This window comes from Phasianus colchicus, chromosome Z (genome assembly GCF_987193195.1).
Source record: "Phasianus colchicus chromosome Z, bPhaCol1.hap1.1, whole genome shotgun sequence".
NCBI classification, from domain to species: Eukaryota; Metazoa; Chordata; class Aves; order Galliformes; family Phasianidae; genus Phasianus; species Phasianus colchicus.
The window spans coordinates 76,315,607-76,459,785 of record NC_143476.1 but is presented as its reverse complement, the minus strand read 5'-3'; the positions used below and the strand labels follow the sequence as shown (position 1 = coordinate 76,459,785).

General features: G+C 37.2%; 2 long non-coding RNA genes across 5 annotated transcripts; one reads left to right on the top strand and one right to left on the bottom strand.

The window, feature by feature from the left end:
* Positions 1–27,016: 27,016 nt before the first annotated feature.
* Positions 27,017–44,547, bottom strand: LOC116239360 (uncharacterized). Of its 2 annotated transcripts, none has more exons than XR_004169105.2 (3): positions 44,473–44,547; positions 41,992–42,072; positions 27,017–27,203 (listed from the first exon to the last, which is right to left on the bottom strand). It is a non-coding gene; the product is annotated as an uncharacterized LOC116239360 (long non-coding RNA). The 2 variants fall into 2 exon arrangements; XR_004169106.2 differs by having other exon boundaries at positions 27,017–27,141; positions 44,473–44,544.
* Positions 44,548–44,789: 242 nt separating this feature from the next.
* On the top strand, positions 44,790–132,253 carry LOC116239359 (uncharacterized). Of its 3 annotated transcripts, XR_016461572.1 has the most exons (6): positions 44,790–44,877; positions 46,588–46,705; positions 86,173–86,341; positions 108,954–109,056; positions 124,277–124,493; positions 132,013–132,253. It is a non-coding gene; the product is annotated as an uncharacterized LOC116239359 (long non-coding RNA). The 3 variants fall into 3 exon arrangements; XR_016461570.1 differs by lacking the exon at positions 46,588–46,705; XR_016461571.1 differs by lacking the exons at positions 46,588–46,705; positions 108,954–109,056; positions 124,277–124,493; positions 132,013–132,253 and adding an exon at positions 89,746–90,606.
* The last annotated feature ends 11,926 nt before the right edge of the window (positions 132,254–144,179 follow it).

Below are 144,179 nucleotides of genomic sequence, written 5' to 3'. Positions count from 1 at the left end.
TAACTTTTTTTTTCTTCTCAAAAATGAAATAACAATGCGATCAGCAGACTATGGAAAAGCTCAGCAGAATTTTCTATTTGCATTGCAGGAGAGTGATCACCATAAAAAATGTATGTTAGTGTGTACCTTAAAGTCCAGGCAAACAGTACAAACTGACTATATAGAAAAAATAGCACAAACAGGATGTTCCAGTGACTTTGCTTCTCTGTTCCTTGTCAAATAAAACCATTCCTTATCATCCACTTTTATACATAATTTCTATGTGAGTCAGGATACTTCATCTTACTAGGATGCACTGATACTGTTGTAATAGATTAGTTTCTTTGGGTTCTGAAGAATACCTGTATACCTGCTTGGTTTTCTCAGATGTCAAACATATGCAAAGTTCATATATAAACATAGATTATTTAGAGTCTAATGAAGTTTACAGAAATTGGCTCCTTCCATTTAGCCTTGTCTCAGAAAGAAAGAAGTATGACATGTTCACTAAATAATTAATTTTACAGTGGTAATTTGGAAGCTCCCTGAGATGTGGATTATGAGCTTGAGTGTAAGACTTGTTATTTTAAAGTCAATTTACCATTTTTATCTTTTGATCAGACAAGCTTGTGCTTGTTCACAAGGCAAGTTAGAACATTAATCTCCAGTGGTGATGTGTACACCTCTCTGTATAATATCACACTAGCTTCAGTGTCACTACAGCTTCTGAAAGTATTTTCTGAATGAATTTCAAATAAAAACACATTGAATATTCTGATGATATTCATCTTTCTTCATTGTAGTTTGGATTTAGTCACATAACAATCAGACTTTCTCATTTAACTTCTCCCAGCAAGCACATAGCCATCTACAATACAGACGACTTTTTAAGCTCCACAATAGTTGTTTCAACTGAGATAAGACATCTGTTTCTGTGGTTTTAAGTTTATAATATGGCTTATGCAGTACTAAAAGTTGCAGTAAAAATGTAGAAAAATAATACATGTATTACTTCTTTTTATACTACTACATTATTGCAGATGTTTTTTCTTCCATGCATTATGTCTTTTTGGGGGGGGCTGAACAGAACACAATCCCAAACAACAACACTGTTTTTCTATATAATGCAGTTCTGAAACCAGACTGACCTTGATTTTTGATTCTAAGTAGCTGTATATTCCTTTTTATGAAACAAGGGTGGAGAGGGCATGCAAAGAAAATCAGATGTGGAATGCAGAACAGTCTTGAATCTAAGTTAACATGATACTGTGACAAGCCAAAAGATTTGATGAGGTAATGCACTCACTCTGTGGTGCTGAATGATTGTACTTGTCCATTTGAAAAGCTTACATATCAAGATCACTTAATGTAGATATATGAACCAATAGTTGTTTATCACTTCAACAGATATTCTCCCTACTTTCTTCAGATTCAGACATCTGTACTACAAGCTGTACTAAAAGAGGTTTTATAGATGATGTAATATAAGAATGTGAATCAAAAAAGCTGAGATCATTCATTTATTGATTTGACTTTTCATGCTCAAATTATGTAGTTGATGGATGATGTTAGGTGTACGTAGTAATGAAAATATAAGACTTAGACATCCTCCATCTTTTTGTTAATGGTTTATCGAGATGCATGGGATGGATTTGTACCTGTCTGGGGGCATATTTACTTCATTTGTTTCTAACATTTGCAAATACCCTAGCCACTCTAATACCCATGGAACTTGAAAGGCTACAATATTATTTTATTATTTATGAGCTCCATCAGTTAGTTTTCTCTCTTAATGCTTTGGGACCTGTATTTCTAGACTTGGTGTCTGATCTGTTCAGAGCTTGCTTTAGGCTTTTACAGGCAGCTGTTGCTACCTTATTTTCTGCATACATCTCCCCTTAACATGGTTGCCTCTGCCTGAAGGCTGAAATCCTGTTATTTTTCTTCACCTGTCGTCAAAACTTATTTGAAACTTCTCATATAGTCTACTTATCATTGTCACATAAGGAAAACATAGTTGTATGCAAAGGCTTATAGACATGCTGCAAACTTAATATAATTGCATACTTAATAGATTCAAACAAACAAATCATTTTAAAATGTTTAAACTTTAGCAGAGGTTTGTTTGCAGATAAAGTGACAGTAGAGATATATGTCTTCTGTTACAGTGCTGTAATAAATAAATTTCTAATAGGAAAGATTCTTAATGAAAATGTTGGAGATCAAAGATCTTTTAAATCTCTGTCATTTCAAGGGGAAATAGAATGTAAATACAGGCAAATCTTTATTTTCTTACTAATTTTAGTCTTTTTGGTGCAATGTACATAGGAAGCTTGTTATTAATTGCTGGTTAGTAAGGAAGGAAGAAGATGTAATAAACTGAAAATTAAGGATTAAGCCTTCAAAATGCGGAAAATACCTTTGTAGAAAATACCCCAACTGGATAATGAATTATAGTTGTAGATTTATATTGCGCAGTCTATGGTATAAAGAAATAGTACTGTCTATCAGAACATAGGTCTTGAAAGACAAAAACAGACACACTGACATCTGTATGGGGGGAGAAATGGCATCATTAAAATATGTGCTTCTCGGTTATAGAAAGGAAGACAAATAAACAGAAATGAAAATGATGTGAAAGGATCGCTGAGAAAGAGCAACCAAGAGAAGATAGAATACTTGTGTATTACTGAGCCTACCATAAATATGGAGCACATTACAGAGACATGCAATATATAGTGGATTAATGGTCCAAAAACTTATAAAACGTCCACCTTTAATATAGTTTTTGCAGATTAATATTTTTTTTTCTCCTACACTTGATCTTTTTCTTATTTTATTCAGTGTTTGTAGAGCATTTTTTGAAAGCAGTTTCACTGTCTCTATTTTTTGTTTTCTTATGTGTCTTTTAAAATATTTATCTTGCTGTTTCAATTTTACATATTCTTCCTTTGCAGTGAAATTTTCTGATCATTTTTCTTAAAATCTCTACCACTTGGTCTTTGTAAATTAGAAATATGTGACACAAACAAGATGAAACATAGCTAGTAGAAAAACAATCTATTTATGAAGGCTCATAGAACAATTCAAACTAACAGAATGTAGAATTATTTTATATAACCTTGTGTATTACTGCTTCCCACCTTAAAAAAAAAAAAAAAAAAAAAAAAAAAAAAAAAAAGTTTGCCCTTTTCCAACTTATTGAAAGAGGCTCCAATCAGCACAGTACCGATTGATGATACAATGACACGCCTCTCCAGAATGGGGATATCCTAGAAAATTAATTAAAAAGCCCTGAACATTGTACACCTAATATCTGCATGCCACTTTACTGATTTATCATCTTTACCAAGAAAGATTAGAGGTAGTTAGCACTGTAGTGAATGAAGAGTCTTAAGTTTATGTTCCTATTCTTGTCTGATCTGAGACAATAGACTTAGGATCCTATTTTCAAATGTAAACAGTTAAATATACAGATACTTAGGAAAATTTATTCTATTTGTATCCTAAATGTCTGAAGTGTAAATCTATACACGGTATGGAAAATTTCCTTAAGCTAACTCTAGAATTGGAACTGCTGGAGAATGTGAGTCAGAGACATTTGTCTTAGCTGTCCTTGAGCAGATCATGCCTAGAAGCAACAAAGGCATGAAACGTTCTATTGAAGATAACTACTCATTCTTCTCAAGGATATTTGCTCAGGCTCAACATGAACATGGTTCCAGATGAAGCCTCCCAAGCTTTTCTTTTTAGATCTGGAAAGAGGACTCTGCCCTATTCCTGTGAAACTATTTTTTTGTGATCGACTACTTTAGGGTGGCTGCATTGTTGCCTCCTGCCTGAAGCAGACATGTCTCAATTATTTAAAAATGTAATGATTATCTTCATGTTATCCAACCCTCCCATTTGAATAGTTTACAATACTTTCTATATACTTTCTATTCTAAATATGTTTAGACACTATTTATGAGAGTGAGGTAAGTACCTAATGTAGATTGCTACTTTTCTGACATCCTATAGCAAAGTTGAAGAATTTAGCCAATATAATTGACATGCACCTGTTATTCTACAGCAAGGCTGAAAAGTTTTTTAGAACAAAGGCATCTGTCTGAGAGAAGCATTCATCATTCCATGTTTACTCTGGATGAGTATGATCTCTGTTTGAGAAGGTGCTTTTCAATAAATTTACACTGCTATTCATGCTATAGACCACTAACCCATGGCAGTAGAGAGAGCAGAACTTAGCACTAAAACACAGACACTCAAAAAGACTATCAGACTTTACCTCCCTGATGCATATACGCACGCACACATGTATCTGGAGCCTGCCAGCTTCTTAGTGCCAATATTTACTGTTATGACTACCAAACCCAGAAGATACGTGAAGCATAATGTAAGCAAAGATTGGTGATATGGCCATTTAAAAGTGCAAACATTCTAAAAGAAAGCCTGCACTTCAAAGGAGTCTGTCACAGTAAAGTCACCAGCAGGACGACTAACAATGCAATTTTTATAAATGAGTGCCTAGTAAGCTAATACACATTTTAAGTACAAGTTTTTTTTTGAGCCAAGTGATAATGTACAATCATTATCAATGTGGTAAAATGAATGAACTTTCAACAAGAATCTACCATGCACAGTGTGTGCTCATTTTGTCACTTCTACACATAGTACAAAGGAGACTTATCTGGAACAAATCCCTCCTGTAAGGGAGGAATAGGAATCAGTAAATATATAATGCAGTTATCACATAGAGTGATAACAGTTATGGTGCGTCGATTGTATTATGTACAATATACAGGACAAATGACTTTCATATGTGTAAGAGCTTATGGTTCATATGTGCCCTGGCAATCAGAGCAGTTTAAGAAGGCTTCATGATGAGAGAGTTCTGGGCTACCATGATCTACCTGGGCACTGAATGACACTTTAGAAATTTCCAGTTTGCATTTTGCTGCAGGTATGAAGCTTGGATGACTGTATGAACAGTCTGCTCTTAAACTATCTGTAGTCATTTGAGTTCAGAAGAAAGCTTAGCCTCTTCTTATTGAAACTAGTGGCACTTCTGCAAGTAGCTTTGATGACAACAGAATGCAGTGAAAACAAAAGGGCAAAAAAGACAATTTTTGCCTGATCATTAATACATCAAAAAATTAGCACAGCAGCCCTCTTTTGGATAGCTAAGAAAATCTCTGATCTACAGGATCTAGCAGCAATAATTTTCACTATGTAGTTGCACTCAATATGGAAGCTTTTTTTTTTTTTTTTGCAAACCATAATGTATGGTATAAGTATACATGGTCCAGTCTTCTGACTCCAAGTACAAATTCCTTAGAGTAAATTAATTAATTCTGCTACAAAAAAAACCAATCCTTGCCTATGGCTCACTAACTCAGAAACAAGATGCATAACAACAAGAACAGAAAGAATAATAGCAGCAAAAATGAATACTGATACATATTTTTACACCCTCCATTCAAAACCACAGTAGTATGTCACATTTATCTTTTGCTATGTGCAAAATAGTGTAGCTGCAAGTTACCTAGATCATGTACTGAAGTTCGTTCACTGAACTATCCCATATCTTTCTCTACATTTGAAGGGAACGAAACTTTAGGCCCACTATATCTGTAGATTGAATTCTGCAAAAAATATAGTAGTTTCTATTTATGACTTCTTTCCATCAGATTAACTATATTACTTATGCAAATATGACTACACAAGTGAGAATCAGTATATGATGTCACTGATACTTATTTCCGTTTATTTGGAATTATATATCATTGTATAACTAACACAGGTAAAACACTGCTGATAAAAAGAGGATGTTGATTTTAAAAATATCTTTGCAAATTAAACAGCTTCTGTTTTGTTCAGGAACTCTGGATGAAAACAAAATATGGAATCATGAAGAGATGAAATCCAGCTAGATAAATGATCTGATATACATGGGAAATAGGTGACATTGTGATAAGCACCTCAGAAATATGATAGATAGCCTTTGCAATACACTGTTTTCCTGATAATCCTTCTGCATACTTACTCATTCTTTCCTCTTCAGAACAATATTCAACTGCTAATCTCTTTATACTTTTACTTGTTCTTTACCCTTTTGGTCCCATTCATAGCCTCATGAATCGCTCCCCTTCCAGTTCACATAGCATTATAGGAACATTGCTGATGGTTCAGCTAGCACACAAATCACTAGCAATAAATATGTAAATTGTTCATTTTCATGCAAACACAAAGCCATCAGTAGCCTTTTCATGCAGAAAGGGAGTTGCTGAAAGTTGGAAATCTTCTTAGAAATGAAGCATGACTCAGAAAAGTTTATTCTGGGAATTGATAAAATCAGTGCAAGTCAATAAAGACGTTGCTACTACTCCCATATGTCAGTTTCGGAAGAAAATCGGAGGATTTGTAGAAAAATATAATTCATTTTGTTCTTATAGAAAGGATACCCTGTCCAGGAAAAATCTGATGCAAATAATTGGCTACTGTAGCTGAGAAGTCAGAAATTGGAAAAAAAATTATATTTTCTTACTCCAGAATTTATGCGATAAACTTTCACTGACAATCACTTGTGGAGTACAACTGTAAGTAATAAATGCTTAAAACAGGAGACAGGGGCTCCAGAGACTTCAAAAATTACATCTGAAAATGCTACATAAAATAACAACTGAATGTACATATTTTTCATAATCTAATTATAGATTATCTTTTTTTATTAGTTATTTCTCTGTTGTCTTAACATGTTTTTTTCTCCTCCCTCACCTACTCTACGTAAATGCAATTTTGCGACCATTACAAATAAATTGTCCTACATTTCCCAAACTCATTGATTTTGCTATTGTGTGGTCTATGCCTCTACAAACCTCAGGTATTTATAGAATTAAGGGTACATTTGCTTCAAAAGAGTGTGTGTAAACAAACAAGGAAGCCAACCAAGCAAAAAAAAACCCCACAAACCAACACACTAACCAAAAAAAAAAAAAGCCCTGGAAAATCAGAGGTGTGTTAAATTGAAAGGGGTCTGTCCTCTGTAATTCTTTTTTTTCCATATCATTATTATTTTTATTATTATTGAATGGACTCTTTTTATAACCTGTGCCATTTTCTATTGCATTTTGCAGCATGGCCAGTTTATATAGCATAGGGCCACTATATACTTTTAACTGTTTCTTTCAGAAGTCAAAACAATGTGCAGTTGCTAGCAGTTTCAGTTTATTTGCTTTTTATCCGCTTTTGTGTAAACTGCTTTGGTACTCAGATCTCTGAATACCTTTTTTGAAGCATCAACTGTCAGATGCTCAGCAGCAGAAGTTCCTCAGCCCTGACTGCTTGCTGTGTCCTATTTTCTTCTGTCTTTCCAGACCGTCTCACCCGGCCTGCCTGATGCAGTGTTATGTTAAAGAGTTTTCTTGTTGCTGTGCTGTCTTTCTTGCTCTGTGCTTTGCACACAGTACTGACTGCTTGCATGCAGTTCTATTTTTTCTGTACCACCGTGTTCATGCTTCATTAACTCCACCTTTACAGCTTTTACTAATGAATTATTATTATGCAACCATAACAAGAGAGTATTAAAGAAACAGTATTTTGTATCTAGATATATTCTGCAATAATATTTGACATATTATTTGACTGTGCCAATACTGTTCATCATGTCAGTGCTCAGTGAATATGCTATCATGTTGAGATCATTACAGAAATTAACAATTGCTAGTGCAGATGTTAATTTAATAATGTGAAGTCAGATCTTTGATACAGGTTTTACAGTAGCAATTTCTTCATTATATATATTTAAAAGAAATCTATTGTATAGGAAATGTATTTTCAATAAGCTCATAGGTGGTTTCTTCTTTACCCCTTTCAGTCAGTGTAAAGCTTGTTCTCTGATGAATTAGGATTTACACTTACAGCTGGTAAATATATTGTCTCTGATAAAATCAATATTCTCAAAATCTGATTCCTACTGATTGTTTTTTGATATGACATGCTTCTAGAATCTGGAAGCTTGGGGAATTACATGAGGTAGTTGTTTAGAAGTTTTCCATTTGGCTGAAATTTTACATTTTGAATAACATTCACAGAATATCTTATTTTACAGATTGTATTGTGGGGAACCTGATTTAGCAGGGGATTGGAGTAAATGGTCTCCAGAGGTACATTTCTAGCCTTACAATTCTGTAATGTTCTAATTTCTTCTTCATTTTACATGCTAAAGTATTTCTCTAAAGTGAAAATAAGAATTTTTATCTGTGTTCATGCTTTAATAAAATGCCACGTAGCATAAAGTTCACCATAGAAGAAATGAGAGATGTCAATAATGCATTCATAATAAATATCTCATAACTATTCTTCCAACTATAAGTGGTAGCTGGTATCAAAATTTCATGGCTGGCATTGCAGAAGAAAGCCTAAATAAAAACCATTGTCTGTCACACTGGCAGCAGTAAGTATGTTTCTGTTGCCTTGCTAGTGATTGGAAGAACTGAGTTTTGTGACTGGTGCAGAAGATACCATTTTTGACATGTGTTCAGAGACAAAAAATATTCTGGAAAGTCTTTGTGCATACTAAGCATAGCCAGCTAGTTAGCTTGTCAAGGGAGGTAGCACTGGCTATAGTTGTTTTATATTAACTGAAATCTATTCCAGTGTTAGTTTACTGACATAACTGTTGGTCTGTTTGGTGACACTTAGCACATCCTTTGGTTCTTCTATGCCTGTCTTTGTTCCAACTGGATGCACAAGCATTTTGGGAACTAGAAATGATATATATATTAATTTTGCATTATGCTACAGAGAGAAATTACTGTCCTGTGCTGGGGAATATGAATCTTGGAGAGATCTTGGCTTTGTTCCCTGCTTACATGCATGCTTGAAGTCTGCATGTATGGACACAGAAAAGCCACTTACAACTCAGCTTTCAAGAGGTGACAAGAACCTGCAGCTCTCATAGGAAGGTTGCCATTAATCTTTGTTCAACAGTTGCTTTCATGAAAAGAATTCTGAATTCATGCAGTCATTCTGGCTTACAGATCTATCTTGAGAGCTCAGCACCTACTGTAAGAGTACACTATGCATGACACACAGAGGAGGAACACCAGAGACATATTTCTGTGTATGTAAGGAAGAAGGAAGTTCAACAGTTAGCATGAATTTAATAAACCTAAGTCATACCTCACTGGTGTGCCACACTGGTGGCACAGATTTTGGGATGAGGACACAGTAGTAGATTTCACGATCTTCACTGGACTTCACTATCTTGATCTTGACTTCAGCAAGGCTTTTGTCACTAATTTTCCACAATACTATACACAATTAAGGATGCAAAAACTGGGATGACTGGATGCTTGGTCTCAGGGCATTGATATCACTGAGTTAGCATGTAGGAGCCTATACCAAGATGTCTGATGTTTATAATCTCTCTAAGTGACTGGCAGAAGGTGTGAAAGCACGTGCTCTTCAGGCTGTCAGATGACATCAGACTGGGGAAACAAGTCAATGTGGTTTAACCCAGAAGGCAACTAAGCAGCAAACAGCCTTTCTTACTTCTTTCCCTCTCCAATGGAGAGCAATGGAGGAGACATTTGTGAAAAGAAAGAAAAAAAGAAGAGAAAAGAAGAGAAGAGAAGAGAAGAGAAGAGAAGAGAAGAGAAGAGAAGAGAAGAGAAGAGAAGAGAAGAGAAGAGAAGAGAAGAGAAGAGAAGAGAAGAGAAGAGAAGAGAAGGGAAGAGAAGAGAAGGGAAGAGAAGGGAAGAGAAAAGAGTAGAATTGATAGGTTAAGATAAAAGTTATTTACTAAGACAGAAAGTAAAGACAGCTGTAATTATATATATATATATGCTATGTAGATATATATATTTATATATATACATGTATATATAGCTGATGCACAAAGCAATTGCTCACCACCTGCCAACTGGTGTCCACCCAGTCCCCAAGCAGCATCTACCCTCCAGCCAACTCCCTCCGCTTTTGTTGTTCAGCATGACACCATGTGGTATAGAACAACTCTTTGGACAATGTAGATCAACTGTTCTGGCTCTGCCCCCTCCAATCTCTGTGTGTACCATCCAGCCCCTCACTGTCAGGGTAGTGTGAGAAGTAGAAACACTTTTGGCCCTGCATAAGTACTGCTTAGCAATGACTAAAACATTAGTGTGTGATCAGCACTGTTTTTCTTCTTAAGCCAAAACAGGGCATCATACCAGAAACTAAGAAGACAAACCACTCTGTCCCAGCTGAAACTAGGACAGCTTGAGATCATACCTGCCATCCAAAAGGACTTGGGTAGGCTGGAGGAACGGCTCTTTGGTGTTTTTGTACAGAGAAACACTATGCCCTGCCCCTAGGAAGGCAGAACCCCAGGCAATTGTCCAGGCTGGGCAAAAAAAACAGTCTCCTGAGGAACAGTCAGCTGCACAAGAGCCACCCTGCGGCTGGCAGCAGTGAAAGCCAGCAGGATCTGGCACTGGTCGAGCTGGAACTGCTGAAACATGTATTTGTTCTCTGATTAAAAGTCATTTGTTTACACTGGAACAAGTACTTCTCATTTCTTTACACTTACTTAAATGTATATCTATCTGGTTTGTGACTCCTTGTTTGAGTTTGGAGGAGCATAAAGCATATTTTCCTGATTTACACAATGGAGTAAAATAATCCTGTTTTCCATAACTACATATATTTGAGAGATGATAAATGCTTCTTTTTTTTTACTTATGTCTTTGGAATGGAGACCACGTAAGCAGCAGCCTGAGTCCCAGGTCAGGAGGCTTGTGATGCTGATGCCCCTCTGAGGAAGCACAGAGTGAGCTGTGACAGCTGGGACTCCATCAGTCAAATATAGTTAGAGGGAGGAGAGCCTGAATGCTGGAACCGCAGTACATTTGGATAGAAGGGAAACAAAGAGTGATGCAGGTGAGATGACAGATAACGAGAGATCTCAGTGGGATCTAAAAGCCCATAATTGGCTTCTCACGGAGGAAGAAATTTGAAGGTTCCTCTTTCCCTTCCTAAAGGTACTGGCCTTACCATTCTCAGGCTGACCTCTACCAATGACATTTTTGAGTAATTTATTTACTTTTATTGAAAAAAAAAATAATGTTACCCTGGTAACTATGAAGATTTTAGGAAACCTTTTTATTCTGTGTAGCTGATGTCTTCAGCACTGACCATAAACTTACTTGTAAACTTTAATCTTATAATAGATTATATAGTCCAGCAGCATAGTCTGAATACAATTTGGAACTGAGAGTATTTGAACAGGTTCAAATGAGACTAAGAATAACTTTGAAAAAATCCTGGAGGTTGATGAGAAATTCCATCTCTTGACAATGTGTAAACACAGAGAGTAATAGGGAAGTACTTCATTGTCTGCTTCTCAGCTTATTCTCCAATATGTACATCAGTTGAAGTCAGGAATAAGCTCTATCAAGAACCTGGTCTTGAACTGTATTGATTTTTCTTTCCTTGTTAATTAGTATTTACATATGATTGCAAAAATCAGACATTTACTTTTGGAAACTATTTAATTTGAGTTTACTTATTGGAGTATAAAATGTCAAAACAGTGCACTTAAGATTTTCTTATTAAAATATGGTTGCCTAGAAAAAGATATTTTCTCTGGAGGCTTTATCTGGATTTGAATGGAGAAGTGAATGTTGCCAAAATACAATGTAGGTGTCTGGGTGAACATGCTGTTGAGACACACAAAAGTAAGAGTTGGGAAAGCACAAAAGTAATGCAGTGTTTTACCTGTAGCCAAGGCATCGAGTTTAGTTTAACTCCCACATTTTCATGCTTCATAGAGATTTATTATTTTTCTTAGTGCTACTGTCTTGGAAATAGCACAGGACAAGAAGACAGGAAAAATAAATTTGAGTACAACTTTTCTGTTACAGCAATTGTATTTTGAAATTAACAGATATGCAGAAAAGATGCCAAGTCTGACAGACACAACCTAAAACATGAATACACAGGAAGAATTAATGGGGAAATTTAAAGATATGAAATTTCTACAGATACAAAATTTCCAAATTAACTTCCACACAAGAACATGTAAATCTGTGTACCTTGAGTTTTTACTGACAAGAAAGGATGTATTTGCCTCTGTTTTACTAAAAGACAGCTATAGCAATTTTGATTAAGAAAAGCTGGGAAGTGTCACAGAGTTAATGGCATCCTGAGAGCCAGGGCATATCAGTTAGATTTAACTCCTCTGTGGAAAGTAGTTCATAAATAAATTCTCAAGCTCTCCTGACAAAACATTTTCTGAGAAATGTAAAATTATAGGAGTATTGTGGCAGTAAAATTTATACAAGAAGCATTAAAAAGAACTTTATTAACATAAACAACTGGAGTATCCTAATCCTCCTCAGAACTCCTAAGCGTCTAAATAAGTTGAACTCTGGACAAGAAAGTTATCTTAAATATAATTTAGCATTAGGAGAGACCCTTGTCAACAGCACTGTCTCTCAGGATAAATCAAAATTGTTTGTACAACCTCCTCTGCTGTTGTAAAGACGTTACCACAAAGGCTGAAATTCATTGCAGCTTTGTATGAAAAAGACATTGAAGTTGACATGGAAAGGGTTAACTTTTTTACGCTAACACAGATCCTCAATTATTTATCATATTTCATGAAATTCGAAGGCCATTAAATGAAGGCAGCTGCACTGGCTCCTGTGTCAGGTTACTGTCTGACACCCAAATAACACATGAAGACCACTTCATGTCTTTGCCAGCATGCATCTATGCCTGGTGAAAGCCGTCACTAACTGTTGTTTTTTTCCTTGCTGAATGCTCGTAGGTGACTTCAAACAGTCGTGGTAGTACAGAATCAATATCTTAGCGCCAGCAGCTGCAGCAAAACTATTACCGTTATTGTGTTTACCCTTGGTCAGGTTACAATCTTTCCTCCCAAAGCAACTAAAAATTCCAGCAACTGCATACAGACTCTCCTTGGCAAGCTTTCTCTGTCATCTACAGGTATCATGCATGTTTCATTTTCTCTTTCCTCAAGGGAGGCTGCTATGGCTAAGAAATAAACTGAGATAAAAAGAAGCAGAGAGAGAAGAAAGGTTGCCTGATTTTAATTAAATGACACCAAGATGCTGTTTCAAAACCCCAGTGATTGGCATTCTGAGCTGCTAAAATCAGGAATGAATAAGCCAATAGGAGAAATGGACCATAAAAAACTTTGGCTTTACTATGACAGTAAACAAAATACTTCTCTCATTATTTTCTCCTCTCAAACAAAGCACACACATCCAAGCCTGTGCACAGTATGCAGAAGACAGACCATAAAGAGGTATGATTTTATATGGACGCATTTAGCCTACCCTTTAATTAATCAAGTGAATGCTTCATTTTTACTTCAACTCATTCAGTGTTTCTGGCTTTGTTGTGTCATTAAATATGACATTTCCACATTTGGAAAAAAATGTCAAGCTATAATGATACGCCTACTGCAGTGTACTGCCTCTACTAAACAGAAATCATGATTGACTGACAACTCGGGGCTCAGAAGGAATAATTTTCTGTAAATAGGAAATACATAACTTTCATTAGTGGTTTTAAAATATTTTCAAAAAAATAAACTATTTTTTTTTAAGTCTTCTTTTAGACTTATGAGCTACTAATCTACCTTATCTCTGTTGCTTGGCATCTTTTTTTCTTCTTCTTTTTTTTTTTTTTTTTTTTTTTTTTTTTTTTTTAACCTATATGTGCCACCTTTTGTTCACTACAGATAGAATGCTAAAACAACTAATTTACCCCAAATTGGCTCAAGTAAAAGAATTATGCCACTTTCTAGGACATGTATTAATCAAGGGTCTATTCTTAAAGATCTATTCATATTACCTCTTTTGAGCACAAATAGTCAATAGGAAGGTATGGGTATGGTAATTTTATAAATTTTAGGAAAGAAGGGACTATAGTCATTACCCATAGCTCATTGCCATTGCAACTCCTTCCACACGACCTTAATTCCTGATATATTTGGGATTTCTTTATAACTGTTTTTTGATCTAGCAGGAAAGAAAATCCTAAGCAGCAATTCAGGTAATGATTCAAATGGTTGATCAAGATTGGAATGTAGATTGTACAGGGTCAGACAGCTTTGTTTAGACAACTAAGTCTCTGTTTAATTACAAGAATAAATTAGACATCAGAAATTTGTATTCTGAAATGTGAATGTTCCTCATTGGTTGATAATAATACGGGGCCAAAATTAGAGATTGAGTGCTCTGCTAATGAAAGCGTGATTAAAGAGAAGAAATTCTGCCAACAAAAAGCCATTGCTTTCGGTTGCTGTTTGTTGAGCAACAGTTTCTACAAAGCCTATTTAATTTGCAAAGTCTTTTCAAAGAGGACAGCTAGGAAATGACAGTATTCACTGAAATTGGAATGGAATTTCAAGAATCTTTATGATTTTTGAAAATGAAGATCATATGTCAAAATTTAAAAGCCATTCAATTTTTAAAAATTTTTTACAAATCATTTTTATTATAATTTGAAACTCACATAGCATTTCAAAATTACAACTTACACTGTAAAAGAAAAAAGTCATTTTTATATCATAGTAATATCCATTGTTTAGAAAATACCAAGGAAGGACTTATTCTTTCATTTTTATTTCGCAAATCTATTAAATAATTTTTTGGTAGAGAGATTTCTGTTCTGATGACCCTATGATTTTTAAAAACCTTTTTAACTGAAAAACTCCTTCCCAATTTTGACAGTGACACTGCTTCCAAAAGCTGAATTCAGTTGCCTCCATAGCTCCCCCCTGCTCTGATCTTCTGAGGTTATCATGAGCTGTTCCACCTCAATGAGGTGCTGGAGTGGGTAGGGATGTCCTTTTCTTCACTGGAGATTGGAAAGCATTTGTGAGTACATAAAAGCTAGCTGAAAGAATTCAAGGAGCTTGATCATAAAGTAAGGTTTCCTTGTTGCCTCTGCAGTGCTGGGAATTCAGGGACTAGTGCTATATCAGTGCCCTAAGAAGCTCAGGGGGCTGCATCCAAGCAAGAGGGAGGATCCAAGCAAGATCAGAAATGCCATGCAGATCCTGATGTTAACCTGCCTGCAGTTCTCTGCTTACAATTCATGATGCTTCTAAGAAATAAGAGAACAAGTATTTGCCTCTAATTTTATTGCTACACAGAACAGTTAGGAGCATGCATTTCATAATCCCTTCTGTGGAGACTTTTTTTTTTTTTTCATTACTGTGATTTGACTGAGAAGATCTAGTAACATCTCTTGGCACAAGCTCCAAGGCCTTTTTAACGTCATCACTGAACAACTATACTTTTAAGAAAGAACATTTCATAGGCAGCCATGAGCCACCACTTACAATATTGCCATTTATTGTATGATTGAATTTATGTCAGGTGTAGCTAAAAGAACACACTAACTTTAACAAGAGTTCATCTTGAGCATCCATTTATTATTTGCAGATATATATATATATTTTATACTAAACGTGCATCTGTGTCTGCAATTCCTGATTCTCCTCAATACCCTGGGTCATTCTGCATCACATAAAGAAAAAAAAAAGAATTGTCTCAGTAGATAATTCCTCATAAAGATACAAACAGAAAAAACTTTCATATTTTTGTTCAGAAAGAAGGCAGGGAGTATCCAAAATATCATAAGCGTCCCCTGCAGAATACTAGGGCAAATTTTACAGATTCACATGGCTGGTTTCAGCCTCCTACATTTGGAGAAATCTGAATGGAAACAGTGCAGTCCATGAGTCTTTTCAACATGTAGTCTGATAAGCTATCTTTCTACCTCCGGAGAGACTTCTGTATTAGTATACGCTCAACCATGATAAATATAGCATTTATCATAATATCAGAGAATAATTTCAGTGGCTGTAGACATGAAGAAATCTATTCTGTTGGAAGAAGAAATTGTCAGTGCAGTATGAAGGGAGTTCAGAAAGAAAATGTATGTCATTGTAAACACTGCTTTCTCTGAGATTATATATTGTGTGATCTTCTTGAGACGTGAAAAGATGGGACTAAATGCAACCATTATAACCTACTGAATACCATATCTCTCTTAAAACTTTTATATAAATCATCTTGTCCTTAGAAATCTCATAACTATTTTTTTCCCCATTATGTATATTTAAAATTAAGCCTTGTAGTGAAACGTGGTTTAGTTAGAAATCTCACGTTACTTCTCTGAAGTACCTTAAAGAGGAAACTGGAGGAGACTACAACAGGAATCTGGAGTCTTAGGTCAATATAAAACTTTTCCATAGCTCTGTATTTCTGAAGACTGAGGCTCCTCTTTTATAATATAATCTTGGATGCCAAACAAATATAAAAGAAATAAGTTGAAAGAAGCAAATATGTGCAACCTCTGTATACCATTATACTACCTACGTAGTAGTTCTAAACTTGTAGAGGGATTATTTAAGAAGTCTACTTCTTTTAAATACATTATGGATCTTTGAACAATAAAATAGCAGTCATTGTCTAATAGGATTAGCAATATAATTTTTGAGATGACTCATAGATTAGTTAATAAACATTCTGCTAAACTTTTATACATTTCACAAAATCTCTGTGAAATATATAAACATTTGTCTCTGCTCTGTTGGTACTGAAAACTGAAGCAGAGCCTGAATTCATCCTCAGCTCTTTAATTCATTATTGTTGCTTCAACTGTTTGTTTGAGACGTGGGCTCTAACCTCCATTGAGATGGTTTCTGATTATCTCCAAGCAAGGAGACTCCCCAATCCCTCTGGACAAGATCCACATCACTGACTGCAGAGTATTTGTGATTTATTTTCTTTCTGCCTTTACTTTTTCTTGTAGCACTACTGCCATCCATAAATTCTAACTACTTTTGCAGTAGTTAATGTAGAGGCACTGTTGGTACAATTTGATTGATTCTACAGCCTTTTTATGAATACATGGGTAGATAGGAATCTAAGCATGACACATATCGCGGCTTTCTTATCCACTGAAAAATCACTTAATGTTTTAAATGCTAAGATCTGAAATTCAGCTCAGAGTTCTAAAATTCCCTAAGCCCAAGGGCTTTCCATGTTTCTGTATCTAGTCAATGTAGATGCTGGCATAGGCTTCTTCAACCTCTTAAAATACAACATGGATATAGCTTCAGAGTCAAGGGTAGAGATAGCAGGCTCCCAACTTCTGATTTAACATCTAATAATGTACCTGGCTCAAAAAAGACACTGTACAAAATCACATGCTTAGTGTGTACACATTTCACTACCTTGCCACTAAAGTCAATGGAAAAAAATAAATTTTCTCTGGCACGTGATCAGATTTAAGAGAATCACCACTGTCATAACATCTAGAAGTTGAAGAAATGAAATATAATATAACTTTTGGTCAACATGTGCACTTAGGGAAAAGTGGTAACAGATAATTAAAAAAAAAATCTTTTACGTCTAGTACTTTTAAATTAAAAGCAATTTATGTTTACAAACAAAATAAATTTTCAGAATGAATTTTTGGCCTTCATCTTCTCTCATCATCTTAACCTTTCAAGTTATTTTATTCACTTAGCTGGAAAAGAAGAGCTGGAAAAACATATGGACTATGAAATTTTTAGAGAAGTGTACTCTGCAGAAAGGGCAGTCTAGGCTGTTCAATGGAGAAACTTGCATCTGTTGCAACTTTTTTTTTTATACTTATGGTAAAAGTTGCTACCATAGGTCTTTTGACCTATTACCTTATAAATGTCCATATTATCTATCTTTTATAAATGGAGAAATGCCATAAGCTTGTTGAAGAACCCAAGTGTATCATTAGGCCTGTTTTTTCTTTGAGAAGAAAGTACCTATTCACTCTCAGTGTTCCCTCGACTACCATTAATGATCTTCCACGGAAAAACGGCAATTTCCAGCTCCCTCTGATGGTCCATTTCAGAATGATATAATCATAACTTCCCATTTAGGCACACTATCTGTAATTTTTTCATAAGTAATTCTTGGATAAGAATATCGTGGCTCTATTCCTTTACTTCTCTTTTCTCTTTTGAGAGTATTTGTGAGATAGTTTTTAACTTTGGTACATGACTCTCCAGCTAGCCACTAGTAGATTTCTAATACTTTATGTTCTTAAAATTGCAAATTAGCATTCTAAGGCTTTCTCTTTCCAGGTTTCCATAGCAACCCTTGTACAGCTTATTCATTAGAAAGAGTTCTGTTTAATTGATCTCCTAATGTATTGCTTAATAGTAACTGTTAAGCAGTCTTTTGTTTCCAGGTCATATTTAGGGTTCACATATTTGCATAAAAGCATTTCATTAGCTGAAACCAATCATTATTAGTAATTTTCTTTTTTTAGTTTAAAATAACTAAACCCTCATTGAGATTTTCTGAATAGCAAATATTTATATCTTGCTGAATGGGTTTTCCCTGTGAGCCTGGGTGCTTTGTTTCTCTGAGCAGCAAGAAAATTACAGAGCTTCAAAATGTTAATCAGAGAAGACAAAAAGAAAGTGGGTTTTTTTTCAATTGAAATGTAAATGCACAGTGACGATAACTATAGACCACAGGCAATATTTGATGACAAAGTTGTAATGGATAAATATCCTTTAAAAATCACAGTAATGCACTGCCTAACTTGAATACATTGGATTTTTTTCTATTATGCATAATAGTGATTTTCTGATATTTCAGGATATGGAAATTAAATACATGAAATAAATAACTTTTGTTTTTGTAATTTTGTGTTGTCCAAAACACTTCTCACTAAAGTTAGTCATCTTGGGTGAATATTTTTATAGTGAGATATTATTATTTCATTTGGTTCTGCATAAATTACAAGCAGATTTTCAGTTGACTTGAATACATTAAAAAACTCACCCAGAGACTTATGATTCAGTTCGGTTATGAAAATGGAAAAATTGTTTTCATTTAGAACATTTATTTGAATTCCTGCTGTGTAAAAACTGCTATAGAAGACAAATAATAGAGTTCCAAATATCCTCTCCTTAACCTCCCAATAAGAGTTAATCCAACAAACTTTCTGAAGCCTGTATGTAACTCACTCCATATCGCTAGACTCATTTTATATATGCTATGAGTTTATGGAGTCAGAATCTGAATTTTTTAAAACAATCTTTTAAGCATCTTTCCGGTTTCTGTTTTGTTTTCGTTTGTTTTGTTTTGGGGGAAGGAGTAGGGAAGATAAGAAGGGGAGGTACTTAGATGATGGTTTCCAAGGTTTACTCACAAACATAAGAATTTAAAATCTGATTCCTCTCCTCTCCTCTCCTCTCCTCTCCTCTCCTCTCCTCTCCTCTCCTCTCCTCTCCTCTCCTCTCCTCTCCTCTCCTCTCCTCTCCTCTCCTCTCCTCTCCTCTCCTCTCCTCTCCTCTCCTCTCCTCTCCTCTCCTCTCCTCTCCTCTCCTCTCCTCTCCTCTCCTCTCTCTTTCTTCTCCTCTCCTCTTTCCTTTTCCTTTCTTCTCCTCTTTCCTTGCTTTACTTTCTGTTTCTTAGGAGACCCATCACAACTGAAGATCAACTTCTGAACTACAAACAATGCTAGGACTGTGGTGGTGACTATCTCTTTCTTACTTACTACTAAGACTCCTTTCTTTTATTTCTTGTTTTCCCTTCTCCATCTCCCTAAATGACTAGGATTTGTAATAAGCTAGCGAAGCTAACATTTGACCCGCTCTTCTTAGTCTCACCATTGCGTATATTAAAAGAACCTTCTCTATCTTTTAGGAATTGGAGCAAGACATCATGATACTTGTTAAAGACTGAGGATCACCTTACTTTGAAGTGATCAGGGGCATCATGGAATTATGCTGTACAAATAGGTTTGTTATATTCATTTTGCTAGGTTGCTAAATATAGAGAAGTGAAAAAAAACCCAAAACATTTAGATATTTTGAAATATATGTTTAGATACATTAAGTCAAAGATTTTTATTTTTTCTGCTAATGATTATATCACTTCACATTTTTCTTAGGGTATAGTTTCAATGATGGTAGTCCAATCCAAAAAGCATTTTTTCATTTATATTTTACATTACACTTCTTTTTTGCCTTTGATCTTTTTTTCCTTGCTGTTTGAAAGACTTCAAGTGTAGTGGTAGAGTAATAACCTTACAATCTTCAAGGATGCCCACCTGTTCTTAGTTTTAGAAATCTTTGTGAAACGAGCCCTAGAAGTAATATACCAGCTACAACAGTACAATCAAACATACTGAACAAAAACAGTGGTTATAAGGCAGTTATACTTGCTTAATCATGTTGTTTTCCCGTACAAAGAGGGAGAGACATAAGAAAAAATGCAGCACAAAGAAGCCAAAGATACAGGCTTTTTTTAATGCCTTTCTCCAAATAGCACTTTTGATCAACTGGTGTGTACTCTAAGATGTCTCAGTAATTTCAAGAGTTGTAAACCGTCTGTTGGCTAGAATAAGAAGGAAGTAATTTGCCCTCAAGTACCATTCCTTGCTTGAAATTCCTCTGCATTTTGAAGTTCAGCAAATGCTTTTGTTTTGTTTACAAAACAAAGAATGTGTGTGAGAGGAATAGATCTGTAGCATTAATTTACTTGGTTGTGAATACTAGTGAAAATGAAGACAAACTCAACGCTCAGCAGCAGCAGAACATGGGAGATATTGCAAACATCCAATTTGTTCACACTTAAAAAATTTCATTTCAGGCGCCACTGCGATAATAAGGCCGAATAGCACAACACTACAATATATTGCAATGCTTCTCAGACGGCAGCTTATTTATGTACGGCATTCTTAGTTCCTCTGAGATATTTTCCTACTTGTCAGGCTCCATCATTATAGTGAACCCATGTCTCTTGTGTAGTGGTAGCCTATACAAATTATTTTCCATTCTCACTAATGAAAAATGTGACCCCCACACTGAGCTCCATTGATAACTAGTTCAAAAGTAGTGGGAGGTGCCCCTGCCCATAGAAAAAGGGTTGGAATTACATGACCTTAAAGGTCCCTTCCAACTCAAACCATTCTAATATTATCTCAGTAATCTTATGTATTAGGAGATCTAAATGCAACTGAGTACTAAGGACAATTAATCTAGACACCTATCTAGGCCACAGGCAGCAAGTTTACCCAGGAGAATACTGTGAGAGACTGTGTCAAAGGTAGACTACATCAACAGCCTTTCCCTTGTCTACAAGTCTGGTCACCAGTTATAAAAGGAGATGAGGTTGGTCAAGCACAATCTGCCTTTCACGAACCCATGCTGGCTGGGCCTGATCCCTTCTTTGGGTAAGGAACTGGCTAGAGGGCCAGCTGGTGACCCGTTACAAGTGATGTCCCCCAGGGGTCGGTACTGGAGCCCATCTTGTTTAATATCTTTATTAATGACCTAGATGAGGGGATCGAGTGTACCCTCAGTAGGTTTGCAGATGACACCAAGTTGGGAAGTATTGTCTATCTGCCTGAGGGTGGGGAGGCCCTTCAGAGGGATCTAGGTAAGCTGGATCACTGAGATGGGATGAGGTGCAACAAGGCCAAGTGTCAGGTCCTGCACTTTGGCCACAACAACCCCATGCAATGTTATAGGCTTGGAGATGAATGGCTAGATGATTGTGAAGAGGAAAGGGACCTGGGGGTGTTGGCTGATGCTCAGATGAACATGAGCCGACAGTGTGCCCAGGTGGCCCAAGAGGGCCAATGGCATCCTGGCCTGCATTAGAAATAGTGTGGCCAGCAGGAGCAGGGAGGTGATCATCCCCCTGTACTCAGCTCTGGTGAAGCCGCACCTCGAGTATTGTGTTCAGTTTTGGGCCCCTCACTACAGGAAAGACACTGAGGCCCCGGAGCGCATCCAGAGAAGGGCAACGAAACTGGTGAGGGTTCTGGAGCACAAATCTTATGAGGAGCGGCTGAAGGAGCTGGGATTGTTTGGTCTGGAGAAGAGGAGGCTCAGGGGAGACCTCACTGCACTCTACAACTTCCTGAACAGAGGTTGTGGTAAAGAGGGGTTTGGCTTCTTCTGCCAGCAAGGAACAGGACCCGGGGAAATGGCAGCAAGTTATATCACAGGAGGTTTAGGTTAGACATGAGGAAAAACTTTTTCTCTCAGAGAGCGGTCAGGCACTGGAATGGCCTGCCCAGAGAGGTCATGGAGTTGTTGTCCCTGGCAGTGTTGAAGAGGTGTCTGGATGAGGAGCTACGAGATATGGTTTAGTAGCTGGTAGTAGCAATGGTAATGGGAAGACAGTTGGACTACATGATCTTGTCGGTGCTTTCCAACCTTGTGATTCTATGATTCTGTGATTCTATGATTCTTTAGAACAAGAGTTTTAAAGAAATAAAAAGTCTTGTGCATATTGACAGTAGGTTGATACTGCCAGAGAAAATACCGAAGACTTAGTTTTCCAGTAAAGGATTTCCTGTACAACATCGTTTTGTGCACTGAGATTTCTTCAACTTAGAGCACCTTTTATTTTAATCTGTTATAATTTTTCATTACATGTAAATACTTAGTGTGTGCATATTACACTTGTAACATTTCCTATCATTATTTCTGCTACTTCACTTTTTTAGCCCTTGAAATATAGGAATAAATAAAGAAAAAAAATTGTTAAACCCATTACAATAGAGGACAAACTGAAATGGAGAGTCTATGTCATACTATTCATTTTCCTGTGAACAACACCCTCTCATCTTACTCATTATACTCATCTTACATTGTTATCTGCTGTCTTTTCCTTCTTATATTTCTAGGAACTAGTCCCAGCTCTGATCCTTATTTCTGTTTGGCAATATTGAGACTGTTGCTCTAATAAGACTTTCTATACAGAATCCAAATTGATCAAAGGCTTAGAGTTGCAGTGCTGTCTTGGGTGTCACTTGGATAACAATATTTGTCTTCTGCTTTCCTTGTTTGGTAAGTAAAGATTGTTCTTCATGAAAAGGACACAAAAGAATACCTTGAGCATCTTCCATTAAAAGCACTGTATTTATTTTTACTCATTCACAATGCAATACCATGTACATATTCCAGAGAGCATTCACTCCATTTAGGTTACTTTGACATCCTATTATGACTGGTGTACCATCAGACTGAAGCTTCAAAAGAGACACATTCAGAGTAAACAAAAGATAGAACTTTAAGTAGCAAGCCTAAAAGTAGAAAATATCTATCAGTGAATATTAGAGCAACATTTACTCTAAGTTTGGCCAGAGAGACATTCAGGCATTTTTGCTACTGTCTTCTCTTTCTTTTTTCTGGCACAAAATAAATGAGTGGAAAACATGAAAGAGCATCAAGGAAACTGCTAGTTTTTATAAAGTTGCTGTCTTATAAAAAAGTGAAATTTATCAGCTGTGGTTATTTTCCAGAATGCCTCTCAAATTATTACCTTAATTGCATTGCTGGCAGAGTATGCAGTTTTTATTAATCAATAAGACAGTGATCCACACAATGGGACAAGCAGCCACTAATCATTATCTCATCATCAATCTCTAAATCTGTTTTCCATTATTAAAATCCACAATACTCTGTAGGTTCCCCAACAATAATATTTTACAATTGCAGTGTATGTCACATCATAAGTTTTCACTGTGGACGGGGTTTAATTTCAGTGTTAGCTGTATCACTCTGAGCTCTTCCATACAGTATTCAGTATGGAAGATATAATGGGCCAGTAATGACAGCACCATGGCTTTACCAACTGAGGTCACAGATATTTAAAGCTATGTATATGTCCTGATGCACAGATGCTGTTCCTAGGTGGGGGAAGAAGGAGAGGAACATGGTGGTGTTTTCCATTAAAATTGACTGAGGCTGAAGTGGTGTGTCCTAGCTCAGGTGCCCTTGAGTAGCATGTGGTGTGTATGGAGGACCTCACAGAAGGTCAGGTTGTGTGTGCCCATATGGTAGCAGAGGAGTGGAGGGAGGCCTCATGGTGGCTGCTGCTCCTCACAGGAACCAGAGAGGCAACACTGAGCTCTGCTCTCTGGTGGCAGTGAGAGTCCAAGGGAACAGCATGGGGCTATGTGAGGAGGATCAAGAGGGTGCCAGAGAAAGGTTCTTCACCAAAGGGTGGTCATGCTCTGGAACAGGCTCCCCAGGGCAGTGTCATGGCCCCTCGCTGCCAGAGTTTCAAGTGTTTGGACAGCACTCTCAGAAATATGCTTTGAACTTTGGGTGGTACTGTGTGAATCCAGAAGTTGGACACAGTGATTTTTACGGGTTTCTTACAGCTTTGGATGTCCTGTGATGTCTGCCCTACCCTGTAAGCACTGGGACTGCTGGATGTGTGAGAGTTGTTGGTGTGTGAATTTTGATGTTGGGAGCAAACATGCAGTCTGCTGGCTACCAGCTTGTACTTCTGTGTCAGTCCATGACCTTCTGTATTGGCTTTGCTGTATTTCCCATGGAACAGGGAGGTCATATGACTTTTTAACATCAAACATATTCGTGCACATAAATGCTTTGGCATCTGAATTCATTTAGCAGCAGACTGCCATTTTGATCTCAAACCATAACAGCCTCCCAGCTGAAGCTTACCAAGACGTCCTTCTTTTAAAAGACAAGCAATACTAATCTAACTCCAACACAACACGTTAAGAATGTATCTTCTCCTTCCAGCCTTCTTTAGCAGCACACAAGGGAAGTCCGTTTTTGATGTTCCTGTAAAGGTAGACAAAGAGAGAACTCTCTCTAGGGAAAGAAGTGGCCAAGGTGAGTGCAGCTCTGCCTTCTAGGAAAAAAGCCTGTGGGGTGTGAGTTGCAGTTTACATTTCAGTGTTCTTATTTTCACAGGTTTTTCATTATGTACTACCATGAAACTTAGTCCTTAGAAGCCAAAGCTTGCTTAGCCTTAAACTTAAAATTTAAATGAAGTTGATAGCATATATAATTTCAAGAAAGGCAATAAAAAATGAGTAAGCAAGTGTTTTATTCCAGTCCAGCATATTACTTTAATAAATGGGAATTTTTTCCAGTCATTTTACTTCTTTTTGAAAGTAGAAAATAAACCTAGATATACCTAATGAAATAATTAAGTAACCATAATAGTGTTTTAAATTCTGTGATACACTGTGATGAAACAGTGGTGCTATCAAACATAACACGGAAATAAAAATCAGTGCTGCAAGTACAGAATCTGGGCAAGCCTGCATCCACCTTTTGGTTTTACTCTAGATAAACAAATTTATACTGTTTTGTCTAGACAAGACTGCTCGTGATAGGAATTAATTACTTTTACCAGGTGTCCTATCATTTCTTAAATAATATCACTGTTGCCTCTCTAAAGCCTGCATAAATTTTGAAAGAATGACTGACTTTATTTGCTTCAAGTTTCTCATGGGTATTTCTATTCTTTGCTTTCAACAACCAGTATACTAACTTCAGTGCTTTTTTTTTTTTTTTTTTTTTTTTTTTTTAACTCTCATCTTCAGCCCTCTTAACAACAATTTTTTTTTTTTTTGTCCCTCATGCCTGCAGTCTCACGGAGAACATTCTTCTGTGATCAGATTACTCACAATCATTCAAAATCAGAATTATAAAAGTATTTTTGTACTTTCCCAGGATTTCACTCTTCATATTTATTTTTTTTTGTTATGTTAGTCTCCACTCATTTGGGACCCATTCCTGATTTATTATTCATAGTCTGTATATTTTGTTTAGATAAACAGACAAGATAATCACTTCCCTGTTCAACACAAAATGAATACAGTGGCTGTTTCTGCTCCTCTGAAATGAGCTCTAACTTTGTGCAGTGACCCTGACCAGAGAACACCATACTTTCAAGAGTCACTGATTCAAAAAAAACCTTAATCGAGGCAGATCCAGGACTTTCTTGTTCTACAGAAATCTCTTGGCCACAGGATAACCTTAGCCAGCTCCTTGAAACAGAGACACTACCTGCAACTGCACCACCTTGTCTATATCTAACAGTAAAGCAAGATGTGACTGTCATTTCTGTTTGACTTTCTTAGTGAAAATAACATATAATAATCAGAGAAATGGAAATGGGAGTATCTGCGCTGTGGACAAGGTCTGCATTATGTGCTATGCAAAGGATAGAATCCAGTTTGATGCTACACCACCTGGGAAGCCTGCCATGTGAAGTGGTATAAGGTTATCCATGTTATTTGTATCTTAGAGTTTTAGCTCTGATAAATATAATTATATATCTTATGTGTTACCTTAAAAAGTCTAAGTGTCCCTAAGTGTCTCTTACTGGTGTCATGATGGACTAACACCTTCTAGAGAAAAACATCTTGAATATCAAGTAAAGAAATAAAGAAAAGAAATCAAATTGGCAAAGAAGAATAATGGGATACAAAAAGACTTGAGTTCTTGATACTTAGAAACATTTTACCTGTCTGGCTATCAGAAAAAAACTCATTTCAGTCGTATCAGGAAAGGTATCTGCAGTTCAGAACAGGTGTAATGCAACTTCTGATCAGATTTGTTTCTTTAATGAAGGTTATTAATTTCTACAAAATTGGAAAAGATTCACCAATTTGTTTTGATTAAATGACTACTGATGACAAACCAGCGACAGAAACAGTCTGTGCAAACATGCTGTGATATTACATCACTGAAGCCATGAAAAAGCAGAGGTTAAATATCACACAGATAATAAGGTCAGAAGAAAACATGATAACAAACATCCTTGCAAGCATCCTTCGCACCAAAATAATTAACTGTAAACATTTTTAGTTGATTTAAAATAAGGCTATCACAGCAATAAGTGGAATCTTAGAAACGGCTATAGATATTTGATTTCTGCCCTTAATATTTGAAATGCAACTCCTCTACACGCATACGTTTTGAATTGTAAGTATCAATTCATATTCATCCAAGGGAAGGAAAAAAGAAGTGGCATTAAAATAAGTGCATGTTTTGCACGTGCAAATGGGTCTGGAGTTAAAAGATAACTGTTCAGCATGTAAGTAGTGCCAAAAAACGTCATTAATGGCTAGGTACCATAACATCTTAGAAAGAGATTTCTACTTCAATAATTTGTTTCTGCTATAAATAATTCAACTGAATTTTCTGAGACTGGACCTTGGTCTGCTCCAGGTGAAAGTTTTTCCAGGTGAAAATATTTTCTTTTATTTAGTAATGGATTTTTGGCCAGTGAGGTCATGTCATCATTTTAACTCGACGAAGTCCATGTACTAGGAATCCAAAGAAAGATGAGGGTCCTGTCAGGAAGACATAAACAAAACCTGAAGCTGTTTCAGATCCACAGAAGTCTGATATGGGACTGAGGAAAGACAGAGAAATTGGTGTAATAATTCAGGATTAGTAGGATGAGACCTTTCTTTCCTAGCAAAACTAACAATCTTTCAAACATGATTAGAATAAATTATTTCATTTCAAGCTTCAACCTGTATACATTGTATTTTCCTTCAGGAGCTTATCAACTAAATATATTTGATTTGATTGCAGGAATACAGATTGATGATGGCAAGCCGTACATACAATTTTATATCAATAAACATTCAAAGTAAAACTACCAAGTGTTTATAGATGGCAAAATGTGTCCCGGAACATGCTATTCAGATGACCACTTCTTTCTGTCTCTTAATTTTTTTTAAAGGTTATACTAAGTTTAGTTAACATTTTTCTTCAATAAAGTTCATGGGCTTTTTTATCTTATTCACCTAATAAAACTATTTCGTCAATTTAAAAGTAAGAAAAAATGGAAAATCACAGATCACAGATCACAGATCACAGATCACAGAATGACCTGGGTTGGAGGGGACCTCAAGGATCATGTAGTTCCAACCCCCCTGCCTAGCAGGGCCACCAAACATACACCTTTACTAGATCAGGTTGCCCAGAGCCTCGTCCAACCTGGTCTTGAACACCTCCAAGGACGGGGCATCCACAACATCCCTGGGCAGCCTGTTCCAGGACCTAACCACCCTCCTAGTAAAAAACTTCCCCCTAACATCCAACCTAAATCTTCCCTCTTTTAACTTAAAACCATTTCCCCGTGTCCTGCTATTATCAGCCCTTATGAAGAGTTTACTCCCCTCCTGGGAGTAAGTTCCCTTCAGATATTGAAAGGCTGCAATGAGGTCGCCCCGCAACCTTCTCTTCTCCAGGCTGAACAAACCCAACTCCCTCAGCCTGTCCTCATAGGGGAGGTGCTCCAGCCCCCTGATCATCTTCGTGGCCCTCCTCTGGACCCTTTCCAAAATCTCCATGTCTTTTTTGTACTGAGGGCTCCACACCTGAACACAGTACTCCAGATGGGGCCTCACAAGAGCAGAGTAGAGAGGGACAATCACCTCCCTATCCCTGCTGACCACCCCTCTCCTGATGGAGCCCAGGATCCCATTTGCTTTCCGGGCTGCCAGAGCGCACTGCTGGCTCATGTTAAGTTTCTCATCTATCAGGACCCCTAGGTCTTTCTCTGCCGAGCTGCTCTCAAGGACAACTCCCCCCAGCCTGTACAGGTGCCTGGGGTTCTTCCGGCCCAAGTGCAAAACCTTGCACTTTGCCTTATTGAACCTCATTAGGTTCACCCGAGCCCAGCTTTCCAGCCTGTCAAGGTCCCTCTGAATGGCCTCCATTCCCTCCACCGTATCGACTGCACCACTCAGCTTGGTGTCATCAGCAAACTTGCTGAGGGTGCACTCCATTCCCTCATCGATGTCATTAATAAAGATGTTAAAGAGCACCGGTCCCAAGACAGACCCTTGAGGGACACCGCTCGTTACCGGCCTCCACCTGGACATAGAGCCATTGACCACCACCCTCTGTCTGCGGCCTTTCAACCAATTGCTTATCCATCTAGTTGTCCACCCGTCAAATCCACTTCCCTCCAGTTTGGAGATGAGGATGTGATGGGGGACCATGTCAAAGGCCTTGCTCAGGTCCAGGTAAATGACATCAGTTGCCTTCCCTTCGTCCACCAATGCCGTCACTCCATCATAGAAGGCCACAAGATTAGTTAAGCATGACCTTCCCCTGGTGAAGCCATGCTGGCTATCTAGGATCACGTGCTCGTTCTTTATGTGATCAAGCATATTGTCCAGGAGGATCTGTTCCATAATCTTCCCAGGCACGGAGGTGAGACTCACCGGCCTGTAGTTACCCGGGTCCTCCCTGCTCCCCCTCCCCTGCTCAGTTTAATAAATTAAATATTTGTATTAAAATAGTATAGAAAATACTGCAAATTTAAGGTTAAAAAAAAAAAAAAAGTAGAATGTGGAATTGAAGTGCAATCAATACAGTCTAACTTTGACTATTTACATTAAGAGGTTGAATATTTTATGTAGTGATGTTTCCGTTCAGTTTCACTAATTTATATTTCTAAATTCATTTTTAATGGTTTTGAAATGTCAGTTATATTTGTGGAAAGAATAAAGTCCTGAAAAGTTATTAATTTGTTCTTAGACAACTCTTGATGGAAAAAAAAAATCTTGAAAGATTCTGGATTTTTTGCTTCGTTGAAATTTATTTCCTGATATTCTTAACTGAAATTTGATCCCCATTAACTAATTATTGAATAATTTACATTTGATATTGTAGAATGCACTGAGATGCACATTGGACCTATTCCATTCATATTAGGCTCAGTGCATCAATGGAGATATTTTGGAAACAGATATACTCAGTACAAAAATTTAGTGTACTGATAAAGTACAAAAGACCACGCAAAACTAATTCACAGTGTAGAACTTTTACATAGATAGCATTAGAGTGACCTTTAAAGAACATTTTTGTCCAAAAAAGTGAGAGAGAGAGAGAGAGAGAGAGAGAGAAAGAAAGAAAGAAAGAAAGAAAGAAAGAAAGAAAGAAAGAAAGAAAGAAAGAAAGAAAGAAAGAAAGAAAGAAAGAGAAAAGGAGAAAGAAAAAAAGAAAGAAATGAGAAAGAAAGAAGGAAAGGAAGGAAGGAAGGAAGGAAGGAAGGAAGGAAGGAAGGAAGGAAGGAAGGAAGGAAGGAAGGAAGGAAGGAAGGAAGGAAGGAAGGAAGGAAGGAAGGAAGGAAGGGAGGGAGGGAGGGAAAGAAAGAAAAGACAAGGATATAATGGATATAATTCTTTACTGCCTGTAGCATATTCTGATGGCAACTTATATGGAAAAATGCATTCACAGCAGATATTTGTCTTCTTACACTCTTACATTAACCTTAACATGATATCTACATAATGATGAAATAGTTAAAGTGAAAAGATTTAACCTCCTTCTCTGATCCTTCATAATTTATGCTATTGTTAAAAAAATACATATATTTGTCATGGAGTAATGCATTTTAAGAAATAGATTGTGTAGTAAGTGCTCAAGAGTGATATGATCTGATAAAAGGGATTAAAAATGTCTGGTCCTGTACTAATTTATTTCTGTTACTCCATAAGGTGGACTAAGAGAAGAAAAGAATAATATCAGAGTGGACAAGAATTATTTGATGGATAGGATGACTGTGTTATTAAACATTAAAATGCTAATAAGAGAAGCAATTGGAAGAGTGCAAATTTCTATACCTTAGATAATGAATTTAGTAGGTATCACAAAACACAACTGAAGTAATTCAGAGATGTGGAAGATATACATTCATCTTGCTATTTTTCATTAAAAAAAAATAAACCATATACAAGAATATATGATATTGCCATGTGCAGAAACATGCAGACATGCCTGAACTTAATAATGAACTTCCTGAGTCTCCTATTGGTCACATGTAGAATGATGAAACAAATAAGAACATGACAAAAAAACTCACAAATTTTCTTTCTATGAAATCATATTTATCAACTTTTCATTTACCTTTTCTCTGTTACTTCATATAATTACATTTTAACTCTGTTTATATGAATTTCTGGCATGCAACATGATGTTAATAAGTTGCAGGGTACAATTTTTCACAGTACAAAAACCAATCATTTAAATTTGTTTAGATCTGTTTACCCGTCAATTTCAACAAGTTTCTTTGTTTTACTGCTATGGAAAATAGACTTTTATTATTCTCTGATCACATTAATTGATTCTATAGAAGAGTTTTATGTGTCCATATCGAGAAGATGCAGAAGCTACCATGTATCTATAGTAATCCAGTCATCCTTCTCTGGGACGTTATCTAGCTTTACCATGTTGTTTTGATTGTGGAATAAGACTCACATGAGATCATCAGTACATTGTATAAAGTAAATCATTTTTGCTTTACTTTATTGCAGCCTTCAAACTCCAGTATCTTTAGAAAGCATAATGTTTCTCCACAAAAGTTTTGTTTTCACTTTACCAGTATGATCATTCTGGGAATCTCATTTACCAAGAGAGTATTTCTGTATGCATTTACTGATCTCATTTTAGGCAATTCCTGCTAGTGTAATATATAAAAATTGCATTATATAGAATTCAGAATTTATATTCAGTAAGATACTTAGGCAGAAGTCTTAATTTCTTCTCCAAAATGTCTACCATAGTAGATATCTATCTTCTTGATCTTAGCCAATTTTAAGAAAATATTCATCCTCTATTGTCAGTGTTTAATATAACTCATGATTGAGTATTTGTCGTTTTTCACACCATGAATTTGCTTTCAAGCTAACCCTTCAACTCCTGGTGGTTAGGTACATAAAACTCCTTAAGAAGGAACTTCCTTGAACTAATTCATAGAATCATAGAATCACTCAGGTTGGAAAGATCAAGATCATTGAGTCCAATCATGACCTAACCATACTAATTAGTAGTGAATTCATTTAGAATTCTATGAAAGATTTTCTTTCTGCATGCAAATCCACGCACATACCCACCCTTGAGGCTGCGTGCCTCATGCAAGACACAAAACAGAATATAGTTTTGGAATGCATTGTAAATATCTTCATGCTCAGATGACATAATTAATAGGAGTCCTGACAAAAGGACAAAAAATGCAGGTTAATAAAAGAATTTTATAATAGTGAGAAGGGAGAAGGGTCAGGAAGTTAATAACACAAGAGAGGGCAGGAAGAGATCTTTTTTCCCTCCTCAACAGCAAAATCAGTGCAGTGAGGAAAGTTGGGAAGATATTACTATTCCACATATTTAATGCTAATGCAAAAGATTTTTGTTAGCAGTGTTGAGAACAGTTCAACCTAATGTAAAAAAATTGCCCTCTTAGTTCTATCCAAGTTCATACCTTCAAAGATTGTCTGATATCAACTCACAGTGAGGGTGAGAAAAATGTTTCAAACCAGATTATGGAGTAGAAAATTAAGCCAAAGTAAACAACACTGACCCCCCAAAAATATGTTTAAGAAGGAAAAAAAAGATATTGCATTGGCTTCAGATTTATTCTTGGTGGGTTTTTCACATCATTTCAATTTTGAATAGACTATTACTATTAAATTATTTTTTTCTGAGGAAACAGTGTATCTGTAGCAAGCAGAGTTGAATGTAGAAGGAGCAACTCACAATTGCCTAAAAGTGTAAAAAATGTAAGTAGCCAATTTACAAGAGGAAAGAAAACATCTTTATGTTTTAGACGATCAGCTTCATGAAACTTGTATAAGTAAAGACAGAATTTGTCTGCATATGCAGTCTAATAATTGTACATATATGTATTAATCATGGTTAACACCCCATTCTACTATGATTTCAGTTGTCAAGTATAAATTGCATGTTCAGACCAAACAGAAGTTACAGTTTGGCTCTAAATATTAACTTATATATATTATAATATAATATATATGTTATATTATATATAATTATATTATATATAATAATATTAACTTATATATATGTATAATTTATACATGAAGTAACAGCCAGCTGTTTCAACACAAAAATACATTCATTGAATATTCTGTACATTTTTTCTAAATATAGGAAGTTTATGTATATCGCACATAAAGTTCATTGCCTATATGTATATTAAATGAGAATGCAAACTCTCTTAGTGGCATAAATATTTTAAACAAAAACATTCATCTTGCAGACAGTAAGTTGTACCTAGAGATTCTGGGAAAATCTGTGGTGGAATATCACAATCTGTTAGAAAACTTGTGACAACTAGGTAGCCATCTATCTCTTCTCAGGTTATGGACCCACACTGACATCAGTGTCTGAAACACTCACAGCAATCTGTAATCTCAGAGCTAGTCTTTGTTTTCTTGGATTTTATTTTTGTGATCAAGGTAATGCAATGCATTTGCAGGTTTGTTTTTTTTTTTTTCATACTCATAAAATGTGACAGGAAAAAAGTGCCTTTTTGTATCCTATCAGTTTACTGTGAATCTGCACTGGATGATATCTTTTTTTTTTTAACATCTCAGTAAAATACCGATACAGTAAAAGTTAATCTTTTGAATACTATTTCTATTAATCTATTTTGAATTGAATATAAAGCTTAATTTATAAGGATTTTTTTATAAGCTAATGTGTTCTTTTTCCTCACCCTTATGCTCTTTTCTATGACTCTCACAGTCAACATTTTTAATTTTAAACACAATATCCATGCAATTTGCCTCATTTTATCCAAACTAGTAACTTGGAAGGTTCTGAAAGCCGCTGAGAACATTCTAAATTGGTATCTGTGGCATGGACATGAACCACAGAGGATAATTAAAAAACTCACCATTTCAACCTACTTCACTGTAACCCTCTGAGATAAAAGTGGCAGCTCAGGCACTGGTTTCCAGCCCAAATCAGCCTTTTTCCTTCCCTAGTCAAAAACATGCAGAAATCTAATACAGCCTGTATTTTCTAGCTCTTTTGCTGACAGAGACTTTCAATAACAAGCTGAGAGTCAATTTCATTATTGTTTTCATTTTGCCTCTATTTCACTGAACTTAGAATTAACCATCTGGCTAGTGACCTCTGTCTATTTGATTAGCTTTCACATAGAAGACAATTTTAAAAGATATACCTTTGAAAGAACCAAGAACCATAGTGACAGGACAAGGGGGAATGGTTTTGAACTGAGATAGGAGATTTAGGTTAGATGTTAGGTGAAGTTTTTCACACAGAGAGTGGTGACGCACTGAACAGGTTGCCCAAGGAGATTGTGGATTCCCATCCATAGAGGCATTCAAGGCCAGACTGGATGTGGCTTTGGGCAGCCTGGTCTAGTAGTTGGCAACCCTGCACATAGCAGGGGGGTTGAAACTAGATGATCAGTGTGGTCTCTTTCAATCCAGGCCATTCTACGATTCTATGATTCTACAATCACAACGTAGCATTTTTTATTATTAATTATTAATAAAGAGCAAACAAGCCATACATTCATGGGCAAATCAAGTGTATCTTTGTAGGCAAAATCATAGCAAAATGATTGCAAAAGTGTTGTGAAATTCATTTCCATGTAAGAGCTTAGCCATCTGTTTAGCAGCAATCCAAAGCCTTCCACTGACATACAGTTTTTAAACTGGTGTGCAATGTACGTGGCTTAAATCAGTCCTATTCTGTTGTTTTCTTGTTCTTATGCATTTTCATCTGTCCTCTTCAGTGCGCAACAGATTCCTTCTCCTGGATTATGCTGCACAAGTATCATCATAGATGCTTTGTCTTGTAAAAGACTTGGAGTGATAACTTTAGGATCTCTCAATTTAAGGCACTGACAAGAGTCAAGGGATTCTTTGTCAGGTAAACGTATTGATCTTCTGGTTCTACACTCTATCTCTTTCTCTGATTCTCTTCCTTTCACAGGGAGCAGCTGGTACCTTTCATTTTACAGCTGTTACCAACTAACGATTTTGCAGTCTATCAATTGTGGAGTGAGTTGTTTTCCCTGACAATTTTATTTAATATTCCAGACCCTTCCAGGCTACCATGTGACTGTGGAGCCAGAAGAAATCTATCTGCCAACAGGTATAAAACTGATATGCAAATATATTTTAAACATCTATAGATGTAATGATTTAAGGGTCAAATTAAATTCCAGTATAGAGAAACATATTGACCCCCAACTGCACTGGGAACTTTATCACATTTATAACTGAATCAGACGATATTACATGTTTTTTATAGAGGTGTTGGAAGACGGAGAAGGAGATTTTGTCTGCAGTATCAGTGCAATATCATCAAAATTAAACTATCTAAAGGATATAAGCTGTGAGAAATTTAGCCTAAATTGACATTATTTAATTATCAGCTCTGACTATCATGATTCTTTTTTTATGAGAATATGCTCACATGAAACATTAATTCATAATCTTCGGACTGGCCATGCATTCTGGGTTTGAGCAGTAGCTTTCATTCATTCTCAGGAAAGGTGGCAGTGCCTCAATTTCAGCTTTTAGTGATCTTTACAGGTTCCAGCCCTTAGATTAGGCCTTAGTGGTAGTGTAAGATAAAGGCAGTTTTGTCAGATTGCACTGGCTATGCAATGCCAACAGTTCCACTCCCAGCATAAAATGTAATTTATTGAGGCCAGGATATAAACTAGACTGCTTTAAAGATAGTGGCTTTAAAATGGACAAAAGAAAATGGTGAACTGAAGTTTAGCTTAGTTTTTTGTCCAAGCTGAAAAGTTAATCTCTTTCTCTGATATTCTGTACATATGATTGTACTATAACAGATAATATAACCATTGCAGCTGATGTGAAGTCCTGTTAAATCACTGGATCAGGAAGGTAATGTAATTTATTTTATGGTACATTTTCTGAGTTATTTACCAAAAAATAAAACAGATAACCTAGTATATATATATTTTTGTTCTCTAAAATATTTTACTTATTATATCTTTGTTTTAAAACATATATCTATATATATTCACACACATTAGAGAAATTGTTGTAACTTAAAATGCAAACTATTGAGAAAGTAGAAAAGGAAATCAGAATTTCATTTACCACTCTTTTTTTTAATTTAAAAAGATTTCATTATTTTTTCCTGTACCTTTTAGAGCTTATGATTTGCCAAGTGAATCATGCAGAAACTCTATGGTATTGAAGCATTTAAAATATATATTTTTAATTAAAAAAAAATAAAGTAATTATTTTGTCTTTCCTCCTTGGGCCAGTCAGTTATATTTTGCATACTTGATGGTAGGCTCAGTTGGAGCATATTCTGTTGTGGCTGTGCTAACAAAGTGATAAAATTTCACATTTTGAGATATATTTTCTTTTTCAAAACTTCTAAAGTTGTGAACTCTTAGGTATGTTTAGAGGCTAGTATAAGCCTTCATATAACAAATTAATGTGTTTATGACCGCACAAATACATCCAATCAACTCAAGAAATATGTATGTTTTTCAGTTTGGCCATAAAACACATAGACATACATGCACATATCTATTTGTGTTTGTCTAAATCTACATATTCGCTTGTTCTAATAGGTTGACAGGGTTATTGACAGGGTGTTGCTAGCCTAATTCTAGTATAATAAAGGTTTGTTGAAAGCAAGTGTAGAGTTAAAAAAACATGCTATTGCCTAGGTGGAAATAAAACAAAATAAAAACAAACAAACAAAACACAAAGAAAACCCCGATTTGATGTAGAGTATACATATCAGATTCTTTCAGAGTCTGGTCATACCTTAGGAAACAACATACTACTTAGCACAGTCTTTATTCAGAGAAATTCAATTTCTGTTTTAGCTTTTGATTGTAGGGACAGTGGGGTGAACTGTGGTCTTCTCTTCATCTCCTTTACTAACTCAATATTTTAACTTTTCCTTTTCCAAAGTCATTTTCTCAAACGTATGAGATTATTAATAAGAGATTTTTCTCTATTCAATGCTGTGTTCTTCCTACCCATTTGTCCTTACATAATTATAGCCATACTGCTCATGCCAATAGTTAGGGCTACGTCTGCACTTCCATTACAAACTCCAGTTTCAGAAGTTTGGAATAAGGCTGGTGTGCTTGGCATTCAGCTCAAATTAAGGAGAACTGAAAATCACACTGAGATTTTCACTCAGTCAGAGTTCTGAATTCAAAGCATGGGCAGCAATTTATTTTGGGCAGTGCTCCATGTTTGGCAAGAAAGAGTGGCTGACAGCAAGCGCAAGCAAAGTAAAGGAGATTCAAGTGCCTGATAGTACGGCTAAGCTTTACATAATGTCAGAGAACAGTGCAAGAGCAAGTCCAGCTAAGCATGAGTCTTTCACAAGGCAGCCAATAATACTCTGTTTTTTGGAAGGAGGCCAACGTGAAGAAAGAAAAAGAGAGGAAGGACCCACAGCAGCAGCAGTTTGTAGCTCTCTCAGAGTCAGCTCATTCATTCAGGAAGAATACCTGCATACAGTTTTGCAGTGGAGGACAAATTAGTAGGGTATTTAAAGAAAAATGAGCCTATTTTCAAAAGTAACTGGTGATTCTGTGAGTATAGTCTCATAGAGATTCAGCTCAATTTTTCTGCGTGTCTAGATTTCTCTAAGATACAGCTAGAGTCTGTCACTCAGCATTCTGACTCTCACATAAAACCCAAGTAACTCCAAGAGACAAAGGCAACGCTTGATTATCCAGAATAATAAAGAGTGAGAAAATCCAAAAACAGAAATTATGCAGATAATGCAAAACATTTTCCTGGTTTCACCAGGGACAAAGTTGATTTTTTCTTCATTGCGGCTGATAGGATGCAATGTCTTGGCTTTCAGAGAAAATGGTATTTATAACACATCAGTGTTTTAGTTCCTGAGCAGTGCTGCACAGAGCCAATAAGATTTCAGTTTCCCAGCTTCTCAAACTGTCCTGACAGGGAGGGGCGCAGAAGGAGCACAGGGAGCTGGGAGAAAGCAGCAGGACAGCTGACCTAAAATGACCAGAGGGATATAGATACATAGACATCATGTGGAAGAAAAACTTGAAAAGCAGTGGGATGTTTGCCCTGAGCACAGAAACTGTTTGGGGGCTGTTTTGGGTCAGTGGATAGTGAGCAACTGCTTGTGCATTACTTAGTTTGTGTATATTATTATAATTACTACCATTTTCATTTTTCTCTTCCTTTTCTATCTTTCTTTTCTAGAGAATTTTCATCTCAACCCAGAAGTTCAATTTCATCTTTTCTTTTCACTTCTCTCCATCATAATGCTGTGATGGGACATGGGGTGAAAGAATAACTATGTGGTGCTTAGCTACCTGCAAGATTAAACCACAACAAACCTCCATTAATTGAGTTGTAAGAACAATATGTATTCATTATTATAATAGACTCCAGGAGACTATTCTGTCATTTATTCTCACATATCATATGGACTATAGAACATGAGACTTCTTTAGATTCAAGCAGTTGAATTTGAGTCCTTCCCCAATTCATATTTAATGCATATTAAATACAGAATATTTTTTTTCACAATTTCAAGACCAAATACGTATTCCAAACTTAAAAAGTTCCTTGTTATTCTGAGTGGTGTGCCAGCATCTTACTGCACAACTGGGTAAATGTTTTGCCGGAAATGGATTCCAGTGTTTTTCCTACAAAAAGGCAAAACAAAATCAACATGCAAGCTGTTGGCAAAATGAAAGGGAATACATACTTTTGACACGATCTGGGCTGACTTCTTATTATGTTCACTATGCACTGTTTCAACATATGACTTATTTCATAATCACAGAGGAACATGTTTAGCTAATGGCACATTGCATTTCATTTCCGAGTTATGACTACTGTCTGCATACACTTTTTTATAAGTGATCTGTGGGTAGCAGGTGGAAAGTCTGAAGTTCAGACTGTCTGTGCTATAGTGTCCCATCACAGCATAAAGATTATGAGAAAGCAGTATTATAAAATGGGAGTTTGATCTTTGATTTCTCCTGTCACTAACTTTCAATTTCAGCCCTTTTGGTGACCACCTCAAGCTTCCTCCTGGAGAATTTCACCCACACTATTTCTCCTGGATGAGGAACAATTACTTGTATGCAGTTCCTTCCTTCATTCTCATCTAGGGATGGAAAAGAAGCAACATATTCTAAGGAACTGACCTGTGTAGAAACCCTTATAACTCCTCAATTTGGAAAGAGAATATGAGGAAAAATCTAAGGGAAAAGTAAGCATTTGTTGGAAACCAGATGAGGTTTCCATTTTTAAGAAACCACATGAAGTTTAACAAAAGCGAGTGTAGAGTCTTGCACCTGGGAGGGAGTAACTGCACGAACAAGTACAGGCTGGGACATGACCTGCTGGAGAGGAGCTCTGTGGAGAAGAACCTTGGTGTCCTGGTGGACAGCAGGTCGTCCATGAGCCAGCAGTGTGCCCTGGTGGCCCAGAATGCCAATGGGATCCTGGGATGCATTAAGAGGAGTGTGGCTAGCAGGTCATGGGACTTGATCCTCCCCTTCTACTCAGCCCTGGTCAGGTCTCACCTGGAACACAGTGCTGGGATCCCCTGTTAAAAAAAGACAGGGATCTGGAAAGAGTCCAGTGGAGGGCCACAAAGATGATATAAAGCATGGAGCATCTTCTCTATGAGGAAAGCCTGAATGACCTGGATCTGTTCAGTCTTGAGACAGACTGAGAGGGGATCTTATTAATGTTTTTAAGTGTGGGAGTCAAAGGGATGGGGCCAACCTCTTTTCAGCAGACTGTGGGAACAGGACAAGGGAAAATGGCCATAAACTTGAGCATAGGAAGTTCAGCATCAATATGCAAAAGAAGTTCTTCATGGTAAGGGTGACAGAGCACTGGAACAGGCTGCCCAGTGGGGTTGTGGATTCTCCTTCTCTGGAGATATTCAAGACCTGCCCGGGTGCCTACCTGTGCAGCCTGCTGTACAGAGCCTGCTTTGGCAAGGGGATTGGAATTGATCTCTGGAGGTCTCTTCCAACCCCTACAATTCTGTGATTCTGTAAATATCAGTTAAAGTATAATGAAGTTACTGTAGGATACTAGTATTAAGAAATAGAATTAGCTTTTTCTCCCTTCCAGATCTGCATGGTGTTTGGAGAAAACAATAGATTTTTTATCCATCAGGGTACTTTGTTATGTTGCTATTGCATTGATTCCATTACTTTACAGCTGGTGTAGTCTAAAAGTTACTTTATTAGATCACTGGATGGAACAAATATGATGACTACTCTGAAAGTAATGCCCCCTATTTTATTATGTTGGCCCACAACATCAAAGGTGGATGTTGGTGGGATGTCAGTAGAGGCTAAACCTTCCCACCAATATTCTGTTACATTCTGTTGCTGTGTGACAGGTGGCAGCAGAGGGGCAGTCTGACAGAATGGCATCTGACAGGGAAGTGCGTATGAGGCAAAGGTGTGTCACTGAATTCCTCTAAGCAGAAAAGATGGTACCCGCTGACATTCATTGTCACTTGATGAATATTTCTGAATATCAAACAGTAGATGTGAGCCCAGTGAGGTGATGAGTGGTGAGCATCAGCAGTGCTGACAGCAATAGTGCTAGTTTAGATTTTTATGAGCATGGCATGTTGGCTTTTGTTGCTGGTGAAAATGTATAGCTAGTAATGGTGGCTGTGTTGAAAAATAGTGTTTCGTAGCTAAGAATTTGTTCTGATCTATCAAATAGTGCTATTGTTCTCTTCATAGCTGTTGAAATTTCCATGGAAATAAATAGGAGGCATTACTTTTGGAGCAATCTACATAGAACAGGAAATGTCAATTTGCTGTTCCAGTGTATTAGTGAATAGTAATTATGCCAAAGAGTTATGAATTTTTTATTTATTGTTAGCTATTTTCTTCTCAGCTTTTCTACTTAGAATATATACATTTACACTCTGATTAGCAAACTTATATGTCTGCAGTCAGATTGTGAAAGTAAAATAAAATAATAAAATAGTAAAATAAAATACAATACATTGAGAAGTAATTAGCATCAGAATACAGTGTACACTGCTATGTATTAAACATTAAAATGTACCTTCTCATTAAAATTATTTTCATGTTTATAAATATTGTATTTTCTTTGAGTATGGGAGGGTGTCACTTACTAAAATAATAATGCAGGACTTTCCAAAATACCTTGCTACATTACAGTCACTGTCTCATTTTAATTATTTTGCAAAATTATTTTGAATAAATAAACTCTACCTGGACAAACTGCTGTAATAGTTGAAAAAGTTTTCTGATGTTAACAGATTAACAAAGCTGAGCTCTCTGTTTTGAGATGGATTTCTGGATATATCATATTAATAATGTACTCTGCTAACATAATATGTGTCCCCACCTATAGAATCACCAGTGAATGCCTAATGCATTTTACTTACAGAAGCTACCATTGCCAGAATAGCCAACACATTGCGAAAGCTGCTATGCCACCCAGAATACATTAACTAATATATGAAAAGTAACTGTGGATTCACTCTGATTAGAAATTCTACTTTCCCATTTACATTGAGGAACATCAGAATATCCTTTGGAGTGATTTTCAAACACATTTGCTGTCTCTTGCCACTGTCACAGTATCACTGTCACGGTGGCAAACTAGGGAACATAATGAAGGTTCTTTCTCTTAGTATGGAATTAAATGTTCTTAATATAAGTGAGTAAAATATATATATACAAGAAAAACATTATTGATAAAATAAGAAAACATTTCTAGATGGTCAGTGAGTAAGGAATGTTTATCTTTCACCCTTCTTTTTCCTTTAAGGAGAATTTACATTTCTGGAGGTGGCACATTTTGTTTGGGTACATGAAAGAACAGGTATAATCTGACAAAGAAGGCATCACTGAGAAGTGCACACACATTCTCTTGTTACATATTTCACTGAATGTATTTCATTGCTCAGATTAGGAATTTACTGACCTTTCTTTTAGAGCACTCGTGTCAAAATTCTGCTCTTGTATATGGTCTATAATGTTTTGCTAAACATACAAATTGAAAAAGAAAAATCACAAAAATACCAGTATCTCTCCAGTAGTGTTTTCATGAAGGCTTAAGAATAGTCTTTATTACTCCTGCTGAATAGCTGAATCCTACTGCAAAGGTTAGTTTGCAATATGAAATAAGTAGAAAATTCTTGTAGTACAGGTTCTTTATAGCAAGATGTGCTGCCATGCATGCCCTAGGGCACAGGAAAATAGAGAGGCTGCCTGTGTAAGTAGTACCTCCTAATTCTATTTCATTCCTAACTCTCTGAGGAACAAAAGGGCAAATGGAACAAACTGGGGAAAAACAAATGGCTTATATAATAGAGTAGAAATATGTACTCACATAGGTCCCAGTGTGAATCATTATTTGTGCTGCTTTTATATAGAGTGAAAGAATTTTTATATAATGTTTCATTCTATACACCTGAAACATAGAAAGAATTTTTAAATTTTTTAAAATTTTAGAGAAAGATTCGAGATAGAAAAAAACACTGCTTTATACTATTGATTTAGCCTTACTTGATCCCACAGTTATCACGCTTGCTTTTGTTGTGTGAGCTCCCCTCCAAGAAAAGAACAGTGGTAATCAATAATAGCTGATTTATTTATTTTTAATTTTTACCTGAGTGATTGGTTAAGCTGCACATACTTTGGTTATTTGATGTTGCTTATTCTGGTGACAAAGTGTAAAGTAAAGGACTGTAGGCCGGGAGAGTCTGGTATTCTTTCATTTTCAGCAACATCATGTCAAGCCATGTTTTCTGGTTGGTTTCTCAATTAGTGAGAAAAGTTGAGCCCTCATTAACTGAAGATATTAAAGTTTATGGTAGGGCTATCATAGAAAATTCAGTTTTAATAGCTACATGATACTGGCAAATATCAGTAGTCTGCCTCAGGGACTGTGGTTAGATGGACACTCTTAACACCAAAAAGGGCTTCAGCTTGACAGCAGGAATATAGCTGCTCAAAAATAAATGATTGTTATAGACCATTAGTGAAAATAACCTAGTTTTATTTTACTAGCTGTGTAAATATTTACTTTGACAACCCACTTTATCGAACTACGAGGATATAGTCTTGTGTATGATAAGACTGAAGGTCAACGCTTGTTTAATAAACTCTAAATAAAGAATTATGTGATACACTGTACACATTTCACATCCAGTGATGTATTAATGCATCATTGCACTCTGTATAATCAGCTCAAACGACTTCCTTTAAGGATACAGGAATTGTTTCATTTGCATCACTTTTTTTTTAAACAATCTGAATGTGCTGTTGGTCAAATGCCAGCAATTCAGCAAACATTTAAGGTGAATATCATATTATGCTCCTTGAATTTTGGATTTTCCATGACTTAACTGAGAGATAAAAAAGTCCAATTTATGTTGCAACAAAGTTTTAAAATAATTACCTGTTGATATTACAGTCAAATCTAGTGCCAGAACTGTCAAAGTCTCGTACTTGTAAAGCTGATGTAGTGTCAGTTTTTAAAAAAGCATAATTTTCACTATAAATGTTTTGTTATACTTTTCTGCTTCCTGCTTAATAACACTGAATGTGGACCATGTTCTTAGAGAGTGCAAAATGCATAGATATATAGATACAAATATGTAAAAGCCAGAAAACAAAACAAAACAAAAAAGAACAACAAAACTTGGATAGTTTGAATTTCAATAGAAAATATGACTTGTTTGCTTTGCATTATAAGCCATAGACAGGAATATTGTTCTAAATACAATTTCTTTCAGTATTGGGCTGTACTGTTGGTTTGCTAAATATTAGTAGAATTTCTGCTACTATAAAAGCAGTTATGAAGATATTATAATGGCCACTTAGGCAGTCTAGGATAATCACTGGCTGAATCCAGACATATGGCTCCTCTTTAGACACATGGATTTAGAAAACCTTGCTGGAGCTTTTTATTTTTTGCTGTGCCCAGGTCCTTGACTATCCTTGTAATCTCATCTCTCAGTTTAAGTAATGTGTTGGATTTATTTACTTAATTTTCCATTTGTTTAAATCTTTCTTCCTTTTTTTCTTTCATAAGTAATTGTTTCAAATGATGAATCATGAATTTTAATAAGTCAGCACAGGAAAAGAATTTCCCACTTTTACTGTGAATTGATAGGGAAAATAATTTCATAAGGGAAGTCACAATAGTAATGTTCATGGGGTACGAAAAAGTAATTATTCTTTAAGTATATTTTCTTTTTCTTTCAAAAACAGAGCCTATAAACCCAATTACTCTCCCATAATTAAATGACTACTTAAGTGGTCTAAGCTTGCAGAAAGACTAGTAGGTGGAAAACAAATTCAGAAAACAGAAATAATGGCTCTAGCCTCACACAATGGCTGCTTCCTGGAACACCCTTATTCTCTTTGACTGAAATTCAGGTTTGTTGACAATGACACACACAAGCTAGTTGGATGCTAGGCAGTGCTAGATACTGAGGTTAAATAGCTGTAGTGTTACTGGAAGCTTTTGTTGGATAGTTCATGGCTTTTGTTGCCAAACTCTGAGCAGTTCAAAGCTCCTCGACTGACAAGTTTATTTATACATGTAAATGCTAATTTGAAATGATTCAGTTGCATTTAATTTCCGAGTTTAAATTACAGTTTAAACCAGCAGGCAGCTAAGCAGCACACCATTTGTTCATTCCTCCGTTTGGGATGGAGAAGAAAAGAGGAGAAAGACAAAACTTATCAGTTAAGATAAAGACAGCTTAATAAGATAGAAAAGGATGAGAACACCATAATAAATAATATTAGCAATAAAAATAAATATTAAAATAACAAGTGATGCTTGTTGATCACCACCCACCACAGATGCACAGCCAATCCCTGAACAATGGCAGCTCTCCCAGCAGCATTCAAATTTCACTGTTCACTATGACATCATATGGAATGGGACATCCCTTTGGCTACTTTGGATCCAGGTTTTGCACCTACCAGCTCCTTGAGCACCACCAGCCTTCTCTCTAGCAGGACAGTATGAGAAGTTGAAATGTCCTTGACTTAGTGTAAGACTTGCTCTGTAACAACTAAAACCATTAGTGTGTTATCAACATTTTTCTCCCAATTAAGCACAATTAAGTTCAAAATAAGAACACACTACATCCTAAATCTTGGATACCATCAACATCAACTTCTTGAAGCTTATGAAGTGGAGTCTGCAGCAGCACAAAATTTGATTACAGAGCTCATTCAGCATTCAGCAAAGCACAAGGTAGGGAATATTTTCTTTATTTGTTTAAAAATGTACTTGGAGAGCAACTTTTAATAATTTCTCATGAGCCATTTTGATTTGCAAAAAAATTGGGTGATGATTGAGTTATGCAAAGATTTTACCAGATTTAAGATGCTGTCAGTTAAATCTAAGTTTATATTTGGTATTTTTTGTAGCATTGCTCTCCTCTAAATGAGAAAGTAATGTGTAGGGATCTTAAAATTACTGAGAAATAATATTTTTCAAGGTTCTTGTAGTTTCTATGACTTGTCTTGTAGAGCTCCATACAACAGTCTTCCACCTCCAACACTTTCCCATAGTACAACAGGGCCCATTGTTAAACAGGGAATGCCACTTTTCTTTTTTGGTAGTCTATTTTAGTTAGGCCTCCTGAGCATGCAATGCCTTCTCTGCTGGCAATATTCTGAAAGCTCTGCCCTCTACCCAGATCATGATTACTTCCAAGATTTGGATATGACTGATGTTTCTTATTTGAGCCCACTGTGTTATCAGTGTAACCCACTTACACCATGTAGCACTGATTGCATGATGAGTAGAGGGGGCCCTCTCTTGAAAATCCAGCCCTGCACAAGCAGTTGGGGTGCCAAGAGAGGCTGCGGTTCAGTACCAACCACTTCTGGAGGGGCTTGAATCCATTCATTTGCTGCCAGTATCTCTTTTTCAGCTGGAGAGTAGCAGGCCTTGGATCCTCTGTATCACCAACCTCAACTTCAAGTCTTCCCTGAGGCTTTCTGCCGTGGGCTCCAGATGGGGACATTCTCCCCAGCTGCAATGTAGAGCACTTTTTTAATGTATTGTCCCACTCAGACTGCTGCAAGTGCTACTACTGAACTGTCTTCTTTCAATTTGTTTAAAGGCCTTGTTGCTCAGGGCCCCATCGGAAGACTGTCTTTTGGGTCACTTGTTAGAGAGGACATACAACCAGGCTGAAATCTAGAATATATCTCCAAAAACCACAAAATCTAGGAAAGCTTGTGCTTCTTTCTTGCTAATGGATGGAAACACAGCAGTTACTTTGTTGATCACATTCCTAGGAATCTAATAGCACCTTTCTTGCCATTTTACTCTTAAAATCTGAATTTCCTGTTGCAGATTCCTTGACTTTTATAGGAAAACCAGCTTTCAAAGGGATTTGGACTATTTTCTTTCCTTTCTCAAAAGCTTGCTCTGCTATATTCACAGTATCATAGAATCATAGAATGGTTTGGGTTGGAAAGGACCTTTAAGATCATCTAGTTATAACCTCCCTGCTATAGACAGGGATGCCTCTCAAAGGCATTCAGCCTGCCCTTGAATGCCTCCATAGAGGGGATATCTACAGCCTCTCTGGGAACCTGTTCCAGTGTCTCACCACCCTCGCAGCAAATAATTTCTTCCTAATATCCAATCTGAATCTACCCTCTTCCAATTTAAAGCCATTTCCCTAGAGGCCCCCTTCGGGTACTGGAAGACCACTATCAGGTCTCCTCAGAGCTTTCTCTTCTCCAGGCTGAAGATCCCCAGCCTGTACCCATAGGAAAGGTGCTCTAGCCCTCTGACAATCTTTGTCTGAACCATCTTCAGCAGCTCAATTCCTTTTTGTGTTGAGGGCTCCAGAACTGAATGCAGGTGGGGTCTCATGCGAGCAAAGCAGAGAGGCAGAATCACCTTCCTTGACCTTCTGATCATACTTCTCTTGATGCTACACAGGATACAGCTGGCCTTCTGGACTGCAAGTCCATTGATGGCTCATCCTGAGTTTTTCATCAACCTGCAGTCTCAAATGCTTATCCACAAGGCTGCTCTCAAGTTATTCTCCAACAAACAGGTATTTGTGCTTGAGATTGTCCTGACCCAGATGCAGGAGCTTGTACTTGATATTTTTCAACTTGATGAGATTGGCATGGGCCCACGTCTCAAGCATGTGCAGGTCCCTATTGTAGGGTAATAGGTGGGGTTGAGGGTGGTACAAGGGGAGTGGGGATTGGTTCAAGGGTTTTCCTGGGAGGGTTTGTGAGTTTCCTGGGCGGTCGCGTGTCACGGTATATAAGTGCTTGTTACGCAGCAGTAAATTGGCTTTCGGCATAGGAACGCTGGTCATTCGGTCCATCCGACTGTCCCCTCACCGGAGTCGATGTTGCGCAGCAACATCTGGTGACCCCTACGTGATCTGTTGGGCGCTAAGCATCAGGCGTGGGATGAGCGCCGGCCGCATAGGCGGTGGCCGTGTGAGGCGGCGTGGGCGCATGAGTGAGGTGCGCGGGGGGCCCGTGTATCGCATATTGTCAGGCACAGTGTTGTCTGTGTGAGTGCAGTGTGCGAGACCTCGGCTGACAATGGGGCTCGGCATGGACAAGGTGGTGAGTATGCTTAAATCCTTGGCCAAGGAAATAGGGATAACACTACATAAGAAGGAGTGTCAGCCGCTCTTAAAATGGATATTGTGGTGGCAGCTTGCTTTGACATCTTTGCAGAGTTTGCAGGAGGCGGTATTAGAGGTGGTGGGAAAGGAACTTTGGGAGAGTACCTGCATAGGGAACAAGGAGGCATTGTCTCTGCTTCCTGCGTACGGGGCTTTAAAAGGCATGTTAGAGAAACTTAGTGGTGAGGTTCAATTGTGGGCTACGTGTGTAGGTTGCTCTGTCAGGAGAAGCCCGTTTCTTCTTCAGAAACTGTGGGAGCGACAGGGGAGGAACTCAACAGGGGTAACAGGTTGGAGGAATCTCGAGAAAGGGGGAACTCAGGGGAAAGGTCTAACCGAAGGGAGGAAGCCATCGATGAGGGTCCCAGAGGGGAATCAGAATGTTCGGAGGGGGAGATAGGAGAAGGAAAGGAGATGGAGGAGGAAGCAGACGGCACGTTGTGGTCTAGGGAGGGTCGCCATTATGTCTGTTTTCCTGATGCTAGAGTGGGAGACGGTCCCCTTAACAGGGATACCCCCGCCTTTGTGGCCCCTCCACCATACCATCAGAATGTGGTTAAAGGAAAAGGAGAGGAAGTGAGCTCCTCTGAGTCAGGAGAGGAGTTGCTCAAACTCAGGACGCGTCTCGTGGAACGGTCGTCTGCGAGTGAGGGGGGACCAGGCGGGGATAGTTTGAAATTGAAAGGGGCTTCTCCCCTCAAATCTTCTTCAGAAAAGGGGGGGCAGCGAACTGCCATGTTGGTGTATATTGTTTGCTAGAACATTTTTGCAGATTGTTATCGTAGGGAACAATCACCCAGCCAAGGCACAAGATGTTGTGCTTCGCGAGTGCTTGTGGTCTGAGGCTCTTCCTGCAGTCAAAACAGCCTTAGCCACACTTCCTTCCACCAGCGTGATGGTGCTCCCAATGGGGAATTTGTCATACCACGGGATCCCTGGGAACAATCAGGGTCAAGCTATCATTGAACGGGTGCATCTCATGCCTAAGCGGTGGCTTAACGCACTTAGAGAGGGGGGAGGGCTGAAGCCACTTGAGCTATGTCCTTTGGCAATATAAAGTTTGAATTACCTTGAGGGTCGAGCCAAGGATTGCTTGGGTGAATGCGCTCCTATAGGGGAGGTTTGCATTCGTGAAGAGGGTACTGGCCTATGGTCAGTTAAGCAGTACCCACTTGTGGTCCTTGAGCAAGGGTATGCTTCTGTTCAGACCTGTTCTGGCAGCTTTGGCTGCCGGCTAGATGGGTCCGTCTGGTGCCTGCGATGAAGGCACCAGATCTGTGAATTATGTAAATATTATTGCAGTAATTCATCTCTTTTCGGCTTTACAGTGGATTGCTGCAACATGATCCACTAGATAGCTTTCCACCCAGTTCCAGGGTGTCTTTTACCATCTCTTGCAACAGTCGTTTTAGCTTGGAAAAAGCCACACTGATGTCAGCACTGTCTTCTGAACAAACAGTCCTGCAATCTGGTGGAAAGGGGGCTGAACATGGCATTGAAGTTACTGCAGCTAAGGGAAAAGAACCCTAGATGCAGATTTGCGCAGTTCGACTGTGTGTTGTCTCGTTGAGGGAGAAAAGTACCCCAGATGCAAGAATTGCGTGCTTCGGCTGCATGCCGGGTCCTTTCACGGGGGTGTTGCTCAGGCCCTGCCCTTTTGTCTGCGTGGGTTAGGGGTTCATGTGGGGCCCACGCCTAGTGGGCATCCCTGGGAGGGGTGACAGGTATATGACATGGATGATTCCCATTCGTCTGCTGGGGACCTGGTGGATAGTCTGCACCAACGGCAAGGCGTGGAAGACTGTCCCGGCTAACACAACGCTCGGCCTATGCACTTTTGTGGTACTGCTTTGGCCCGCAGCACATTCCCATAGACATGGGGGTAGGGAAAGGAGAGCCTTGACAACCAATTATATCTTCGAGTCTTGCCACGAGGAACTCTACCTGCCAAATCTATCCCTCAGGATATCCCTCTTTGCTAGCCCTGTACTCACAGCTTGGACAACGACCAACGTGCAGAAACTTGCATGCATTGTTGCAAAAAACGCGAATCATTCGGCTGCTGCAATTGATTCCCTAGCCCAAGCGCTTCATGCTTTAAAGGTTGCTCATGAAGAAGCCATTGACTTTGCGCTTATGGCGTTAGGATCAGGATGTTCTTGGGCGGAGCCAGAAGAAATCGCACATTATTGTTGTATTCGTAGCAACAGTTCTGTAGAAAACCTGCTACCACGGGCACAGCAGATGGGTCAAGAGTTGAGGGACACCTCGAAGAAGATTTCCATCATGGAAAATTGGTGGTCCTGGGACTGGTCCTGGCTGGGAGGTGTACTGGGGACGGTTCTTACGTGGATTGTGATTATTTTGCTGATTGTCTCCTTCGCTCCAACGTTACTCCAAATGCTAAACGGCCTGATCAGATGGCATCTGATCAGAGCTCACTTCTTGCTACTGCCGCATCAAGAAATGTAATCATTTGCTTATTGCTTCGGGAATGGCGAAACCGGATTTAAGTGGGGTGCTATTACAGGGTCGTATAAACTGTAATAGAGAGGGGGGAGATGTAGGGTAATAGGTGGGGTTGAGGGTGGTACAAGGGGAGTGGGGATTGGTTCAAGGGTTTTCCTGGGAGGGTTCGTTGGTTTTCTGGGCGGTCGTGTGTCACGGTATATAAGTGCTTGTTACGCAGCAATAAATTGGCTTTCAGCATAGGAACACTGGTCGTTAGTCCGTCTGACTGTCCCTTCACCAGAGGTCGATGTTGCGCAGCAACACCTATGAATGAGACTGCTTCCCCATAGCATGTCAACTGCATCACTCAGCTTGGTGTAATCTGCCAACTTGCTGAGCATGCACTCAATCCCACTGTGTATGTTGCCAGCAAAGATGTTAAATAACACCAGCCCCAGCTGGTTCCTCATCACCTGTCTCCACTTAGATGTTAAGCTGCTGACCGCAACTCTCCAATTGTGACCATGCAGCCAATTCCTTATCCAGAGAATGGTCCATCCATCAAATCAATGTTTCTCCAATTTGGCTACGAGGATGTCATGTGGGACAGTGTCAGAAACTTCAGACAAGTCTATACAAATGACTTCAGATGCTCTTCTTTTATCCTCTGATGATGTAAATCCACCATAAAAGGCTACCAAGTTTGTCAGACATGACCTTCTCCTGCTGAATCCATGTTGGTTACCATCAATCACCTTGTTTTTCTTTCCCATGTGCCTCAGTGTGGCCTTCCAGAGAATCTGCTCCATGGTCTTCATAGGCACAGAGATGAGATTTACTGGCCTGTAGTTTCCTGGATCTTCTTTTTTTTCCCTTCCTGAAAAAGGGGTCTATGTTTTCCCTTTTTCAATCAGTGGGAATTTCACCAGGCTGCCATGACCTTTCAAATAGGATGGATAGTGTCTTGGCAACTTCGTCTTCCAGTTCCCTCCAAACCCAGGGATGTATCTCACTGTGTTCCAAGCACCTTCAGGTTCTTTAGATGGTCTCAAACCTGATCTTCATTTACAGCAGATAGATCTACCTTCTCCCAGTTCTTAACTTTGCTTTCTACAACATGGGTGGCATGGCTAGATTCCTTGCTGGAGAAGACTGAGGCAAAGACGCCACTGAGTACCTCAGCCTTCTCTGTATCCCCTGTGACCAGGTATCCAGTTTCCTTCTAGACCTAGACCTTCTTTTTATCACTGATATACCTGTAGAATTTCTTCTCGTTCCCTTTTATGTCCCTGGCTAGATTTAATTCTGTCTGGGTTTTAGCTTTCCTAACCTGATTGCTGGCTGCTCTGACAACTTCTTTGTAGTCCTTCCAGTAATCTGTTCCTGCTTTCACTAGCTGTGGATGTCCCTGTTCACTGCAGGGGAGTTGGACTAGACGAGCTTTAAATGTCCCTTCCAACTCTAAGGATTCTAAGAGACAGCTTTTCACATTCTATTCCTTTCCTGATTTAGATACCTGCCTCTTCTCCACCTATATGGAAAAGCAGTAGGGGGTTGTGATCTGTTAGCTGTACCAGGCTAGGCAGTTTCTGGATGAGATCTCACACCTGGGTCTCAGGAAGACAGCAGAATTCCTAAGAAGGTCTGCTTGGCATATTGGACTTTCACTTCCCTTTAGGAAGGAATCAACTACAACTGTCTCTTCTTCAATGATGTAGTCTTGATGCTGGGGAAACGCTTTTCCTGGTTTCATTAATGATAAACCAAGACAAGTACCCACAGTTAATAAATAAGAAAGGAGTTAAGAAAAACATCTTGAGATATTCTGACTAAATAATCATTGTGATGAGTAACTATTATTATAATTCTTATAACAAATCTGATTTAACATGTTCTGGTCATACCTATCATTATTGTTATCCTTTGTGCTCCTCATTGGGTGCCAAAAGAATATTTTGGTTTAACCTGACAGACGAGCTCAGCACCATATAGCTTTTCAATTATTCCTTCCTTTGTGATGGAGAATAGGAAATGCCACTCTACAGTGTTTTGTTACTGAGAATTGCTTTAGTATTAATGTGTTACTGAGAATTGCTTATAGTGTTCATGACTGCTAAATAAGTAAAAGTATAGTTAAAAGTGGTAGCATTATTTTAAGACAAGTTTCTGGCAGCCTCATGAGGTTTAAGAGTAAGACACCTGAAAGACAGTAGCAACATAAAAACTTCTACCAAGATAGATGAAAGTTTATTTCTCTTCTGTCTTTCAAGAGATGACAAGATAGAGTACATGAAAAAAAAAAAAGAACAAATAAAACTTTTCTGCAAGAATTCCATAATCACTTATAGTTAACCCAAGAGTTGTTCATGGGAGAACAATTGAACGAATGTAGTAGATGCTGAATACTTTGTGATGTTGCATGAAGGGAGAGCCTCTTTAGTCTATTATCTTCTGCCTCTGTAGATATTCTCTGGCCTTGAGGTCTCTAGAATCTATGCATACCCTTAGCTTTTTTTGTCTTTCTTTTTTTTTTTCTTTCCTTTTTTTTTGTGTGCTTATTTCTGTGGATCACAGGCTGTTTACTATAGTACCGATGTAGTTTGAAGAGATGCAGGGCTTGAGATGTTTTATCTCTTGTCAGAGCTCGCTTCAATTAAATTAATGGATCCATTCAACTCCTCTTTCCTCTTTCAGCTGCATCACTGACAAACACATTAAAAAGATCTTAAGTCTCAAGATGGTACATCATGGCATTAGCCAGGGCACTCATTTCCCTCCGTCTTCTTTTCCTGTAAATCAAATAATTAATGAGATCTCTCCCTCAATAGAGCACTTCATCAATATTTTGTAGCAATAGAAAAAAAAGATGCGCTTTTTGCTCTTGGAGGAGCTTTTATCTCCATCTGTGTTGGATCTAGTGGGCAAATGTTGTAATTTGAAAATGGCAAAATATTTACTATTTTTTTCAGTTTGCTCTCACTTTCATAAAAAAAAATATTCTAAAGGCTTAGGTACTGGTCACAACATAAGTAAAGTGTTGTGCCTTCTTCTGTTACAAAGATAGGGGCTATTTAAAGTTTAGACTTGGAATAAAAAATAATTGAAATTCATTTCTTTGTAGAATATGTAATTGCAAAGGATTATACAGACAAATATCACAATTTAATGTGCAAGGTTTCAATTAACAGAAAATAATTATACGGCAGATAATGCTAGCTATTCTGTTTTCCCTGCAAAATATCATTTACCTTGGCACTGTTAACTCCTTCATGCTAAAAGGAATTGAAAAATATATATATATATTTAAAATATTTTCTAATTCAAGATTTTTACATGTAGAACATAACAAACAAAATATTGTAACACAAAGCAGTTGTAGAAAATTTTAATAATTTCACTCAAGTTAAATAGAAGGCTTTCAGCAGATACAGGTGTTAGCTCTCATTTCTCTCATTCTAGTCTCAATCATTTTGTTCTCTTCTTAAAGGCAGGTTAATTAAAAAAAACCCAACAAAACAGTCTTTATGTTTCTTCTGTTGAAGAGACATTGATTATTTAGTTGAGTACCAGACATCTTGCTAAGAATCATGCACAGATTTCTAATTGCTTCTTGCTTTAGGTTATGAAAAATGAATATAGTAATTTTAATTTAATGAGTTGGCTGCAAGCTGCATTTGGGTGAATAGGGATTACAATGAGAGGGGAAGTGTCAAATTTAGGCTGAGTTGCTAAAATATAATAATAATTTTAACCAAAATTAAAGTTTAATTACATTATAATTAGAACAATGTATTTTAATGAGAAGTATACAGATGCAGTAATGGATTTCAAATGAGTTCTATTAAATATCATTACACTGCCGTGACAAAAATAATGCATTCTGTCAGGATAGGCATAACTGAAATGTCTACAATTGAAAATTCACGTAAATGCAAATAAAGCCCATCTGCATGGGATTCTTCACAGGAACAGAGATCTTACAGGGGTGGTGCCCTGCTAGACCTGGTCTTTGCTAACAGAGGACTGTGGTAAAGGTGAAGGTTGGGGACCAACCTCCATGGGCAGAGCGACCATGGAGTTGTAGAATTCTCTATTCTTGGAGATGTCAAAAGAGTGACCAGCAAAACTTCTTTGTTGAACTTCTGGAGGGCAGACTTTGATCTGTTCCGGGTGCTAGTAGCACAGGTCCCTTGGGAGTCACTTCTCAAGGGTAAAGGGGTCCAGAAAGCCTGGACGCTCCTCAAGACAGAAATCTTAAAGGCACAAGAACAAGCTGTCCCTGAGTGCCATAAGGCGAGCCGTAGGGGAAGACAACCAGTATGGATGAGCTGGGAACTACTGTTGAGACTCCGGGAGAAAATGAGAGTCTGGAAGAAGGGGCAGGCTAGTAGGGGAGATCACAAGGAAGTTGCTAAGGTATGCAGGGAGGAAGTTAGGAAGACAAAAGCCCAACTCGATCTCAGATTGGATTACTGCAGTAAAAGACAATAAAAAATCCTTTTATAAATATATCAACGGCAAAAGAAGAACCAAGCAAAATTTTCATCCTATACTTGATGCAGCAGGGAATGTGGCCACTGAGGACAAGGAGAAGGCTGAGGTCCTCAATGCCTTCTTTACATCTGCCTTTAATAGCCAGACCAATTATCCTCTGGGCATTTTATTCCCTGATCTGGAAGTCTGGGATGCTCAGAATATACCCTCAGCAATTCAGGTGGAGACAGTCAGAGAGCTCCTCCTCCATCTGGACTGTCACAAGTCCATGGGACTGGATGGTCTACACCCTCAGGTGCTGAGGGAGCTGGCGGGGGTGATTGCTGAGCCGCTCATGGCCATCTATCAGCACACCTGGTTAACTGGAGAGGTCCCAGAGGATTGGAGGCTTGCTGATGTGACTCCCATCTTCAAGAAGGGCCATAAGGAGGATCCGGGGAACTATAGGCCTGTCAGCCTGACCTCGGTACTGGGGAAAGTAATGGAGCAAAACATCTTGGGTGAGATTGCATGGCATTTGCATGGTGTCCAGGGGATCAGGCCCAGCCAGCACGGGTTCATGAAAGGCAGGTTGTGCTTGACCAACCTCATCTCCTTCTACAACGGAGTGACCATACTGGTAGATGAAGGAAGGGCTATTGATGTAGACTACCTAGACTTCAGCAAAGCCTTTGACACAGTCAAGCTGCTTTTGGGGAAACTGACTGCCCATGGTCTGGACAGGTATACACTTCTTTGGGTAAGAAACTGTCCAGAGGGCCATGCCCAATGGGTGGTGGTTAATGGAGTTAAGTCCAGCTGGTGACCCATTATGAGTGGTGTCCCCCAGGGGTCGGTACTGGGAGCCCATCTTGTTTAATATCTTTATTGATGACCTAGATGAGAGGATTGAGTGTACCCTCAGTAAGTTTGCAGACGACACCAAGTTGGGAAGTATTGTCTATCTGCCTGAGAGTGGGGAGGCACTTCAGAGGGATCTAGATAAGCTGGATCATTGGGCTGAGGTGAATGGGATGAGGTTCAACAAGGCCAAGTGTCAGGTCCTGCACTTTGGCCACAACAACCCCATGCAATGTTATAGGATTGGAGACGAGTGGCTAGATGATTGTGAAGAGGAAAGGGACCTGGGGGTGTTGGCTGATGCTCAGATGAACATGAGCCGACAGTGTGCCCAGGTGGCCCAAGAAGGCCAATGGCATCCTGGCCTGCATTAGAAATAGTGTGGCCAGCAGGAGCAGGGAGGTGATCATCCCCCTGTACTCAGCTCTGGTGAGGCCGCACCTCGAGTATTGTGTTCAGTTTTGGGCCCCTCACTACAGGAAAGACATTGAGGCCCCGGAGCGCATCCAGAGAAGGGCAACGAAACTGGTGAGGGTTCTGGAGCACAAATCTTATGAGGAGCGGCTGAGGGAGCTGGGATTGTTTGGTCTGGAGAAGAGGAGGCTCAGGGGAGACCTCACTGCACTCTACAACTTCCTGAACAGAGGTTGTGGTAAAGAGGGGTTTGGCCTCTTCTGCCAGCAAGGAACAGGACCCAGGGAAATGGCAGCAAGTTATATCACAGGAGGTTTAGGTTAGACATGAGGAAAAACTTTTTCTCTCAGAGAGCGGTCAGGCACTGGAATGGCCTGCCCAGAGAGGTCATGGAGTTGCTGTCCCTGGCAGTGTTGAAGAGGTGTCTGGATGAGGAGCTACGAGATATGGTTTAGTAGCTGGTAGAAGCAATGGTAATGGGAAGGCGGTTGGACTAGATGATCTTATAGGTCGTTTCCAGCAGTGTGATTCTATGATTCTATGATTCTATACAGACAAGAGCCAGTGAGTTACACAGCAATTTATCTCTATAGAGCAGTGTTTCTGGACATTCAGATTTCCTTTTACAGTAGCTTTGGCTGTATGTAGACTAATAGATGCATCCTTCCTGAAGAAGGTAGGACCTGTCTGGCCCCCAAGACAGGTGTGGTTCGGCTCTTATCTGCTCAGGGTTAGCCCGCACTCTGGGGTGGACTTTCCAAATCCACATAGAAGCTGATCTTGTTCTTCCATGCTTTCCATATGTTGGCTCTGTGAGTGTATTCACAACCCTGCTTAGTTTTTGCATCTAAGTTGGTTGTAATAATACAAGAGACAGCATAACCTATTGCAATGGTGTTTATGCAATGGGCAACTGACATTGTGTCTTCTGCAGTATGATATGATAAAGGTTGAGGGCTTACGAGGACAAGGACTTTCAAGTTAGCTTTGATGAACTGCAACAGTAAAGAAATCCAAGATTCTCAGTCTTCTTTTCCCCAGGCTAAGCAGACCCGGGTTACACTTCACAAAGGAGGAAGGGCTGGACGGCCACAACCTTTATCATCTTTGTGGCCCTCCACTGGACTCCTTCTAGGACATCCCTGTCTTTTTTAAACTGGAGAGCCCAGAACTGAACACAATAGGCTAAACATAGCCTCACCAGCGCAGAGTAAAGGGCCTCCCTCCACCTGCTGGCCACATCCTTTTAAATTACCCCGGATATACATGAACAATATTACATGAGGGCTGCTCCATAAGTAATGCCTGCTATTTTATTATGTTGGCCCACAATATCAGAGGTGCATGTTGGTGGAAAGGTGGTAAAGTTTATTCCCACCAGTATTCAATTACATATTTTTGTCATATGAAAAATGGCAGTAGAGAGATAGTCTGACAAGTTGGCATCTGACATGGAAGTGCAGAGGAAGCAAAGATTGGAATTTAATTGCTGTGTGTGGAAAAAAAAGGCGTCTATTGTCACTGAGTGAATGTTTACACAGAACAATTAGCGAGTGTGAGCACAGTGAGACAGTGTATGGTGCAAGAGGCAACAATGGGTCAGCTCCACGACATGACTGGACATCCATGACATAGATGATGGGATTGAGTGAACCCTCAGCAACTTTGCAGGTGTCACTAAGCTGCATGGTGCAATTGATGCAATAAATAGAAGGGATGCCATTCAAAGAGACAGGCTTGAAAAGTGAGCCCATGTGAACCTGATGAGGTTCAACAAGGCCAAGTGCAAGATGTTTTGCTTGGATTAGGGCAATCCCAGATACACGTACAGAATAAGGGAAGAACTTGAGAGCAGTCCTGCAGAGAAGGAGACTTAAGGATGAAAAGTTTAATGAGACAACAGTGTGCACTTGCTGCCCAGAAAGCCAATAGTATCCTGGGCTACATCAAAAATGAGTGGCCAGCATGGTGGGAGATTGTCCCCCACTACTCTGCCAGTGAGGCTCCATCTGGAGTACTGTGCAGAGGCCTGGTGCCCCCAGCTCAGGAGAGATATGAATCTCTTGAAAGGGGTCCAGAGGAGAGCCACAGAGATGATGGGAGGATTGGAGCACTTCTATGAAGACAGGCTGAGCAAGCTGGGCTTGTTCAATTCAGAGGAGAAGTCTCAGGGGAAAACTGATGGTGGCCTTCCATTACTTAAAAGGAGCTAATAAGTAGGAAATAAATTAACTTTTTTCAAAAGAAGGTAGTGAAAGGACAAGGATGAATTGTTTTAAATTAAAAGAGGAGAGATTTATATTAGATATTAGGAGCAATCTTTTTACTCAAAGGGTATTAAGCACTGGCACAGGCTGCCCAGAGAAGCTGTGGGTGCCTCATCCTTGGAGGCACTCAAGGCCAGGTTGGATGAGACCCAAAGCAGTCTGAGCTGGCGTGTGGCAAGCCTGCCCACAGCAGGGAGATTAGAACAAGATGGTCTTTAAGGTCTCTTCCAATTCAGTTCATTCTATGTTGTGGCCTGTGGAAAAATTGACTCTTCTATTACATTTGAATTTATCTGGCTCATTTGTGAGATTATTGTTTAAATTAAAAATCTGCCTTTTCCTTTCTCAGTTTCTCTTCTGACCACAAGCCTACAGAGAAATAAACAAAAACATGTTCAGCATGTATGTGCAACATATGCACATACTATAAAAGCCTTTATGCAAACTTTATACTCAGGTGGCTGGGAAAGTACAGAACTTAATATTCTCTAATGTTCTGACAGTCATAGTACATAAACTTAAGGATATCAAACAGATTGGTTGCAACAGATTGTCAGACGGTACCTAGCACAATAGTTATACTCCTAAAATTTGGTATTGCTGTTCAATTTAGGAGAACATCAAGACAATGAAGAAAATAAATGCTGTAGTCTATTCCTTGTAGTGCTGCTTAGTTTTACTAAGTTTACTTTAGTTTATGTTGCATGCTAGCTAGAATCATAGAGATAAACATAGATAACTATTTTTCTCTCTTTTAAATAAGCTTGTGGCCAGTGTTCTTGTAGTACGAACCTTGAAAAATATGAACCAACTACCTCCTTACTAACAGTTTAAAAATACAGACAGCAATTAAAAGAAACTCAGCTAGTATTATTTTCTTAAGTTGCTCAGTCTGGTTTATGATATGTAGGATATGACACCGTTTTTGAATGCTCTTTGTATGTGTGTGTGAGAGAGTGAGATAAAGGTTTCGTATGTATGTATTTCGCATGTCCAGATTTTTCAAGCTTGTACAGTATTAGGTTTACCACACACGAGGCTACTGATAAATGACTTTAATTAACATGATGAGAGTGCTCACTCTTTCACATGGGCTGTGTTATTAACTTTAACTGAAATAGTAAATCCATGACTGTGATGATCTGCCAAACCACAACTCCAATGGAGCTCCTGAAAGAGGCCGAGCCCAGCATGGCCTTTCTCAAAACTTTTACTGAGTATCACTGTGAGTTTCCTCATGCTGTTTGGCTTGGAGCATTATACGGCAGTGCTGGCAGCTTGGATTTCTGCCTAGTGTTTTTATTCCCAACTTATGCAAATGTGTGATTCACCATGTACTTCTTTTTCTTGGCAGACTTTTCAAGGAGCGCCACTTGTTTTCAGCCAGGCATTTGTGTGCACTGCTGGAAAATTTCTTGTTGCTGTTGCACATTTTAGGATTTCTTAGAACATAACACTAATAAATAGAAGCTGGGAGAAATTATAGAATGAAATAATGACTCTTGTTTTTACGTCCTTCTTTCAGCCAACTGCCTATCTATGTAGTTAATTGTCACGGTTTTCATGGTTTCATTCTTTCACTTGTTTTCCATCTAAGTAGCCTTTTCTCCAATAAACAGTTTGATAACTAAAACATCCCAATTGCTCGTTTATATAATGAAAATCTTACTACTGTCCCATGCAAATAGTATATAGGACTTAGTGTATCTGTAAGGAAATGGAAACATAATGTACAGCTGACATCTCAATCTTCATCTCCTTCCTCTAGTGAGGACACAGGCTGGTATACTACAAAAATTTCCAAGGTTTTTTGGAAGTTGACTGAATACAGATTATTTCTAAGAATTGATGCAAACTCCAAAGCAAGAAGATTCTCCAAGAATTCACTGCTCAGTAAAATGTCTTCTTTCTTGTACTTTCCACTGTTCCACTCCTACCAAATAAATAAATAAATAAATGTTAATCATTTAAATTTAATTCCTCTCCTAGGTTCCTTGAGGCCACAAAATCACAGAATTATAGAATCACAGAAACATCAAGGTTGGAAAAGACATACAAGATCATCCAGTCCAACCATCCACCAATCACCAATAGTTCTCACTAAACCATATCCCTCAATACAAAATTCAAACATTCCTTGAAAACCTACAGGGTCGGTGACTTCACCACCTCCCTGGGCAGCCCATTCCACTGCCTGACCACTCTTTCAGACAAGTGGTATTTCCTAATGTCTAGTCTAAATCTTCCCTGGTGCAGCTTGAAGCCACTCCCTCTAGTTCTAGCTCTATCATCAGTTACACGAGAGAAGAGGTTGACCCCCAGCTCACTACAGCCTCCCTTCAGGTAGTTTTGGAGAGCAGTAAGGTCTCCTTCAAGCCTCCTCCAGACTGAACAATCCCTTCAGCAGCTCCTCATAAGGCCTGTCCTCCAGACCCCTCACAGCTTTGTTGCCCTTCTTTGAACACGCTCCAGGGCCTCAATGTCTTTCTTGCAGTGAGGGGCCCAAAACTGGACTCAAGGTGCGGCCTCACCAGAGCTGAGTACTGGGGGACAGTCACTTCCCCGCTGGCAACACTGTTTCTGATGCAAACCAGGATGCCATTGGCCTTCTTGGCCACCTGGGCATTCTGCTGGCTCATATTCAGCTGAGCATCAGTCAATACCCCGAGGTCCATTTCCTCTGCACAGTCTTTCAGTCACTCCACCCCAAGCCTATAGCATTGCCTGGGGTTGTTGTGGCCAAAGTGCAGGACCCAGCATTTGGTCTTGTTGAACCTCATCCCATTGGCTTGCACCCAGCTATCCAGCCTGTCCAGATCCCTCTGTAGGGTCTCGCTATCCCAAGGCAGATCAACGCTTCCAGCCAACTTGATGTCATCCTTAAACTTACTGAGGGTGCACTCAATGCCCTTCTCCAGGTCATCAATAAAGATACTGAACAGGACAGGCCCCAGCACTGACTCCTGAGGAACACCACTCGTGACCAGTTGCCAGCTCGATTTAGCTCCATTCACTACTACTCTGTGGGCCCGGCCTTCCAGCCAGTTCCTTATCCAGCCGAGTGTACCTGTCCAAGCCATGGGCTGCCAGCTTCTGCAGGAGAATATTGTGGGAGAGTGTCAAGGGCTTTGCTGAAGTCTAGATATGTCGAGATGGAATTAATTTTGCATGTTTGCTTTTTCTAACTGATCAAGACAGTAAATATTTGTGAATTTGAAGTAATCAGTGACAGAAGTTTCAGCCTCTGGGTAGAGCTCTGTGTCAAGAAAGTGAGAACTATTACTGAGAAATGAGTTTTACTACATTATCATGGAGGGTGATGTAGAGTTCTTTTTTGCGTGTGTGATAATCAATCCTGAACTGGAAAGCAATAATAAAAAACAATTCTAAACAAGTCCCTGAAATATAACATCTGAAGGGTACTGTGCATTGTTGTCTTTTACTTAGCCTAATTAATTTCAGTGCTTTTTTTCAGGCTTATTTTCCAATATCATAGAAGTGTAGGTGACATAGACAATATGCAGCCTTATGAATTTATCTGTATATATATAGTGTGTCCTTGTATGCAGTGCCCTTGCACAAAAGTATGAGGCTGTGGGACTCAAAGAACAGATAAGTGTATATCTTGGTATATTGAAGAAAGTCCATCCAGAGGGCTGGCTAGGTTGAGATGGTCATCCTTATGCCCCAAGACAGCTTCTGCCAGGAACAAAAGAAGGGAGGTAGGCAATTAGGTTTATCACATACAAGGTCACCAACAAATGTCTCAAACTTCCCAACCAGGAAGAAGAAGCAGAAGTTTTCTTTTCTCTAATGACAGAAGTCATGTAATTGGTAGCTTTGGTTCTTGTGAGGAACTTCAACTTACCTGACATTTGCTGGAAACAATACAGCAGTGACAAAATAGTTTAGGAGGTTCCTGGAGTGCAAGGAAGATAGCTTTCTGAGACAGCTGGTAAGTAAGCCTACCAGGGGAGCTGTCCCATTAGACCTGCTGTTTACAGAGAACACTATCTTTCCCCCTCTTCTTTTCTCTATGTTATTAAATAGTTTTATCTCAATCCAGAAGTTATACATTGGTTTTTTTTTCAACTGTGTCTCCCATCCCAATGAGAGAGGGGGAGTGAGTGAACAACTATATAGTGTTTAGCTACCTGATGAGTTAAGTCACAGTAACAGTAAAAAATGTTTTCACAAATATATTAACAGCAAGAGAAGGGCTAAGGAGAATCTCCTGCCTTTATTGGACATGACAGGGAATGCTATCATTGAGGACAAGGAAAAGATTGAGATTATCAATGCCTTTTTTACTTCTGTACTTAACAGTCAAGCCAGTACTCAGCCCCTTGAGGTGGAAGACAAGGATAGGACTTTGTCCTCTACCTGGACAGTTTCAAAGTCCATATGATCCACAAGTCCAAGATGGGATCCACATGAGGGTACTGAGGAAGCTGATAGAAGCGATTGCTAACCTGCTTTCCATCATTTACCAGCAGTCCAGGTCAATCAAGGAGATCCCAGATGACTGGAGACTTGCTAATGTGATGGTTATCTACAAGAAGAGTTGAAAGAAAGATCTAGGAAACTCTGGGCCTGTCAGCCTGACCTCAGTATAAGGGAAGATCATGGAGCAGATTGTCTTTTGTGCAGTCAAGTAGCGTGTATGGGACAATCAGAGGATCAGGTCTAGCCAACATGGGTTCATGAAAGGCAGGTCCTGTTTTACCAGCCTTCTATGATTGAGTGATCAGCTTGGTAGATGAGGGAAAGGCTGTGACTGTAATCTACCCAGATCATCCAAAAACCTTTGACACTGTCTCCCATAGTATTCTTGAGAAGTTGGGCTGGACATGTGTATTCTTCCTTGAGGGTAGGAAAGCGTTTCAGAAGGGTCTGGACAGGCTGGTTTGATGGGTTAAGGCCAGTTGTATGAGATTCAACAGGACCAAGTGCCAGGCCCTACACTTCAGTCACAATAATTCCATTCATCACTACAGGCTTGAGGCAAAGTGGTTGGAAAGCTGCATGGAAGAAAAGGATCTGGGGGGTGTTACCTGACAGCTGGCTGAACAAGAACCACCAGTGTGCCCAGGTGGCCACGATGTCATTCTGGCTTGTATCAAAAACATTGCAGACAGCTGTTTGAGGGAGCTGATCGTCTGTCTGTACTCAGCACTGGTGAGGCCACACGTCGAGTACTGTGTTCAGTACAAGAAAGACACTGAGATCCTCGAATGTGCCCAGAGAAGGGAACAAAAGTGGTGAGGGGTCTGGAGTACAAGTCTTATGAGGAGCAGCTGAGCGAACTGGGATTGTTTAATCTAGAAGAGACTCAGGGGAGACTTTGTCAATCTCTAAAAACACCTGAAAGAAAGTGGTAGTGAGGTGGGGGTTAGCCTCTTCTCCCAGATAACTAGTGATGGGATGAGAGGTAATGGCCTTAAGGTGCAGCAAGGGACTTTCAGGTTGGATATTAGGAAAAATTTCTTCTCAGAAAGAGTGGTGCTGGATTGGAACAGGCTGCTGGGGAGATAGTGGAATCACTGTCCCTGGAGGCTTTCAAGACACATGTAGGTGTGGCACTGAGGGACATGATTTAGTGATCATCATAGCATCACAGAATCATAGAGTGGCCTGGGTTGAAAAGGTCCACAGTGATCATCTAGTTTCAACACCCCTGTCAAAAGCAAGGTCACCAGCCACCAGACCAGGCTGCCTAAAGTCACATCCAGCCTGGCCTTGAATGCTTCCAGGGATGGGGCATCAACAACCTCTTTAGGCAACCTGTTCCAGTGTGTCAACATCCTCTGAGTGATAAAACTTTGTCCTAATACCTAACCTAAACCTCCCTTGACTCAGTTTAAAACCATTCCTCCTTGTCCTATCACTATCCACCCTCGTAAACAGCCATTCTCCTTCCTATTTATACGCTCCCTTTAAGTACTGAAAGGCCACAATGAGGTCTTCCCAGAGCCTTCTCTTCTCCAAGCTAAAAAATCCCAGTTCCCTCAACCTTTCCTCATAGGAGAGCCCTCTGATCATCTTAGTGGCCCTCCTCTGGACTCATTCTAAGAGCTCCGTGTCTTTCTTGTATTGGGGTCCCCAGACCTGGATAAATTACTCCAGATGGGGCCTCATAATAGCCAAGTAGAGGGGAACAATCACCCAGCTGGCCACTTCTCTTTTAATGTAGCCCAGGATATAGTTGGCCTTCTGGCTGCAAGCTCACACTGCTGGTTCATGTCCATCTTCTCTTCTACCAGACTACCAAGTCCTTCTGTTGAGGGATTCTTCTCCCAGTCTGTATAAACATTGGGATTGCCCAGCCCAAGTGCAGCACCTTGCATTTGGCCTTGCTGAACCTCATTAGATTTACACGGGCCCACTTCTCCAGCCAGTCCAGATCCCTGTGGATGGCTTCCCTTGATTCCAGTGTATCTACTGCACCGCTCAGCTTGATGTTGTCTGCAAACTTGCGGAGGGTGCACTCAATGCCATCTCTATGTCATTGATGAAGATATTGAAGAGCACTGATCCCAAGGTGACCTCTAAGGGACACCATTTGTGACTGGCCTCCACACTGATGTAGAACCATCAATCACAACCCTTTGGCTGCCATCAGCCAACCAGTTCTTAATCCACCAAACAGTCCATCCTTCAAATTCATATCTCTCCAGTTTAGAGGGAAGGATGTGGTGAGTGACCATGTCAAAGATTTTGCAGAAATCCAGATAGATAACATCCCATTGCCCTTCCCCTGTCCACCATGGTGTCACTCCATTGTAGAAAGCCACCAGATTGGTCAGGCACAATCTGCCCTTGGTGAACCATGCTGGCAGTTTCGAAGCACTTCTTTATCTAGTACATGCCTTAACAAAGCTTCTAGGAGGATCTGCTCCATGATCTTCCCAGGCACAGAGGTGAGGCTCACTGGCCTGTGGCTCTCCGGGTCATCCTTACTCCCTTTCTTAAAAATGGGAGTAATGTTTCCCTTTTTCCAGTCACCAGAGACTTCACCAGACAGCCATGATTTTTCAGATATGATGGAGAGTGTCTCAGCAACCACATCAGTCATCTCTCTCAGAACCCCATGATGGATATCATCTAGCCCCACGGACTTACAAATAGCCAGTTTCATGAGGAGGTCTTGGACTTGTTCCACTGTTACAGTCGGACAGAATCTGCTCCTGTCAATTTAGAGCTTCAGGTGCTGGCAGACATGGGAGAAGCCCAACAACCAGTGAAGACCAAGGCAAAGCACTTACTGAGCACCTCAGCTTTTTCCATGTCTGAGGAAGCCAGTTCTCCATCATCATTTATCAGAGGGGGAACACTCTCCTTGATCTCTCTTCCTGTTTATGTACCTGTTATTTTTCATATCCCCTACCAAGTTCAGCTCTATCTGTGTCTTGGCTTTCCTAATCTTATTTCTACATTTGCAGACAATGTCTTTATATTCTTTCCAGGCTACACAGGCCTGCTTCCATTTCCTGAACATTTCTCTCTTTTCCCTCAGTTTAAACTGCAAGTCCTTTCTCAGCCATGTCAGTCACCTGCCTTCTTTTCTTGATTTCTTCTGCTGGAGTATTGAGAGCTATTGCACTCTCAGAAGGGTGTCCTTCCTTTAAGAGCTGCCAGCTCTGTTCTGTTCCCATGCCCTCAAGGACACTTTCCCATGATATCCCACACAGCTGTTCCTGTTCCTTGAACTGACAGAATTTTACTCTCCTGAAGTTCAGGGTCCTCACCCTACTTTTTGCCTGGCCTGCATTCTCCACCAGGGCATGATCACTACAGCCCAGGCTGTCTCCAATCTAAACCTCTCTAATGCTCTCCTCCACATTGGTGAGCACCAGGTCCAGTAAGGCTTCACCCTGGATCATTCCATCTAATACCTGGACCAGGAAGTTACCCTCAACAGACTCCAGGAATATCCTGGATTGTCTGGCACTGTGCTACTATCCCAGCAGATAACCGGTTGGTTGAAATCCCCCATGAGGACAAGAGTCCACGAGTGCAACACCTCCTGCAGCTGAAGCAAGAAGGCTCCCCCGACCACGTGGCCTGTAGCAAACCCCAATCACTAGAAGTCTTTTACTGGACTAATCTCCGATTTTCAACCATAAGCTCTCAACCTGGTCATGGCTGTTACTCAGACACAACTCTTCACAATCTATCTACTTCCTAACATAGAGGGCAAGTTCCCCTCCTTCCTACCCTGTCTATCCCTTCTGAAGAGCCTATAGCCTTCAATCAGAGTACTCCAATCATGGGATTCATCCCACACATTTCTGTGATAGCAACCAGCTCATAATTTTCCAAGCACATCATGGTTTCCAAATCCTCCTACTTATTTCCCATACTGTGTGTATTAGTGTAAAGGCTCTTCAGCTGGGCTTTCTGACAGACTACCTTTCTAGAGGGGTCCTCTCTCAAACCTCCTAAAGAATTCAGAAGTTTTGCCCCATTGCTTCCTAGAGGGGCACAAGGAGGTTTTGGATGGCTGGTCAGCAACATTAGCTCTTCTGAGGAGTTCCTAGGAGATCCTACAGGACTGTTCAGAGGCTCATCCCCACCATCTCCTACAATGACAACATCCCCAAGCCCTCCTCTGTCCCACTGACCTCCACCCACTCCCCCCATCAAATCTAGTTGAAATTTCTGAACTACTCACTCCACCCTAGTGAGCATCATTTTATTCCATCTGCCTTCATACCTAGTTTAAAGCACTCTCAACAAGTCCTGCCAGCTCCTGGGCTAGGATCCACTTTCCCCTCAGAGATGGGTAAGACCCTTCCACAGCCATCAGGCCAGACGCTGAGTAAACTGCCTCATGGTCAAAGAACCCAAAGTTCCCATGGCCACATCACCCTTTCAGCCACTTATTCAAAGCCTGCGCTTTACTAGACTGCTCTGTATTCCTCACCAGCCCAGAAGGGAGAGAGGAAAATATCACTTGCGCACCCACTCCTTCAACCATTCACCCTAAACTTGAAATCCTTTTTGATATATTTTGATCATTGTTGTGATGGATTGATAGTTGGACTAGATGATCTTAGTGGACTTTTCCAACCTTAATGACTCAATGATTGTATGATTTACTAGCTGCATTTCTATATTCTAGTAAGTTGATAAGATTTTTTCAAAAATGTGAACTTTTCACCTGTATTTTATACATAACTTATTGCTTGTGTATAAACTCTCATAGCACAGACTATACATAACATGAGTGAAATTCACATGTTCAGGCAGAATTATCTGTGATTTAGTGTATAGATGGTGTATGATAATTTCAGGGTTTTTATTTGATGCAAACAGCCATGTGCAACAAGCAGAGCATCAGTCACTTCAATCAACTGAGTATCTGGTCAATTTTCTATACACAGTGGCTTAAGTTTGCTAGATAAAATACTACTCAAGATTGTCCTGTCGTTCTGTAGGTAACACTCTGCTTAGAACCTATTTACTTAAATTTAAATGCTACTCTACTGACACTGTTTTGGAGTACTCAAAATATCTCTAAGAAACTGTCAGGTATGTCACTTGGCCTCCAGGTTTACTGTACTATCAGTTGGAAAACATTAGCATTACACAACTATGTGTCTATTCAAATGATTCTGCTGTTTCATAGCTATTTTTTTGCCTTCCACTTTTTCTTGATATCTCCAAGAAAACTAAGTAATAGTCATCTGATGTTTGGATTTCAGTTTTGGATCTACCTATTTCCAAAATCTTCTCCCAGATCTGGTGCTGATCTGGCCACGAGTTGAATCACAACTAAATATTCCCTATGTAACATACTTTGTTTCTGACTATTATTAATTCCAGTGCATAAAAAGTACACAGTAGTATGTTTGCACACATAGGCTGAACTTCTTATTCAGTAGAATTTTTCATCAAAATTTTACCACCAACTCACAGTCTCCCTCACGTCCTAATCCAAACAGCCACATATTTCCTCACACTCTTTTCTGTCCTTAGTGCAAAATCAGTTTTGGGGTGTAGTGGATTAGTGAGTGAAATGTGTTATAGTTAGATATGGCTAAAGCAGTTTCAGACTTCTGGGTGGGCAACAATTGTTTTCTTTTCAGTATGTGCAAAAGTCTGGCTAGATGCAAGTGAAAGTAACCATAGGAAAAAAAAAAAGTCTTGATCAGTGCTCACAGTTACAGCTCTGTTTACAATACAAGGACTGATGTCTTAGTGTACTAGAGTCTCTGTAGTTGCAGACCCTGTTTGTGCACACATCTTTTTAGGACAGCTTGATCCTATTTCATTACTGCTGCAAATTGCAATTGGGACTTTGCTGGTTCAATTTAATACAAATGATAGATAATAAACGAAACAGATTGAACAGTGCTTTCACCATTAGGGATCATGTGGGTTGTAATGAGATCCCCTGTCATAGTTTTACTTGTGATGTAGAAAGAATTAGGATAGGAAAATACAATGAATCCAGAGTGAGACACATACAGCTGTGTGTATCTGGCACACAGGTGTTTGGTGTTTGTGTTTTGATTTGACTGCTTGCCAGTATCAAAGCTAGTTTCATTAGAGGATCCACAGAGTCATTTCAGAGAAAAATGACTTATCCTCTGGCACTAAAAATAATAATCCTTTCTCCCGTATTAAGCTCTGTGTTTGGGCTACAGCCAGTACTTCTTTCCTGCAGACTTAGACAGTATCAAGTTATCCACCCTTTCAGCAACTCAGTGAATTAGAATTAGGCAGGTACAGGTGGTAGCAGCTGCTGAAAACTAAGTTTGTTTTTTTAAAAAATTTTGTGCTAACTCTATCCTTTTTGTTTGTCTGCTTTATCCAAGTAGATTCCCAATGATAAATTTTCTTTGGAGTGCAAAAGTATGTTGTCTGGATTCTTTTTTTTTTTCATGGTAAGGACTGGGTAGTCTTCTAGAGCAAGGAATTTTGAACCTCACTGCAAAGCCTAATACTCTCTTTAAAAAATCAAAATATTATGGAAAAAAAAGAAGAAAAAAGCAGTATGTTAATATGAACTGAGTACTTTCAGTGAGAAGAGGGTAAAAAATCATGCATGATACAAAGAGAAATCTAGTAATCATGAAATAATATTGCAAAAAATAAAAAGGAATGTGAGGAGAACATTCAAATTCTAGTCATAAAATCATAGAATCATAGGATCAGTCAGGTTGGAAAAGACCTTAAAGATCATCAAGTCCAACCATGATCTTAACCATAGTACCCGAACTAACAATCCTCCGCTAAATCATGTCCCTGAGCAATCCTGCTGGAGCAAGTGAATTTGAAAAGAAATTTGGGAAAGTCAGGTGACATGCAAACATGGTGAAATCAACATATGGTTGGTAGCAGTTACGTACTGGATTGGCAGCATTTACCTAAAACTCTTGAGTATAGAAGGTAATAATAAAAGCATTTTTCCTGCCTCATCTGAATCATGAGCATAATCATGCTAATTTAAGCAGTCAAGAATTGGCACAGAAAGTTAAAAGCCAGGTTAGAGTTATACTAAATATTTAGTGAATGACAATTTAAACATAGTAAGGGACTTATTATCCCCACACAACATATGTGAAACTAAAGTTATTAAGTTTGGAGATTTGGTACCAGAGACTCATATTAGGATTGCCAGTTGTGCATTTCAGACATCATGACACTATTTGCAGAAGCGCTGAACTCCTATCTGAAATCCATCTGTTACCAATGTGCCAGTTGTAATGAGTAACACTGTTAAATCCAATAAACTTACTGGTGAACCAGGACACCTCTTAGTTAAGAAATGCAAACTGTGTACCCTAATAGGTGCAAAAGATGATTGGCAGATAAGCTATGAGCAAAAGCTCTTTGTCGCTCTTTCTTAAAAAAAAAAAAAAAAAAAAATTGTATATATATGTGGGTGTGCATAGACATCTTTCTGCAGAAATCTTTTTGTCTTCTCTTTGAAGGTGGAGCTGTCATGTTACATACTAATGAGGATGTTCAGAACATATATGGGATAATTTGTTCTGGTACTCTGAGCACTTGACCTGCCAGGTTGTTTAACCTAAATACCTGCAGATTTTTTAAGCTACACCTATGATTATCTGCAAAGAAAGGCATCACATCTGTAATTATGTAATAATTGTATGTAATTTAACTGTAGCAGATAGGGATAAAAGATTCTTCATTTCTCTGGCAAATACTCAGCATTATGTGGAAACTATTAGGAATTGAAATAGTTAATTTTTTTTTTTTTCCCATAAAATAATGTACTGTAGATCTATTAAAAGCCATTTTGTTATTACTTGTATTTTAGGTCTCAAGAATGAAAAAACCTGACAGTTATAGTTATGTGAGGCCTGATGCTAGATTCTTCCACAAAATTCCTTTTAAATGCTGGAAAAAGTGGAAAAGAATAGACATCATATGTTGCTGGGTCTTAATAGATCCAAAGGGATCTACTTCACCTAAAATGTGGCAAAGCATTTGGCAAAGTACAGGGAACTGCCATTAAAAATCTCCCTTAGAAGAGTAAGTATCAGAAGTTTTATATTTTCTTAAGTGAGCATGTATTTAGATTGCCTGCACTGGCTTGGTGTCATACACGCAGCAACTAATGTGCAGTGGTGACAGGTACAGACCTTATGGCTTTTGTTGCCAGTTCTATCTGAAGAGATGGGCATGCATTCCTTCATCTGTCACACATCAAGTAGTGTTATGAATCTTATCTACACTCTACTTCATCATCAGTTATCATTTAGTAAACTTATTAACTGAGTGAAAAGCAGTGGATAGATACCTTTGGTGCCTGGTTGATGCTCGCTTGTTAAAACTGGGAATGCTTGTAAAGGACACTGCTGAGAATCCAATAGGGAAAATATCACTGATAGTAGATCTGAAAACTGAATGATTACAATGCTTCCATTAATCCTTTTCCATAATTATGTATATTTATAACTAGTTTTTATTTCAAAAAAGGAGATGGGGGATTTTAATTTGAAGGCTTTTTTTATGCTCCCAAATTTGCCTGCTATTGCTTCTGCTACCATTCCCCTGATTATTCCCTGATGTTGTAACTGTGTGTGAAGAGGAGAGGAAGATCAGGAACTGCCGAACTGGGAAGAGAGTGCAGAAACAAAATATGTAGTTACAAGCAAAAAATCCTGTGGCTTCACTAGGGGTTCAGTGATACATGGTGAGGAACTGAACTATTCATTGAATTCAGGGCTCTGATGTTTGTAAAATTATAACTTAAACATTCATTTCAATAAGGCAGTCACCTTCCTCTTTGTACCTGTCTCTTGTATTGGATCTATGCTCTTTTTAGCAGTGCGTGATGCCTGGGCAAGAATCAATGGGCACAAACTAAAACACTGTGAAGGTGACAGAGCACTGGCACAGGCTGCCCAGACAGGCTGTGGAGTCTGATTTTTAGAGATCTTCCAGTGCCACTGTAAGCAATGGTCTTAGTAGTTCTGCTTGACCAGGGTGGATGGATCAGGAGATCTGCAGAGGTCTCCTGCAAACTCAGCCATTCTTCCATTCTGTGATTCCTTTCCAGAATTAGGAAATAAATTTTTATTGCTCATCTCTGACTATTTCTTGCTAACAGATGAATATTTTTTACATCTGTGTATACAATATGTAATTTTATTGAAGAAACCTATATGTCCTTGAGTTTCATCAAGCTTAATTTTAGGGTGTCCCACCATGAAGTAGATCCCCAGGCTCTACGCCATGTGCCTGTTTTCCAAGAGTAACAAGGTTAACAGAGGTCTACAGAATAGATTCATAGGAATCTATGAGATGCTTAAGACTGCTCTATCTGGCTCCACACAATTTTCTTATCACTCCTTCCCTGCTGCCTCCTGCACTAGTTATAAACCAACCAGTGAAGGAAAATGTTGAGAATCACTTTGGAACTCACTAGTTGTTTTTATTCTTCCTTATATTGTGATATGCAAAACTGCACACATTGTGTTGTGGTTTAATGCAACAGGCTATTCACAGCCCTGCCCCCACCCGCTACAGTGGGATGAGGGAGAGAATTGAAAAGAAAATATAATTGAAATGTATTAAGACAGAAAAGGAAAAGAGAATAGGGGAGGGAAGAAAAAAAAAGAAAAAAAAAAAAAAGCAGCAGTGAGAACAATGTTAAATGTATGTAAATATATTGATCACTCCGAAAGTAGTGCCTCCTATTTATTTTCACAGAAATTACAACAGATGCAAAGAGCACAATAACACTTTTTGATAGAGCAAATTCTCAGCTACAAAACACCCTTTTTCAACATATGTCAGTACCATATGCTAGTTCATGCAGATGAGCTGATTGGGCCAGAAAATGGCTTGTCTTTCATGTCACTATCAACATTGCAGAAACACACCACCCAATGCCTCACTGTACTCACATCCACTGTTTGGTCTCCAACAATGTTCAGCAAATGTCAATGAATGTCAATGGGTGCCATTTTTTTTTTTTTTTTTTTCTCATAGAGGAATTCAGTGATGGACCTTCATTCACATGCACTTCCATGTCAGACACCACTCTGTCAGACTGCCTCTCTGCTGCCATCTGTCACATGGCACCAAACTGTAACAGAATATCGATGGGAAGGTTCAACTTCTACTGCCATACCATCAGCACCATCCTCTGACGCTGTGGGCCTACATAATAAAATAAAGGCCTTGCTTATGGAGTGGGCTTTGTAATATTTGGAATATAATCTGCTCTCTACTGAAGACAGTGAAAATTCTGTAATCCTTTCCATCAGATTTTAATGGAAAAATCAAGAGATGGAAAATCCGTCACTCTTGTGTTGTTTTTATTTCACATGGCTCAATTATTATTTTACTGACATTTTTTCTTTTTACATTACATGCTTTGTTTCAGTTTCCAGCTACTGGATTTTAGTGTACCAGCTAAATTAAGATAACTCTAATATTTGGTTTCTACCCAGCAATCAAGTTATCATTCAGTTTCCTTTCTTATAAGCTGAACTGACTGCTTCTGACATTCTTTTCTTCTATGGTATTTTCACCTGTGAAATAATATCTTCAAATTCTCTTTAAAATTTTAAGGCATTTTAAAAATGTGACATTAGCCTAGACAAAATATCAAACATTATCTGAGTACTGAGAGGTAATATCTCTTTCCTGCTTTTATTTTCAGGTGGATATTTGAGAATTAAATCTTATAATAGTCTTGTTCATGTTCCATGTTGTTTCTATGCTGAAAATTAGATATTATTCACAAAGATTTCATAACTGAAAGTTTATCTCCTCTAAATGAAGTATGTATTCATTATTTATTGGCAGATTTTTTAAATTTGATTATATTAAAATGCATTCTGATTGAGCTGCCCCAATTTATCTAGACAACTGATTAAGGATGTCTGTCTTCCTCAACTTATCATCTGCAAATTTTAGCAGCAGCAATTTTACATTTCTTTCCAGATCATTTGTTAAAATGTTCCATAACATCGGATCTTTGTGGAATCCCAGTGCAAAATCCACATTTGTGAATGATTCTCCTCTGACAAACAGTTTTTGAAAGCCATCCATTAAACAACTTTTAACACATTTAATATGTATTTTATTGATATTGTGTGGCTGGGTTCTGAAACAGTATGTCATGTGATATTACCTCAGACACTGTTAAAAGTCCAGACCTATTATGTCTTTGTGGTTATCTTTATCAACCAAACTGGAATCTTTAAAAAAAAAAATAGTAGTGTCTTTATTTGACAGGACTTATTTAATGGGAAAAAAACAACACAACAGCAACAACAACCAGTCTTATGTTAGCAAGCATTAATTGCATGACAGTTCTTCTTCTTTAACTGAATTCCTCTGTTTCATCCTGTCACCTAATCTAACGGACTAATACCTTGTCAGCTCTGAAATAATATGGCAAGAAAGCTCACTGGAATGTATCAGCTGTCTAACAAGTATTGAAGAAAAGGGAAAACTTGGACCATAATTCCTAAGAATAACCCAGTGCTATTTTCTGATAAGTAGACTTTAGAACAACTTGATACATTCAACAACTTTATTATATCATCTAATATTTTCTAAAATGACCTTGTCCCCCAGTACTTATCTCCTCATCCTAAATAAGTTGAAATGACAACTGGAATTTCAAGCAGTGGCAAACAAAATGACTGTTTCAAGAACAGCACTTTGGCTGGTCTAATGTTTCTTAAATAAGGTTTGCTAAGATGTTGACAGATGAGCAAAGAACAAAAGTGAATCTGATAAATACTAAAGGTATTGCATGTATGCTGATTCAGAATGAATTCTTAAATGTTCTTTTTTTCTTTCTTTTTTTTTTTTTTTTCCTTTTTTCCCCCTTTTTTTTCCCCAGTGGTAGAAATAGATGAGGTGCAACAAATAAAATCAGAAATTTAATTTTTATTTGCCATGGCATCCTATCTTTGATAATGTGCAGTTTGTAGTCTGGATGTCCATGATACTTAATCTTAGACCTGATGTATTTACTGCTAGTACAGTCCTTCTGTAGTCACCCCAGAGAATTCTCACACTCAAAGGATCAGAAATGCACTTCACTTTCAGAGGACTGGAAGTGAAGAATGGGGTGCATAAACCATCCCGAGGGAGAACTTGCACTGAGACCCTGTAGAGAAATCAACGTTGCTATCAGATGCAAGGACGTCAAATCTGGGACTATAGAAGGTATGAAAAAGAGATTACTGCTATATCTGGATACAAGAAGAAGACCTGTATACGAACCCAGAGCTGACAGAATAAAAGAACAATGGGGAGAAAAAGAAGCAGCAGTGGAAAATTGTTTCCCCAGGAGAAGCTAGGGACAAAACTATAGTGGATTTTCTTTTGTAAGACAGGAATGGAGAAATGAAGGAAAGATAAAGAAGCCTTACTACGTTACTTTCGGATCCTGTATTGAAAACAAAGGAAAAGAGAAGCTCCCCAAATGGTGGCTTCTCCTCTTATTTGTCTCCATTTTTAAGCATTTCATTCTCTCTCCACAACATGTCCTAAGACCAAAATATTTAGAAATTTGTATTTCATTGCAAAATACATTTAGAAAAATCCATTTCATTTTGTGTCTGAGGAAAAGCTCCAGGCACTGATCAAGAAGCAAAGCCTTCCTCACTAACACAGTAAGAATACTAGTTCATAGAATCCATGTGAAAGGATCCATAAATATCTGTTACTTCTCTTCAGCTTATTTATTACCTTTTCTGTAAGCCGAATTCCAGTAGTCTGTCTCAAAAAATCTCAATCATAGCAAATAAAGCAATTGTAAATTAAGTTTTCATTGGCTATAATTTGAAGATATAAAATATTAAATCTTTAGACATTCTGTAGCAAATTTTGAAAGAACAAAGCTAATTAGGTAATGGCACAATTAGCTGATCTACACTGTGCAATCAGGTTGCTATTTTCCAAAAGACGACAAGAAAAATAAAAAAGAAATCAGAAGCTGAATCAGAATTTTCTAGGGTTGTTTGAGGCTTTTTTTTTTTTCCTGTTCATTTGTTTGTTTATGGCTTTGGCCCAATTTTGAACTTATAATACCAAGTATTTAATGTAAACAGACTGAAATCATATCAATAAATTCATCAGGGAAAGTGATTGAAATCAAACCCATGATTCTTGGTTCTAAAATCAGAATTGGAAGAAGTGCCTCTTCATCCCATTCTGTGGTTACCTTTAGAGAATCACATCCTGATTCACCCAATGTGTGGACAAGTATGATCATCTTATGTAATACATTAATACAATTATCATTAGGTATAGATATTGGTTTCGAAAAAGCATCATTATGCCACAGAATTTAAGAAAATTCTGAAAATATTCAGGACACAGCCAAAGCTTTTCGGAATGTCTTATGAAAAGTCAAGGAGACATAGATAGATCAAGCAGTTGTGAAGACACTTCACAATTGGTTGCATAAGATCCCTGTTTCAATAAAGAGCAGACAAAATAAAATCTGAACAACTATCTTTTCTAATAAATTATTTTAAATACTTAGAGTGTTTTAAATTGGATTGAGTTTTCTTCAAAAAACATTCTCATTGTATAGACATTTTTGAAATTTCAAATATTGCATTTTTACCTTGAATCTAAATTAAATTAGATCTTATTTTTTAAAAGAATTTTTAAGAATATGGAAACAAGATCAGATCAGAATATTCCCATGAATTTAATAATAATGTGCTGGATTTTTTTCAATCCTAGAGTTTAGAATAACTTGCTTTGTTCTCATCTTTCCCCTTCAGTTAAATTTGCTAAAATTTCATAACAAAAATCTACTATGAACAAAAGCCACAAGCTTCTTCTCCTTTGGAAATGTGAAAGCCATTCTTCAATAGTTTAAGTGGAAAGTTAGTAAAATACACTTAGCACCTCAAGCAATTTCAGTTTGATTAATTAATATTTTCACAAGAAATGGGAAAACTATCAGATGATCTCCAACACACTCTAGTGGATATATGGTTGTTTAGTATCTATTTGCAGTAAATGAAAGAGCTTTAGAAAACTGCTATAATTTTTTTAACTATTTGGAAGAATCAGACACTTCTATATCACCAAGGTTGTGAAACTATAAAAGAAATAATTTTCCACTGGGAAAACAAAGGACTGATGTGTTTAAGAAAAGTGTAAATTTCATTTGAGAGTTTATATTAAGTGCCTTCATCTATACATTTCTTTACAAGGACTTTTTAGGGCACACTGTTAATTTAAAAATAATAATGCAGAATATTACAAAAATAAGACTGAAATTACCCCCCTCCAAAATCTGATAACAGAAAAAAAGAATAGTAGAAAGTAGATGCAAACTGAAACTGTATTATTTGAAAAGAACTTCTGTATTAAGAGTTTTAATCTCCCTACATGTCTAAATAATTAAACATAAGGTGCTTTCCAGAGCTTTAAAGACGCATTTCACTTTAGGCCACAAGGCAACTGAAACTTTATACAAGTCTGGAAAAAAAAAAAAAAAAAAAAAAAGTGGTTCATAAAAAAATATAATAAGTAATTGTGTAACCCTGCTTAGTGTTTATGCCATCAGTTAAATTAAACATGACAGGAACAGTAGGTCTGGAGATTTTCAGTATTAGTGACCTTGCCTTGAAGTATTTTGTCTCTTCAGGATATTTTTGAGGACATTGCATAAGTAAGCTGACTCCGTGTTAAGCCAACTGTTCTTTAACAGCAGTTAAAGAGGCAACACACAAATATATATTTAGGCAACATATATATATATATATATATATGTATTGCCTCACGGTGGAGAAGATAGCACCTTCGTGTCATAGTCATCTTATCCTCTCACTTCAGGAAAAGACTGCCAGTGAGGGCATACGAACACCATGGTATCAACACAGGGATGGCCAGAGGAGGAAATGACCTATTCTGGGAATCATGTGTTAGATAAAAAGCCTCCCTTCAGAATGGCTTTCATTTGGGGAATGCCTTACTCACACAAAGTTTGGGTACAAAGACAGGAATGGAAGTATACCCTTTTGGCAGTAGGCAAAAAATGAAGTAATAACAAAATATATTTCTAATGTTTATGAAGCTAGGATATTTTTTCACATGACAAGATCTAAGTGGCTTTTTAAAACCAGTTTTGATCCATACCAGCTGATACTAAAATCAAAGCACTCCAGGCACTAAGTTTTATTACTGTAAACATGCTTAAATCATTATGAAGATTCATCATAGGTAGGTATCAATCAACTTTTTATTGCCCTTGCCAGTAGAGCCACTGTGCTAAGCCCAAAGGTGCGTGCATCTAGCTACCCTTCCCATCTCTCCAACTCTACCCCATTCCTCTTCTGTCATGCCAGCAGGTCAAGAGTCTGCAGTAGCACCCTATCTGACTTCCCTGTTAAACTAAAGGCTTGGGAAACTATTATCAGCACAAACCACCCCTCTGTACTGTCCCTCTTAAAACAAGAATAAATATCAAGCAAATATAAGAAGGAATATGTCCTTTAACATAGTATATTTATATGCACTACATAAACTAAACTTAAAAACAGGAATGGGGCAAAACAAAAACATATATATTAAAATCATTCTCTATTCAGATTGTCCAAACACACTGAGCCAAATTCATTCCTACTGGAAGTGCATTTGGAACATAATGCAACTTCTTCCTTGTAAATGTCTAAACTCTTTAATCTTCTCTGTAATACTTATATTTTAAAAAATGAAATACTACAAACACATCTCCCAGTTATATGGCTCATTAATCCTGCAAGAAAAAAATATATTATTTCACTTCTTTCAAGGACTTTTTTTCCTTTATTCAATGAAAGTCAAATAATGTATCATTTTTCTGAATGGCACCATATAAAAATTCATCTGAGGTGACCTATGATTCTATAACCATTTGTTTCATAGAAATGAAGCTAAAATTAGGAGGTTTAAATACTTTACAATAAAAGTTCAATACTAAATTTTTCTCTTAAATATAGTAGGACTTAATTTATATCTTCCTAATGTGCTTGCAATCAATTTTAAAAGAAAGTCTGAAATTTATGGCTATGTATCTAATAACTAGATTAAACTCTGAGGATGGAACAACTGTCATGTATAATGGCTGTAAAATTACAGTTGTGCGGCTGATACAGTCATACATAATAACCTTATCCGAGTTACAGTGGTGGGATATTGAAATATTTGTTCACTTTCCAGACCTCACCTATGAGTGTTTAGTGATGAAGAGCTCATGCCAAATTGCAAGCAAGTCCCTGACCTGAAGAATCAGCAAATCAATGCCCCAGGATGCACTGCTGTTCATGGAATCATAGAGTAGAATAATAAAACCATTAAGATTGGAAGGGACCACTAAGATAATCTCATCTAACCATTAATCCATCATAACCTTCCCCACTAATCCACATCCTTCTGTGTCCTTCCTTATTCATGTCCTCAATTCACACTATTGCAGATTTTCACCATATGCTAGTATTCCTTACTCAGAAAGTGGTGAGGTGCTGAAACATGTTGTCCAGTGAAGTTGTGGATAACCCATCCCTGGAGGAGTTTAAGGCCAGACTGGATGAGGCCCTGGGCAACCTGCTCTAGTGGGGGATCATGGGAGTTTGGAAATAGACAAAGTCCTTTCCAACTTAAGCCATTCTATGATTCTATGATCTTGTGCTATATTGATATTAAATAAACATGTTATGGTTCATATCTGTTTCTAATCAGCTTTATGATTACAGTATTTTCAAAGCAGATAGTTTAAATTTCTTCAGAGATTCATGAAATTCCAGAGTGATCAAGGAACGAAGACTGTGTTTCCACTGTTGGGTGTATGCTGTCTGCCATACCATAAATCAGTCTGGGCTATTCTCATTTGACAGCATTTCAAAACACCACTTTTGATTGAGTGTTAGTTCTCAGGAAAGTAGTATTCTCCTGAAAGCATGGTACTGCTAGGACCCAGTGTATGTGGAGATCCAGATTTCTCCCATGCATAGGACTCATGCAACTGCAGTCTGCATGTTTCCTGCACAAGCTGTGACCTCCTTTCTTATGCATCTGTCTGCAAGCATCCAGATTATAAACTGAATTGTCCTATAGGACCAGACTCTGTAAATATTATCACTATGTTGCATATATTCCAGATCTGAGCCTTTCTTTATTTAAAAAAAATTGCAGTCGTTATTTAACGCAAATTGTATTTAATGTCTGAGAGTCTTAGTCACTGACAGTTCATTGATAGCACCTTGGTATTCACATTGTCAGTCACTTCTACTGTGTACTCATTTTTCATGTTTTTTTTTTTTTCATTTCTAATTGTGGTGCTTTCTATATTCATGCAGCCTTTTAAAGAATGTGCTAAAAAAAAAACAGTTATTCACGTTTGATTAAATTGTTTTTTGAATGAACAAGAAGCCAATATCAGCAATACCTAAATAAGAGAGCAATTCGAGACATCTTAAAAAATTTTCACAACTCCCACTGCTCTTAGAATGAGTAAAAGGAAATACAGACTGAGTGGAGAAAGGATTGAGAGCAGCCCAAAGGATTTGGGGATGGAATGAGAAGATCAGCATGAAGTGTGCTTGCAGCTGGGAAAGGCAACCACAACCAGGGCTTCAAAAAGAAACAGGACCAGCACAAAAGTGTTTTGCCCCTTCTATTCCACTCTAATGAGACCCAGACTGTGGTACTGTGTTCAGCTCTGGGGCTCTCAAACAACACATGTTGATTTCAGAGGAGGGCCACGAAGATGATCAGAGGGCTAGCACAGCTATCATTCAAATTAAAGGAGGATAGATTTAGATTACATATTCAGAAGAAAATATTTTCTATGAGAGTGAAAAAGCATTAAAACAGGTTGCCCAAAGAAGCTGTGCATGTCCTATCCCTGAAGGTGTTCAAGGCCAGATTGGATGGGGCTTCCACCTGGTCTGTTGGAAGGTATTCGAGCCCACAGCAAGATGTTTGGAAATAAAAGGTCTTCAAGGTCTCTTCCAACTTAAGATGATCTGTGATTTTGTGATTCTACAAAAATGTTCAATCAGCTGGCAAAAAGTACTGCTGTCAATGTCATTCAGGCTTTTGGAGTTCAAGTTTCATTTTTTTTTATAATAATAAACAGTCTTACACAAAACATACTGTTTCCATTAAAAATAGATCTTTTTTAATAGATCTTCTTTGAAGTGTAATGAAACTGGAATGTGTGTTAAAAGTTGGCTGTCTCTAGGTATATGTTATTTGTTTTATAAAGGAAATAGTGAAATATAATAACAAAACAATGTATGCACAACCTACAGTACAGATTTTTTTTAAAAAAATTCTAATGAAACTTACTGGACCCTACTAGTAATACATAGTATTAGTTATCTGAATCACTGGTGCCTATTCACTGCAAAGCAAGTCCCCTAAATTCTTGTGGAGACCTTCAAGAATCTTTGGCGTTCCAGGAAATCATTTTCAAGATTTTGAAATATATCTCCTTTGAAATATTATTTTGCAGTTATTAATTCATAGGACTGGGTTTCTTCCTAAGATATACTGGTGCATGAAATAAAATCTGCTATATTTTGACCACAAATAATATATTAAGTCAAATAGTTATTCAGTTGAACGATGCATTTTTTATAACCAGAAAGTTTAAGTTGGTGTTGATGCAACATGTAATGTTCCTTTGTTAAAACTGTGCAGTACTTAACTGATAGAAAGCTTAAAAAATACAAGTACTTACAAAATAACCCAATTTTAAGCATCATAAAACTATCAAATAATTCAACTGAAAGTAAGGAGAAGCCAGAATGCTTATCTAGAAAATGGAAGCACATGTTCTGATCTCTTATTCTTCCACATTCCATTCAGAGCAGAAATTGGAATGTAAAAGCTACTTTTTTTTAGATTATATTGTCCTGAAACGTGCCACAGACCGTTCCTCTTTTAGAAGAAGCAAAGAAATTACCCACTGAGAGTCAGGATAGTAGTTACAAGGTCAGGGAAAGAGGCATTTGCACTCTTGGTGCTCTAAGTAGAATCATAGAATCAGAGAATCACTTAAGTTGGAAGGGACATCTAAAGGTCAGCTAGTCCAACTCCCCTGCACTGAACAGTGACAGAGCTGGATCTGATTGCTCAGAACCTGGTCCAGCTTGACCTTGAATGTCTCCAAGGGCAGCACACCCACCACATCTCTGGGCAACCTCTCCAGTGCCTCACCAACCTTATAATAAAAAACTTATTCTTTACATTCAACCTAAATGTCCCTCTTTTAGTTTGAAATAATTTCCTCTGGTCTTGTCACAACAGACTCCTCTACAGACTCTGTTCCCTTCTTTCTTATAGACCCCTTTGTATACTGAAAAGAAACTCTCGGATCTCCTTGAAATCTTCTCTTCTCCAGGCCAAACAGACCTAGCTTTCTCTGCCCTCACAGGGGAGATGTTTCATCCCTTAGATCATTTTTGTGGCCTTCCTCCAGATGCAATCCAACTTTTGTACTGATGACTCCATATCTAGACACAGTACTCCAGGTAAGGTCTCATCACTGCAGAGCAGAGGGGCAGGATTACCTCCTTTGATCTGCTGACTCCTCTTCTTTTGATGCAGCCCAGGATAGGATCGGCTTTCTGGGCTGTGAGGGCACAGCACTGGCTCACATCCAGCTTGTCATCCACCAGTACCCCTTTGTGGCAGGGCTGTGCTTCCTTCTTACTTCTATATCTTGTATTGATAGTGGGATTGCCATTCTTTGCAGAACTTCTACTGAATAAATTTTTGGGTAGTTATGCCATGGAAGAATACATATTTAGCCTCCAGGTTTGTCCACAACTTCACCAAAGGGTGGACTCTACGAGTTATAATGATGGACCTCTTTTGACTATTTTAAAGAGTATGTTTCCTTGATGCAAGAAGAATATGCAATAGATAGATCATCTCAACAAACGGAAATGGAAGTCTTTAATAGTATTTTGCTTCACTCACACTTCTGTGAAACTAAGAAGGAATTCCATTTACAGTGGGGATGAATTATATGCAATTTATGTTATTCTTCTGCTGTTCAGTAGAGATTAAAAAAAGTGACCAGCAAAGCAAGAGATACATGATCTTTTACCTAAAGTTCAAATTAATTCAGATGATATAAAAATAATGCATTTGAGCAGTTCAAATTGCCTAACTTGGATATGCCCATATATGAAATGTTTTTACAAGGGCGTCCTTTTTACCAGTTTAAAAAAAAAATCCTAAATGCTAACTAGAAATCATTTTCTTTCATCCCACATCTTTCCCCGTAGTAAATGAAGACAGGATGAACAGCTAAAATTACTAATTGGTTTACTGATCAGTTGTACTTTGTTCGATTGATTTGCAATTAATTCTGGTTTGTGGTGCATAGAAGAGGAAGGTTGGCGCCAACCTTTTGAAGCAGCTGATACTCAATATCCTCCAAGAGATCTGTGGGCCAGAATATCAATAATCTGTTTAAAAGCAGCTCCTGAAGGTATTGAGCTTGTGTCTTGTGCATTTGTAAAAGTTCCAGGGAATAAAGAGAAATGTAGATTTTGTTCCTTTCTAAGGAAGAGATCAGACAATTTTAATCTTAGAATTTGTATTTAATGCTTTATTTCAAAAAAGTGTAAATATTTTCATAATTGATAGTAATACTGGAGCTAATTGTACACACAGTATTTGGTTTTCTGGGCTCTTTACAGGAAAAATGCAAAATTTAAATAAAAGACAATACACTTTTTTCCTCCATTAATACTGAAAATTTACAGAAAGAAACCTGCTAAGAGCAGAAGTACTTGCACAATATGTGAAATGTATCAGCATTTTGAGACATATATGGCCAAATTTAAAGTATTTACAGCTGATTTGCAGCAGATATGCAATAAATTTATTTTAACTGTAAAATATATACATATATATAGATAATTTATATAGATAAATGTATCTGAAGGCAAAAATAAGCAGAACTCAAGAACAGTTTAGGGAAAATGTAGAGAAGAAACTCATATTCTAAATCAGTATGTCTTCTTCATCTGTATTTGTATTTGTAACATGGTATTGCATATTTTCTTTTCGTAATTTGCTTTATCATTAAATCAAATATTCATTTTTCTGGACACTTTTTATAATGTGCCATATTCTTCTTGGAGTGATTTTCCAGAAAGAAATAATGGCTTTTCTTTCTCTGGTACTGCAGATTACACATTGCTTCCTTATTGTTAGGGGTTAGTTCCTGTTCCTTGGTCCAGTGCCCATTTTTTTTTCTTTCATATTTTGAAGCTTACCTATTTAATACAAAAATACCTGAGTTTTGCCTATATAATTGTCTTCTGTATCTTTCCAAGAGTTTTCCATTGATTCTTTTTACATTCTTACTTTTTTTTTCCTGAAATGACATTTCCATTTTCTTTTTTCAAGTCAATTTCAAGAGAAATACCAAGCAATTTGATTTTCTATGGAAAGTATATTAGGAAACAATATCTGATTATTTCTCATCTTCTTATTGTGATATAAATTCATCTTAATACATGCAAAGTTTAATTTTAAGTGTTCTTCATTTCAATATTTTGCAAGCAGTTTTATTTACGAAAATATAACATATTTCTGCTTTTAAAAGCTTTCTTGTTTTTGTTTTTGTTAGTTTTAGAACCTCTATTTAATGGCATATTGAAGATATATTTATGGAGAATAAAGGCTAACAAAATGGATGAGGATGGAAGAAATGAATGGCCATTCACTGAGACTGCTTGAGCCTCTAAAATAAAACACTTGATTAAAGCTTTAGAAGAGAAGTGATAAGGAAAACTAAACTGAGGTTCCATGCTACTTAAGAATTTGTCTTTTCACTGTAAATGTGATCTTGTTTCAGCCTGTGAATGAGTTTAAAACTGCATGTTAGTAGCTGCATTAGAGATACTGTAATAGTGGTGGATCATTCCCGTGAGAAAGGCGAGCAAGGCTTAGTGCCTCCTGTGTAAGAGAGCTATCTGTCACAGATGTCAGTTTATCTGATTGAGACTCCTTAGCTGCTGCTATACTTGCACCCTTCTCTATAACAAGACCTTTTGCATCTACAAGCTGCCAGCAGGGAAGAAAAAACCCTTCTTCTGATGGGATCTTTGTGGCTTTTTGTCTCAGAAGCTAAACAATGGGTTTAATTGGCTGACATATGAACTTTGAAATAATCCAAATTCTTATGGGATGTGGGTTTTTGTTGTTGTTGTTTTTTGTTTTTTAAACTGCATTTCATAATCCTTCCATCATTTCACTCTTCTTGTACCATTCGCTGTGCATACAGTCAGTTTTGCCAAAGTAATCTATAGATCTTTTGTATGATATGCTGAGAAACATTTGTATATTTTTGTTGGTCATAGTCAAAGCTTTCATGATCAGTATAACATGAAAATGAAATAGTGAGGAGAGTCATCCAAGTCATTAAGACATAAAACTAAAACAACAAATGCTGTTCAGACTTCCAGACCATTTTCTTTGTCCAGAGGTTTGATTTTGAGCTTGACAGACATTTAATTATAAAAAGAAGCCTTTTATTTATTTATTTATTAACCTTGAGAGCAATTCAAGATGAGGGGCACACAGTTCGTTACTGAATAAAATGACCTTCACTACAAGACAGTTTGTGGGCCACATGCTCACTTGGGAAAATACAAAATGTACTGATGCTTGCAAAAGAGATTGTAAACAGGTTTTGTTCTACATTTCCAGCACACGTATACACACAACCAGAGATTAAAATTGCTTGGTCCAAAATAATTTTTTGAATCTTACTTTTCATATGGGAGCGGATGTAGCTGACTACTTTGTTTTCACTGACTTATGGAAGAAACGGAAGTTTGTTTTTGCTCTTGTGTATCTTAACAAACAACAAATTCAGGGAATAACAAAGTTACCCTAATTTGCTAATCTCTTATGCATGTGCATCGTTTTAGTGTGAAAATAATGCAGACAGACAGAAAAGAAACCTGCAGAAGAAAGGAGAAGTTGGGGTTTTTATAGATATCAACTCCATTGTTTATGATCATGTGTGTAAAATTTATGGATTTACTACTTCTTTGTAATGTATTTACTCAAATAACTTCAGTTATAAATCATCTGTTTTCCAATAGGAACCTACATTTTTCACCCTAATCTCCATTTGAGTTCACCGAGGCAAGAAAAGGTCAAGTGACGAACCTGGTGTTGCATGATGAGTCATTGAATGAACCAAGAATACTGGGATCCTCCTTGCCCCTAGCCCTTTATATCAACAGGCCACAGGGGCTTTGTGTTGCTCCTTTCAGCTGCCTTTAAATACAGAGTGCTAGTTAGAAACATCTTCCATTAAATCTTAACCTGGCACAGAAAGTGCAAGCAAATGCAGTCCTTGTAGGCTGTTCATGGTTTGGATATGTTTCTCTGTTTTTACTGTGACACCCTCGGTGTAGAGACTTGTTTACTGATCTCCATAAATCAGCATTCTCATCAGATGTGGTAATGAAGTCCTATGAGAGTCAGCCAATATTTTCACAGTTGTTAAGTAGTTATGTAAAGATTTCTTTCTTTCTGGGCTTGATTCACCACTGGATTTCTTCAGGTTTATGCTGGCGTAAGTCTAATGGGTTCAAATTGGTAGCAGTTAATCAACGCGTAGAACTAGTCCCTGAGCTGGTGTAAATCAGCATAGCTCAACTGCTTTCAGATGCAGCCATCCTTATTTATGCCAGCTGAAAATCTGTCCTGTTAAGTTCAGATCAGCATACTGCATGTGCTGCTAGGCCAGGTTCTGTTTTAGTGACCAGGTACTTCCTTGGGGAGTGTTAGAGTTACACTTTCCAAAATGAGAATCAGATTGGATTAGAATGATAAAGCAAAGACTTTTTTTGTGTGTGTGTGCTAGTTTCATTGTCATCTATTTCTTTTTTTTTTTTTTTTTTCCTCTACAAAAAGGCAGCACTCCCTTTCAGTGCTGCACGTCTGGGGTTTCATCTGTATTGGCAGAAAACCACTGACTGCAGGCTAACAGAGCAGCAGATGTAAAATAAATCCTTTGGAACACATTTAATGCATGTGAAAAGAAGAAACAAGAAACCAAATCTGCACAAATTAAACACAGTAGGTGAGTCTGTCCTTCTACTTGATATCAGCTAGGCTATGAGAAGACAAAACCAGTCCTGCACAGAAAGCATAGCTCCTCAAAATCACTGGCTTCCTGACAGAAATATCAGTCCTTTTGACTAGAAATAGATAATGTATTTTTAGCTTGACTTTGTATTTTTTTTTTTAATTTTATAGATCAAATTGAAAGAAACTTTAAATAGAAAATTCATTTTGAAATTTAAAACATTTTTTTAAATTTTGCATTTTTTTCCATTTTATAACATTTACAGAGTGAACATATACATTCATTACAATCACTTTATGCTGTGAAAAGTCTTGTCAAGAAAAAATACTTCTGCCTACTTCTTGAATTTTTACACTTATAAAAGAGCATATTTAAGTGGGAGTTCAAATCTGAAATTCTCAGTCTCAAATAAACTTTTAAACAGAAAAACTTTTAAACTCAAAAAAAACCTTTTAAATTTAATATTACATGTTAAATATTAAAGCTTTAATTTTCGCACAATCACACCACGCTGCACAGAAGAAAAAATGACAAACACCTATTAATAGGTATTTCCTGTGTGTTCAAACGTTAAAAATAATGGAAGACAATTCTAAAAGCACTTTATGCCTGTAAGAATCTTCCACCTGATTAAAACTACATGTAATATATACATTACATATTAATATAAATATATATTTACATATAAAACTATGTCTAATATGTAGTAAACTAGCATATGGTATATATAGAAGAGAGAATATGTATAAATTCTGCTTTCTAAGGATTATTTTTCACTTTTTCTCAAGCATGCTCACATTTTGACATGTCACTATGCAGTGTTTCCTTTTTGTATCTCTTAAATATTCAGTTGGGCAAGTGATTTTAAATTCAATTTTTATAGAGAAAGTTAAGCATCGTGGAAAATATTATTCTCTCTATCTATTCATGGAATCCTTTTTTGTTTTGTAAATAACTGGAAATTTAATGAAACAATTTTCAACTTACTTATGTCACCAAAAGCAAAACAGAAGGAACTGCTTGCAGTGATAATCATGATCCTAAGTGATGGTTATTGTTAAGGAATCTTCTCTTTTACCTTATGTATTCACTTTGCAGTACAGAGTAAATTTGTTTATGTACCATGTTAAAAGTTTTTATGAGTCAGATTTTATGACTTACAGAATGAATTTATTTAGTATTTGTTCATTTGATATTATCATGACATCAGGGCATTAAACACATTACTCTAAAAATAAGATGATAAAGTCTTTAAAATGTTTTCATTTTTATTCTATGCTTTAAATTTAGGCATTAAGGTGATAAACATGCACATAACACACACACAAAAGCAAAGGAAAACTGGCTTAAAAATGACCTGAGCTCACCTTGACTGAAATTATTTCAGCATCTATTAAACTTTGCATGTGCCTACAAAGCTATGATTTTAAGTACATATTTTCACTGCTTTGCTGCATAAAGATACATTCAATTTATTTCCTATAACAGGATTCCTTAGTCTCTATGTAAAATCCATTTGAGATCTAAAATAGCATAAAGAGTTTATTAAAATTTATTTCTTGCATCAATCAAATGTTGTTTTATGTAAAACTTTAAAAAATAAATGAAAACATATCTCATTTTTTTATCCTATTGTTGGAAGGAATCTTTTTCTCTGTACTGGAAATATGTAAGCAGACATATCAGAGACAGAAAGCATAGAAGGAATACATTTTGAGTTTTATATAAGAATCAAATGCACACATATATGTAGAAATAAATGTAACAATATAACAAATATTTTCTCCACTTTGAATATATGTATATAGAAAATTCTTCATTATAAAAGCTGTAAAAATAGAAATTACTATATTTAAAAGAAATGTGTGCAGAAAGAGGAAACTAAGAAAATAGAAACAAAAACGATTACATCAAATTTCATGTGTATCTAATATATACATACAAACATAAACATGCAATTTTCAATTTCCTGTATTTAAAGCCCAGTCTATTCTTGTCCTCATCTGAAATCTTAGGAGATGTTTCAAGGAGAATCACTTTGAGAATTTCAATACAAGTGAGAAAAATCTAGAAAAACTCCTGGAAAGACCAAATAATTAGAAAATTTTAAACAAACAATGGCAAAAACAAACAAAAAAACAAGCAAACAAAACACCAGCATGGAAGACTGCTCTTATCTGCTTGTCATGGAAGCATCAGGAAACACAGCATGACAGATTTCTTTTCATGTGTAAATATCATTGATGTATTCCTATATATTTATCATTTACATGGTCAAGCAGAAACATCAACTAAGAGTTTCTGAAAATACAGATCTGCATCATTTAACAGATTCACAAATTCATCATTTATTCTAAATTCACTGAGAACAAGTAATTTCATGTATTTTGGTTGTTTGTTCTTTTTTATCAAAAAGTGAACTTCACATCTAGCATTTCATAAATTAGGAAAGGTACTAGTACAAAATACGTTTTGAATGGCAGAAAAGTCGAGTTTGAACATCACATTAGAGATCATATAAATTAGAGTCTCTATGTTTTAAGAAATGAAATTTATAATGATTAGTAAACAAATTGCCTGATTGAAGTCATCATGTGAAGGTGTCACACGCAGATTTACTGCTCAAAGCTTCAGTGACCTGTTTAATGACCCTAAACCTTAGTGTCAGAAGTTCTTTATAAACCCTAACTATCCTTGTCTAATAAATTCAGAAGGCTAATAAGAAGACTTTATTTTTTGTATTGATACGAATATGGATTTATTCATTCTAAATTACTCACTAGAGAGAGACATTTCATTGAAAAATACTGCTCAAAAGTGATTCATGAAAACCAGGGTGTCATCTTGAAACATACTGCTGGAAATTGTATCATCGGAGATAATTGACAATATATCTTCTCGATTTCATTTGTGATCTCTTTACTTTCCTTCATTTGAGGTCACTTTTTAACTATTTTATTTCTTATTATGCTTAGTGTAATAAATACAAATCTCTTTTACTATAACTACCACAGAATTCACTTTGCACTCCAGTGAAATAAGTGAAAAATAACGCGTTTATTTGACTTATGGCTAAGACTTTCAGCAAAACTAATATGAAGTTGAAACTGAAGATGTGTATAAATATATATATATATGGATTTAAGCTGAAAAAGTTAATCAGATTTATCTCTCTTCTCTCTCTCTCTCTCTTTCTCTCTCTGTATATATATGAAAGCAGAGGTCATTCTCTGTGATAATAATACTTTGAAAAATCAAACATATCAAGATGTGGAAATAATTATTTTAACTGTATTAACAGACTTAGTTACATACAGTGCAATATCATGCACTAACTAAAATGACTGTGAGTTCACAACACTCAGTATTTTTCTTTCTTTGTCCTATTCTTGTTGCAGCTTGTACATTGGTTGCTCCAAAGGGAATACTTCCTATTCATTTCCACGGAAACTACAACAAATACAAAGAACACAAAAATATGATTTGATAGAGCAAATTCTCAGATACAGAACTATTTTTCAACAAAGTCTTTACTATTAGTATGCATTTTCACCAGCAATGGACAAGAGCCTGCATGCTGCTAGTCAAAATCTGCACCAGTGGATGTGACCCACTGCTTCGCAGCTGCTATGATGGCATCATAGGAAAACGTTGCTTGTGATGTCCATCTTCCATCACATGGAAGTCAGAAGGTGCCAAATCTGCACTATACAGTGGATGTCATAGTCTAGCCAAGATTGGCAATGTACTTCACAGTCTTCAAAGAAGTATGGAGGCTGATGCTATCATGTTGTAAGAGAAAGGCTGTCTTTTTCACTGGTCTGACTCTGGACGTTTGAGCCTGCAGCTTAGTCAGAGTCCTGATCACAGAATCACAGAATTGTAGGAGTCAGAAGGTACCAGTCAGTCTTTCTTATCACTGTAGCCACTGCTAAAATGCACCACCCACTACCTCACTGTGCTCACATCCACTGTTTAGTCTCCATAATCAGTTAGCAAGCATCAGTGAATGCCAATTCACTCCAATTAAGCAAAACTCTTATACAGAGCTTGGCTTATGTGACACAACAAAGGTCCATCAGCGGGATCTATGCTTTTAGAACAGTTTAGCTTTTTCTGTTGAAATATTTGTAACCACAGCTGTTGAGAACAATTTGTCTCAATGTCATATCAGTTCATAATTCTGGTTTCAAATACATCTCAGCCCCCATCTCTTTGAACATTATCACAGAAATCAACTAGCTAATTAAGTATTATGATGAGAATGTTGATTACAGCTTCTTTGACTAGAGATAGGAGACTTAGTAGGAAATTATTTTCTTCTTGCTGTAATTCACTATTTAATTCTGCAAATAAATAAAACAGAAAAAAAAAAAAACCTAAAAAAAGAAAGAAGAGAAAAGAAACAAGAAAAGTAGGAAAAGAAGAAAGTTTCAAAAAGAAAGGAAAAAAAGAAAAGAAAAATTAAGAGAAAAAAGAAAAATACTCATATACACCTTCACCCATGAAAATCTAGAAGGTTGCAGGTAAAATATTTCTCAGAATTCACCTGCTCAGTGTCATAGGTTTTGGAAATCTCATTCTGCTGTTATGTAGCCCAAACACAAGTTAGGTCCCACATAAAGTTCAGTCATTTCAAAGCAATGGTTTCTGGGGACACAGTTTCAGTGTTGATCATCCCCAGTGGAAAAACCTACATTAGTGGTCCATCTCTCTCAGAATTTCTAGGAGAATGTAAATCTCAATGTTTACATAGGACGGAAGGCAGTACAGTTGACGATATGAAGGATTATCTAATTTTCTTCTGGCTGCTTTTTTGTCAAGGGTAAAGATCACTACAGAAAACACTATTTTAGAGTTATGTTACCTTATTTGATTATGCCCCTGGTCTTGGTCTGTGCTCATCATTTGGCTTTATTCAGGGCTGTAGAAATAGGTAATCAGACTAGCTGGGAGAAACTCTATGGTAAGTACTTTGAGGTGTTCTGAAGGTAATGGAATTAAAAGTGTCAATATTTAATTTTATTTATGTTATCAGTATGTAACCCTTCACACTTCACAAAATCCGTTGCTGTTTTGTCTCTATGTAACAGAGTGGGAAATTATACTCTAGGATTGAATCATAACATTCTATTACCTATGTAAAAGAAGATATGTTTAAATTCAAAGTCTAAAATGTCTCTACAAATCTGTAAGCAAGAGATAATCAAGAAGGTGACTTGATAAACTACATCTAGCAATGGATTCTTTGGTACAAAACTGAATATAATTTCCTTTTCTATTGAAGATAACACCAATTTTGCTATTGATTTCAGTATATGTAAGTGTCTGAACCACCTTCCCTTTTCTGACTCTTTCACATGTCAACTGTGTGAACACAGGGAGACAATGGCAGCTACATTCCTCTCCCTCCATCATTTACACCCATCCATATTACACCCGCTCAGGCTGTGAGCTCTCTTATACCATGCAGGGAATTTCTCTGACAATAAGTTTAAGACATGGAAAACTACATGGGACCCAGCCAGAAGTTGTTTCAGGAGTCATTGCAGGGTAGATCAGAACTATCTTTCACTGCCAAGTATTGGTTTAGTTAAGGAAGCAGTGCAAATGAAAGCATCGTGTTTTTGGAGTTTCTCTGCTTATTTTTCTCCATTCACAGGAAACCTTTTCTTTAATTTCAGAATACATAATATTTAAGCATTAATTTATGTATTTCTTAGTTGGTTAAATAAGGCTTCAAATTATAGCTTGTCAGCACTTATTTACGGTGTTTAATCACTTTTGAATCTCATTCACTCTGAATGACACCCAAATAGAAGTGTGAGGTCTTTCTTTTAGAACGGGTCTTCTCACTGACAAGTTATTGAAGAAAAGAAGGCAAAAAAAAAGTTAACACTATTTGTCTGATTGATAGCTAATAAGGCCCTTTCACAAAGACACTTGGGGTGTTGTTGCAGCCTGCTGCCCAATTAGCAGATCCCTTTCAGCACTGCTCTACTAGCTCATCTGTGTCTGTGCTATATTATCTAACTGAAAAAAAATTACATATATATAGAGAGAGAGGAAAACTTTTATATTAATCTTTATCAGATCTATGTAGAAAATGTAGAATATTTATTATTTATTAATATGTATGACTATATATTCACATACATACATATTATGTTTATCTGAGAAATCAGAGGGAAGCACATATTCACATCCATATAGAAATACTTAAAATCTCCATTATAATTCACCTGTGAAATGGTTAACATGGAAATAAGTTGACATTCCTTTTCTATATGTGTTACAAATATTATCTCCAAGTCACAGTTAAATTTCATACTTGATGCTTCAGCTCATGCCATGTTTTTAGTTAGTGATGGCCTATTAAGCTGCTAATTTATATACTGTTGTGAAGGCCTCTGTAAATGCTGCTCTGTAAATAATAGAGCAGTGATCCATAACCACCTTCCATGTAACAGCACAGAGTCCACTGCTGCTAATATGAAAGAACTGCTGGTTGCTAGGTGCCAAAATGCTGCCTGCCTATTTAGGAACTGCTATAGTTTTGTCTCCCTGCTAAGATGACAAAAGTGTAATTAGAGATTAATCAAGAGCTACATTAGTGCCATAGTTTCCTGCAGACTGACTTTTGTTGCTCACCAGCAGTTAAGTGCATCTGCCTGTATTTACCAGTTCTCAGGAGATTTAAAAATTTATTGTCATATTTACAAAGACAGCTACAATAAGAGTTATCAAATCATGAAGAAAACTTGGTGAAATGCATACGATTTGCAATTGCAATATGACTCCATATTTATTTTTAAAATATTACCCATATGAGGAAGGTTTTAAATTTCCTGATGTTTTATACTGAATTCACTGGGATGAAGGGAAGAAGGCTTATCCTCACAGACTGTTTTAAAATGTTTTAGTTTATGTTACCATGTTGACATGTTTATGCTAGTGAAGCATCATAAATATAAAACTTCAGATCATGTTTAATATTATTATTTAATTCTAAGTTATTTGTAAAGCTAATTAAATGTCTATAGATAGACAGCTATCTATTTAGATAGTAAACAACTTCCAGAGGTGCTAAAACCTTTAAATACTTCAATATGTTTAGAATTTCACATAGTACTTAACTATTTAGATTTAGATATTCTCTTGATTATAGAGCCACAAGTTGTGCATTTATTGATAGAAAATTAATAGGAAACGTTTCTGTAGAAGTCTTTCTTTCTAGTTGATCACTGTATCACATAGTAAAAGCCACAAAGTGATCTGTTCAGAAATTTCTCATCTTTAATAAAAATTCTGGTTTCAAACTATTGTTCCCAAATGGGAGCCTTTTAAAATTATTCAGATCTTTTCAGGTAGGAAAGATGTTGCATTTCCTGCCAAGCTCTAGTGATAACATAAAGAAGACAGATAGGAAAACAGATGGAAAGATTATGGGATTCATCCAAGGTTGCATAACAAACCATTGGTATCTGAGAGCAAATCTCAGTCATTCTATATATAACGGAGACTCTATTTTTAAATGAGAGAATACAGATAATATTACTTGAAGGTCTGCTCCAAAGCCTGCCTAGGAGTCTGAGTGAGTAATCAGCCCATGTTGAGCTCTTTGCTACAAATAGATTGATTTGGGTAATGTGGCACAATCACTGGGGAGTAAGTGTAGTTCTGAAGTAAAATGTGTGGTATTTCCAACTTTACAGGGGAACCAAGAATAACCTACTTCTATTAATGAGATCAATGCTTATAGTCTAATGAGCCAATAAAATGCACAAAGAAGACGATAAAACTACAGGTTGTGCAGCACACTCTGACAAGCTTTGTATAAACAATAATAGCCTGTAGATAGAAAATACTGCATAAACAACTTTGCTGCAAATGCATTAATGATATAAAAATCTGCAGCCCAACTTTCCTTCCACATCAACCTCCTTTAATGAAAGACAGCTAAACTATTTATATTTATTATGTGTTAACAACTGAGAAATCAACTGTAGAGACTCATTATTTTATACATGTACGTATGTATGTATTATGCATACATGTATATCCTACCTGTGTAAATGTGTTTATAAAATATATATCTATGAGATTGGTAGAATCCTAAGCAGGAATTCCAGTATTGAGAAAAAGGATGGGCACAGACACAGACTTCCTAGGAGCACTAATATTTAATAATAAAGTGGACCTAGAAAAGAAAGCTTAGTACTCTGGTTTAAGGCTCTGTAGATTTATTCATAATGCCTTTCAGCAGAAAAGGAGAAACTGGTATTTTCAAAGGAAAAGAGTTAGGAAAATCTCCTCATACTTGTTAGGTATTCTCACAGATATTATAGCCCCTTTAGCTTAAATAAGAACAACAGCTTTTAGATAACAAGCTCAATAATAAGCCCCTCATATATTATTTCCTAAATTCTTTGTATCCTCTTCCTTTCGCAATGGTCTTTACCATGTATACAAACAAAAAAAGCATTTTGAGAACATAATATATATTTTTTTAATAATTACAATAAATTGCGTCAATAAGATTATTTTTGCCTCTGTACAAAGAGTAATTAACCTCAAAAAGAATGTTGAATCTCACAAGTTTTGGAAAAATCCATTTATCAATCTATCTTTCTCTCTCTTTTTCCTAAGAATAGTATCTAGGTTCAATTTCAATATTATAATATCATAGAATCACAGAGTACTTTGAAATGTATTTGTGTTACATACAGAAAGTACTAATATTTCCATCTATCCTTTGCTATATTTTTCATGGAAGAGGAATGGCTTACAACTACCAGACAGTTTTCTTAAAGATTTCTTTTTGTCTCTAAGGGAGGAAGATAAAAGGTTGTTTCTTCTAAATAGATCTGGAAAAATCTTTTGTTTATCTACTAAAAAATGCAAGTGTTTACATTTAAAAAAAAAAAAAAAAAAGTAGACATCAGTTTTGGCATATGGGGAAAAAAAAAAAAAAAAAAAAAAAGTACTTAAGAGCTGAAAGAGCAGAGAATTTATCTGTACCATAAATTCAGGGACTTTCTATAACATTCTAATTGTGACTTCAAACATACTTGCAATGAAGAAAACCTCACAAACTACCTCCCATTTACTGGAAAATGCCAAGACTGTTTACATGCTTACAAAACTACATGACAACTCTGCAAAAGACTGCGATCCTAAAGATCTTCAGAGATCTTTGTCTTAGATTTTTGCTTTCACTTTCTGATTCTTCTATGTGTGTTTTATTTTATTTTGTGTGTGCGTGCATTTGTTCAATTTGTGTTTTTGTTTTATTGTAAAAACAACTACTGGGACTTATGAGAGAACATAATGCCTTCTCATATTTGGACTATAGGAACAACAGATAGGAAAAGTAAACTCTTTCTTATTGTACTGTGCACTCTGAGTATAGGCAAAGACTAGCTTTAACTGCTAAAGGAACATGAAGTTTGGCCATGAAGTTTGGCCACGGAAGTATCACTTGTTAACAGACAGAGGTGTTGATGAGCAGGCAGACTAAATCACAGCCTCAGATTTTGAGAACCCTAATTCTACCTAGCCTCCATTAAAGAACTGTAGATTTTGCCAGAGAAAAATAATAATAAAAAAAATAATTAATTTATGATCAAGACATCATACACAGAGACTTTAGTTTTAAAGGAGTAATTATGTGTTAAAATAAAACCAAAATTATCCATGGTTCAGAAAAAAATACAACTCAGGCACTTGGGATCAAAAGCTAGATCCAAAAGGCAGCTGCAAAGCAAAGATGAACAATGCTATTCAACTCAATTACCTTGATTGCAGCTAACCTGATTTGGGTTGCTGTATGTGTATGTATGTGTATCTAATCTTAAATAAGGGTTGATGCCTTTGCTGTCTGAATTAGGTCAAAATACAAAAGACAAAATAGCTAATAAGTAAGGAACATTATCAAAATTTTAAATCCACAATTGTACAGTTTCCACAAAGCCAGCTCTTTGATGAAAATTGTTTATTACATGGCTAAGTTCTCATCTAGAAGGCATCTTCTGGGCTTTGAAGATTTTGCCATAGTCTCAGAAATAAAAAATAAAAATAAAAAAAAATAAAAAAGAGCAAATTGCTGTGCTTTTCTGTAATTTTGTAAAACAGGGTGTTTCAAGATAAATTATACTAGCGGACGATATCTGTCTTGTACCACAAAATACATGTAAAATACCTGTAATTTAGTCATTTCAGGGCATGCATGAAAAAAGGGAATAAACACAAACACAGACACACCAGTTTGTAGACATGCAGACTTCACAAGTTAGAAAGATCTTAGGCTTGCTAAATATCAAAGATGAATTCCGTATTGCACACCAAACTACCTAAAATTGCCTTCAAATTTAAGGTGCAATTTATTTCAATGGCATAAAGTTGTAGATAGCAGCACTAGCATACACAGACACATTGGATATCTCTGTGTCAGTGACTGAGTTGAAATAGAACTTATTTCAGTGTTATAGATACAGTTCTATTTAGGTAGAATATACAAAATACATAGGTAGACATATACTTGAAATATTCTGATCTAAGGCCAGTTTTGTTTTGTTTTTTTTTCATGATGTCTTAAAGAGTCCATTTCTCTGAAATGTTTTTTTTCTTTGCAACACTTTCAAATCCAATTATTGTATTTCAAAATATTGTGTATTCCATGTGGTTTCCCATTCTTTTTTGCTCCTCTCCTTATTCAGGTAGCAATTCCTGGACATGAGTTTATTTTCTACTCATATTTCGAAAAAAAAAAAAAAAAAAAAAAAAAGAGAGAGAGAATTGAGAGACGGTTGAATTGTCTCTAGTTCGCACCAAAACCTGTGACAAGAAGGGGAGGATGACTTGAGCAGGAAGAACAGTGAACTTTAAATTGCCTATTGATGTATTGAATTTTATGAGATAGCGTTTATTCCCCTAAGCTCATATCTCCCTAAAGCTTGAATATTTTTCTAATGAAGACCTATTCATAATGGGCAAAGATACCTAATAAGTTGCAGGGTTTTTTTTGTTTTAGTTATACGTTGTAAAAGCACTGCTACAGTCTTCATGATGGTCAGTTTTTTAAACACTGAATAGAAAGCAACTACTTTTAAAGATTTTTCACATTTCTTAGAACCTATCACAATTTTTGTTATCAAAGCACTTTCACAAGTGGAGTCATAAACATCATCCTTTTTGAAAATCACAGAAAATCTCTTACACACTGTACACAGTGGTAGGAACTCTAAAGAGCCAACTATAGGCCTGTAAGAGAAAGCAGGGGTCAATTTGGGAACTTGAATTATGTTTTCAAAACATTAATTCATAACAAAATTTTAATGTGCATTCAAATGCAATCCTAAATGTTTCCTTGAAATACAGAATTGCAGTTGATGCTGCACAGTGTTAGAGTTTTGATAGCACTGCATTTTGTGAGCTCAAAAGACCGTGATAAATTAAATGGATCATTTCGATATGCCTAGATGGATGTTTAAGGCCTGCTGCGCTGGCACAGAGGAAAATAGGAAAATAGACACAGAAGACGATCACAAATTTTTACTTTCTTCAAATTCAGAAGAATGACAGCAATGAAAATGTTGTTTGGATGGTCAGGAACCACAAAACACTGGATTGAAAATGTGCGAAGGTAGTAAGTGTCATAGAAATGCCTGAGAAGACAGAACGTCTTCTTGAAGTAAAGGCTATGCTCAAGGAATATGCACAGACTTCAGGCAGACACAAAGTCGTACTGTGTCCAATTATCTTGTCACAGAGATGGCTAATAATTGTCTTTATAAACAGATAAATCTCTTGGCGCCTGTGAATTTTCCAGTATATCTATTAACCTATGGGCTTAGGAGCTTCCTCCCCCCACCATCAGATGCCTCTCCAGACCAGTGCTGTGCTGCAGCTCTGCAGACTGCTATCCCTGGGAACAATACTGTTTCAGGAGCAGGGATCCAGAAATGACATTTCAGTGTTGACTGGGCTGATTTCCTGGCTCTAATGTGTCATTTTCAGAAGCACTGCCTATCACATATGTTTCAGCATGGAAGACCAGAGGGTCAGAGGGTAAAAGCAGGTTACCCAATGGGTGGAAGCAGATAATGGGCATTTTATTACATACACAGCTCTTTTTTTAAAGCTGCTATTCTCAAGGATTATTCAAGTGACCTTAACTATGATTTTGATTTCATAAAATGGAATTGCAGAACTGTTCATTTCCACAACTGATTATGTATATGGGCCGTATTAAAAGATTTAAGAGATTAACCTCTTAACTACTATACTTCTCTGAATAAAAAAGTGCTCTCTTTTTACACTGTTCATCCTGGTTACAAAAATTAACAATTAAAGTGGAATGAAAGGTGGTTCATATTTTTGACACATTCAAACTAGTCTAAGGACAGTGAAAAAAATTAAACTGTCCTTAGACTGTCCTCTTGTTTAAACGTCTATTAGTCTTACTCTGAAGGGTGATAGAGATAAAAAAGAATCAGTCTTGTTAACATATTTTTTCCTATCAAATTTGCTGACCAGAACACATTTAAAATTTTCTGACAGAAATATAGAGGTTTTTTGGTTGTTTTTGTTTGGTTGATTGGTTGGTTTTTGTTTGTTTGTTTGTTTGTTTGTTTGTTTGTTTGTTGAGATATTCTTTATTAGAAGGCACTTCACTTTTTGATTCAGTAAAATAACTCAGTGGGTGCCACTCTTTCTCTGACACCATTGCTGCTCAGATGCCCAAGAAGTTCCAGGGCTCTGTATTTTTCCTTCAGCCTCCTTTGCCACACACAAGAAGTCAGTTTACTTTGTTAAATCTCAGTGTGGATGCTAAACAACTTTGATTTCCATCCTCACTCCCCATAGTTCTTACCATACTTAACTGAAGAAGGGACAAGGTTCTTAGTAACAGTGGAAGATATCACTCATTCTAGAACAATTTTCCACTCCAGATTTTTTGCTAAAGTTGGACAAGTGAGCAGATTTACACATGATTGAATATTGTTATGTTCAAAATATACACTCTTAGTCCAATTTGAATCAATATATTCAAATAGTTATATTTGTATTATTAACTGTGATCTCTTACTATTACAAAAGTTCTGCTCATGTTGCTATTCTAAATTCTTCTTCCAAATCCAGACATTGTTATAAGAATGCAGGTAAACATCATATACTTATGTTGTATATATATAATCATAAATAGATATTTATCTTGAAGAGCTTTGCAGTTATTCACTCTAAAATAGGTGTCAGAGTCAGATGCTTTTGGAATCATGGAACAAAAGAGATCTGAATATGTCAGCTTGCAGTTCCACTCAGTGATAGGTAAAATGTTGTTTCTTACATTCAAGTCATGATTTAATTGAACAAGTTCTAATGGCTCAAAAAAGATAGAAAAGTTTTCAAAATTTCTGTACTCTTACCACCACATTTTCTCTTCTCTCATACTCTTGAAATGTGTCAGGTGGGCTGGCAGAAAATAATTTATTGAACCTCAACTCATGCCTATGATTTAAATGGGAAGTCAGCTTAATGCAACCATTTCCAGCGATCCAACTGCCCCAAAGAATCATTGTTTTGAATATAATAATTATTCATTATCTAAATAAATGTCTTTTTTTCATGTGGGAATGTTTATCACTTATTGAAGATGAAATATTAAGTTCTTCCTCCTTCTATGATTTCCTTTCATTTGTGTTGATAGTCTCTGACTTACTATCTGTTCTGTCTGCAGTCTGTCGATGGATACTTCCCAGATCAGAACAAACACTGCTTCACTTCCATTGCTGTATAATGTTTGGCCAAATAATGACCATATGGTCATTAATTCCTAAATTTCTACACACCACAGAAGTTAACAACAGGTTGCTGTAATAACGCATGGCCCTGAATTTCTTGAGCTTCAACCTGAAACTCATTCTGAGGCTAGAGAGCAAAAACACAACTGTCATCTACAATGTCATTTACAGCTTTTTGCAAGGACACGTTTCTTCCAAGCAAATTCACAGAAAGTCAATTCCATCGTATTCCCAGTCATACTCACCAGTCACACTTGGTGGGGGTGGAAGGAAAGCAGACCTTGAGTGCCTTGTTCACTAACAAGTGCCACAAATTTCAGAAATATTTGTTAAGAAAACGACCTCAGTGATAGTATTGCTTTTTCTTTCTAGGATTGTTTATTTTGAGAAACACGTGCTTCATTAGCTTGTTGAAAAAACTGAGAATGTTACCTTCCTAATAAAAAGATGTGTTCTTAAACAGTGCTTAATTGTATATTTAGTCTCAATCAGCTGAGTGAGAAACTACTTACTGCACAGCCAAAAGTACAGGAAGGAATTTAGTAGTTTTTATTAACAAGGTAGAGTATACTGGGCCATCTTAACCTATATATGTACACTTCCATGTTTTTGCAGTAATAAGAACTTGATCTTACAAAAACATAAGAGGACTTGACTAGTTTTGAGTAAAAATTCCAGCTGAAAGCTAACTTGTAACTTGGATCTACGACCAATTGGTGAGATCATTTAAATGAATAATTTTTCAGATAGTTAAAGTCTGTGTTGTGGTCTGACGGTCTTCAACAGTGACAAATATTTACATTCCCAGGCTATTCATACTCAAGACGCTCGTTGTTCTACATCGTTGTCCTAGAAAAAAAGAATGATGGATAACCTTTCCAGCAATACAACAATAAAAAGGCTGCACTCCGTTTAAGACAAATAGAAAAAAAAAGATTGCTGGTGTATACTGTACCAGATAATCTTACAGTTGTTTAAAAAACTACAAACTGCACCAATCAAATTCAATTTTGATAATTGTGTGTGTGTGTGGATTTCACTTGTGAAAGATCATTTATGGACTGTAACATATTAATTCTACTTTTGTATATTCAATTCATGCGTAATGATTGAGTCCTGAATTTCTGTCAGCTACGAAATACTGGAGTCTTTAGTATTTTGTATTGTTTAAATTTCCAATTGAATGGATTTCATCCTCTCAGGTGTGAAGAGAAAATCTTAAATTATGAGGTTAAGAATTTACATGTGTTCATTAACAGGTTGAATAAATTCAACACAGTTTATTCACCTCTTTATGGTAAATGATGAGGAATCTGTATATTTCCCTTACACTGAGAGAAATAGGATGACTATTTCTAGCCCTGGATTAGATTAGATGGAAGAAATGTGACATGGCATTGTGCAGTATCCCAATTCAGTTTTATAATAAACAGGCATGCCCTGAAAAGACAGCAGTGTAACATATTGCAGGGTGTATGTGTGTGTTTGGAATTTATGAACTAATAATATGAACCTGGTGCTGAGGTCTTTGGCTGTGAGTATTTCCAAAATACAAGAATATAACCAAAATCTCGTCATGACCCTGTCAAAATAAACATTTTCAGTATCTAATCTACTCATTAACATAGGATTCTTTGGCATGCCCTGGGAAGAATCTGACCCTGCAGAAGAAACCAATGAAGACTGTGAAGAATCAACCTGAATTCTGGAATGAATATCTGATGTCTTGGAAAAGGAAATTAATTAATTTAATTTCTCAGAGGGCTAAGCAGTTACTACAAGCAAACTCATATTGCATTACTGCTTTGTTCAAATATGCAAAAGTGCACATATGAAGGAGATAGTAAAAGCATTTGAAAGAACAAACAAGAGGCATAAATCTACTCTTATTTCACAGTGTAAGATGCTATTACACTAATCTCTCATTTTAATTCCGATCATTAGTGACTTAAACTCACATCTTTATGAGGCTTGGAACAGATCTATTCTATTGCCAGAACCTTTGCGTGAAAAACTGTCAGTTTTAGTAAATCAGCCCAGTATGCATGTGTGAATTCATGTATATTGGAAAGCATTTGCCAATTTCAATCAATTATGACAAGCTCAGTGTTAACACTTTCACAAAGGAAGTAGATAGCTGGTTAAAACAAAAAGACACAAATCAGTCCTCACTGGGGGAGATCCTGCAGCTTGTGTTCAGCACATAGGGCAGGCACTAGACAATCAGTCATAGAGAGAGCTCTCTGAATCTCTGCCTGTTGACAGAGTTATTTGTTTAATGCAAGAGCAAAACTGAACCCATAGCATAGTTTTCATTTCTGTAGGATTCATGAAAGAACCACTACTTTAGGATCTGTGGGTCCTGTGTACCAAGTTGGAAAGACTGAAAGGAAACATAAGCCAATGTTAGCGTTTTGTTGGAAAAAAAAAATATATATATATATATATATTATTGTTTTCATCAAGATCAATTCCATCCATATCTACCATCAATCTGGGCTATACATGCTGCAAAAACAGTATCACTCATAAATGGGAGCCACAAGCTCCCACTTAATCTTTGAAATTGTTTATTCCAAAAGACATCGTAAGAGAAAATAAGTCTCAAAGGCTTCTGTATCACCAATTGAGAATACAGCACACTGATTTAAGTGCCAGCTTGTCTTCCTGAACACTTTAGGAGCATTTAAACTAATCTACATCTCAGGAGTCAGTTCAGCAGCTAACTTGACCTACTACAGACATTCCTGATGTCATTTAAAAAACAGCTGCAAGACTTCCCTGCCTCTCTCTCCCTCTCTCTCTTTTTTAAGGTATGATTAGAAGAAAGTTTACCAGACCTAAGTAAGTCTTTCTATTGATGTAGTTAAGAAGTTTCAAAAAGTCAGATTTTTATATTTCTCCCCTCCATCTTATCTTAGGTAATCAATTCCATAACTTCTGGAATATATCCTACTGTGATTTCCTAGTCAACAAGAAAATGCAGGAGATCCTTGGAATAGCATTCTTTCTTGTGCACCATCTTTTTTGTAATAATAAGCTGAATTTATGACAGAGCATTCTCTTATTCTGTTCTTCTGATGTTCTCAAAACAAGATGTATTTCTGCTTATGATAAAAATGGACACCACAAAATCTTTTATTTGTTGGTTGCTGCAGAAGATTGTGAACCTATTTTCTATTCAGAGTTACCAAGAAGGACAATGCTTTACATAGGTAATCCTGCACATATCAGTTCAGAGAAAATTTTACACCTAATTTATAGATTATTGAAACTGTAGGCTTGTAATAGAAGTGCTAGCAGCTGGTTAATTTTTGTGCCATGAGCAGGACTGCAATTAATTCAGACAAATTCATACACGAAAAGGACACCAGAGAAAAAGGTGCTTACTAGAGTCAGTATGTTGCTCCTGCTTGATAACCTCTTGATTCTTTCTCTAGGACTTCTCCAAGAAGGGCTAGTAAACATAAAAGCTTCAGAAATTATGTCTAATTACATCTATAGCATCCCAGAGTATGGCAACAAATAAAGGCAGAGTGTAAAATAATAGGGATAGTTAGCATCCCAACATAAATTAGATTTTTAATTAACTCCGTAAATAAAAGAACATAAATTGCTGTGATAGTCTATTGTATTAATCATTTTACTTAAAGGTCATAAACAACTATGGAGAATCATGCTGAAAAGCAGTAATCAAGTCTTCTGTTCTCAGGTAGGCTTGTACTGTAAGAGAAAGGGAGCAGCATCATTTAGAAGAAAGCATAGAATTAAATTTTGCCTTTGTCACATCTTAGAAATGAAACACGTTTTAAATTGAAAATAGGCAACTTAAATTATCAGCTTCTATAAATCTCTTTGTTAAACTGTTGTATGCACAAAATTTGTAGCTACAGAGCAGTTAAAGAGATTAAGATCAAAGATGGATTTTAGTTGTTCTACATTTTGCCTCAGTCTTTTCTTTTCTTTTAGATAACAGTCATTCTTTCCTTTTAGATAAGATTTTTCTTTTTACTACCTTGTTTTGTATTCCTTGGCAATGTCCTCGCTTTTTTGTGATCTCTTCTTTTTCCTTACCTTATTGAGTTCTGAGGGGGGGTTGTACACACAAAATAAATCTAATAATTGACTTCATTGTTCCATAATGATTTATATTACCTGAATTTTCTAAGTTGAAGGATTGTAGGTGTTTTTTTAGTACATCTAGAAAAAACCTACAGCCACTATCATCAACAAAAATGCTCTCCTTATATTTGCTTTCTGTGCTGTTTCATCATTAATTTTTTGAGAAATGCACACAAACCCATAAAAAAAATCATGCTAATAAGGCCAAATCACAGCTACTCACTTGCAGATTATCGATTTTATGTGTATTTTTGCAATCCTCGTGGCAGAAAAAAAAGAAAAACTAAAAGTTTTTTTAAAGAGTACTAAACAGTTCTTTAATACTAAATTTATGAAAATGGCATTAATTCTTCTCTAGACAGTCTACAAAGAGGAAAAAAAAATCAACAAAACTAAGGTCAAACCTCAACCAGCATACAACTCGTGTTTCTTCAGTCACTGCTGTTGAGATGTAAGGATTCAAATCGGTTAGGAACTCATCCGTAAAATTCTCAAATTACCTTTTTCCTTTGTATTGATTATTCAGCACTAATTTTGCCAAGCTCAAAATAGAACAGATTTACTGGGGGGTGAGAAGGAAGAAAGCAAAAAGACAACGAAGTTAAAAGTGATTGCCAAGCTGAGAACAGATTTACTGGGAACTGGGAAGTGTCAGTAGCCCAAACAATCAAAAGAACAGACTTGAAGGTGTTACTGTGCAAATTAAAGTATCATCGTGTTACAGAAAGTTAAATTTAACTCTCTGACGTATATTTATTTTTTGAAGTGTAAGACAGTGAAGACATAAAAAGCACAGATATTTCCCCGTAAACAGACTGTTTGTGATTAAGTAACTTGGAGTAACTCCTATTTCCTTTATTCATGAGATTAGTCATATTTCTTTACTGGCCCCAGTTCAGCAAAGCACTTAAATATGGGCATAAATCCTATTGATTTCAATGGGATTTACACATGTGCTTAATTTTAAGCACACGCTTAATTTCACTGCTAGAATAAGATACATTCCTAATCCAATACTGTGATTTGGCTAATAAGATAACGTTTTGCCATGTTACAATGCAATACTAAGAAAAGCTGAGGGTTTTTTTTGATAAACAAGATGAGTCCATATGGGCTTACAAACCACATCCTTTAAACTTTTTTTTTTTTTTTTTTTTTTTTGCAATGACTATGGACTTTCCTCTAGGCACTTTCCTCCTTGCCAGTGGGAAAAGAAAATAAAAAAAACAGTAGCTATTAAAGTGGTGTATCTAAAAAACATGATTGCATAGTTGAAGATTTCTATCAATAAATGTATCACTGATTTTCCATTTCCCTTCCTACCTCAAGATCTTGTATTGTTACCATGATTTTGGAGTTTGCGGTATTCTACTCTGTGTGCGTATTCCATTAAGCAGACTGTCCCAGAGTTAAGCAGGCAAAATATAAGTTTTCCTATAATACTACAGTATATGGAATCTCACATCTTCAAAACATTTTAGCAAGACTTAATTAATTAATCTCTCTGCAATTATGAGTGCTCACAAAAAAGGTCAGTGATGATATACTACGAGGTCTCCAAGTGGTTATCACAGTTTCAAAGTGTCATAAATGCATGTTTTCAAAACTCTCTCTCCTCCTTAGACCACTTTGGATGATGCTAGAAACACTTAGCTTTACCTTTGGAAAGAAATACAACCTTTTAAATGCTTGACGTTCTTGTGAATCAAAATTATCAACAGTGCAGAAACAGACAGAAAATTACAAGCAAATCTTTCTGAGAAATAATTGCTTTAGAAGGCTGTTTTTCCTCATCAGAGGAAGTTTTTAGACGAGCGTCTATTTGTCCACTACTGTAAGGTACGGCAGTGTGGTGTATACTTTTTGAGTCAGCCTCCAAGATATTATTCCTCAGATTAACAATTCCAGCTAGACTCTGTACAAAGTTGTTTGAATGCAGTAGATCTTTTTCATGCCATTCTTAAACAAGTTCTCCTCAGCTGACACGAAATAGCAGGGTTTTTTTTGTAGCAGAACATATTTATCCCATGCACCCCTGTCCATGATTTTCAAATCTATCTATAGTTATTCTATTCATTTATGCAGTCAGTTTTGTCTGTTTAAGCATTGTTGTGTCAACAAGCTACAGTATGTCATTTTTATTGTATAGCTAGTCATCGTAACCAAATTGCTACTTTGCCAAAGAATTAGGTTTCTCTCTCTCTGTCTCTCTCTCACACACACACACAAACAAGCATGCAGTGATTATCAGAATGCCTTTGTGGCTTGGTCTTCCTTCACAGCAGCTTCCACCATGCTGCTAGTCTCAATGGCATAGCACTGGACATGCTTCAGTATGCTTATCCTGGAAAAGATGCAGCTTGACAATACCGTGGATATATCCACAGGGTACCCAACTGTTTTCTCTCTGCACATTTGTGGGACTTTGCCTCATCTTTTCTCACTTTCAACCTGACTCATTTCAACAAGAGGGGTCTTCTCAATCTCAAATTATGTGTGTTACAGCATTGTGCAATTCAGAAAATGTTTTTTCAAGAGTAGCAAATGAAAAACTGTTGTGTAGTGATGCTCTAGGGCTATGTTCTAAATATCTTCATCCATTTAACATGTCTGTCTTTTGTAAATCAGCTAACCCCACAATATATATTTATAATATGACAATAAAATATGTTGGAAATATCATTTAGTGTAAACAATATAAGTTCATTTCTTTTTCCTAGGTATTTTATTCTCTTCTTAGTGGAGTTAATGAAGTTAGGGGTAATTTGTTGTTCCTTTCTTTGAAAGTACAGAATCTTGTACAAGCTGAGGTAACACCACCCCCTTCTGTTCACACATTGTTAGATCCCTTCAACTGTATAACCCACAAAACACTGGTAAGCAGTAACCCACAGCCATGCAGAAAGAATGGATTTTAAAGTTTCAGTTTTAATCATACATTCTAAACTGTATGTTTCCAATTAATCATTTTAATCATCATCTAACTTAGATTATTGCAAGGATTTGTGGATATAAAATTATTAAAAGAGCTAAAGCAGATTGTAATTTTGTTTTAACTTTATAGCATGCATAAATACAAAATGTAATTAATAAAAATGCATTTAGGAGTTAGGGATCACTTACTGTTGTCTACAGGTCATTTTCATTTTTACATCTTTTTTTCTTTGTAAGATGGGAAGAGTTTTACTCAATTGCCTTCTTACTTTATATATTCATCTTCCTACTCAAAAATTGCTTAATACTAATATATTATATTTAGATAGTTTCTTCAGCATTACTTGATTAATTCTTTAAGTTGATTGGCAGTCCATTACAACACTTGTATGGCCAAATTATTCACTTTGAAACAATTAAATCTGATGGTGAGATTGTGGTTTCATAAACGCTTCCCTGGTTGGAAGCAGCAGCATGCTTCCCTTCACCCCTGGATGCTCATTTTCATGCTATGAGCAAAAGCAGTGAGATGATCTTGGGCTGATCCAGTTTAAACATGATTTAGCTAAAACCATCCATGATGCTGTCAGTGCAAGGAAGAGTTCCCGAACACCATGCAGTTACTGGAGGAGCAGAAGTTTGGGGAGCAGCCCCACATCTGGTGTGAAGACGGAGATGGACACCTCACACTTGGATTTTTTTGTTGAAGACTCTTTAACAGAAGTGTTGAGTAAAGATTTGAATCTCCCTTCCATGCAGAAGTTAACCATTTTAAAAGGTTAAAAAAATGCTAGGAACATTCTGAAAGTTTTTAGCAAATCACTGAAGAAAACCACCACTAAAGCATCAGACTGTCAAATAGTCCCATTTCTGAGTCAACCAGCAAATTCAGATCAAATGAGAAACTGTTTGGTAGACTGGAGAAAGACACTGTTTTCCAACACCACTGAGGCAAAGTGAAATTCTTGTGTTAATCATGAGGCAATCTGTGCAATAAACAACATTCAGACTTAATCATGTAAGATGATTTTTTACCAGGAGGAATGACTCTATGGAAAGATGATCTCATTATAGATACTGTACATGAACACCATGTTGTATTTTCTTTCCCCAGCTGTCTTTGAGTCATTGCATGGAAGACTCTGCACCTATCTATCATGGTCATGATAATCACGATAACCATTCTGTGAAGTCCCACTGTGCTTGAAGTATTCCAGGAGGAAGGATGTCTGCTCTCTGAATGAACCAAAAGAAACTTACAATACAAATGCAACTCAGCAACATGTTTTTATACACATCCTCAGAAACCACTACAACTACCTATTTATTAAAAATTTAAAGCAAACTCACAACATTTTGGCAATTCATAAACAAAGTATAGTGCTTGTCCGAGCAATATTTCATTGCCTTCAGGCTGACATAGAGAGCAACCATAACATCAAAGATGTACCCAAATATGGAGCCAAAAAAATCAGTGCCCAGAGAAACAAAACAGTTTTGTTACAGTGACAGAGTTGCAGAACACAGAGTAGAGGGAAAGAGAGGAAAGAAAGTTAAAAATAAATAAATGGGCAACAAGAAGGAAACAGCAAAGGATCAAAAGCAAAAGAGTTCAGGTGAATTGCAGTTGGTGTGACTTTCCCAGAAAAGTTTTCCTTCCTCACTGACATAAGCCAAAAGAATTTTCTCAGCTCAATAGTTTTTTGGTGTATAAAAACTCATACCCACTCTCTTCTTGCTTCTATTAGGTGAATCATATCTGCTACCAGGAGACCATCTGGACCTGTCAGGGATAAGACACACCTTGCCCACTTGAGAAATACAAAAGATTGCAGCTAAAAATGCATATAGGTAGGTTGCTTTGAAAGCAATGCTTCCTAATTAATTTCCTTAGAAACTACAACAGATACAAGGAGAACAATAATACTATTTTTAGAGAAAATTCTCAGCTACAAAACACAGTTCTTCAACACTGTCACTACCATTAGCTATGCATTTTCACCAATTAACAAGAGCCCACATGCCATGCTCATAACAATCTGCACCAGTGGAAGTGACCCATTGTCACTGTGCCACTGCTTCGATGCACCATGCACCATCTCACTGTGCTCACATCCACTGCTGTTTTTTCCCCATAAGCTTTATACAGACCAAACCCTGTATTCTGGAGCACATTTCCAGTACATTACTCTTTTACCTAACAACAAAGCTGCTATCTTCTTGATACTTCAATAATCAGAAACTCCTTTTCTGGACAAATATTCAGACTTAATGGCAAGCAATTGGATGAACTTCAGGTAAACATTTTGCTGAAAGATTTTTCCCAATGTTTTACTTTCCTGGTTTCTTACACTGTGAATGGCCGCATACTCCAGTGGATGTTATCCATGGGTTCTATTCTTCCAGTATGCTCTTGCATGCCTTAGAGTCAATATATTTGTAAAGGATGTGTATGGTCCATGTTGTAACACAAGTTTAGTCTACCCCTGTGTTCTCACACATTAAGACTCCATGAGTGAAAAAAAATAGACTGTAAAAAGTATAATTCATTTAATTAATAGCACTCCAGTATGGTCACTCAGCTTTCTTATAGCAAATAGGTAGTAACTCAAGTTGTCCAAAGGTCAGCATCATATTTTCATCAAGTTCTGGAAGATGCCCAGGAAAGCTGTCAAGATGCTATCCACAGTTACAAATAGACCATGCACCAACAATCCATGAATATGTCACTGATTAGTTTAAGGAGGGGAATTTCTCAAGTGAAGATGGAAAAAAATCTCAGGTTTTAGCACAAGGTGACTGTCAATGGTTTACAGGGTGGTTTGGCCCAGTTCCGTGACTAGCAGGGCGGAGGAATTTTGCAAAATCCATGCCTCTGAAAAAAAGGAACAGGGGACCCCAAAATAATCAAAAGCATCAGCAACGATCTGAGGAGAAACAAACTAATTTACTAAATACAGTATCAGAATGCAAGATAACACTCTATAATACAATATAATTAGAATTGAAGCTAATAAATCAAATATAATGAGAGAGAGAATGTCCGAAAGGTGGATAGGTCTCATCACAATGCTGAGGTGAGATGTGCAGCCCAATCGACCAGCAGGGAGACGAAGAAGAACAGATGAAGAAGAGAGCATCAGGTGACCTTGCCAGGAGTTTTATCTCTTCTCTGTGACCACAAAGTCTCCTGGGGAATGTAGTTGTTCTTCTCTTCCGGGCAGGTACTCAGAACTTGAGCGTTAACAGTTAAACTCCCAGTGCCCCACATGATGTTATGATGTGGAATACTGATTACCAAAAATCATAAAACCATGACATTCCACCCCTTATTCTACATCACTACATCCTGCTTAATATATACAAACAAAACATAATTACCAAACTTTAAACACATACACACACAAACCTGTATATATATACACATGGAATTACTCACTGCACTCCCCCAGCATCAAATTCCCTTGTGGTACACATTCAACATCACTGTTTTTCTGCATCACCCACCAAGTGGACTCAGATCCCTGGGCAAAAACAGTTCCACTAAGAGGTTTGCTCTTCCCAGAAGCTGGAAAGACCCAAACCGCTTTTCCCAACATGTTCTTTAGATGTACTACAGGGACCTTATCCCCCTTGACAAGTATGTAAGGAGCTGGCAGGACAATTATGATTGACTGATCCACTAGTATTGACCAACCAGGTGGCTTTTGCCAAATGCTTCTCCCAATGCTTAAATGTTCCGCCACCCATTGCTTTCAACACAGCTTTTAACAACCCATTGTAGCGTTCAATTTTACCAAAACCTGGTGCATGATAAGGGATATGATAAATCCACTCAATGCCATGAGCTTTGGCCCAAGTATTTACAAGAGAATTTTTGAAATGAGTCCCATTATCTGACTCAATTCTTTCTGGAGTGCCATGTCACCACAGGACTTGTTTCTCGAGACCTAATATGGTGTTTCGGGTGGTAGCATGGGGTACTGCATATGTTTCTAGCCACCCAGTGGTGCTCTCTACCATGGTAAGCACATAACACTTACCACTGTGTAATCGTGGCAAGGTAATATAATCAACCTGCCACGCCTCTCCATATTTATACTTTTGCCATCGCCCTTCCCCCCCAGAGAGGTTTCATCTTCTTGGCTTGCTTAATTGTGACATGTGTCACAGTCATGAATAACCTATGCAATAGCATCAATAGTTAAGTCCACCCCTCGGTCTCTAGTCCATTTGTATGTTGCATCTCTTCCTTGATGACTGGAGGTCTCATGGGCCCACCGAGCTAGAAATAATTTACTTGTGTTGCCAGTCCAAGTTTATTCGAGCCACCTTGATTTTGGCAGCTTGATCTACCTCATGGTTATTTTTCTGTTCTTCAGTAGCCCGACTCTTGGGCACATGAACATCTACATGGCGCACCTTTACAACCATATTCTTTATTTGGGCAGCAATATCTTTCCACAGTTCAGCAGCCCAAATAGGTTTATCCCTTCTTTGCCAGTTGTTCTGTTCCCACTGCTGTAACCACTCCCACTAGGCATTTGCTACCATCCATGAGTCAGTGTAAACATAAAGCATTGGGCACCTCTTTCATTCAGCAATATCTAAGGCCAATTGGACAGCCTTTACTTCTGCAAATTGGCTTGATTCTCCTTTCTCTTCAGTGGCCTGTGCAACTTGTCGTGTGGGGCTCCACACAGCAGCTTTCCATCTGCGATGCTTCCCCACAATACAATACAATCCATCTGTGAACAGGGCATATTTATTTTCATTTTCAGGTAGTTCATTGCATGGTGCGGCCTCTTTAGCATGTGATACCTGCTGGTGGTGTTCCAAACTTTTTGCCTTCAGGCCAGTCCCTGATCACCTCTAGGATTCCTGGACAGCTGAGGTTCCCCATCCGCACTTGTTGTGTAATCAACACAATTCACTTACTCCAAGTGGCATCAGTAGCATGATGGGTGGAGGGAACCCTTCCCTTGAACATCCAGTTCAACACTGGCAGTTGAGGTGCCAGAAGGAGCTGTGGTTTACTACTTTGGAAGCAGCCCGAACCCCCTCATACACGGCTAAGATCTCCTTTTCAGTTGGAGTGTAGCACTCTTCAGACCATCTGTACACCCTACTCCAAAATCCCAGGGGTTGGCCTCGGGTCTCTTCTGAGGCTCTTTGCCACAAGCTCCAAGTGGGACCTTTCTCTTCAGCAGCAATGCAAAGATGTTCTTTACATCCTGTCCCATCCATACTGGCCTCAGGGCACAGCACAGCTATCTCTTGTTTAATCTGCTCAAAAGCCTGCTGCTGCTCAGGGCCCCATGTAAAGTCATTCTTCATTCATGTCACATGATAAAGGGGGCTTACAATGTAGTTTGGAACATGCATTCTCCAAAAACTCACTATGCCCAGAAAAAAATGTGTCTCTTTCTTATTAGTGGGTGGAGACATGGCAGTGATTTTGTCGATCACATCTGTCGGGATGTGACGCTGTCCATCTTGCCATTTTATACCTAGGAACTGAATTTCCTGAGCAGGTCCTTTCACTCTGCTTCACGTAATAGCAAAACTAGCACGCAGAAGGATCTGGGTTATTTGCTCTCCTTTCTCAAAAACTTCCTTCACTGTGTTACCCCACAATAACGTCATCAATGTACTGTAAGTGCTCAGGAGCACCGCCCTGTTCCCGTGCAGCTTGGATCAACCCATGGCAAATGGTTGGGCTATGTTTCCACCCCTGGGGCAAATGATTCCAGGTATACTGAATGCCCCTCCAGGTGAAAGCAAACTGACCTACATTCTATGGCCAAAGGAATGGAGAAAAAGGCATTAGCAATGTCAATGGTGGCATACCACTTGGCTGCTTTTGACTCCAGTTCATAGTGGAGTTCTAACATGTCCGGCACAGCAACACTCAGTGGGGGTGTGACTTCATTCAGGCCACAGTAGTCTACTGTCAGCTTCCATTCTCCACTGGCTTTACGTACTGGCCATATGGGACTGTTAAAAGGCGAGTGAGTTTCGTTGATCACTCCCTGACCCTCTAGTTGACGAATCAACTTCTGGATGGGGAGCAAGGAATCCCTGTTGGTGTGGTACTGCCGTCTGTGCACCATTTTTGTAGCAATTGGTACCTGTTGCTTTTTCACTTGTAGCAACCCCACAACAGATGGATCTTCTGATGGACCTGGCAAAACAGACAACTGCTTAACACCATCTGAGTCTACAGCAGTTATTCCAAAGGCCCATCGATACCCTCTGGGATCCTTAAAGTATCCCCTTCTGAGGTAATCAATACCAAGTATCCATGGAGCCCCTGGGCCAGTCACAATAGGTTGCTTTTGCCAGTCTTTACCAGTGAGGCTGATTTCAGCCTCCAACATAGTCAGCTCTTGGGAACCATCAGTCACCCCATGAATATAAATTGATTCTGTCCTTTGGTGACTCGAGGGCATTAGAGTGCACTGTGCACCAGTGTCCACCAGGGCCTTATATTTCTGTGGTGCTGATGTGCTGCCAGGCCATCTAATCCACACAGTCCAATATACTCTATTATCCCTTCCCCCCCCCCAGCTGGGGGCAGCACCCTCTTTTTGTTACCTCCATTGTCTGCAGCAACTGGAGCAATCAACTTTTTGGAGAAGTACACCTTGGTGGTTGATTTGTCTTGTAATTCTTTTACCCGTGCTTGAAGCACAGGAGTATGTTGTTTATGCCATTTCTTCATATCTTCTCCATGGTCACGTAGGTAATGCCACAAGGCAAAACGCCACAAGGCAAATAGTCTTACTGTTGTCACTTGCTCGAGCAGGAGAACATCTTCATTTGATAGCTGAGACATTGGATGACACCAGCTGGGAGGAAACCAAGTTGATCAGCCCCTCCAGTAGGCTGTTTTGGGAATTCTGGTCTCCATTGGATGTGTCTGTTACCGCCATGGATCCATCAGCATTAGGCATGGTTGACAGTTTGTCTATTATATCTTCTTGTTTATTCTCCATTCTGTTCAGCTTTTCAGCTACTTTTGCTGTGAGTGAAACACAAGCTTGTAGAGGGCTTAAATGTATCTCAAAGTCTTGAAGTTTATTAATCAGTTCATTTATAAAGGGTCTTCTTTCCCCTCTGCCATACATTGCTGCAAATGTACTGGTGTACCTTCCCAGTGCAGTCTTTGTAAGTGTACGCCACATATTTGGCTGGGAGGGTATCTCAGAGGAAAAAAAAAAAAAAAAAAGGAAAAGAAAAGAGAGAATAATATATAAAATCAATGAATGAATATATGGATGTTATAATTAAGAAATATACAAGAAAGTTAGACTAAATAGATTATCATGCTAAAGAAGAATGGATGGAAGGTTTACCCTTGTCCTGGGCTTGCTGAGAAGACTAGAAGAGGAACCATCTCCAAAAAGAGATCCTTCCCCAGTGGCAGTCAGCTCTTAAATGGGGACTAGGAGAGGTGCAGTAAGATTCAACCGCTTCATGGTAGCACAGGTGAATTGCCCTCACCTGTATTCCCAGCGCTGACTCATTGTTCGCCTCAGGTGGTCAATAAAGGTTCAGGCAGTGATTCAGCAGTTCCCATATAATAATATTATAATAATATATAATATGATAATATTATAATAATATTATCATGGAATCATAGAATCACCAAAGTTGGAAAACATCTCTAACATCACCCAGTCCAACTGTTCCCTTATTTCCCCTAAATCATGTCCCTCATTACAACATCTAAACATTTCTTGAACACTTCTATTATCAGTGACTTCACCACCTCCCTGGGCAATCAATTTTGTACTTGACCCCTCTCTCCAAGAAGTACTTCCTAATATCCAACCTGAATCTTCCCTGGTGCAGCTGTTTTTTTACCCAGCAAAGAGTATATCTGTCCAAGCCACATGCTGCCAGCTTTCCCAGGAGAATAGTGTGGTAAACAGTGTCAGAGGCTTTGATGAAGTCTAGGTAGACTATGTCAACAGCCTTTCTCTCATTCACCAGGTAGGTCACTCACAGAAGTTCAGGTTGGTCAAGCAGAACCTGTCTTTCATGAGCCCATGCTGGCTCAACCTGATGTTTAGGTTGTCCCTTACATGCTGTATGATCTCCCTCAAGATCTCCCTCAAGGATGCTTTTTGCAGGGTCCCTCAGAGTCACTCTTTAAGGGTAAAGAGGTCCAGGAAGCCTGACACTCAAGATGGAAATCTTAAAGGCACAAGAACAGGCTGTTCCTGAAGGCGAGCCGTAGGGGAAGAAGACGGGTGTGGATGAACCAGTAACTATTGCTGAGACTCTGGAAGAAGGGACGGGCTACCTAGGGAGATTACAAGGAAGTTGCTAAGATATGCAGGGAGGAAGTTAGGAAGGCAAAAGCACAACTCAATCTCAGATTGGCCACTGCAGTAAAAGAGAATAAGATATCCTTTTACAAATATATCAATGGTAAGAGAAGAATCAAGGAGCATTCCATCTTTTGCTTGATGCAGCGGGGAATGTGACCACCAAGGCTAAAGAGAAGGCTGAGGTCCTCACCATCTTCTTTACATCTGCCTTTAGTAGGCAGATCAGTTATCTTCAGGGCACTTTATGCCCTGATCTGGAAGTCTGGTATGCTATGCAGAATACACCCCTGGTGATACAGGTGGAGATGGTTAGAGAGGTCCTCCTCCATCTGGACTGTCATAAGTCCATGGGAAAAGATGGTCTCCATCCTAGGGTGCTGAGGGAGCTGGCGGGGGTGACTGCTGAGACACTCTCAACCATCTACTGGTTGTCTGGAGGGGTCCCAGAGGATTGGAGGCTTGTCGATGTGACTCCCATCTACAAGAAGGGCTATAAGGAGGATCCAGGGAATTACAGGCCTGTCAGCCTGACCTCGGTACCAGGGCAAGTACAGTACTTTCTTTCTTCCCATTGGATTATTTTCAATATGCCACTAGAACATAAATTACAAGACTTTCAGCACGGACCAAAGCAAGTTTAGATTTTCTAACAGGGATTTAGTTTAAAAAGAGAAAGAGAGATATAAAGAAAACAATAAATTGTCAGTACTTGTGATTTCACCTCAAATCTTTGCACAATGGGTTAACTAGCTATGTTTCAACACTAATTTTTTTTAATATGGAAATCTTATTCTCGGACTGAGTTGAGATGGTGAAATGAATGTAAACAAAAGAGAATTCTGAAGATTTAGTGTACCATTTTGTTGCTTAAAATAAGCAAAAGTCTAATAAATTATTGTCAAGTTCAAACAGAATTGCATTTATTCCTTTGTGACCTTTCATCAAACTGTGTATAATTCTGCTTCCTGTACATAAACCACCTGTACAGATAAGCCTCTTTACATGTCTATATTCATTTGAAACAATATTATTCAAACTGTGTTTTCAAAGCAAAGTTCTAGCTTTTCCACATTTAGGTGCTTACAATGTCAAAATAAAGAATAATTATTATTATTATTTGACGAGCTGAGTTACCGTTTCTAGTCATTATTGCTGCTTTCAGACAATGGTTGCACTTTAAAAAGCATGCATATTTTCAAATTAATTGGTGGGATTATCAAAACAGATTATGTTCTCTATAAAAATAAATAAATAAATAAATGCAGGCAAGAAAATTATGAATGACTATGTATCATGGTTACTATCAGAACTGTGATATATGAAATCATCGCTATAGCAAATGTTTGTAAAGGTTACTGTTGAGTGGGTTGATATAATTTCATCCAGGAGAAAGTGAGTCCTATTTGCTTCTGCATTACTCCTAATATAAAAGGTGACTTAAATAGTGAGGAGATCAATCTAATGACAACTTTTAAATTAGTTGCATCTCCTCAAAACCAACTCAGAATTTTAACCTGGTATATCAAGTATATTTTCATGTCTTTTTTTTTTTTTTTTTTCCTGCTGAAGTTTATCTACTTCCAAAGAATTCATAATAGTGTTATTGTATGGATACTATCTTTGGAAATATCAAACAGAAACCTCAATATTTGAAGCTTACACTCTCTGATGCACTTCAGCATGAAACAGTGTTATGTTATCAGATCTCTGCGAGACAGACTCATAATTTTTAAGGAGGAGTCTATGCGCATATTATAGTACTTTTCCAAGAAAAGCTATAGGAAATGCCTTTCTTTATTAAAAATTGCTCATTTTTTGTACGCTTCTGAAAAATGCTGTATTCTCCTAAAAGGACAAAATAATAATTAAAAAAAAAAAAAAAGACAACTACAACAAAATTATACTATATTTGTGTTTGAATTGTGCAAGACATTTCAAAATATTGAACATGATATAATGCAGCTTTCCAGCGTAAAAACTTTCTTAAAGAGCATTCCAAGCGCTCATTACTGAATTTCAGACCCATTAGTAAGAAACTCCCCAAAGATCAAGAACAGCCATATGTTAGGTGTCATAGAATTTTGGTCAGCTCTCTCTGAGTGATACTGATGGTACATTTACACTTTTGCACAGCTCTGTGGGGTGCTGGGAAGATGAGAATGACATGACAGACAAAAGTGTCATGCAAAAAGGCCCACCTCAGTAAGTTTCAGGTTGGACCTGTTTTTTTCAGTTTGGTAAAAATAGATTTTAGACTTAAATATTTGAAACACTTTATTTCTGTTGGAAATAATTTCAGCAATGCCTAATACTCTACTTCCATAATTTGTTCAAGAGCACCTGGAATACAGGGCAGATTCTTCTATTTATGCATGCATGTATGAAACAATTGAAAGATGGGCTGTTTATTTGTTTGTTTGTTTGTTTGTTTTGTCTTCTAATAGATGGAAGAAAAAAGTGAAAGTCAAATAGCAAAAAGATTTGAATCAATAGTCAATAATCTATATGAAAAAAAAACATTCACTTCAGGACGGACATGTATTTGTATTACTAGCCAAGTAGCTAGTTTAAGTACTGGAAAGAGCTTATTCATTTTTTGGTACTGATCTCCTACTACATGTATAGCATAGTACTGCTAGAAAAAAAATAATGAGATCTTAAAATTTTCAAGATTTCTGCCTCCTGATTGTTTTGTTTTGTTTGTGAAACTGCAAACGAAATTTACTCTCAAATTTAGCTTGAGTTCAAAAGAAATGAGGATAATAATGCCACCGAGTGGTGGGAAATAAAAGGAGCCACAAAATCAGTGTAGTTACAGAGACGCATATATAACCTAAGAAGATTATTATACCAAGATCTTTCCTGAATCCACAAGGAAAAAAGAAAGAAGAAGAAAGAAAGAAGAAAGAAAGCATGCAAGAAAGAAAGAATGAACATTTAATATCTGTGAATGTGCTAATGTGTAAAACTGGGGGTGACATCTATTGGAGATCAAGAAGTGAAATTAGATTTTTTTCCACATTTGTTTTTCTTCACTAAAAAGACCTACATAGGAAAAAATATAAAAAATCAATAGTTGGTCAGTGTTTCCATCAATCAGTTTGGATATATATATAAACCAAAAAGGCTTTTAGAATCATTTTGAGGAAGTTCTAGAAAATTTAAATTTTCTACATACCCAGCTTTCTACGTCCATGACAGGAAAGAGAAAGTTAGAATATTAAAATATTTGCAATAGTTCACTCTAGCCTCTAGAAATGTACTTGGCAGGATCACTGTAAAACACAAAGATGAGATTCTTTGTTTTTTAGTCTGTGCACGAGTAGAATTTTGCGCCTGTGAAGGAATAACTGTAAATATCTGGTTGGGACATGATTAGCTGAAAAGGACCTCTGCAGAGAAGAACCTGGGTGTCCTGGTGGACAGCAGGTTGGCCATGAAACAGCAGTGTGCCCTGGTGGCCAAGAAGGCCAGTGGGATCCTGGGGTGCATTAAAAGGAGCATGGCCAGTAGGTCAAAGGAGGTGATCCTCCCCCTCTACCCTGCCTTGGTCAGGCCTCACCTGGAGTACCGTGTCCAGTTCTGGGCTCTCCTGTTCAAAAAAAGACAAAGATCTGCTAGAGAGAGTCCAGCGGAGGGCCACGAAGATGATAAAGGGACTGGAGCATCTTTTCTATGAGGAAAGGCTGAGCAACCTGGGTCTGTTCAGCATTGAGAAAATAAGAGGTGACCTTATTAATGTGTATAAATATCTTAAGTGTGGGAGACAAAGGGACATGGCGAACCTCTTTTCAGCAGACTGTAGGGACAGGACTAGGGAAAACAGCCATAAACTTGAGCATAGGAAGTTCAGCACCAATACGCAAAGGAACTCCTGCACACTGATGGTGACAGAGCACTGAAGCAGGCTGCCGAGGGGGGTTGTATATTTTCCTTCTCTGGAGATATACAAGATCTGCCTGGATGCCTACCTGTGCTTCTTTCTAACTGTAGAAAGCCTGCTTTACCAGGGGGATTTGGAATTGATGATCTCTTGAGGTCCCTTCAGGCTCAGGTGCCTACATCTTTCTTATTTTTGCTGATTGACTTGCTGCTTTCTGTGTGTAAATCTAACAGATTATTTCATCCTGAAATCTTCCATCTTTTATATACATTCCAGATATATAAATTAATCTTATTTGTTTAAAAGAAAAAAAAATTCCCTGTGCATATATAAAGTCAAATCTCTTAATCAAGTCAGTCTACAAAGAATTTACTTTTCCCACTTCATATAACTGGCCTAGAGAGCGCCCTGTAATATTTAAAGTCTATCAAAACAATCTACTTGAAATTCATTTGACTTTTCATTAAAGTACCTTCTTTTAATAATTTAAAGTACTACTAGGTTATCACAAGATAACGATCAACTCTAATAACTGTATAATGGATTAGATAAAAATTCAACATCAACCATGAAGACAGCTTTTACTTTTGCACAAACCTGGTACTGAAATATTTTTTTTCAGTAGAAAAAGAACAAACAAACAAACAAAACACAGCAACATTAATTTGAACAATTACAATGAAAAATATTCAGAAAAGTATTTATTATCTCGTCCCAATTTATAGGAGGGAGAGGAGGTTCTTTTAATATATCTATACCCGGCATGAGATTAAGAAACAACGGTTCAAATGTTGGTCTGACCAGTTTACTATAAATACTCATCAGGGAGACGAGGAAGGGACGGGCGGCAACTATTACGAATTAGGGTGACAGAGAGGGGAAGGAGGGTAATAGAAAAGATAGGAAAGAAGCAAGAATTGCGTAAAGTGGGGAAGGATCCAGCAGCAGTCCCATTGCACGCTGTTTTGAAGATCCGTTGGCAAAAGCAGCAGGGAAAGATCAGCAGCAGCATGACCGGCCTTGGGCAGCAAGCAGATAGCAGGAAGAATTCACAGAGACAGTCTGGGAGGAAGCAGCAGGACTCAGGTAGCAGGAGAGTCTGTCAGCATGCAGGAATTCCATAGTGAGGAATCTAATGGCAGACACCTTTGTTCTTACTCAGCATGCTGGTACAGCACAGATCGAGTTCAGGAGGGAGAGAGGCAGGTCGTGAGCCTTCTTGTACCAGAAACCTCTTCTTCTTCATGAGGAATCTGTTGCCAGAAAACCTAACCTCATGGTTGTAGGTCCCCTTTTTATCCTTCTTCTGCCAGCATGGCATTCCTGGGTGCTTGAGTAAGAGTGCAGCGCCTCCTCAAATGGCCATCTTCCTTGAGATATGCCCACACAAAAGACTGCTTCCTGGCCATTAATCTGTGACTTATCTCTCTCTTGTTGCCTCTGGCCTTGTCCATTTGTGTCCCTCAGACAAAGGATTTCTCAACCCTTGCCCAGGACTTGCTTGGACTTGTTCATCTGTGTCCCCAGCAAGTTTTGAGACAATGATGTAAAACAATAATCTCTTACGGATATTTATTTAGAAAAAAGAATGTGGACCAAAGTATTTTAGATGTTGTCAGAACTGTTGGATTTGACTCTTGGAAACTGTAGTTCTTTGTCACTAACAGTGGCTGTCGTACTTTACACAAAGATGATTGCTAGAGTATCATGCAGTCCATGGAGAAAATATGTAAAGGAGTAGTATGGACTGAAGAATGAAAATGCTCTGTTTGAAGTAGAAAAACACTGATTCTAATAAATAGATAACATTTGCTCTAATACTTTGTCTCAAGGATGCAAATGATGTGGATTATTGTAATCAAATGGCACATGAAGAAGAAATTTTTTTTTTTTTTTTTTTTCTTTTCACTCCTCAACATTTTGCCTAAGCAATCAGTCTGGTTGAAACTGTAAAAATAGAATTTCCTAAAAACGGTAGAAATAAAAGTTATGGGTTATCCCATTCTCAATTATCTAGAAGAAAATGCAAAAAGCTAATTTTGTTTCAGAATTCTGAGTGTAGCTAAGTATGTGAATTTTTTTGCACAGAATCTGTTGTATGCAGGTAAAAATACTGAAAAATTATACTCAGAACCTTTTGCAACACCTTTGAGATTTTAGCTGAATCTTTCAGTGCAGTCTCAACAGGGCAAAGAAAGGGAATCTGGATAAAGCCTCTTGTTATCTTTATGTGTCAGGTAGTTCATTTTTTAGCTCCTAAATACAGCTTCAAAAAGGTCTTTTCTGTGATAGAAAAACTCAGATGATGATAAAGACCTGTATTTATGCTTTAGTTGTGCAGTAACATTTAATAGCTCACTATCTATCTTTTCTTTCATCATAACTTTCTTCCAACTCTCTAAGTCCATGCATGGTTTAAAAGGCAACATGAGATAAAACATATGCGTGGTCTGTCAGCTAGGTGGGACTGCCATCCACGCAGTCAAATAGAACCCAACTGTTTACAATAATCATCATTAGTCAGGAGGTAATCTTTCATGATAGAGTACTGCTCACTGTACCTGCCAAAACACATACCAGTACTGTGCAGGTCTCACAAGGCACCTGCTCTTGTTACAGTGTAGAAAATAACAGTTTTACAGATGGAAGGGAATTTGTGAGATCGGGTAGAAGCATTTCTTATGCAAAACAACGGGCCTCATAAAAGTGCTTGTAAAGGTATTCATAATCACTTTTACAGTTTTTTACTGAGGTGCAGTTTCCTGCAGTATCATCCTGCATGCCCACCATAAACATGCTTTTATCTCAAAACAAGACTATGTATTCCTTTAACTATCTTTCTGGAGGTTTTGCTTAAGTCTTTGCTTCTATCAGGGTAAAAATAGAAGAGAAAATGAGTGATGTAGGAATTCAAAACAAAACAGAAAATAAAGTAAAACCTATTTTCTATGTTTAGTTCATAATAAGCTATTACAGAAAGTTTCTGCTCATTTAGTTGATTCTTTTTAACACCGATGTCACTGAACTGCTGCAAATCCCTCATGTAATGTTTTAAGCGATTCATTATTTCCTAAAGTTGTTTAATTTGACATAATGTGTTATCTTGTTAAATACTGTTGCTTTAACAATTTGCTCATAAAATGCTTGCTGTGATACTGATTATTTTAAGCATTATAAAGATTATATATAAGAGCCAACAAAAAATGTAATACAGAACTTTTAAATATATTGATAAAATTAATTCAAAATACATGGAATCATTAATGCATTGCACCAAAAAAGAATATCTAATTAAAATTTAAGTACTAAGAAATTTGGAAAGAAAAAAATGGGTTAATCTATGTGGGATTGCATTAGAAAGTGAAATAAACACTGAATATTTTTTCCTGTAACACACAATTCATATTACTATCTGATTAGGATAAATTACATTTTTCCTTATGGTTGAAGGAATGACCTATTTATACTTTTGAAGTACATGATTCATAATTTGTTACTGTGTTTATTATGCTTTTGCATAGGATAAACCAGATATTTAGCTGTGATTTCACAGAAAAAAAATACTGTTGGAAACATCACCTTACAGGATACTTGTTAACTTTTGGTAAATTCAGTAAGATAAGCCATGCTTCAAATCTACTTCAAGAACCAATGGTTATACTGGAAAGATAATCAGTCCTTTTTAGAGCTCAACATGATGAAGATTTAAAACATCTGAAAGTTCTTACTACAAGATTCATGTGTGAAGTGATTGGAGTGAGTCCAAAGGAAGACCAGGAAGACAAACAGTGAACTGTGGCACCTCTCCTACAAAGAAAGCCTGAGGGAGTTGGCCTCGTTCAGCTTTAAGTAGGCTCCAGACAGACATCACTGTGGACTTTCAGAACTTAAAAAGGATCTTATACGAAAATTTGTTTGCTTTTTACATAGTCTTATAGTGATAGATTTAATTTAATTTAAAACTAAGAGAATTATGTTAGATATTATGAGGAATTTCTTTCCTCAGAGGGTGATGAAGCACTAGAACAGGCTTCCCAGAAAACTTGTGGATGTCCTGTATGTGGAAATGTTTAAGACCAGGTTGTATGTGGCAGCCTGGTCTATACTTTATACTCATGAAAATTGTTTACATCATAATTCAAGGTTACATGAGTAGATGAGTTGAAGAAGATACAGAGACAGAGCAGGAAAAAAAAAGGAAATAAGAAAGCATGATTTGTCCTTTGTGGTAAGAATATTCTGTGGGAGGTTTGATTCTCTTACTCATTCCAGTTAATATTCATGCATTTACCACCACAGATCCTCAAGGAGATCTTATCGCTGTTTTCTCCAGTGTGAGAAGTGTTTTCTTATATAAGGGCTTCTCCAAAAGTAATGACTTCAAATTTATTATGTTGGCCCACAACGTCAAAGTCAGATATGGGTAATATGGCATTAGAGGCTGAATCTTCCTGTGAATATCCTGTTACGTTTTGCTGCCATGCTACAGATGGCAGCAGAGGGATAGTCTTAGAAGATGGCATCTGACATGGAAGTGCAGATGAAGCAAAGATGTGTCACTTAATTCCACCAACAGGAAAAAATGGCACTCACTGACATTCACTGATGCTTGTTGAATGTTGCTGGAGATTAAACAGTGAATGTGAGCACAGTGAGGTGGGGAATGGTGCACTCAGCAGTGTCAACAGTAGCAATGAATCACCTCTGCTAGGTTTGCGTGGCATGTAAGCTCTTCTTGATCACAATGAAAATGCATACCTAGTGGTTGTGACTATGCTGTAAAACAGTGTTTTGTAGCTGAGTAGTTCCTCTATTAATAGTATTATTTGTTTCTTTTTATCTCTTGTAGTTTCCATGGAAGTAAGTTGGAGGAATAATCTGCATATGTCCTGTTTCCTATTTTTTTTAATTATCAAGACCTGGACTTTCCTACTCATCTTTCCTTATAATTCCTTACTTTTCTTAAAACTCTTTGATGAGAGACTTTGTCAAAATTATTTTGGAACTCTGGAGAGACTATATCAAATTTATGACTCTGCTGCCTATCTTGCTTACACTTTCAGAAGGTAAGAAAGGATTTATTTATTTATATATTTGTTTGTTTATTTATTTGTTTATTTATTTATTTACAGGGGGCACATTGACATTAATTTTGAATTTTGATCTGTAATGTCACAAAAAGTGTTGCCTTTTTCTTCACAAACTTCCTAATCAGCTGTTTCATGAATTGTCCATAGTGTGTATTGTCATCCACTTGAAATGATATCCTGTGTCTTACTTGGATGGTTGCCCAGCCATCATGGATGCAAGCCTCACCCTGGAGTTGCTTTGTAACCTCCTTTGAATCCCTTGACATTTAACAGCTAAACTCACCATTTCACTACTCACCTTCTGCTTTCCTTATTCAAGTGAATAATTTTTTATCATCATTTGGTTCTGTGATTTTTTATCACATAGCACTAATCCATTCTCATCATGGCCTACACTGCATTGTCTATTTACTTCAAATTTCAGTATTGCTGGTTTTCATTGGTTGCCACCCTTCACCAAATTTTTGCTGTCTTTACAGTGATGTCCTTATGTTGTTCTATTGTCTTATTTCTTAAATTTCTATCATTCTTTTAAAAGCACTTGTACTTTTCCTGGAATCTTATTTTAACTGGTTCTTCTTTTTGTATTACCTATTTGAGTAATTTGCAGGTTCCAATTCATCCTGAAAACAAGAACTTATAGCTGCATCAATACCAGAGGCAGCTCCTTGAACTGTGTACTTTTCCACTGCTGTATTTTTTCCCTCATTCAGAGCTTAGAAGATCACTCACAGTTTTCCTCATTTTATTAACCACAGCCCAATTCTGTAATGGATCAGATGAAATATTTTCTTTTTGGTGTGGTTTACTTCTTTCTAGCAGTGTCCCCATTATTACATGACCCTGAATCTCCTTAATACCCATATAATCTTCCCAGTTAGGCATTAAACAATAGTGGTGTGCTTTTCTCTTTGGACCTGTGTGAGGTCTTTGATTAGATGAGGAAATTTAGGTGTAAAGAATTCAGTGAGAAGCACATAACATTCCATGAGTGAAATAAGAAAAATGGGGAGTCAGTAAGAGAAGATAAATTTAGGTTAAGAAGTTTGCATGCTCTCATGTCTTGTTAAGGTCTACACTTGTCTCTGCCAGAGAGCTGCTGTTACCCTTACCTTTCTTCAAAACATGACACAACTCTTCTGCTGACCACAGTTCAATGGCTACTGACTGAGGCAGGAAAAACACTGGAAAAATGTATGCTATCATTTAAAGAGATATTCAAGTTCAAAAGAAAAGGGAAAGATAATATTTATATTTCTCAGAGATTATGCAAGTTCATTTGCAAAATATTAATACCTGAAACCAAAACTGAATTAATTTATATTAGGATTGACTCTATGCAGTCCTTCTCCAAACAAGAAGCTAATAAAATTGCAGTTTTCAAACTTGTCCTCAGGTCTGTTTTGTTGTTGCAGCTTTCTTTTCTGTAATATTTCAAATCTATAAGAATTTCAAAGTTGTATCATCAGTTCTTAGGAAATTCTTGAGAGTTAAAATGATATTGTCATTAAATTCACTTCCTTATGTTGCTGACAGTGGGGCATGTATATTCCTCAGTGAATACTTGAATAATATTTGATTCTCATGACATTCTTTTTCAAGTGTAGTAAATGTTTCTCATACAACCAGCACAGTGCCTGCCTTTGCCACTCTGTCGTCTGTAAACTTTTAGAGTTATTGTACCAGCTGAGTTGAATGTCATTAATACATTAGTCACTTTGTTTAAGTTTTCTGTCTAGAATAAGCAAGAACCCAACATCAATTCTTATTCTAACTCTAATCTGAAAATGATCCTTTATGCCAGGACGGGTGGGATGCATGAAATGCATCATTTTTCTACCACTCTATATGAAATCAACTTTAAATGGTATAATTTAAGAAAGCAGCCAGTGAGAAAAAAAAGTATCATGTCTGTACAATGGAGCAGGAAGTCTTACTAGTCCTTTTCTGTTTCTACAAACATACATAGTGAGCCGAAATCTAGAAAGAGTTAGTTCTATGCTAAGACTTAAAAATACGAGTGCCTTACAATTAGGCTAGGAAGGAAAGGAGTGTACAAATCTTTATGTATATATTTTTCCCTTATATTTCTTCTCCTGTTCAAAAATTTCTAATTGATAGATAATGTCTTAGTTATAGAAAAATTGTTTAGCTGATAAAAAGTGGTGCTCTTCTATAATAAGCTTTTTATTATATTGATAATCCTCATTGAAATTATATGTGTAGGTTTCTGCTCATGAACTTATCTATTGTCTCATTCAAACTCCGAAGAAGGAAAGCAAATCAAATATGACTCAAAGATTTGACAGTTCTATATATATTATCCCTTAGTGAGTTTTTCCTTTTAAAATATTCTTCCTTTGCCTCTCAATTTTGAAAAAAATGATGCTTCATCTCACATTTACAATTGTTTTACATCACAGAGCAGTCTATGCCTCTACCTTCTCTGTTGACTTTGCTGCTATTACTTCTAGACTATGATCGGTGACATTCTTTTCCAGACTTTTGTACTTGATTCTAGCAGTACATTATGCTGGTAAGAACAAATTGAATTAAAAAAGTATGTCATTACCTTTCTCCCCAAACATATTGTAGGTGCAGATCATGATACAAAACCTTTGAATCTCAAAATCTTTCCTGGTAAATATTTTCCCAGTACAAATTCTGCTAACAACAACATTTTTATTCAACTTTTCTTCTATGCCAAGATTTTTTTTCCCATAAATACTCTTCACCCCAACTAGGTCATATCATCACTGCAGAGAATAATACACATGTGCATACAATTGAATCATGCGTAATTTGTTACTTCCATCCTTCAATATTTTCTCAAGTCAGCATTACATCAAAAAATGTTCACAGTCATTCTGAAAACATTTAAATCTTGTCATTTGAATCTTTCTTACTAAAATATATTTTTCTAATGTAAAAGCTTTCTAAGCAGTGCTAAAAATTACAGAAACATACTATGATGTTAAGTGTGTTATGGTGATGTTTGGAGAAAGCTAACATATATCACAGAATCTGACACAGGCACTTACAGAAAACACTTCAAGAACTAAACCAATTTAATTCTCTTCCTTCAAAGTAGGATCAGCTGAAGCCTACTGCAGGTAGTTGCTTTTTTGTTGAAGGGATTTCTCAACATCCCCATAAAATCCATTCCGGTGTATCCTTCTCCTTTAAAAGTTTTTCACAGCCTAAGATGAGCATTCCACTTTGCAATTTAAACTTATTATCTCTGTTTCTATCTGCTATAGAAATGAACAATTCATTATTCCCTTTATAAAGATATTTCAGAACCTTAAAGACTTCAATCATTCCCTTCCTCTAAATCTCTCATTTTCATGAACACAAGCCAATCATGTTTTTCCTCAAAGGTCATGTTTTCTTGGCTGATTATTCTCTTAATTCTCCTTTGTTCTTTGTTTCTTCCATATCTTTCTGAAATGCAGCCTCTGAAGGACACATGATATTCCACATGAGCCCTCAGAAATGCAGAGCCAAGCGAGAGAAGCTACTGCACACACTGCCGTGGCTCTACCTTTTCCACAATGTCATAGTAACTTATACTTTGCCTGCGATTTTTCACAACTCTCAGATATTTTTCTGAATACCTGCTATCAGATTGCTGGTATCTTGTATTTCTGTGGCTGATTATTCCCACCTAAGTGTAACATTCCATACTTTTCCGAAATGCATCTCATCATTTTTCCAGTTTGTCAAAATAATTTGGAATACTAATGGAAGGAAGGAAGGAAGGAAGGAAGGAAGGAAGGAAGGAAGGAAGGAAGGAAGGAAGGAAGGAAGGAAGGAAGGAAGGAAGGAAGGAAGGAAGGAAGGAAGGAAGGAAGGAAGGAAAAGAGAAAGAAAGAAAGAAAAAGAGAAAGGGGGGGGGAAGGGAGGAAGGGAGAGAGAAAAGGAAGGAAGGAAGAAAGGAAGGATGGAGGAAAGGAAGGATGGAGAAAGATAGGAAGAAAAGAAGAAAAGAAGAAAAGCTAACTTCATCATGTATCACTTCTATTTTGCCATTTCATTCTAATGGACTTAAAGGAAGACAATCAGATGGTAGCTTGTATGCAGATCTTTTATCTATTAACATTCAAAATACGTATTTGGATTTTTAAACTACCATTTGATTTAGTGGATATCTATTCATGGTTATGTGAAAATTCTGAATGAGAAAGTGGTTTAACTACATTGGACCAAAGAACTTTAAATGAGATTATCTGCAAAATTTCAGTTAAATTGTACAGCTTCTGAAATTCTTTCCCTGCAGAAATAGTGGCAAGTGCATCTGTTTATCTTCATGGCCGTGGTAGAAGCTTATTTGTGTTCCCAGACTCTTGCCTGAGGGAGTGTTAATAAAAAGCATGTTTAATTTATCCCAGACCAGAGGATTTCACTTAAGGCTGATGTTGGTCACTCGTAAGTAGGCTGTCTACAAGATTGTTTAAGTTACATAAAGGTCCCCAGGAGGGTTATTTGTGGATAACTTCTTTACTGCAAAATGCAATACAGACACACGCGTAATACAGCCTGTGTATTGACCAAAATCTGATTCCATTTATGGTCATATAAATCCAGAATAGATAAGACTATCTTTTACTTAAAGAGATGAAAAATGTCTAGTAGTCATTCTTCCACCAAAATACCAGTTGTTTCTATCCATCAAAAATGCCTCAAAAATGCTTTTCTAAAAGTGGCAGCACATCCTGAGACTAGTTCATGGCGACACATGGGCTAGTTAGTCAAACAGGTGTTATCAAAGAGAGAATGTAACCTCTGAGCTTTACAAGTCTTCCCTTTGGATCAAGCATGCATTACTTTGCATCTGTATTTCTGTCCAGGAATAATTCTTCACAGTATTTTTAAAAAGGCATCATCTAAATGACTGAAATTTCCCAAACGTATTCTGTCCTATTCTGGAATGACATTAACTATATGGGTGAGAAAATGACTACCTGCTGCCAGGTCAGAAACTCTACTTAATGAAAGAAGTACTTAATTTTTCAGCTCAATCTCAGAAATAATTTTGACTAGCTAATAAATATTGGAGGTGTGACTTTAGCAAATAAGTGTCCTTTCAAAAAATCTAGACATTATTATGGACATTCAAAGGAAAGGAAAATAGAAAAACTCCTGAAAACACTGACATATTTTCCTACAGACAATAGATCATCAGGAATAGAATAGAGAAAGATAGGGAAGGGAGACTACAGAGATCATTCTCCTGAGAAAAACAAAAGCAGATCCCAAGATACAATATAGTAATAATAGTTTAGACTTTGATGCATAGAATCATGGCCTTTGTAAAATCTCCTCACTTATAAACTGAAATGTAGAACATTTGGACTTACACAGCCGTAAAAAGGAAATTCTCTTTCTGGTATGTGTAAGTCACAAATGAAAGTCACTTGTAACATATCCTCCCATACTTTTGGGAAACTTAGCTCAACTTTATGGCCAAAACTTCAAAGAAGAAAAATTCTTCATGATAGGTCTAATGCCCTTTCAAAACTACTAAGGATAATTTAAAAGTTTACATTTTATGATACTTGGATGATTACAAGAAACCCAGGAAGTATTATGACCAGCATTATTTCTTAACCAAAACCAGACTTGAAACTACTGTACAACAGTCTGGAAATTGATGAACCATGGAGTTTGAGGTTCTGTGAATCAATCAAAGAAAATTGGAGTTTACAGTCTACTTCATGAATTAGTTCTGAGCACTAATTTTTTTTCTAAAGTTACACAAAAAAGAAGTCTGATAAAAATTCCTTGCACAAAAATTAGCCTCACTGTCTTCTTTCACCACCATTTGTATTCATAGCCCTTTTACAGTAGTTTTAATTCTGTATATATGATTTCTCTACTTGCTTTGCTTTCCTTAGGTGCTTGAATCTTTGTTGTTCATTTCTGTTTTCTTGTAAACATCACAGAGAGAGATCTAATTGTTGTATTTAAATGTTGTATTTAGATGTTTAGATGGTTTAGTGGGTAAATGTTGATGTTAGATGGATAGAAGGACTGGATGATCTTGGAAAGCTTTTCTCACCTTTGTGGTTCAATGATTCGATGATCTAGCAGTTACACATAGTTTTAAAATAATATTAAATCTGTAATTTTCTCTGATAAACAAAAAAAGTACAATAAATTATAGACTTCGTTTTTTATTATTCTGACAATAATTTTTTTCATCAGCATACCAAAACTGTACGTAGAGGGCTTCTAATAGTTTGATATCTGAGCTGAGTTTTCAGAGGGGAAATGCACAAGGTAATATCAGTAATAGCTGATGGAGCTGGAGAACCTGGAGTATGAGAATAATAGAAGAAAAAAATGAAGCAATAAGAACTCAAATGCACAATATTCCAGCAGCATGTTAAAAAAAAAAAAAAAAAAAAAACCAAAGGCATCCATACATTCCGTGCTGGCATTATTCATAATGTCATCTATTTAACTGCAGAGAATTATGATTCAAAACATCAAGGGTGAAAAACACTGAAACTGAAGTCTCAGTTTTGATTTTCTAGTGCAAGAACAGCCCTGGGCTCCTAGAGTGCTGTGTATCCGCCTTGATACACACATACAGTTGCACAGCACAGCACTGTAGGGCTCCACGCACCACAAGCAAAATGCATGGGCATTATGAAAACAAATTCTTTCATTACTTGATTGATGGATTGGCTCTTTTTACTCAGTTATTTGTCCTAAAACATTTGAAATTCCAGTGAGGAAAACTACTGGAATCCATCATGTTATTTTCTTGATTCTGCTTCATGTCCCAGCTTTTGCCATCTACATGATACTTTTGGAGGTAAAGTTTTAGGCAAATTGTGTCATTTCCCACTGAAATCAGACTAGGACATCTCATTAGGTCAGTTAGTCTCAGCTGGAGCATTATCATATGAAAGCGAAAGATTGTAATGAATACATTTTTATTGTCCTCTAAAAATACATACTGAGATAGTAAGCAACGATTTTTTTTTTTCAAACTATAGGATAATGTATAAGCAAGTACAAATCAAGACTAGAAATAGCTTAATCAGCAACATTCTTTTTTCATGTAGTGTTTGGTGTGTTTGGTTCTTTTTGGCTGCTTGATTAGGTGATTGGTTCCATACAGATGATTTCCTGAATGTCTAGAGAAGATTATCTATATTTGAGGCTCATCTCACTGAACATAATGCTTTCCATACAGATCATTGGGCTTTTCTTCTTTCCGTTCCTTCTCCAGAAATTCAAAGCACACCTAGGTGTTCAAAATGGAAGCAAAGAGAACAGTTATCAAGTATTATTTGAAGAGCAAGAAGATCTGAATATTTTCATGTTCTTGGTCATTTAAACTGAAATTCTTCAGCTACTCTGTTCGCTAAGAGTTCCAATTCTTTAGTTGCTCTAAAGGCAACTCAGGCAGACATGTGCCAATCGGAGTTCATATCTATCTAAATAAGAGAGAAGTAACTAGATTTTGCTTTCTTATCTTCAGATGCAGATTTTCAAGTACTTTATGAACTGAGGAACTGGGAGATGGACTATGGAGACTGAAAAGCCATATAGAGATGTCCCCTGGGCTGGGATGGAGATTTAATGTTGAGCAGTGTTAGTACATTTGTTGAAAGCAGTTGAATATCCCATTGGATTCTTTATAAATTCACATCTGAACTTCTTTGTCATTTGTACTGCTATAGCAATATATGTGAATGAACTTGCAGTTCAAATACATGCAAATAAATGAAACCTTTATAGAATAATGGCTTAACTCTATGTTATTCTAGATACAAGGGTAGAAGTGAAAAGACAGTGGTGCCTAAAGAGCGTATTATAAACAATTTTCTTCAGACATATCAAAGTCACAGAGCATCAGTGTCTTGAAAACTGATCATTACATTAAATGAAATTCTACAGAATATTATGGGGAAAAAAAACAGATTATTTTGGAAAAGAGATCAAGATTGCAATTATTTTAAGGAGAAATTTTTTGGTCGAAAATAATGGACCTCAGCATCATACTAACATTATCAACAAATTTGAAAGTTTGTTTTTAAGAAACCATATATTTTGAGGGGTTTTTTTTGTTTTTTGTTTTTGTTTTTTTTTTTTTTGTTTTGTTTTGTTTTGTTTTTCCGTGGGAATGAATGACATATCTACTGAGTGATACATAACTGTCAGTGGTTCATGGGCTGGTTCAGCCTGCTTCCGTGACTAATGGGGTGGGGGGATCCACGGATCCATGCATCAGGAAAGGGGAAAGGGAAAAAAGGGAGATTGGCCTAAAATAAAACAGTGGCAACAATCTGAGGAAGAAAGTTAATTTACTAAAAAATGATATTGGAATGCAAGATAACATGGCATAATACAATATAATACAATTGAAGCTAATAAATAAAATGAGAAAGAGCATGTCCAAAAAAAACAAAGGCCTTATTCTAATTCTGAAGGTGAGACATCTAGCTGGGATGAGCAGAAAGGAAAAAGAGAGAAGTGTCTCATGATCTGTGATTAGTTTTTATCTTTCACTTGGAGCAAAAAACAAACACGAAGTCCCTTGGGGTATGTAGTTCTTCTTTTCTTCTGAGAACCAGGAACCCAAAAATATCAGCAGTCTCCGGAGTGGGACCATGAACTCTAACTCCCAGTGCACTACATGATGTTATGATGTGGAATACCGATAACAAAGAATCATAAAACCAAGACAGCAACTCAGCCTAAAATGTCAGTAAAAAATTAGGTTCAACAGATATTTATGAATGACAACAGATGTTAAGCAATTCTTTAAGTTATTGTCAATAATACATCCTCACTGGAGGAGTTCAATTATTGGAAAACAAAAAACTAATACAAGGAAAAAACTTACATCTGACAATTTGAATAAAATGCTTTTTCAGAGTAAGCATCTTTAAGATATCCTTCACAAATCAGGAGCTTCATGGGATTAGGAACGATCATGCCTAGATTTAGCAATGAATCCCCCTGCTCAGGATATTGTAACAGGTATAAAACCCTTTCCAGCCCATACAGTGACAGAGGGCAGCACTCATTCCCAGGGGCCTTGTCAGATCTCGCCACAATCTATTGTAAGGCGCAGTTGGTGAAACCTGAGACTCACTTAGTTTAGCTCAACAGAAGTTCCCTTAAAGATAGTATCAAGTGTATAGTGATCTCACAAAATCACTTGCATTTTGTCACTGTACCACATTTCCCACATAATCCAATCTGTGTTTATCACACCATGAAGTGGTTTCACCTTTTTCTTTCTAAAATATATTCATTTATCTGTGTGAATATGTAAATAAATACATACTTACATGCATTTTTATAAAACTCATGTCATGAACCAGTTCTCCAGGAGTCAATGCAGATCTAAAACTGGAATACTAAACAAGTGGAAAACAAATATGGATGCACTGTCAAATTTATTTTATGTTTTGTTTTGGCAGATGATCTGGTAAATATCCCTGCCTTTTAAAGCAAACGAAGTTGTATTTATAAATACAAACAGTAAAAGTAATACAAACAGACTGGGGAGAGCGGGAGGGATTTGAGGAGGCAGTGCAGTGGGGCAGAAGAGATTAATTCCGTAGAGTTCTTGCTTATCTCTAGAGCTGCTGTTGACCTTTTATAGTACAGAGGTCTCTCTCAATTAAAGTGCTTAAGGCTCCACTTTCATCTACTAGCTATTAAAAGCAAGCACAAATTCATTATCATAATTTCCAAATGCTCCGCAAAACAGTAACCCGTGTATAGCTCATATAGCAACATAAGCCTACCGTTCTCTTACCATTGTCCACTCCACTGTACTGTCAGCAGCAACAAAACATGAAAAGGCATGACAAATACTTAAATTCAGTTAAAATTAATCAGGAGCTCAATTAGGCAGAAAGTAATTACCCAACCTGTAATTTGAGTAGTAGCAGATGTTCCTACTTTTGCTTACAGTAGATGGGACCTTTAATTAGCTTAAAATAGCCTCATCTTTGGAATTCACTTCCCATCCACTTGGTCAATAATGGTCTCAGTTTATTGACCTGCAAGGTTCATGTGTTTTCCCCAGCTGCAAGATATTGGGAAAACTCTATTGCATGATGTTAAAAATATTTTAGCTTTAAATACAGCCCTTTATTGAATACTTACAGGAAGGATTTACCACAAAAAGACTTATGTTCCAGTTTTCAAAAACTCTTGTTCACTTTAAAGTGCATCAATCCATATATTTATAAAATCATAGATTTAAATGCCATACAAGATGGCATACCTTCTACCGTATCCTCTTGTAGGGACAAGGGTCCAATTGCTTCACTAGAGACAAAAACATAGGCTGCTAAGTCACTGATCTTCCTTAGGCATATTTGTCTCTCCAAGAATTTCTATTTGGGTACCAAACAATCCTCTTGTTTCCTTGCTTTGTCCAACAAGATCTCACACTATCATATCATAATCTGCAGCTTCATATTGTACTTCATACCTTGAAACAAAGTGAAATAATATTTCAGTAAGGAAGTTTTTTCTCTCATTCACTTAATCTTTCCTAGAAAATAAAATGCTGTATTCACTAAATCATACCTCTGTTGCCATGGAAATTGTAGAGATTTTGCACCTTGGCATTTTGACTTCATTTCTGGATACACTGGAGAAGGAGATGGAATAAGACAAGTTGGGCTAAGAGAGTAACACAATGATTTAAATAAAAGCATCTCTCATAATTAACCAAAATGTCAAGGATATGTATGGAAAACACAGAAAAGATAAGTGGTTTTATATGTAAACATTTTCATTAAACACATTTCACCTTTTCTATTCTGCTCCCTAGAATGATTATAAATTACACTCCCCAAAAATTCTCTTTTTTTTTTCCCTTGGATAGTGTTACTTAATAATATTTTATCATACTGGCATACAGTCCATGAAATAATTAACAAAACAGATTAAATCAAACTTTAAATGGAATAATACTCAGGTTGATTTTAGCCCAACACACTATTAACGCTTAAAAGCTGGATTGTTTTGCAGACTGCAAGTTTTCTCATAAAATGATTATTACAAAAACTGAACGAATGGAAAATTTAAAATTTGAAGTTTTAGTGAAAGAAAAGGACCTTGATTGTTCCAGTAGCCTGTTGTTCTACCTAATACTAGCAGAGCTTATATGAGAATTATATTTAAATTCATCATCAGCTATTCAAAATAGTGAGTATGTAAACAGTTGCTATCTAATCTCTGTTCTTCCTTCATTACAGGCATATATTGGCCAAGGAAGATAACAAGATTTTTTTAAAAAAAGCAAAATGCATGTGTGTCCCTGGTTTAGCTCAAAAGAAACCATGCTTACATGCAGGCTGCTAAAATTCCAGTAAGCAGGTAATTTCATCTGGGTTAATCTTTAATGCTATGCAAGGGCTTCTATGCTATGCGTGGTTAAGTGAAACATATACTGAACAAATCTCGCAGAGTTAATCCACTGAAGTTTTCTCCTCTCCTTAACTACTTTCCATAGGGCTGAAATATATTCTCTTTAGTGGCTGTGTTTTTCAGTAGAGCTGTCCTATTTTCCTTGACAATTGTCTCTGTACTGAAAATAAGAAAATTGGCTCTTCACCCAAGCCAATTAAAAGGCAGAAGGAGGAAAGCTGGGCATCTCTGGCCAAAATGCTTTGCATAGTAAATACAAGGATTACAGATGGCATATGATTCTTGAGTTCTACTGTGAATAATTACTTCATTTCAGGGGCCACAGTAGGTAAGGTAGTAGGCCTGTGTTACTTTATAATCATCAGCATCGTACTGCCTCTTCTGTTTGGCCACATATTTGCTGGAGCAGAATATCATGAGCTTTCTGTATTGGATTTGGATATTTTGAGCATAGTCACTGTCAAGCTGAGATTCATGGCACTGTTCGCTGTACTGAAAGAGAATATTCTGAAGTAGCTCTATAGGAGTTAACTTGTTCACGTAAAGAGGAAAAATAGAGAAGTACAATCCTACCTATACTGAGATGAGCTTTCAGTTGTCCACTGGGAACAGGACGCAACTGGACATCCTTTGAAGGATGCCTACACCAATTCAGGAAGAGAAGAGGAAACGCAGCCCCACTCATTTTCAGCAATTCAAATAGCAAATGATCATTTAATGTAACATACACAGATTCAGTACAAGTTTTCTGAGTGAAATTGCACAGCATTACTGGTGGATGACTAGTCTGGCTTTCCAAGCTAATGTTCATTCACACTTACAGGAAAACAGCAATATATTTTGGAATGGACCGGTAAGGGGCATCTAGTTCAAAACCCTGCTCAAATCAAGAAGGATTTCAAACCAAATCATTAATATTTATTCACCTGAGTTGTTAGTATCTCTGCGTATCATAACTCCAGGGCTTCTCTGAGCAGTCTCCAAATATTTGAACACCCAGAAAACCCATTTCCTGACTTTTAAACAGAAATTGTATTACTGAAACTCGTGATTATTTTCTTGAGATTATTCTTGTACTTCTCATTGTACATCTAAGAGAAGAGTCTGACTCCATCTTCTCTATAAAGTAACATCAAATTATTAAAAAGGCAAGATTCTTGTTTTGACAAATCCAGATACCCCATATATCACTCCAACTACTTAATTACCTTCACAGCCTTTCACTGGACTCAAGTTTGGCAGTGTCCTTACTGTACTAGAAATGGGAGAGCTGAAGAGAGTACAGCAGATGTGATCTCACACGTACAGAAGAGTGGTGAAAAATTCTCTCAACTCTCTTGTTCTGCTCTTGCCAATAAAGCCAAATTGTACTTAGCATTCCTTTATGCAAAGATGCAGACCTGACGCACATTCAGTTCACCCACTGGGATTCCAAGAGCAGGTTCTGCAAAGCTGCTTTCTGTCCTGCCATTGCCCACCTGCTCAGAAGCATGGGCAGCAGAGGTACAGACCCGGTACAAAATTTTACTTTTGCCCTTGCTTGACATCAGGATGCTTCTGTGCTCCAGGACATAAGCCCCTAGCTCAATGTCACACTGGCTGCAAACACACTAATATTGGATTTCTATTTTGTACACTTGATTTCTACTTTTGAAATGATATGTTTGCCATGTGAGAATCTCAGGGTAAAAGACAGAATGTCTCACCTTAAGGTGCAGTTTCGATATATCAACAGCTTAGATCATCCTATGGTGTAGCTGCTCTGCATTATTTTCCTTGGGAATCTGATTGCTTGCCCCTCTTTTCCAACTTACAGTGATAAATATAGCCAAAGAAATTCTATGCATAATTAAATTTATCAGTTTGAACAAAACAGATCTGTTGTCCTTCTCCTGATGAAATTTATTACTCCAGTAGAGAGTCTATAAAAATATTACTATCTCAACGTTCTTTTTCATTCACGGCACATCAGTGAGACAGAAAATAAAGCAAAGTGTAGAATAAGCTGGTGCTAAATTGTCTCCTTCAGCACTTGTGAGGATTTTTTGTTTTATATAGGTGTGCACCCCTTTCTTTCTCAATTCCTTGCACAAGCAATACTGCAAGACAAGATTGCATAAAGCTGAATGCTGTGCCTCTGTTAAACAAAATTTATTAAATAATCCAACTTTGGAGAAATGTGGGGTTTAGAATACACGTAATGAATGCATACACACTGTACCTAAATTCTCATAGTCAAACTTGTTTCTAGCAGTCATAAATAAGCATTTGTGTATCAATTCATGTCTAACTGTTCTGGAGAATTTGTAGACACTTAGTGCTGACAGGCAGTGGATGTCATCCTTTAAATAGCATTCTTTTAGCAGCAGGGGTGCCTCTAAAAGATCTGAGATAACATCAGAGACTATTCACATTGTTTTCTGTATACTACTACAGCCTATTACCAGAAGTACTTTAAAACATTTGTAGAGCCAGGAAGTAGTATCAGTTTTTTGTATTATTATACTATTCAGACTGGAGTAATTAAATTGCCAAGCATTCATGCTCATCTCATATTTTGATCCATTTATTGATTAGAAAGATACAATCCAAACCCCACTTAAAGAGAGTATTCCTTATATTTGTGGATTCTCTCTATCACTAATGAGATGTGCATAGGTAATAAACAAGGATTTTGTTCATTATCATAATTTCATATATCACTTTATCATTTTTCCATAAAAATATTGTATAGCATGGGATCCTCAAACATAGTAAATGTCATGATTTGACAAACAATTTCTTCATTCTGTAGTTTTTCACATAAACTGAGCCAAATAGTTAGGGACAGATTTACAGGATTTTGACAGCTACCTTACAACATTAATCTTAAATCTCTTTGCACATATAGTTATATGCTATACGTATAGCTATATATATACTATAGCACGTTTAACATATTAAAAAGTAAAAGCCTATAGGTCTTCTTAACCCAGCTTTGATTCAGTGCTCAAAAAAAATCTATGAACATCATTTTGCACTGCCAAATCACGTTCTATTTTTCAAAGCTTTTGTATCAAAGCAGTTACATATATGTGAAAAATCATAACAACCATTCAAGGACAGTACATATACTGACAAAAGCAGCAAATGTATTGTTCATGTTGAACAATTCAACAGTCACCGCTCACTGAAGCTGAGAAATTTATTTATTTTGCATATCCCTGGTAGATGTGCCCTCATCTGATTCTTATAAAACTGCTTAAGTCTCTTGAGCTTGTGAAATATCATTTAGATCAATTAGATGAAGTGGAATCAAAAGAAGTGTTCAGTGGCTGAGACAAGATACATGAAATAAATGTACCAGTAGATTGCACAACAATAAAATAACCAAATAAACTATATCATTCTAGACATCAAATCCTTGCAGCTCACCTGGATCCTCAATTTTAGCCCTTAATTCAGAAGCTGATTAGGAGAATATGATAATTCAGGAAATTAAGTAAGACATGCAGACTAGATTCACAGCGGGCATTTTTTCCAATACAGCAACTGGCACAGCTGGTCTCCAAGTGCAAGTAGTGGCACAGCACCAGGTCCTCCACTTCAAAATCACTCCCCAGTACATCAGGCATTTCATACACTCCAGCCTTGAAATATATAAATAAATAAAATTAAAAATTCTTACACATGATATTTTTTTTTCCACTGCCTATTCAAGTATTTGGCAAATTGCTGAAAAAGGTGTCTGTTTACAATAATGTCTTTTTACAAGTTGTTAGTCTTATACCAAAAAGATTTAGGAATAATTTATTCTGTTCGATCTGACCTCCAGTTTGGACCTTGAATACTTAAATGTTGTACAAGCATACAATTTATAAATCTAATGAGGATAAATAAATAGGTTGTTTGTGGGTGTTTAGACTAAGCTTGTGTTCATGCCAAATGTGAAGTTGATGTCTGGTTCAAAAGACTCTTCACATAGCTAATAAAAGTGCATGTCTTCTCCCAGAGAAACAGCCCTTTTCAAACATTATTAAGCATCCCTCAACTTACACAGTGTCCTGGCCAGCCCTGGAGAATGGAGAATGCCATGAATAATTCTCTGTAGAAATGTTTATGTGATCTTTGCATTGGTGTACAGATGAAGGCTATGACAATGTTTATTACTGTAAAAGCAAAACTAACTTGTTTGAAACCTCTTCAGAAGTAAAGGCACCAATTAGTTGCATCATTTTCCTGATGGCATCAACATGCCCAATAACGTTTTGGGATGGTGAAGTTAGATGGAAAGACTAATGTATTCTAACAAGGAAGATTAAATTTGGCATATTGAACTGATTTTCTCCAGGCTGATCTTGGTCCCTCAGAGCAGTACGTGAGCTGTGCACAGCTTTTAGGTTGGAAATCTTACAATTACCATGTATTTTAAATTCATCTTACTTGAAGAATGTATTCCAAACATATTGTGCCTGGAGTATCAGCATGACCTTATGAAAATTAGAAAAGGGACAAAATATGTCATCTTTATATTTTCTTTTGTCTTCCCAGGCATTAACTTAGCAAAATTTATGATCGTTAAAAATATTTTTGGATCTCCTTCACTTAAGAATTATTTTTGAATTGTATTATCTTATTTAGAAATATGTCTTCTTCTAAGAACACAGTCCAGAAAGGAGCATTTATTTTATACAAAACAGGAAGATGCTTAGAACAAACCATTTTTGTTCTTGCACATACGTTATGTAGGTTGCTCTGAAAGCAAAGTGTCCTAGTTATTTACATGAAAACTACAACAGATATAAAGAGCAATATAAAGCTATTTGATAGAGCAGATTCCCAGGTACTGTTGTTTTACATATTCACCACCGTTAGCTATGCATTTTCACCAGTAATGAAGAATAGTCTACATGCTGCACTCATGAAAAGCTGCACCAGCAGTGTTGCTATCACCACTGCTGTACACTGACCACTGCTTCACTGTGCTCACACTCACTACTGGTTGGTCTGTATTCAGCAAGTGTTGATGAATGTCAGTGGGTGCCACATTTTCCTCATGGAAAAATTCAATTCAGTACTTTTGCTCCATACACACTTCCATCTCAGATGCCCTTTTGTCAGACTGTCCCTCTGCTGCTATGTGTTGCACAGCAACAAACTGGGATATTGGCAGGAAAATTCAACCTGTGTTGCTATATCACTAACATCCATCTCTAACATCATGAACCACCATAATGAAAGTAGTGTTTTTCTTCTGAGAATTTGCTCTATCAAAAGTGTTATTATATTCTCTGTATCTATTATAGCTTCCACAGAAATCAATAGGAGACATTACTTTTCAAGCAATATAGGTACAAACAATTGACAATTTGTTGCTACAAATTAATGCTTTTTATTATGATTTTTAAAATAAATAAATAAATAAATAAATAAATAAATAAAACATGGGCAATTTTACAAATTATCAGTAAAAAAAAAAAAAACATAAAAAATGAAAGTGAATTCTTGTGGGTTCATAAAAAAAGGAAAATTTAAACTGCAAATTTTTGAAAAATTAATAACAGATTTATGAGTTTGTTTATGAGTTCAGAAAGTTATAAAACAGCATCATTAACTTATGCATAACCTTTGCAACACATTGAAGAACATAATCTCTCTCCTCAAGAACTGATCTAGATCCATAGAAAAATAGGCCTTTCGGAAAGGACCTGTAAATGTAAACCAATTCTTCTGCAATGAATAGTGACACCTACAGGTAGACCAGATTTCTTAGAGACTACTCCCACCTGGCCTTTGCTGTCTCCAGGGATGGAGATCCACCATCTCTTAGCAAAACCTGTTCCAGTGTCTCATCACTCTTACTGTAAAAATCTTCCTTATATCCAGCCTAAGTCTCCCCTCCTTTAGTTTGAAACCCTTTCCCATTGTCCTATCACAACAGACCCTGCTAAAGAGTCTGTTGCCTTTTTTCTTATAGTCCCTCATTAGATACTGAAAGCCTTCTCTTCTCCGTCTCAGCAGCCCCAGTTCTCTCAACCTGTCCTTTTTGCAAAGGTAGAGCACAGAATAGAAAAGTAGGTATTAAATGTGCTGATAAAAGAAGAAAAATTATAATTCCTACAAATATTATGTACATGATCGGAAGGATAATATGGAGCAAAGTGGAAGATGACAACAAATATAAATATTGCTGTCAACCACAAGAATTTGGAGACGATAAAAAGGAGAATCTTGCCTACCTGTATTTCCTCAGACTGAAGCCTGTTTAATCCAGTGCTGTTGTGCTCTTCAATCAAAAGACCAGAAATAACCAGTTTATTTCAGTGTACAACAAGCTGAATTAGCTTATCAGGGCACCATCCTGCCAGACTTGCAGCTGAAGTCTCTCTTAGCCGGCTGGTCCCTCAAGTGGTAACTCAATATCCACTCCCTACTGCAGCCTTCTATAAGTGTAGACTTTGATTCTACTTAACAGCATTATAAACTGAAGATCTCTAGCTCAAGAAAAACATTCTGTGTCAATTTTTGTTGGAGGTGCAATGGAGAATCTGTCAGGAATGCTGGGAGACTGAAAATAATTGGTGCTCTGAAAGGTAAAGATATCAGTAGAAAACTTGTTTAGCTATGCTGAAAGGTGATTTTTGGAAGGAAAAGAACTTTTTTATTTAATTAGAATTTCCAGTGGGGTCTTTCAAAGTCTCCTGCTTCAGGCATTATACCTATGTGACATCAAACTTAAATATATTGATATATTTGCAAAGGCACAATGGTTTCTGCACTGAAAGGTACTCAGCCCCTTCAGTTAGACATGCAGTAGCATAGTAATTGGTATGATTTTCCTATGTATGTTATTGTTTAAGCAGTTGTCACTTCAGGGAATTTTGCATAGAAAAAAATGTGTTACCTGGCTCAATTGTTGTAACAATACACAAATTCAGCATAAAGTGCAACTTTTCTTCTACGTGAATGAGAAAAAAGATACATGTATATATTTAATAAGGGCAAGAAAAGTGCAGTTTTATTCTATCGCAACAGCCTTTGAATTCAGAAGTTGCACATTTAAATAATGAGGCATATCACCAATTGTGACCAACCCTAGTTCACTGGAACTTCATACAGATATAACAGTTCAACAAAGGTATGCTCTAATTATGCTAATCATGATGCCTTGGCATTCACTCAGAGAAGTCACTCTGTATTCGGTGGCAGGAAAAATGTGTCAGAACAGCATGCTGCTACTTGGCTACTTCCTTAATAGCCCACCAGCCTGTCAAAGGCTGAGTGTCCTGTTCTCATGCAGTTTGTCTTATCTTACGAGTTCTACAATTATTTTGTCATTGTGATGGTGAAGGCTGGTCTGCAAACAGCCTGATGTTTTTCTAATTGTGAGTGGTATTTGGCAACCTCTAAAATATTAAAGGAAGTTACTCTATTTCTTTTCAGATTATCAATAAAAAAGAGTAAGGAATTTAAGGGGGAAAAGGCAAAACAAAACAACTATCAAACAACAACAATAAATACGAACTTCATATGAAAACAGCTAACATTGATTGTCTGCTGTAGAGCTCTGAAAAGTATGCTTATAAATATTAATAAACCTTCTGAATTATTCTTAGTGAAATATCTTGTCAACTGTCATGAAATTTTTAATTCCTAAAAAAATTTACTATGATATTAAATAGATACTAAATAGAACAGAGAATTATGGTTGTTACAGAATTCTCCAGCATGATATCTGTATGAGAGATATCAATATATGTTGCACTTTTTGAAATGAATTAAGGACAGAAAATGAGGTAATGATTTTCCAATATCTCAGTATTTGCTTTTCCAGTATGATACTGGAAGAAAATCTTGTGAAACCAAATCTTGTTTTTCTGCCAATTTTCTAACTGTGTGATATTAAAAAATACATGGAGAACAGAGAGAAAAGAAACAAAGTGCAGCCTAACCTGCTTTGAGAACTGACCAGTTTGTGAAGAAAGCTTTGGCCTTTCCTAAAGCATGAAACAAAAAATGTATGAATCTTCTGTATACAGTGAATTTTCCTCCTTAACCTTTGCCATGTTTTGAAAACATTTAGAGAAAGGTGAGTATATTTATCTCTAAGACTGAATGTACTGTTATTTATCTACATGGCAGTTCTTTTTTGACCCAGATAAGGAGTCTGTTCTTCTACTTTCTACTTAGAGAAGTCAACTGTCAAGATAAATACTAAGAACAGAGTACAAAAATATGTTAATCCTCTACTTATTCATCTGTACAAGA